The sequence below is a fragment of the Lupinus angustifolius genome, chromosome LG01 (assembly GCF_001865875.1).
Source record: "Lupinus angustifolius cultivar Tanjil chromosome LG01, LupAngTanjil_v1.0, whole genome shotgun sequence".
NCBI classification, from domain to species: domain Eukaryota; kingdom Viridiplantae; phylum Streptophyta; class Magnoliopsida; order Fabales; family Fabaceae; genus Lupinus; species Lupinus angustifolius.
The window spans coordinates 804,924-913,676 of record NC_032009.1 but is presented as its reverse complement, the minus strand read 5'-3'; the positions used below and the strand labels follow the sequence as shown (position 1 = coordinate 913,676).

At 33.8% G+C, this 108,753-nt stretch overlaps 16 protein-coding genes across 31 annotated transcripts; 10 read left to right on the top strand and 6 right to left on the bottom strand.

The window, feature by feature from the left end:
- Window positions 2,478–6,594, bottom strand: LOC109344553 (flavonoid 3'-monooxygenase). Its single transcript, XM_019583319.1, has 3 exons — window positions 6,124–6,594; window positions 3,724–4,164; window positions 2,478–3,291 (listed from the first exon to the last, which is right to left on the bottom strand). Exons 1-3 carry the CDS (start codon window positions 6,565–6,567, stop codon window positions 2,650–2,652), a joined length of 1,527 nt encoding a protein of 508 aa, XP_019438864.1. The 5' UTR covers window positions 6,568–6,594; the 3' UTR covers window positions 2,478–2,649.
- On the bottom strand, window positions 14,304–18,527 carry LOC109344519 (chaperone protein ClpB1). Its single transcript, XM_019583285.1, has 7 exons — window positions 18,299–18,527; window positions 16,791–17,947; window positions 16,508–16,689; window positions 15,783–16,405; window positions 15,412–15,691; window positions 15,105–15,302; window positions 14,304–14,766 (listed from the first exon to the last, which is right to left on the bottom strand). Exons 2-7 carry the CDS (start codon window positions 17,938–17,940, stop codon window positions 14,470–14,472), a joined length of 2,730 nt encoding a protein of 909 aa, XP_019438830.1. The 5' UTR covers window positions 17,941–17,947; window positions 18,299–18,527; the 3' UTR covers window positions 14,304–14,469.
- LOC109344493 lies at window positions 20,453–29,353 on the top strand. 2 transcript variants are annotated; one of them, XM_019583281.1, is made up of 9 exons: window positions 20,453–20,968; window positions 22,122–22,439; window positions 22,632–25,183; window positions 25,262–25,386; window positions 25,780–27,372; window positions 27,728–27,776; window positions 27,872–28,074; window positions 28,165–28,266; window positions 28,773–29,353. In XM_019583281.1, exons 2-9 carry the CDS (start codon window positions 22,247–22,249, stop codon window positions 28,987–28,989), a joined length of 5,034 nt encoding a protein of 1,677 aa, XP_019438826.1. In that variant the 5' UTR covers window positions 20,453–20,968; window positions 22,122–22,246; the 3' UTR covers window positions 28,990–29,353. The 2 variants fall into 2 exon arrangements, with proteins under 2 accessions (XP_019438826.1, XP_019438823.1); XM_019583278.1 differs by having other exon boundaries at window positions 20,454–20,968; window positions 25,684–27,372.
- On the top strand, window positions 31,225–37,037 carry LOC109344477 (diacylglycerol kinase 1-like). The gene is made up of 8 exons (XM_019583277.1): window positions 31,225–31,357; window positions 31,686–33,176; window positions 33,484–33,853; window positions 34,460–34,536; window positions 34,740–34,859; window positions 35,668–35,832; window positions 36,141–36,278; window positions 36,699–37,037. Exons 2-8 carry the CDS (start codon window positions 32,016–32,018, stop codon window positions 36,846–36,848), a joined length of 2,181 nt encoding a protein of 726 aa, XP_019438822.1. The 5' UTR covers window positions 31,225–31,357; window positions 31,686–32,015; the 3' UTR covers window positions 36,849–37,037.
- LOC109344462 (zinc finger protein ZAT4-like) lies at window positions 40,330–42,722 on the top strand. The gene is made up of 2 exons (XM_019583276.1): window positions 40,330–40,495; window positions 40,670–42,722. Exon 2 carries the CDS (start codon window positions 40,824–40,826, stop codon window positions 42,381–42,383), a length of 1,560 nt encoding a protein of 519 aa, XP_019438821.1. The 5' UTR covers window positions 40,330–40,495; window positions 40,670–40,823; the 3' UTR covers window positions 42,384–42,722.
- LOC109344439 (cingulin-like protein 1) lies at window positions 45,036–49,707 on the top strand. Of its 4 annotated transcripts, none has more exons than XM_019583255.1 (8): window positions 45,036–45,071; window positions 45,318–45,419; window positions 45,725–45,784; window positions 46,500–46,605; window positions 46,951–47,545; window positions 48,362–48,494; window positions 48,600–48,767; window positions 48,861–49,707. In XM_019583255.1, the coding sequence occupies exons 2-8, from the start codon at window positions 45,348–45,350 to the stop codon at window positions 48,891–48,893; spliced, it is 1,167 nt and encodes a 388-aa protein (XP_019438800.1). In that variant the 5' UTR covers window positions 45,036–45,071; window positions 45,318–45,347; the 3' UTR covers window positions 48,894–49,707. The 4 variants fall into 4 exon arrangements, 3 of the variants coding, with proteins under 3 accessions (XP_019438800.1, XP_019438811.1, XP_019438791.1); XR_002107331.1 differs by lacking the exon at window positions 45,036–45,071 and having other exon boundaries at window positions 45,087–45,419; window positions 48,861–48,975; window positions 49,394–49,707; XM_019583266.1 differs by lacking the exon at window positions 45,036–45,071 and having other exon boundaries at window positions 45,086–45,419; window positions 49,394–49,707.
- On the top strand, window positions 51,205–53,951 carry LOC109344419 (SNAP25 homologous protein SNAP33-like). 3 transcript variants are annotated; one of them, XM_019583235.1, is made up of 6 exons: window positions 51,205–51,432; window positions 52,163–52,684; window positions 52,889–52,982; window positions 53,067–53,200; window positions 53,445–53,542; window positions 53,659–53,951. In XM_019583235.1, the coding sequence occupies exons 2-6, from the start codon at window positions 52,190–52,192 to the stop codon at window positions 53,756–53,758; spliced, it is 921 nt and encodes a 306-aa protein (XP_019438780.1). In that variant the 5' UTR covers window positions 51,205–51,432; window positions 52,163–52,189; the 3' UTR covers window positions 53,759–53,951. The 3 variants fall into 3 exon arrangements, with proteins under 3 accessions (XP_019438780.1, XP_019438764.1, XP_019438773.1); XM_019583219.1 differs by having other exon boundaries at window positions 52,140–52,684; XM_019583228.1 differs by having other exon boundaries at window positions 52,106–52,684.
- On the bottom strand, window positions 54,186–57,762 carry LOC109344408 (heparanase-like protein 1). 2 transcript variants are annotated; one of them, XM_019583212.1, is made up of 10 exons: window positions 56,757–57,044; window positions 56,609–56,645; window positions 56,275–56,458; window positions 55,992–56,140; window positions 55,676–55,909; window positions 55,327–55,516; window positions 55,044–55,169; window positions 54,809–54,911; window positions 54,279–54,685; window positions 54,186–54,214 (listed from the first exon to the last, which is right to left on the bottom strand). In XM_019583212.1, coding segments are annotated over exons 1-10 (1,641 nt in total). In that variant the 5' UTR covers window positions 56,967–57,044; the 3' UTR covers window positions 54,186–54,213. The 2 variants fall into 2 exon arrangements, with proteins under 2 accessions (XP_019438757.1, XP_019438746.1); XM_019583201.1 differs by lacking the exon at window positions 54,186–54,214 and adding an exon at window positions 57,483–57,762 and having other exon boundaries at window positions 54,250–54,685; window positions 56,757–56,977.
- On the top strand, window positions 60,418–69,825 carry LOC109344349 (calponin homology domain-containing protein DDB_G0272472-like). Of its 2 annotated transcripts, XM_019583100.1 has the most exons (8): window positions 60,420–60,786; window positions 61,118–62,371; window positions 63,387–65,168; window positions 65,943–67,040; window positions 67,683–67,787; window positions 67,967–68,056; window positions 68,716–68,826; window positions 68,907–69,825. In XM_019583100.1, exons 1-8 carry the CDS (start codon window positions 60,730–60,732, stop codon window positions 69,444–69,446), a joined length of 5,037 nt encoding a protein of 1,678 aa, XP_019438645.1. In that variant the 5' UTR covers window positions 60,420–60,729; the 3' UTR covers window positions 69,447–69,825. The 2 variants fall into 2 exon arrangements, with proteins under 2 accessions (XP_019438653.1, XP_019438645.1); XM_019583108.1 differs by lacking the exons at window positions 67,967–68,056; window positions 68,716–68,826; window positions 68,907–69,825 and adding an exon at window positions 67,584–67,624 and having other exon boundaries at window positions 60,418–60,786; window positions 67,683–67,746.
- LOC109344393 (chromatin assembly factor 1 subunit A-like) lies at window positions 69,923–71,827 on the top strand. Of its 3 annotated transcripts, XM_019583187.1 has the most exons (5): window positions 69,923–70,425; window positions 70,540–70,814; window positions 70,918–71,098; window positions 71,196–71,277; window positions 71,355–71,827. In XM_019583187.1, the coding sequence occupies exons 1-5, from the start codon at window positions 70,400–70,402 to the stop codon at window positions 71,538–71,540; spliced, it is 750 nt and encodes a 249-aa protein (XP_019438732.1). In that variant the 5' UTR covers window positions 69,923–70,399; the 3' UTR covers window positions 71,541–71,827. The 3 variants fall into 3 exon arrangements, with proteins under 3 accessions (XP_019438732.1, XP_019438723.1, XP_019438715.1); XM_019583178.1 differs by lacking the exon at window positions 69,923–70,425 and having other exon boundaries at window positions 70,440–70,814; window positions 70,921–71,098; XM_019583170.1 differs by lacking the exon at window positions 69,923–70,425 and having other exon boundaries at window positions 70,441–70,814.
- LOC109344385 lies at window positions 72,324–75,753 on the bottom strand. The gene is made up of 3 exons (XM_019583159.1): window positions 75,573–75,753; window positions 74,537–74,591; window positions 72,324–74,443 (listed from the first exon to the last, which is right to left on the bottom strand). The coding sequence occupies exon 3, from the start codon at window positions 74,405–74,407 to the stop codon at window positions 72,563–72,565; it is 1,845 nt and encodes a 614-aa protein (XP_019438704.1). The 5' UTR covers window positions 74,408–74,443; window positions 74,537–74,591; window positions 75,573–75,753; the 3' UTR covers window positions 72,324–72,562.
- On the bottom strand, window positions 76,871–82,830 carry LOC109344364. 4 transcript variants are annotated; one of them, XM_019583128.1, is made up of 5 exons: window positions 82,505–82,830; window positions 80,584–80,892; window positions 78,858–79,602; window positions 77,906–78,602; window positions 76,871–77,872 (listed from the first exon to the last, which is right to left on the bottom strand). In XM_019583128.1, exons 2-5 carry the CDS (start codon window positions 80,818–80,820, stop codon window positions 76,993–76,995), a joined length of 2,559 nt encoding a protein of 852 aa, XP_019438673.1. In that variant the 5' UTR covers window positions 80,821–80,892; window positions 82,505–82,830; the 3' UTR covers window positions 76,871–76,992. The 4 variants fall into 4 exon arrangements, with proteins under 4 accessions (XP_019438673.1, XP_019438665.1, XP_019438682.1 ...); XM_019583120.1 differs by having other exon boundaries at window positions 76,871–78,602; XM_019583137.1 differs by having other exon boundaries at window positions 76,871–78,455; window positions 82,505–82,828.
- On the bottom strand, window positions 84,058–87,979 carry LOC109344334 (probable LRR receptor-like serine/threonine-protein kinase At1g74360). Of its 2 annotated transcripts, none has more exons than XM_019583091.1 (2): window positions 87,653–87,979; window positions 84,058–87,436 (listed from the first exon to the last, which is right to left on the bottom strand). In XM_019583091.1, exons 1-2 carry the CDS (start codon window positions 87,716–87,718, stop codon window positions 84,215–84,217), a joined length of 3,288 nt encoding a protein of 1,095 aa, XP_019438636.1. In that variant the 5' UTR covers window positions 87,719–87,979; the 3' UTR covers window positions 84,058–84,214. The 2 variants fall into 2 exon arrangements, with proteins under 2 accessions (XP_019438636.1, XP_019438628.1); XM_019583083.1 differs by having other exon boundaries at window positions 84,058–87,441; window positions 87,655–87,979.
- LOC109344327 (eukaryotic translation initiation factor 5A-4-like) lies at window positions 94,408–95,880 on the top strand. The gene is made up of 5 exons (XM_019583070.1): window positions 94,408–94,613; window positions 94,833–94,955; window positions 95,060–95,116; window positions 95,218–95,292; window positions 95,435–95,880. Exons 1-5 carry the CDS (start codon window positions 94,491–94,493, stop codon window positions 95,534–95,536), a joined length of 480 nt encoding a protein of 159 aa, XP_019438615.1. The 5' UTR covers window positions 94,408–94,490; the 3' UTR covers window positions 95,537–95,880.
- LOC109344321 lies at window positions 97,848–100,491 on the top strand. The gene is made up of 3 exons (XM_019583057.1): window positions 97,848–98,149; window positions 98,557–98,679; window positions 100,038–100,491. The coding sequence occupies exons 1-3, from the start codon at window positions 97,906–97,908 to the stop codon at window positions 100,175–100,177; spliced, it is 507 nt and encodes a 168-aa protein (XP_019438602.1). The 5' UTR covers window positions 97,848–97,905; the 3' UTR covers window positions 100,178–100,491.
- On the top strand, window positions 104,042–108,462 carry LOC109344256 (probable serine/threonine-protein kinase At1g54610). 2 transcript variants are annotated; one of them, XM_019582963.1, is made up of 9 exons: window positions 104,042–104,632; window positions 104,906–105,190; window positions 105,338–105,655; window positions 105,981–106,204; window positions 106,585–106,686; window positions 107,006–107,099; window positions 107,203–107,742; window positions 107,867–107,999; window positions 108,205–108,462. In XM_019582963.1, exons 1-9 carry the CDS (start codon window positions 104,360–104,362, stop codon window positions 108,222–108,224), a joined length of 1,989 nt encoding a protein of 662 aa, XP_019438508.1. In that variant the 5' UTR covers window positions 104,042–104,359; the 3' UTR covers window positions 108,225–108,462. The 2 variants fall into 2 exon arrangements, with proteins under 2 accessions (XP_019438508.1, XP_019438498.1); XM_019582953.1 differs by having other exon boundaries at window positions 104,043–104,632; window positions 105,981–106,208; window positions 106,589–106,686.

Below are 108,753 nucleotides of genomic sequence, written 5' to 3'. Positions count from 1 at the left end.
ACATATGATCTTTGTTCTTATGTCAAATGCTATTGTTAAAGGAACGAGGATTAGATGTTCCATTTTTTTTTTGTATCTCAATCAAATGAAAGATTGACATATATTCGAAAAGAAAAATAAAACATAAAATAAAGTTTGTATGTTATTTGATGGGATATGATTGACTTAGAACACGAGGATATAAAGTTTTGAGATATAGGATTTTGGTTCATTGTTAAAGAGGGGAAAACATGTCTTGAAAATTTATATTTTCAACAATTACATTTAATTTTTAGTAGTTAATTATCTTTAATAAAAATAATTATGGCGCATGTCTTTAGAACTTAGGCTTAAAGTTTTTTTTTATATTATCAAGGATATCATTCATCTTTTTTGGATAAGAAAATTAATTTCTTTTGATGTTATAGTTGATTTCCTAACAAATGTCGTTTACATGAATTGAACTATTAATTTTTTTGTCATCCTATTAATTTAGTAAAACCTTACACTATTATATTAACATATTGTTGGTTCATGATTAAAGTTTTAATATCAGACTAATAATACTTTATTTATATATTGGGCAGAGGTAAATTAAATTTCCTACAAAAAAAACATTATAATCCTCCAAACAGGTTAAATTATTGTTATATTATATTTCTAATTTTCTGTAGATATAACACATGATGAGTATTTCAAAAATGAAGTGAAAAGTATTTTAATTTATTATAAAAGAAGTTTTGATATACAAATAATACTATTATTAAAAATAAAGTATTGTTGGCCTTTTCGATTTACCCAAAGAGTAGAAAATTATTTTCACTAGTTATGGGAAGTATTGTTGGCCTTCTTTATCTTTTTAGATTTCTTTTCTCATGCCCTGATTTTAGTCTCCAAAGAGAAGGGGTGGGAAAATAAAATGAATATAAAAAGGAGACTATCTTTTTCAATAAAATAATCGACAATATGAGAAAAGTTTTATACAAATTAAAAATAAAAAGTATTCATATATTGTTTTAGGATATTTTTGTACATATCTAAAATGTTTATAAAGTAATTTCTCTTGGCAATATAAATAAATACCCATACTCAAATTAAATATTTCATGGTCAAATTTATTTTAATTTTACAATATAGAAACATGTTTTTTTAATTTATATATTGTGCTCATGGGATAAAACTCCTTTTCATCATTTTATATATTTTGATAAAAGAATTGCTTAAATAGAGCCTTAACATGAAAAGTGGCTATGAGCCTTAAGTAAAGACTTAAGATTGGGTTATTCATTTTCAATAGTTTTGTTTTCAAGACTATAGTAAATTTTATCATAATTGATTTTTACTTTCTTTTGACACATTTATAATTTATATTTAAAATATATTATCTAGTTTTTTATATTATACTATGTTAGAGTATTTCTAGTGTGAATGATGTTAAATTGAGTCTTAATAAACTTAATTGTGATTGAGAATGATGAGAAAGAGACATATTATATGGTGTAAGAGATTAAAGGAGAAAATAACTATTCAGTATAAGAAGAAGAGTTTAAGTGATGGATGAATATTAGTTATTATACATTTTTCACTAAATTCTAAGATGACACACATAGACATGTTTCAGGGACCATTGACATTTAGTGCTAAGGTCCCATTTACTTGAATGTTATTTGTAGTTGTAGTTGTGAGTGGCTAACATATATGTTTGTAAAATGTGAATAGAATATATGTATGACACCAATTAATTGAATTCCCAAGGGTTAGAAAATAAATGAAATGATGGCTAACACACAAATATTTGCACACTTTAGGAAAGAGAGAGAAATGAGAATATTGAAAGTAGATATCCAATGTAGAAAATGTGATTAGAGGCTCATTAACCATGTAGCATCAAGGGTAATACAAATGTATTTATTGTCAATGAAAGAGTTTGATACAATATCATTGTATTATTCATCATTCATATTTAATTATCATTGATTCTTCAAAAAGTAATACAAATGAATTATAAATAGTATATTGATTGTATATAAATATTTATACTGATAATGTATAGATATTATAATATATTTTTTGGTACTCCCTATATTTTTTTTGCTCAGTGTCCTAGGTAAATAGGCGTAAAGTTGAGTTTCTCGAGAAAAAGACATCACAAAGGTGGAAATGGCTCGATTGGGTAATCGACGCAGGCCTAAACCCAATAGATAACTAAAGCTAGAGGTGTGGACCAGGATGGAGTCAATCAACATGATTATGGGTTAAGTTTAATGAGGATGTAGACTATGAATTCCTGATTCTATGGATGTAGATATTCTTATTAATGAACGTACTTGTTTCATCATACCATTAAAACATGAGTAGTGATTCACTTTAGACTTACTCTTTACCCTAATCATGAACTATAAGGAAATTTAATAATTTAAATTAGTAAGTAGATTTAAACCATTAGATATCTTTATAATTGATGAAATAAGTGGATCCACACTCTTTAAAACATATTCACATACAAACAAACAAACTTGGACCCTTAAATTAATCCTACAACACCATTAAAACATAAGCCTATGTGGATCTTCAAAAAACCAATATTTTATTATTATTTATTAATAAGAAGATCCACAAAAACAAAAGGGAGTATGGGACACAAAAAGTGACCAGAAACCAAACTTCAAATCAGGATGAATAGGCTTTTGGTGAGAGCCTTGGGCGAGGGTGCACTGAAAGAGGCACTGCCCTTTGCAAGGTAAGCCCATAGGCCTCATCCATGTTAAGCTTTTTTGGGTTAAGCCCATTTTCAAGCTCCCAATCAAATGCATGGGCCAAGGTAGCAGTAAGAAGCTGAACTATCCTGAGCCCAAGGGTCAAGCCCGCACATATCCTACGTCCAGCACCAAAGGGAATAACCTCAAAGTCATTGCCTTTAATATCCACATTAGCTTTTTCACCACCAGGGAGGAACCTTTCGGGCTTAAACTCCAATGGGTTGTTCCACTCTTTAGGGTCACGGGCTATGGCCCAAACATTGACCAATAGTGTTGAACCTTTGGGGATGTGGTAACCGAAGACTTCACAACTTTCTGATGCAATACGTGGCAAGGAAAGAGGGGTTGAAGGGTGTAGACGAAAAGTTTCCTTGACTACTGCATCTAAGTAAGGGAGTTTGGCCAAATCAGCTTCTGTTACAAGCCTGTCACGGCCCACTACAGAGTCTAGTTCTTCTTGGAGTTTGGTCAAAATATTTGGGTTCTTTATTAGCTCTGAAATTGCCCATTCTGTTGTGCTTGATGATGTGTCTGTTCCTGCTGCAAACATATTCTGCACCAATTGCTTGAGTATATGAGTAATCAATCATTAACCTTCAAACAATTACTTTTTCAACTAAATACCAAAAGCAAGTATATGTGTCTATGTTAAAAGTGCACAAATTTTAAAAGGTGTAATGAGTAATTAATCATTTTAGTTCATCGTGTTTTTTTAACATTTATCAGTTTGATCCTTCAAAAATTTGGAAAAACTAAAATGATCCACAAAATTTTTAATTGTGGGTCAAATTAGTTTTGGGGGTCAAATTAGTGTTTTAAAATATGCTAAAATGACAAATTTGACTCATATATAAAAATTTTGTGGATCATTTTAGGTTTTTTCAATTTTTGAGATATGAAACTGGTAAGGTAGAAAAACATCAGAAAAAAGTATTTCCTTTTTTTTTTATATTTGTTAATTGCAGATTATGTGATTAGAACATACCAAAAGCAATGCTTTGATCTCTATATCAGTGAGTCTGCCTCCATCTTCTGGACCATCTTTAAGTGACAACATTGTACTCAACATGTCTTGGTGCTTCTCAATCTTAGAATTCTTGTGCTCCTCAATAATGTTGGTTAAGAATGCATCAAACTTTTTATGTAGTGTTTTCATCTTACCTTGCACACCCTGAATGTCAAGCCACTCCAATGCAGGAATGAAGTCACCAATGTTGAGAGCTCCAGCCAAAACCATAAGCTCAACAACCATAGCCTTAAACTCATCAGCCTTAGGATCAAACCCATCATTGCCATCATTAAACACTCTTCGTCCAATCATTACTCTGGTCAATGCATTGGTGGTGCATACATTCACAACTTGTCCTAGGCTCACTGCTTTAGACCTTGAACTTGCTAAATTGCTTGTTAATCTTCCTACCTCTTCCTGCATTTCATGCATTTCAGAAACACTTGTGTGGAGATATATGTATGTGGAGATAACCAATAAAATATTGTCAACATATTTAAAATTCAATTCCAATTAAAATTAGTCATAAATGATAATATCAAAAAATATAAATACATTTATCTTTAAATATGATGTGACATATGTCTTTATATACAAGTTTTCTCTATCATTTTGGTTATACATAGTTGAATTCATTTCTTTCATTTTATTTATTTAATTATATAATATTTCACAAGTGCTATTTTTAAGATTCTATTCATTGTGCTTTTTATTATTTAACGGAAAATTATCTTAATATTTTCTAAACTTGATAAATTTAATGTTATAAATTAATTCATAAATTAACATGATTTCTGATTTATGATATGTCAAATTATCTATAAATTTATTTACTGTGTGGAAAATGATTTACTAATTATTTAATATTATATAGTAATTAAATTAAATTATTTATATTAATGAGTAAATAAGTTTAAAGTAATTTTAAAGCTATAGATGAATATAACCATTAATATAAATTGGTAAAAAATTTATAAATGGTTTAAATATATGATTAATATATCTATGTTAGTTTAAATGTATTTATTTGATATTAATGATTTAAATTAATCTATAAATTTAAGTTTAGTCTATATAAATTCCATATATGAATTAATCTACGACATCAAACTTACTAAATTAAAAAACATTGTGCTTAATTTATTGCCCATTAAATAATAAAGCATAGTGAACATGATCTTAAAATAATATGTATTCCAATTATAGTTGAGAATATAATATATAAATGTATTTACAACTTTAAAACATAAATCGCCAACAGTCCAGTACAAAATGGGGACCTCAACCACATGCCATCACGTAACGTACTCTAATAAAAATAATAAAATAATAAAAATGCGAAAAAGATATAAAAAAATTAATTTGCTTCCATGTGATGAAAATAAACATACTCTTGCATTTGAAGTTAAAAAATCATATAGGTGATAGAGACCTATTTAAATAGTTCTAAAAATTACACTACCTATTTTTAGTTTAATAAAGCTGTACAACAAGGTATCCCTTTTAAAATAGAAACCCCTATTAACCAGAAAAATAGAAACCCCTCATATTCCTTTATATCTTCTTACCCATTTTCAGAGCTGCGAGTACTTCTCAATAGACAAATAAAGTAATCCTAGGAACATGAGTAAACTACAACAAACTCATATAATACTCCTATATTTATTTATAGGAAAAAGCACTTCCATGGAAAAAAGTAATAATTCATTAAAGTAAAAGATTTTTACTGATTTATTTATTCATGTAAATTTACAAAAACATGTTTTTTTTAAAGAAGATACAATCGTACATAAAAATAAAAGTATGATATGTCTAATAGTTTTTTAGGATAACTAAACATATTCACTCACATAAAATAATTAATTCCTCATTTTGTATCTAACTTTTATCTTTTAGTCTAATACAATATATGTGAATTTAGTAAGGTCTTATACTATTAGATCACTACCTCATAATAATGTTTAGCCTTTGACCTAATATGATGTCAACTTTTTTAATGTGAACAGCTAAATCTATATAGTAATAATGTTCTTTTAAATGCTGTAAAAAATTTCCTTTTTTCAATAAAGATGATAGTATGAAAACTATATTTGTTTCTCTTTTCTTTATGCAAGAAGAAAGGTGTGTGATTTTGGTGCTGAAACCAGAATTATGTCGAAATAAATATAATGAAACTATGTATCTTTTTATGTATAGTATGAGGAGAAGTTAATATAGATGTTATGAAAATGAATAGCGTGAAGACACAATAATATCTTTATCCAAATTAAGATGTACGCAAAATCAATAATCCCCTGTTATGGTCTTATGAACATATTGAAAAAGCTTAAAAGACTTTATAATAATAATAATAATAATATTATATAAGAAACTAACCTGTCGCAAGTGTGTGAAATCCTCCAATGCCTTTCCAGAGAACATGTGAACAGAGCTTAATTTCCGGCGCAACCTCCACTGTGGGCCATACGGTGCAAACACCAAATCTTGATAACTATAAGCCATGTATTTCGCACCGGCGTTAGGTGGCCGGCTAGAGAAATTTGCATCGTGAACCTTTAAAAACTGTTCCGCCACGGAGGCGGAAGCGGCTACAATAACATCAACGAAACCCAACCGAAGGTGCATGAGAGGACCATATTTTAGAGCCATGGTTGCAAGACCATGGTGTGGCATAGGACCCATGTGAGGTAGGTTTCCGATGATTGGCCATGGGCGTGGACCTGGTGGAAGAGGAAGAGAAGGACCAGAAATAAGTTTCAAGAGTTTGTAAACAATGGTTGCAGCTACAATAGTAACTAAAGCTATTACCCACGTAGACATAATGTTGCTTAATTATGAATGTGCTTGTGTATCAACTCATTTATATATAACTTTAAACCTAGTGTAATTCTTATCGGACGAGGAATGATCCACTTAATCTAATAGTAAGTTTTTATATTCTAATATCAATTTAATGAAAATTTAATGATTTCAATTAATTAGTATATCTAAATCATTAAATATTCATAAAATTGATGACGGCTAAGATCAGCAGAGTAAGTGAATCCCGACTCTTCTATTATTATATTTATTTTTATATATGCACACATTGTGTATGTGTATGTGTGGAAGAGGATGTTACGTTCTAACTTACTTTTCCCTAAACAAAAAGGTTATATCTTCAGTTTCTTCTTTGTTGTTTAATTTTAGTAGATGTCTCGTCTTTTCATATTTTAATAAACAATTCTAATCCTTTTAAGCGTATTCATGATATTGAATTGGTAGATAGAGGTTTTTTTTAATCTTGTTTAATTTTGTGTTATATCATGGTCACGTCAATGACATTTTAACGATTTTTTTAATGCTGCATTCAATTAAAATTGAGCCATTTTGTCTATTTTCACATTGATTTGGGAGGGTTAAGTAGTTATGGCGTTCTTATACCCAGTTGTGTTATTTTATTGGTACGAGTTTGGGGTGTATAAGAGGATCACTATGGTTCCTCAATCAAACCAGATTTTGATGGATCCATATCTTTCAAATTCGACACAACCTACTTTTTTGGCATATTTAAAATGTATATTTTTATTTTTTTGATTATCAGACTGTATATTTTTATTACTATTAGGTTAAAAAATAAAACGTGGGCTTAATTCAACGACCTTAAAGAATATTTTTATATTTATATATTTTATTTAGAATAAATACGATAAATATTAGAAATTATATCGTAAATTATTAGTTTTAAGTATCATGATTGAATCATATAATATTATGGAGAAATTGAGTGAAATATAAATTATAGTATTTAATCCATGCTAATGGAATAAGAGTGTGTTTCATGTAATAGAAAGTCGTTAGTTAAGGAAAGTTTTACCCTCCATCTATAACACTCAACATTGTATGAGTCTAAATGTTAGATAATAAAATATTAATAAAATAATAAACTTCATGTGAAGGAAATGAAAATGTCCCGTTGGATATATTGAATTGATATATTAGACTATATATGATAAGAAATAATAAATACGTATTAACATGAAAATTAGAGTAATTCACATTATAAAAATGATAGTAGATTCATATCTAAGTTAATTTAGACATTTATAAAGAAGATTGTTAGCATTTCAATAAGAGAAGTAAATTAAATGAAAGCTAGTTCAATTTATAGGGAAAGAAAGAAACTATGAAAATCTATAGATGAAACTATTAGAGAAGACGTAAAGATAAATATTTTGTGAATAAATATGATATATGATAAAAAAATTACTTTTTTTTTGTGCTTATTACTTTTTATTTTCAAATTTTAGATGGGATTACAATTTTAAACAATGCAACTTCAACCTTGTAAACATGATAATCAACCTTTTGATATTCTTGTTTTTCACAGAAACCTTTTAAGATGTTACTGGTATTATTTTTTGGTACAAGAAAGCATTAGGATGTTACAATTTGAATGTAAGAATTTTATTGATCCCTATATAAATAATAATAATAATAATATAAAGTTAAAATTACTTACCATGATAGGAAATCCCATTATTATTATAGTAATCATATTTTTCAGATTTGATCCAAATAAATTGATGTTTTTCTCAACCATAGAAACTATAAATTTACGAGGAAAAAAAGAAAAAAAATGAATAGTTTCCCTTCTTACATTAAGAATAGGCATCAAATTACCACAATATAATACTCATCCTGTAGCTTCTGGTTGTATATATATACATGTTAATTTTTATTCATCGGAAACACATTAATCTTTTCAACACTGTTAAGCACTTCCTGATCTCGTTGTAGGTATGTACAAGTGAAAATAGTAACAAAGGAGAATGAAACTATTATAATTATTATTATAAATCTTACATAATTAAACTATCTAAGATCTCGTGTAATTATTATGATGTTCAAAGTATATATATATATAGTTAGTGTTATGTCTGTTATCCGATTATACCATTTTATCTAATCAACTGAACCTAAGCCAAAATTTATTTAAGTTTATTGTTCGACCCGACTTTAACAATATCTGTTTTAAGTAACAATTAATTTGATGAATAGGCAAATTAAATAAATAATAAGTTGTGTATAGAGAATATGTCGTATTAATTATTTTGTCCTATTTTAATTGTTTCCGTAAGGTAATCTACATATATTGAAGTAACTATTGAATATATTAATTATATAAGGTAAAATAATAACCTTTAGACTAAAAGATTTCTATAATATCTCTTGAAACTGTCAAAATTAACTCTACTAAAAATAAGTAGTTTCCATACTAACAAAGAAGAAAATAATTAATTTTTTTTCCTGAAATTACAAATGATACAAGAAACAATTAATATGGATGAGAATGGTATGGATTATTATGACAAAAATAGAAGTATCTGGGAATCCAGGTCCCCACTACAGTGGTAGTTTACTACAACCAGTGGTGTAGGATCAAAACCTCCATAACTCCAAACCTACCTCTAACAATTTCCCATACCTACCACATTTGTACTATCTACATAACTTTAAAAAAAAAAACACATACAATTGTAACAGAAAAATTGTTCTTAGTGAAATAAGCATGTTCTTCGTACAAGTTCATAACTCGAGAGAAATCGTTCTTGTTTTTATTTCATAATGGTAAGCTAAATAAACATCGTTTTTAAAGTTGTGAGTCTGCATTAAAAATGGAAAAAAAATTATTACAAGAGATAAATAAAAATGTAAGACATGTTTGTGGGGTCCATTTAAAAATTGAAGTAGAATTGTATTATTGAAGATAATTTTGACTTAAATTACTTAAATTATTAAAAGTGTAAGAACGAAAAATAAGTTGCACCATTGCTATGGATGCTCTTACAATTTTTTTTGGTGATAATATGCCTTTTTTTTTTACTTGTGATTTTACATTCTGTGTCGTGGCCAAACTTCAACCATTTCTGACATATCTTCATTATTCTGGGGTATAAATAATGTCTGAGATTTTGCTACACATTATAATTAAGAAGCAAGGGTGAATTCTATTGTACAATTTATTAATGAGTAGTCCTAAATTTGCACCAATCTTGAGCCCTTTATAATATTACATTCTCAACTTCACAGTTTTAAAGGACAACCCTTGAAGGAAACATTCTAACAAAAATCTGAAATGAAACATGAAGATATACTATTTAATCTATGTCACTTTAATTTTCACATTAATGAGATGTATATTCATTAGAGCATTCATTAAAAGTGTTAACTACAACTAATAATATAGTTTTGAATAATGGTTAAAGTGAAGAAGTTAAGGAATATAATATAGTAAATTTTCAAATACTAAATTGAAAGACATTAAAATTGAATTTAATTATCACTAATTTTTATTATTTTCATTTAAAATTATAATCAATAAAATATAGAAAATGAAAGCAAAATTAGAATATTAGAATTTTTTTAAAAAATCAATAAAAATAATTACCTATAATAATATATATCAATTTAATTTAAAATGTGTAGGAGTAAGGACAACATGTAATAATGCCATGACACTAACAACATTGATGAGTACTTGATTGGGCATTTATATACACTACTTTGATTTTTATATTGTTTGATATTTAAGATTATATTACAATTTAAGAAATTATTAAATTGTATAAAATAATGATACAATTCGATTAAAACAATCACATAATATTAAAACTAAGTTAAAAGAAATTGTGAAATAGGAGGTGAAAAAGGAATAATGAATAAAATGTAGTTGTATATAAAGTTTGTAAAATATTAAGAGATTTGTAATAAGATGAAAATGTTAAAATAGTTATTATGGAATGAAAGGGGATAGTAATTTTGAGGTAGTTGTAGTGCTGGGCGTTTAATCAGACACAAATATATTCATGTGTCACACAGATATAAATAAGAGTTTGTTATCTATACATCAAAAACACTGAAAATGTAAATGTTTTTATATTGTCAGTAATTATCTATTATTGATTTCTTAATTATTATTAACTCTTAAATAAAAATAATATAAATCAATAGTGAATGATGTGTTGACAATATAAAAACTTTAACTTTCAGTAAATATATTTTAAAATCTTTAAATGATTGTATTGAATACACTTTTCAAATATTAATTTGTGGGGTATAAAATTCTAGTTCGGTGGTTACTGGTTAGCTGTCATGTGGATTAAGAAATTGGTGAGGAGCCAAGAGCCAACTATCAGTGTCAAGGTCAAAACTCCAAAAAAAAATAAAAAATAAATGGTTATTAGTATATTCATTTGACACTTTGATATATAAAAAATGAAAACTTTGATTAATGTATTTAATTAACTGTCCCCTGAATATCTCTCAACTCAAACATTATGGTAGAAAAGTCAAAAGTTTGTATTAGATTGTGCCATTTGTCACCAAAATTTGGATAAAGTGATAGTGGGGACTAAAACTATTGATATTTTCATTCAAATGTTAACTCTAGTAATTTTGAACTATTTGCATATTCATTAGAGTTTTGGTATGCATGTTATCCTAGGGAATAAGCCAAAACTTATATTTAATTGAGTTTATTATATAATTTTTCTTACTCATAACATAACACTAAGATTAAATTGACAGATAATCAAATTTCTTATCAAATGTTTAATTCTTACAGCATGAGATTTATTTTATCAATACAGATATATCGGGTCGATACACATAATGTCTAGTATCCATCATTTATGGCTAATATTAGGTTGCAAGATAAGATTAATACATCAATCATTTGTAGATCCTACCAAGTAAGATGTCTATCCGTTTGGAAAATGGTTTGAAGAAAAAAATACTCTTCAAAATATATATTTGTTTGACAAAATGATATGTGTATTTTTTATTCGAAATTCACAAAGCATTAGAAAAGGACTTGGCAGGTGTGAAGCGATCATCCCATGCATGCTTTTGACGAAGACTTTTAAGCTTATGTTAGGGAGGGAAAATGATTCTATGTCCCATAATTTTTCGGTCTTATTTTTACCAATTAAATTTCACAAAATTATACTAATATATTAATTTATGTTTTTTATTTTTTATTTTTCTAATTGGTTTATTCCACAAAATGGAATATGAATATGTGATTATGACTATATCCTCGTAATTGACTTCAAGGATAATACAATTATCCTACATGACTATATCCTCATAATTGACTTCAAGGATAATACAATTATCCATTTACTCAGTGGTCAAAAACTTTTTGTTCAAACTACTGGTAAGTATGATCGGGTTGGAACGGGTAAAGACTTGTCTTTATTTTATTATAAATATTGGTTAGGTTATTTTTTGAATTTGGACCCGGTCCTAGATCAGAAATTAATACGTCTCTAAATATCAAACGAGACAACCTTTAAACGATACTAGACTAGACTAAATACCATACATACTCATTTTAGATAAAGTTTTGTCTATAATATTTTTAATAATGTATATATGATAAATTTTTAGAGAATCAATAATATTTTTGACCAAAAAATGTATATTTCATACACATTTGAATAGAGACACATACAAATATGGTAAATGAGTGTTCATAAGACAGGTCAGACTGAGTTGTGTTTAGTCTCTACCCGATCATAAATATTGACTGAGTAGATTTAGGACAAGACCTTAAATCCGACAAGACCTGATCCTATTCGAACCAATCATGATTTAGACCATACCAAGTAAAAGAGTAGAGTTAGGTCATACACACCCCTTCCTTCTGACTAACCAAGGGTGTGAACAATGGTTGCAACAAATTAACACATAACTATACTTTATTTCAAAACCCAATTAACGTCGGTCCCAATCGAAGTTTAATTTTCACCATTAGAAGTGGCTTCAATTAACTATTTATTGTATATTGTTTTTCATAAAACCTAAGGGGCTTGAATAATGTAACATATATATGCTAACACAACCTTTTATCTACTTCATAATTAATCTTTTGATGTATTATTTTAGCTAACACGATAATACAATAATTAAATCAGTGAAAACTGGATCAGTTGTTAAAGGTATAAGAATCTTAGATAAAATACCAACAGCTATGGTCTTCCTATTTAAATATGGAAGAAAAAAAATGCTACCGAATAAAAAATAAACAATAGTCAACATATGATAATATACTATGATGGGTCCCAGTACAACACTTTGCTATTGTCATTGATTCATTGACCAAAATTAGTTGGCAGATAGTCATATATGTCGGTGTAAAGTTTTCTTTACACGATTAATATATTACTTTTATTTGAGAGTCGATGAATAATTATTTGATAGAATAAAAAATACTTTCACGTTTATTGAATTCATATTAAGAAGAAAGTGTAAAAAACACTTAACTAATATTCCCAATGCATTGATTGTGTCATTCCTCAGTATTAAACAGAAAGTGGATTCCTTAAAAAATCAACTAGATTTCCATAAATTAGTTAAATGATTCTATTCAATATTGCACACAATATTAAAATAAGAGGATAATATTTATGTATCATCAATATAAATATTTATACAAAATCATTATATTATTTAAATTCATTTCTATTACTTTTTTCTTTGAAAACTCGATCGTGAAAAAACATATGTAATCAATAAAATAAACTCTAGTGGTGAATTTGGCGTGTTTTCTTCAAGTTCCTTTGCTTAAGAGCCCTTTTGTTCTTTAAAAAAAGCTGAAAGAAAAAACTAAGATGTGATAACTAAGATTTAATAACTAAGATGTGAATCTGTTTCAAAAAATAATATTTAATACTATAACAAAGCAAACGTATATTAATCCAAGTGTGAAGTGGTTCTGTGCTGATATATATGAAGCAAAGTCAACCACTGCAACTACCTACAACAAGCACAAGTTGATGATTAAATTGAGGATGTTGAAATTGTCAAACACTTAAAATACAAGCAAATCAGAAATGGTTGGCATCAAAATATGACACAGGTTATTGAAGCTCTATAGGGACATATAATATGTAAAACCTTAAGAATGAAAGCATTGTTGAAGTTGAAGGTGGACTACTGGTATAAAGAAATTGCAGAGAACAAGTAATAGAAATGACTCAGATTATTGAAGAGACCAGATCAATAATACACACGTAAGAAGCTTCTAAGAGAACGCTTACATCAAAATATAGGTAATCCATTACCCAACCATGATATAATTCCTATGTCATTCATAGGCTAGAAGACATGTATAAATAATCTATCACATCGATCTAATAGAATAAGATCTTACTAGATTCTGAAAAAGTCAAGTCTTTTACATGCACAAAAATAATTATGAAAAAAGATGTATATACTCATTGTGTAATAGTATTTTGCACTATCACTGCATCATCCACCATTCATTTTTAGTTATCATTGACTTTTCAAAGAAGTAATCCAAATCGACAGTGAAAAATTACTAACCGTATACACATCTTTACAATGTATAAAACTCTCACGCTCGTAAAAGATTTAACCCAAACAGATTAACTACCCCACATATTCATATCCTAACCAAAAGAATAATACTGGACAGATCCATCATTCAACTTAGACATCCAATCTATCAAAAAAACAAAATTTATTCATTGCTGAAACAAAAAACAGTTACTACAACAGGTTTTGATTCATCAACCACACCCATTGACAAGAGTAATAACAAAAGTAAACAAAGAAAGGGACTTTAGGACTTAGGAAGAACAAAAACAACTTAAAGTTGAGTCACTCTATACATCAAACTTAATTACAACTTTCTGGTCCACATCATATGATTTTTCACTCCTCCATTTCTTCATCATCAATTTCCTCAATCTTCATCTTCTTTACTACTTGAGCAGCATCAGTTTTTGTTGGTCCATCAGGTATCTGAATCAAAATTTCTGACTTCTGACCTGATGCAGCATTAACAACCCCTCCATTCTTTTCCACATGGTACACCAATTCACTCCCCTCAGCACCAGCATCTATGTAAACAGTTGAATTCTCATCAATTTCTTCCCTTACAAGCATCCTAGATAGCTCTGTCACAACCTTCCTCTCAAGCCACCTTCTTATTGGTCTAGCACCATAAACCTGACAAGTAACAAAAACATATTCAGTGCTCAGCATTTTGTGCACCATATCATATTATTAGTAACATAAACTTATCTTTTACTCAAAGACACTTTATGCGCTGATCGTAATATCTATGTACTGTTAGTGTAAAGATTTATCGGTATATCATCAACCATTCATTTGTATTATATTTTTTGAAGAGTCAATGATAATTAAACATTAGGGTAGATGATAGTGTATAAAACTCATTCTCAATGCATACATTTTTTCTCATAAATGAAACCTGTCTATTACATTTTTATGCATCACAGATATTAATAAAGTAAACCAAGATGTTATGGTATAATGGTACTTACAGGATCATAGCTCTCAGCAAGTATATAGTCCAATGCTGCATCTGTAACTGCCAAAGCAATTCCTCTCTCAGCAAGGCGATTAGCAACATCCTTCATTTGCAACCTTGCAACCTTCCTCAATTGCTCATGTGAGAGAGGATCAAACACCACAATTTCATCGAGCCGATTCAACAATTCAGGCCTAAAATGCTTTCTCACCTATTAAAATAAGAACATGTGTGTTTGTTAGTATAAACAGTCACAGCAAGTAATACATAAAAGTATAAAACATTAATCATATTATTAGATTATAAGATGCATAACATACCTCCTGCATTACTTTATCACGAGCAACTTGCATGGTACATTTTCCTGAAAGTCCTGTTAGGAGGTGTTCTGCTCCAAGATTTGAAGTCATGATGATGACGGTGTTTCGAAAGTCCACGGTGCGGCCTTGGCCATCGGTTAACCTCCCATCATCTAACACTTGAAGAAGAGTATTGAACACTGATGTGTGTGCCTTTTCCACTTCATCAAAAAGTACTACACTGTAAGGTCTTCTCCTTACAGCTTCAGTTAATTGACCACCTTCCTCATGACCAACATACCTGAAGAAAATCCAATATATTTGTACAGTGAGATATGTAATTCTTAAATTCCAAAGTATAACAAACAGTTCTGGTTTACCAGTCCACTTACCCTGGTGGTGCACCAATCAATCTTGAAACAGAATGCTGCTCCATGTATTCAGACATGTCAACTCTCACCAACTGATTTTCGTCATCGAAAAGTTGCTCGGCAAGAGCCTTAGCAAGCTCAGTCTTGCCAACACCAGTTGGACCTAAGAACAGGAATGAACCAGTAGGTTGTTGTGGCCTTCCTAGCCCAGCTCTTGATCTCAACACAGCCTCAGCAACAGCATTGACTGCTTGGTCTTGTCCAACAACTCTAGTGTGCAATCTGTCAGCAAGTCCAATAAGCCTTTCTTTGTCGTTTTGGCCGAGCCTTGTGACTGGTATACCAGTCCAGCGGCTCACAACCTCGGCTATTTGCTCCGGCCCTACGGTTTCTGTCAACATTAAGTTCTCCTCAGTGCTGCCTTCAAGTTGTTGGATTGCGGTTTCCAACTCCTGAATCGCACCGTATCGTAAGTCTGCTGCTCTAGCTAGATCATATCTTCTCTCAGCCTCTTGTAGAGCAAAGAGAAGCTCTTCACGTTTCTGCTTGAGCCTTCGAATTTCATCAACTCTCTCCTTCTCTTTTCTGTATTTCATCATCAGAGGTTGTAACTTGTCTCTCAAGTCATCGACTTCTTTCCTTACCTAAACAAAACAAACAAATTGAAATCATTACAAATCTAAACAATGAAAATGCATGCATGTAAAAAGATCATCAAAAGAATAACACAAGTAATCAATACTTACTTCTACAAGACGGGCTTTGCTCGCTTTGTCCTTCTCTTTCTCCAAAGCATGAAGTTCCACTTCAAGTTGCATCCTCTTTCTTTCAAGGTTATCAATTTCCTCAGGCTGGCTATCAAGTTGAACTCTCACATTTGCACAAGCCTCATCAACTAAATCAATTGCCTTATCAGGAAGATGGCGTCCTGCACAAGTAAAGTAAATATAATAAGCACCCCAAGCTAATAGAAACATCATTCAAAACAGAAATAACTAACACTAACTCGAACCGAAAGCAAATACATACCAGTAATGTAGCGACTAGACAATTGAGATGCTACAACCAGAGCTCGATCTTGAATCCGAACACCATGATGTCCTTCGTAACGCTCTTTTAGCCCACGAAGAATACTAATGGTGTCAACCACACTAGGTTCAGCCACATAAACCTGTTGGAACCTTCTTTCAAATGCTGCATCCTTCTCAACATACTTCCTATATTCCTCAAGAGTGGTGGCACCAATGCACCGAAGCTGGCCGCGAGCAAGCATAGGCTTGAAGAGGTTAGCAGCATCCATTGATCCTTCAGTTCTACCAGCACCAAGAACCAAATGAATTTCATCAATGAAGAGAATAACTTTTCCCTCAGCTTCTTCTACTTCTTTCAAAACTGACTTCAACCTCTCTTCAAATTCTCCCCTATACTTTGCACCAGCAACCAATGCTCCCATATCCAATGCAATTAACCTAACCTCAGCAAGGTTGCTAGGAACATCACCTCTAACTATTCTTTGTGCCAAACCTTCCACCACTGCTGTTTTACCAACACCTGGCTCTCCAATAAGAACAGGATTGTTCTTAGTCCTCCTTGATAAAATCCTCACAACCCTTCTTATCTCTTCGTCGCGCCCGATAACCGGATCAAGCTTCCCAGCTTGCTCAACCAAGTCTCTTCCATAAGTCTTAAGAGCTTGAAAATTTGTGTCACCAGTAGCACTCTCAACCTTCTTCCCTTCTTTCCCACGAAGCTTCTCAACCTCAGATTTCACCCTTGAAGTGGCAACACCAGCTTCTTTCAACAAGTCTCCAATTTGAGAATCTTCTAGAATGCCAAGAACCAATTGATCAACCGCTAAGTGTGTGTCACCACGTGACTTTTGTGCAGCTTGTGCTCTTCTAATGACTTTGATTAAGGTTGTGCTTGCAGGTATATCATCTGGTGGAGGAGATTGACATGGTAACTTCTTCAAAGCTTGGTTGAAGACTCTTGTTGCAGCATGTGCTGATTCTTCACTAGAAGCATTGGAAATTGCTTGGAAGAAAATGCCACTTTGATCAGAAATCAAAGTAGATGCAAGGTGTAAAGGAGTGAATTGAGCATGACCAGAGTCCATTGCAAGTGCATGAGCCCCAGCAAGAGCCTCATTGGTCTTGTGTGTGAACTTGTCAGGATTCATTTGAAACCTGCATGCATTAGATTACATGACAAATGAGAAACAAAAAAAATTGAACTTGAACATGACCCATTATTGTTAATTGAAACTTTATCAACATTTACATAAACAAATGAACAAAAAAAAACAGCAACCCCATTTATTATAACTTATAGTGAAAAAGCTCTGTTTTTTACACTTGAAACAATAGTGTGGCATTATAATACTTGGATTATTTTTTAGTAATAGATGTATGGTGATATCTAGTTTTCAGAAATGAGGGTATGTGTTATAAATCCTAAAATTGTAAGGATAGAGAGAATATCACAACTTTGGTTCAACAGAACCTAGTGAAAAAACATGAAGAGATTTAGTGACATACTTTTAGTTGAAAGAAAAAAGAGCAAGAGAACTACGCTTTGATGCAATATATCTGACGAGAAATTGAATAAAAAGGAACAATGTGTGTTTAGAAGAACGAAATTAGAAGAATGTGTAATGATATATTGTTGAGTCGGTATTCGGTGTTATGATGAGAGGAAGAAGGAAAGGCGTGGGTATTTGAAAAGTGAAAAGATGAATCCCAATGGTTCGCGACGGTTCCGAATAATAATAAGAGTTCTAGAGGCGTCGATAATGTTCTAGTTTTTTCTTTTTCCTTTTTATTATCGTCGGTAACTATTTTTGACGTTTCTTTTTAAAAAAATATCGAGTACCTTTTTAAAAAATATATTATGAACATATTTTAAATTAACATTTTTCTTTTTGGCACTTAGGCATGACAAAAACCAAAAATTGAAAATATTTAAACATCTACAACAATAAAATTGTACTTTTTTAGCAGATAAAAAGTATAAACATTAAAGAACATAATATATTAAGTAGGAGTGTTCAAATCCAGACCGGTCTAACAATAAAATCGAAAACCGATCCAAAATAGACCGAAACCGTAAAAACCGAATGCATTTGGACCGTGTTGGACTTATTTTTTAAAGACCGATTGGTCCGATCCGGATTTTGGTTTCACCTCTTGGATCCAGACCGATCCAGATCGGACCGAAATTATATGTAAAATTTAAGTGTGTAATACTTTTAAGTGTCTTCCAAACTTAATCTTAAGTCCCAACTCCAAAATTGTACCTATATTTTATTTGTTATATTCTATAACACTTATATATGTTGCTATGTTTTAAATCATATTGATTATATTTGATACACTTTTTTAGAACTTAAACCAATCCCATAACCAAATAAAGAGGATTCAAGTATTATTGTTGTGAAAGTATTATTGTTATTAATCATCGGTGGAATATTGTAACTATTAAAATTACGTTACCGATGCTCATATTATTATTATTGATATCTTGTTGTTTTGTTGTCTTGTTATTATTGATATCTTGTTGTTGTTATTATTTTATACTTTTATTATTATTGTCTTATTGTTTATTATTACTTTATGATGTTGTTTACTTATACTATTGTTGTACACATTTTAATGTTGTTGAACACTATTTTTATTGTTGTTTTATGCTTAATATTTAGTCATTTTTATGAGTTTTGAATATAAGTGAAATTTTAATATTTTATAAAAAAAACCGATCCAAACCGAACCGAAACCGCATATTATATTTGGATCGGATTGGATCGGACATCTTAATATAAATAGACCAGACCGATCCAGACCGCATGTTAATTACGTGTTTGGATCGGATCATTTTTTGCCTAAAAACCGATCCAAATGGACCGCGAACACCCCTAATATTAAGAGTTCTTTTGTGTGTATGATCAATATAAATTATATAATTATATACTTCATGTGTATTTACTTATATTAGATATACAATAAAAACGTAAAATAGTCTTTTCGACTTTTATATTGTCCAAGTTAGGATATATCCTACCCCAATTAAGGTTTAGGCATGTTTAATAAAATTGAAATGCATAATGCATATACAATATATTAGAGATGATAATGAAAATTAAATATGTGAATATTTATTCGACCTAACTCAAATTTAATAGGAAAACCTGTTATAATTTGGTTCAAGTTTTAACCGAGTTGGATTTTTGAGTTTAGTATAGCCAATACCCCATCCCAAACATACCCTAAATTTGTTTGACATATAATAAATTAATAAATAATACAACATAATTCACAATAGTATAAAGCTAAACACTTATTATTAATTTTTACATTTTATAACTACAAAAATCCCACTATTTGAATGAAGTTAATTTATCAACTTAAGAAAGAATGAGATAGAAGATGATTTCACAAAGAATATTCAGAAAAAATATAAGTTTTAGATTCGAGGTTGAGTAATCACAAACTCGTCCCGATAGGAATTGAAATTGATTACCGTGCCGCAGTGTTGTCACACGTGTGAGCTCACTCCGGTAGCCCATTCTCATGTCCTCAACAACTCCTTCACATACCAACCTTGGGCTTTTTTGTGAAATTCCCATTTTGTGAGAAAATGACCCAGCCTCGGTTCCGAACCACAAACCACAGGTTCGGTCCGAACCTCAGCTTTGTTGCTCTGTTCGTTGAAAATTTTGCTCTATTTCGACCACTTTATCTGTGTGAGTTCAACAAAGAGTCTCTCTTCTTTTTTCTTCTCTTCACCGCTTTCAAACCCTAACGCGTGCCTCTTCAATACTTTCTCAGCATCCATTTTCACCTTCAATGGTGGATCCTCAGCGTCACTGTGAGTTCATGGACAATGTTTCTCTCTCTACAAACCCTACCTTCTCTATTTAGGAACCCTTTTATTGCAAAAAAAGGAATTAATAATTCAAATCTGTGGTTGCGTCGTTGATTTTTCGTGTTGGCGCAATTTCTGAAGCACGTGTAGTGGGGTTGTTTGGTGTGGTCAATTTGAATGATGATTTTGAGCTCGAGTTGTGTTATTCCCGATCTTATGCATTTTGGGGATAATTTGATATTTTGAAGTGATTTTCGGTTATTGGATGAGCTCAGCTGCTAGGAAATTGAGTTTTTGTGTATCTTACCTCATCTCATTTGTTTAACAAGTGCAAATTTTCAACTTAGGTAAGTTGTGCAATTTTATTTGATTTAGTTTTTGGCTGTGGTTTTGTATTCCCATTCTCATAGTGCTTGCTTCAATGAATTATTTCAAGGTTTTGGTTTCTGCTGTATTGATGGGGAGTGTGAATTCTTGGCGTATTTCGATATATCTTAAGGCTCTTGTACCTCTTTACTTCCCCTTTTTGTTCAATGGAAGAAGTAGAAGGGTTTCTTGCACTGTCAAATTTTGTCATGTAAATGATTTTTGTAACTATATTATAGTTGATTTTCGGTTAGTTATTAATTTGTGTTTTGTATTTCAAAATTTATTCACTTGGAGTTGGATGCATGAGTCCAGCGGGTATGAACACAGATGAAGGGTTCTTGTGTGGATGTATGTCATATCATAACATAACATAGATGATAATATTGAATGGCATTAGTAGACCAATACCCATTTGTAAATAGAAAAGAAGGAGCTGCATTTAGATGGAGCATGAAATATAAGCTTTGCAGTGGTATTCTTCTTCTCATTTCTCCATGACTATGGTTTTGCTGACACATAACTGTGCAATAAATATGTTTAAGGTTCTGTGTTTCTATTTCATAAGCGTATTTCTTTCTTTCTTATGATTCTTTATTGTGGCCGGTTTGGAAGTTGCTGCAGCTGTTTTAAATAGTCCCATCCCAGTCCCTCTTGTTCACCAATCATTCAATTGGCTGTGAACATTGAAGGAGGAGGCTAAACATATTTGGTAATTTACTTATGTATTTTGTGGTGAGCAGTGACAATTATCACATATGTCTTTTAAGCAACAATCTTACTCTTGGAGAGCGACCATATCTGTTTGAACCTTGTGTAGGATTTGAAAACAGAGCTAGGGTGTTAGTACTACTATATGTATGGAACAGCATTTCATACTTGAGAGTGTATCATAAATGTTTGGAGAAAAAACAACTATGACTTATGTTTAGAATGTGTCACATAAGCAATGTTTCAACCTTGTGTCATTGGATATAACAGGGTGCCTTTGATTGATGGTGAATTGCGTATGGATCTTGCATGAGATTTCAGTTATTGTTATTCTGCTGTATCTTCAAAACTATTTTATTAGTTGACATAAACCAAATAAATTTTTACATGCATGCTAATTTTGGCTACTTAAATAATTTCCAGGAATATATGGTAGTTACTCAGAGTTGTGTTTTTGGACATCCTAATATTGGAGAAACTTGATCTTCCTTGGCCCACTCATTATTCTTATAATAATTATCTGCTGAAATATTGGGGGTGGGTTATCTATGTCTGGAAACGAAGTAGGAGACAGAGTCCATAATTTTTTTGGTCAAGATAACTTGTCCCAGGGCCAGTATCATACACAGGCAGTTGACGGGAACTGGCCAGGGCTAAGCAACAATTTGTGGGCCGGTAGCCAGAGGCCAACTGGTGCACCTTTTATTCCCAATTTGAAGAACTTTAATCTACAGCAATCAGGTAGAGATTCTAATAACTTTGGAGTTGTTTCTTAATAATTTGTCTATTAATATTAATGTATTTTCCTGTAGCTGCAGTGTTAAGTCTGTCTCTATTGGTTTACACAACTACTAACTATGATTTTTAAGCTTAACTTTGTGACATAGTTTGTTTTGTCCATTACTAATGCTATTTCCTTTTACTTGCTCCAAGATTCCGAGCAGGGACAAACTAGCTCTCCACATTTTCGACATGGTTTCAACCTGGCACAATCTAATAGGAGACCTGACGCTGGCAGAAATCAACCCCCAAATCAACAAACATCTGTTAATGGCTATATGCAAGGACATCAGACTTTCCAGTCTAGGCAAAATGAAGCAAACATTTTGGGAGTGGATACAGAAGCTCATTTGCATGGCATTACTAGCCTACCTAGAGGAATATCAGTGCTCGAGTCACAGCATGGGGCTGGTCCTGAACTCTATAAGAAAAACATGATTAGGCCTGAGGCCACTGAATCTCCTGTCAATTATGATTTTTTTGGAAATCAGCAGCAAATAAGTGGTCGACATTTGGGCATGCTTCAGCAGTCTTTGCCCAGACAACCGTCAGGGATAAATGACATGCATCATTTACAACAGCAAGTGATACTCAACCAGATGCAAGAACTTCAGAGGCAGCAACAATTTCATCAACTAGAAGCAAGTCAACATTGTTCTATGACTCCGGCTTCCTCTACTTCAAGACAGACAGTTGCAAGCCACTCTGCATCTCTTATCAATGGCATTCCTGTCAATGAGGCATCTAACCTTCTGTGGCAGCCTGAAGTTATGGCGACAAATGCAAACTGGCTCCAGCGTGGTGCATCTCAAGTTATGCAAGGGTCCTCTAATGGACTTGTCTTATCTCCTGAAGAAGTGCGCCTGATGGGTTTGGTTCATAATCAGGGAGATCAGTCTCTTTATGGGCTTCCGATTTCTGGGTCAAGAGGTACGTCTAACCTGTATCCTCATGTTCAAGCAGATAAGCCTGCAGTGTCTCAGGTTTCTATGCCACACCAGTATTCTCACATTCAAGGGGATAAGGCTGCTTTACCACACATATCCGCCAGTGGTAATTCATTTCCAGCTCACCAGTATACTGCATTTTCAGATCAAACTAACACAAATGGTGGAACTTTGGTTTCAAGACAAGGTATTCATGGAAAAAGTATGTTTGGTTCTATTGCTCAAGGTATAAATAGCGGACTAAATATGGATAACTTGCAGCAAGTAAATTCCGAGCAAAGAAATGCACATATTGAAGATTTTCATGGGAGGCAAGAACTAGCTGGATCATCAGAAACTTCACAGGACAAAATGGTAATGCAGTTTGCTCCTTCACAGAATGTGGCTACCCTTGATCCAACTGAAGAGAAGATTTTGTTTGGTTCAGATGACAGCCTGTGGGATGGGTTTGGCAAGAATGCAGGTTTCAATATGCTGGACAGTACTGATAGTTTTAATGGATTACCATCTGTTCAGAGTGGGAGTTGGAGTGCACTTATGCAATCTGCTGTAGCCGAAACTACTAGTAGTGAAACAGGTATACAGGAAGAGTGGAGTGGTATACAATTGCAGAATGCTGAACGTTCATCTGGAAATGAGCAGCCTTCAACCATTGATAGCAGCAAACAACAATCACTTTGGGCTGACAATAACTTGCACTCAACACCCAATATAAATTCAAGACCTTTTCCTCGGCCGAATGATGTTATCCGGACCAATACCACTGTAAACTATTCTGTTGCTGGATTTCAGCAGGTTGGTATTCATACTGCGCAAGCACAGCATGACAGGTTGCATATTGATTCTTCTCAGAGATCAATGCCACAGTTTTTAGAAGGGAGTCATATTTATGGAAATGTTGCTAATTCTTCAGGTTTTGAAATGAATGAGAAGGTTATTGCAGACTCTTGGGTCCATCAACAGACACTATCATCCCCTAATAATAGTGGTGAGCCATTCAATAGATCTAATGGGTGGAATTCTATCAAATCAGCCTCACCTGATCACAATTCTACTTTTAAATCCCGAGCAGAAGCTATGCAAGAGATGGGCCAGGTTCCTGCTATCTTGGAGCATGATTCTGACACTAATTCGTCTGCTGGGTTGGAACATGTAAAGTCTGCCAGTGATATGCAGGTTTGCGGGGAAGATTCTGGTAAAAATGGTATTGCTGCTATACCAAATTCAGGTGCTACATGGGTCAGCCGGCAAAGCAACCAGCAGCTTCCTAATGTTGATGCTAGGAGACATGCAGATTCTGTGGGAAACTACAGAAGTAATGAGGCTCCAGGGAAATATATGCATCATATGGAGAAGATTCCTTCAATTTTGGAGTCATCAAAGAATGAAAAGATAGATGGTGAAGCACATGATATGCAGAACTCTAGTAAAAAGGATAAATCATCAGATAGTCTTGGCCCTAATCCTTCCCATCATAGAACCGGTGGCATGAGAGAAACTTGCAGTTTTGATGGAAGTGATTCACATAGTCCTAAGCTATCTGGTCAGGGCAATCGAAGACCTCCCGTAACTCGTAAATTTCAGTATCATCCGATGGGGGATGTTGGTGTTGACACGGAACCTTATGGAAACAAACAGGCCTTAAATTTACAGCCTATGCCCCAACAATCATTTGTAGGCTTTAAAGGCCATGATCAAAACTTTCCTGTGCAGTCAAAGTATGGTCATTATGATGGAAATTATACCGAATTAGAAAAGGTAATTTTGAGATTTTACTCTTATACAAAGTCGTTTATATCCTTTACAATGTGACAGAGGCATGGGCTTGCTTTTCAGGGTGACTCAAAAAGCTCGGAAGATCATGCTTCAAGAGGCATATCACCAAGTCAGATGTCGAAAACATTGAATTCGTTTGACCGAAGTATTGATAATTATGCCTTGAACAAGACTTCTTCACCAAGGTAGTTGAACAACATTTGCAAAAATGCTTCTTGCTTTTGTTTTGAGCTTATGAATTTAGCATTTCATCATGTAACACTTCCTTAATTATTTTTTTCCAAATATTCTTTCTATCCTTTTAATGGGGAGTAACCATGACCTGTGCTTATTTTACATTAACATATCCTAACTTCTCCTCTAGTTGGCGACTGCAATCTGTTTTACTCGTTTATCTTTTCTTTTCCTACCTCTCTTCTCTTCCATGAGTTACATGGTTACTTTGCTCAACCGTGTGCTTTGATTTGTTAAAATTATTGTAGTCAAAATATTCTTGAGCTTCTTCATAAAGTGGATCAGTCAGGGGAGCATGACATTGCAACAAAAACAACCACTTCTAACCGCCATTTATCTTCCAGGGTGCCAAATACTAAACCTTCTGATGGGTCTGTTGTGCATCCTCAACAATATCAAAGTTCTTCGACTCAGGGCTTTGGTTTACAGTTGGCTCCGCCCACTCAAAGGCTTCCTATGGGATCTTCTCATGCTACACCACATGTTGAATCCGAGACTGTGGATATGGGCCATACATGGTTGGCTACTACCCAGACCTTTGCTTCTCAAGAGTCATCTCATGAGCATAGGAATAACATCTCCAGTTCTTCAGGACAAAATTTTGATAAAGCCTCACAGCCTTTCACATCTGGCTTTCCTTTCTCTAGGATCCATACTCAAAATCAGAACATGGCCGATAGTCAATGTGCTAATGAAACTTTTGTTGATCGGACTGCTATGAATAAGATAGATGGGAATTCTGAAAGAGCTCAAAGTAGTCATTCTCAATTAGCATCTTCTGCAGGAGAGTCTGCCATGCAAATTTCAGCAGTGGAGGCTAGCGCTGTTCCTTATCCTTCTGTTACATTTGGTGCATCTCTGCATGACACCCCTTCGAAAGTTTTACACAATGTATGGACCAGTGTTTCTAGCAAGCAACAACCAAATACTTCAACGATTCCATCCCATTCCCAACCAATTAATGTTTGTGAAACTACAACTGGACCACAGAAGTCAGATATTGAAGATTCAGAGGAAGATGGCACTGACCTCTCTGGGCAGCAGATATTGCCTGGGAGTGCTGATGCTTCTGAAGAGACTGCAAGTGCATCACATATGAAATCCACTCCTGATGCATCTCAATCTAGTCCAGCTGCTACCCCTAGAGATATCGAAGATTTTGGCCGGTCTTTAAGACCAAACAATTTTTGGCACCAGAATTTTTCATCGCTAAATCAAGCTCAGTCCATGCAAAATATTGATATTGATCCTAGTAATCGACATGTCAAGAGATTCAAAGTTTCAGATAATGTGGTGGACAAACAGCAGGTAGATTCCAACCACGGACAAAAATCACATGGATATGAGAACATGGTTAAAGATGTGGCAGGTAATCAAGCTTCTGTGCCACCATCGAATCCTAATGTACTGAGCTTTTCGACAAAGCCAGGTGATGAGCGAGACACCAATGCATCTTTGCAGGAGGTAGTTGGTTACAGCCAGAAAAATGCTCTTAATCACTCCAATAGTAGCAAAACAACTTCTGTCAGAAGCGATCATCCTCTGATAAATCCTCAGATGGCACCGTCATGGTTTCAGCAATATGGATCTTTTCAAAATGGTAAGATGCTGCCAATGTATGATTCACAAACAATGACTCCTCCAAAAATTATGGATCAACCTTTCATTTTACGGAGCCAATCTGATAATTTGCATCTCAGCAAATCGATGGAGCAAGTTAATAGTCTCAATGATGCTGGGCAGCTTGGTACTGGAAGGCAAACTCTAATGCCTGCTGCAGTTGTAACTGAACACATACCTTCTCAGTTATTGCCTCCTCCTGCTGTTGAACCTGATTTGCTTATTAGAAGACCAAAAAAGCGTGAAAGTGCCACCTCTGAACTCGTACCATGGCACAAGGAATTGAAACAGGATTCTGAAAAGCTTTGTGATATTAGGTACTGACAAAGTTACTTGGTTTAGTATAGCACATGATTTATATTGATTTTTACACAAGCAGAATTACAGCAAAGCATTCTAATTATAATAAGCTTTTCTTAATTCAAAATAAGCTAATCTAAGAACACCATTCAATGCACTTACAATTATTGTTGGCTTGTTGCTATTGTTGATGACTTGATGCCAGAAAAGATTGCCTATCAGTTGTTGGTGCAATGTATTTCCAATTGCTTTGGAAGTATTTTATGTCTTGTGATTTGCTATGTGAATACATCTTACTCCTGTTTTTATGTTCATCAAGTTGTTCGCCTTTTTTTCCTCTTGAGAAGACTGACATTCCTTGTTATTTGGCAGTATGGCAGAATTTGAATGGGCCCAAGTTGCAAATAGATTGATTGAGAAGGTTTGTTCTGTTGTTCATAACAAAATAACTCTGCAACTGAATCTCTAAAATTCTTTTGTTAATGAGGAGCTTATGTTTCTCCATTTTAATTTTAGGTTGAAGATGATGCTGAGCTTGTCGAAGACTTACCAACAATGAAATCAAAAAGAAGACTTATCTTGACTACACAGCTTATGCAGCAACTACTTAACCCTCCTCCTGCTGCAGTTCTATCTGCGGATGTTAAGTTGCATCATGAAAGTGTGATCTATTCTGTTTCGAGATTAGTGTTAGGAGATGCATGCAGTTCAGTCTCATGGTATGGAAGTGATACACTTAGCATCTGCTGTTTTGAAAGATTGTGTCCTGCTTTTTATAACAACTGAATTTTTTTACTCATTCTGTGCAGCCTGCCTGATAAGCTTAAATCATCCCAGAAAATTGATCAATACATTTTGAAAGTGGAAGACTTTGCTGGTAGAGCGAAGAAACTGGACAATGATATATCGAGGTAATATCAGTGTTAAGTTTAATATTTCCAATCCATTATTTTATTATGGACTGGTAAAAACTTGCTAGAATAATTTATTTGGCAAATTGAAGTCGAACTATGAAACTGTTTTTTTGTCCATATTACGGGCTCAGTTGCTTATTTGATAAAGATACAGACTCTGAAATATGAATTTAGTTTGGAAAAGAACTGTGTTTACAATGAATAAGTTTTCTATTTTTAAAGTTGCTATCTGGTAGTACTTTTCAGTCAACATGGATGATTAAAAAAAAACTAGAAATGAATAACTAATTGGAAAGGATAAGCCCATACTAGCCAAGCTTTTTCTTGGTTTAGCTTTTATCAATTTTATTTTACATGGTAATGATAGTATTTGTGATTTCCCCGAACTACTGCCATTAATAGGTTTTTATTTCATCCAATTGCCTTTGTTTATCTTTACATGATAGCTACACTTTTTGTTGCACTCCTCTTATTTTCTGCTATTTTTCTTCTCAATGATGCAGATTGGATAACAGAGCCTCAGTTTTGGACTTAAGAGTGGAGTGTCAAGATTTAGAAAGATTTTCTGTCATCAATCGATTTGCCAAGTTTCATGGACGAGGGCAAAACGATGGGGCAGGGACCTCATCATCCTCGCAGAAATCGTGCCCCCAGAAATATGTTACTGCAGTTCCAATGCCTAGAAATCTCCCTGACAGGGTACAATGTCTTTCACTTTGACAATTAATTAATTCATTGTTCCATCTTTTTTGGTCAGATGTCTCCACAACCTCCTCTTTCTGTCCTTTTCTTTCAACTTATATTATTGCACTTCAGTGACATAGAACTACACTAGTGGCAATCAATGTAGGAGAAGAATGGTACTAGATTGCACCCCCAAACCAATGGAGGCTGTTAGATCTTTGTAATCTATATATGTATGTATGTCTAGATCTTTGCAATTTAGTTATCTTTTACTTTTGGTTTCAGGTGGCAACCCTTTTGTATATAGTAAGATTATATATTGCAGTGTTCTTAGTTAAACTTACCATTTGATTCAACATTCTCTGATTAATTAGCATAAACTGTTTTTATCTTTACTCAATCATATATATTAGGTAACATATGTACTCTACATGGTCACTGCCATTTTCCTGCATTTTCATTTTTTCCCTGTGTTATCATTTCCTCTCTTTCTCTAAGCCCTTGCTGGCCTTTGCATCTATTTTTATAGTCTATCTATACATCAAACTTGGTTATTAATATTATGAGGTCTCACTACTAACTATTTCGTGTTGCCTTCAGTTAATGTAGTTTTGCTTATCCCTGATCTTTTCAGTGACACATTTATCTTGTGAATGTTAATTTAGTCATGTGTCATCAATCAAGAATAAGGCAAGTAGTAGTTTTTCTTTGTGTTGTAAACAATTGAATATTTACCTCTTAATGCACCTGACCTGATTTCTGTACCATTCTTTTTAGTGCATCTTTGATTTCTTATTTGCAACATGTCCAGATTATTTAGCCAATCGCCCCTTAAAGACCAACAAGACGATGGTCTAGTGGTGTAAGGTCTCACTGGATCCCCAAGGTCGAGGGTTCGATTCCTGGGAACGACAATTGTTGTGAGGGGCAACCACAAACCCCGAAAGGGATTAGATTCTTTTCAAAAAAAGGTGAGTGAAGACCTTTGGTAGTACAAAAAAAAATCGCCCAATAATAATAATAGTTCATATCTGTCCCCGGGTTACTTACAGGTTCCTAATAAGGTCCCTCATTCGACAAGTGCACACTTTCCATGCACAGTTTTTTATGGGTAGACCAATTCCTGCAAACATGTGACTATATTGTAGATGCTAATATTAATAAAGACAATAATCTCAGCAATGGTCTCTGATGTTAGTAAGATTGTGTCGTTGCCAATTAAACAAACATGATCTGTCTTAAATAATGGCTTTTCCTTTACGTGTGAATAAAATATTGCCCTATGTCCATGTCCCAAAAATTTAAACTTTGTCGTACTTTCACACATGAACAGAGAGCCTTTAAAAGGGAAAACACCATAAAGAAACAATGTTGAGAATCATTATCATTTTTAGCATTTCAAAGGAAATTTACTATTTGCTGTCAGCTTCCCACAATGACAAGGAATATTTCAGTACGAAACATTTTACATGTGGAGTATGTTGATTTAATGAACAGAAAATGCCGTACGAGATAGTTATCACAAAGATGCTATAGAAACTGCCATTTATCACCATTTGACCGGTATATAAGTAGCCAAAATATTAGTTTCAAAACAAATAATTTGGAATAAAACAACAGGGATGTGTGTTATGATGACATAACATGTAATTTCATCCTTTGGAGTTCCTGCAACAAGCACAATAATGACAGCAGTAGAAATTAATAGTACCGTGTACTTTAAGTAATAATAAAGGGTTGTTGAGAAAGCCATGTACCAAATTTTACCCTTTGATTTATCTAATAACAAAACTTTGGCCCCTTTATTGCTCACTTAGCCTTCCAAGTATATCACTTTTCAAAAAAAAAAAAATGTGAGTAGCTTACTCATTAAGTAAAGGTGGAGAGTTGAGGAGAGAAACAGTTAGAGATGACAATGAGTCTGGATAAATCCGGGTAGCACTACTAGGACCCATTCTACTACTTTATTTTTTGTAAACAAACTTGTATAAATACTTGTTGGGTATGCTACCTATGAATCCAAAAACACCGAACTGAACCCAACCTGTTGTGTGTATCGGCGGGTCCGAGTACCATATATACCATCCTGGAAGCAGCATGAGTTTACACGTGTAATAACCAGATTGTGCTCCACGTGTAAGTGTAACTTGTGAATTGAAAGAATCCGATTCGCGTCTAGATTCTTCCGTGTCACTGAATCTTCTTCCTAATTAATTAATTAATTATCTCTGAACCAAAAACAAATCCAACATTGATTTTTATTTATTCCTTTCGGTTTCTCAAGAAAAAAGGTAGATTCTGTTAAGCTGTGTGTTATTTGTTTTGCTCTCACTTTCGCTCCATCAAACTAGGGTTTCTTCCGATTCCATTGTGTCATCACGATCTCGTTCATCAAACCGTAACGGTAAGCTTGTTTCAGTTATTCATCAACAATTAACAAATTCTATCTTATTTAATTTTTATTTATTTATTTATTTGTTTGTCTTTGATGCTATAGCTGATTGGGAATGGAGAACGTGCGTGTCTCTTTATTTCCTTAGAAACTGTTGATGTAGCATTCTGCTTTGTTTTTTTAATGTAGCATTTCGGTTTTAAGCGATTGTTAAATTTATCATAATATTTCAGGAAGATCAATAACAAGAATAGTTAAGTTCTTACAATAGATTAGAATTTTGCTTTCCCCTTTTTAGTTTTAATATAATTTTATTCTATTTTATTTTTGGTGTGTGCAGGTATTTTGCATGCTTGTTGTTCTTACCCTTATTGGGACTAGGCGAAAGTTTGAAGCTTGCAAACAGAGAATAACAGAAAATGCTTTGGAGAATTATTGGGAATGAAGAACAGATTTTTTCTTCAGTATGTTCTTTGAGAGAAACATGGTGGTGTAGTTGTATATTACATAGCATGCCATATATATGAAAGGGTTATGAATTTTTTGTTAAGGGATATGACATAAGGAGTATGATTTTTCAAGATTGTTGCTTATACACAATGAGGTATATGATCTTGGTTTAGCATTTTTCGGAGTTAAGTTGGCTGGTCACAACCAAACAAATCTTAGCATGGATGATGAAAGGGATTTTCAGGTGTTACTTCATAGTTGGAATAACAAGAATCCAACTGATAGGCTTTTCATTATATCTTGCTTTATAGCTGCTGCTGTTGGAATTCTGACCATAGCCTATACGGCGTTTCAATGGAGGAGAAATATCAATCTAAGTTGGATGAAAGCCGTAGCTAGATCTCAGAAAAATCCCAAGGCGAGGCACAAAGTTCCGGTGGCCCCTCATACTTGGGTTCTTGAATCTGTATCTCGTGCAAAGAATTTAAACTGCTGTGTATGCTTTAAGTCCATGTCACCTCAAACTCTAGGACCTATAGTAGCTTCAGACAGTTTTATCCATCGATGTGGTATTTGCGGTGCAGTAGCTCATCTAAGCTGTTCTTCTAGTGCTCACAAGGACTGTAAGTGTATCTCTATGATTGGATATGAACATGTCATGCATCAATGGGCTGTTCGTTGGACAGATGTTGCCGATCAATCTGATGAAACTACTGTCTGTAGTTACTGTGAAGAGCCATGTGGTGGAACATTTCTCAGTGGTTCCCCAATATGGTCATGCTTGTGGTGTCAACGTTTAGTACATGTTGATTGTCATAGTGCAATGTCTAATGAAACTGGTGATATATGTGATTTAGGCACATTTAAGAGATTGATACTATCACCACTGTATGTTAAGGAACTGAACAGGAACTTGCCCGGATTTTTGAGCTCAATTACTTATGGGGCAAATGAGATAGCATCTACAGTTCGGGCAAGCATTAAGAACCAAAGCAAAAAGTACAAACATGGAAATGAACCATCGGTTGATTCTGGGAATACTGAGAGCGCCGGTGAAATACCCACAGAAAGCACTGGTGATAGTCATCAAACTGTTAATGGGCATCATGAGGTGGAAGAAAAAAACATTGTTATTACAAATAAGGAGGATCGACATCATGATGATGTTGATAACAACATGGATAGAAAACCCAGTCTTGGACGCAATTCATCAATCAATCAGAGGGATGAGTCCCACATGTTTGGTGTGAGACAGAAATATGAGTTGATTGATTTGCCTCCAGATGCAAGACCATTGTTAGTTTTTATAAACAAGAAAAGTGGTGCCCAGCGTGGAGATTCACTTAGGTTACGCCTGAATATTCTTTTAAATCCTGTTCAGGTTTGATACTCTGCCACACATTACAATTTGTAATTAACATTTGGGTATTTGTTTGTTGCTTCCAAATTTCTTCACTGTATTGTTGGCAGCCTTTCTGTAAGATTTCTGCTTTCTGCCTGAGTTAACCAATAAGGCATAGCCCATAACCATCCATCTATCACACATCTATTTTTTTTTTTAAAATTACCCAAACACAATAAGATTACATAGAAGTTACCATTTTCTAAGGATATACATGAATTAGTCCTTTTTTGCCTTATTTGCTTGTTATAAATTGCTAATATAACCTTTTTTTTGTTCTATTTAGGTTTTTGAATTAAGCTCGTCTCAGGGGCCAGAGTTGGGACTTTATTTGTTTAGAAAGGTGCCTCACTTTAAAATTCTTGTGTGCGGGGGAGATGGTACTGTTGGTTGGGTTCTAAATGCAATAGACAAGCAAAATTTTGTTTCCCCTCCCCCAGTTGCTATTCTTCCTGCTGGGACAGGAAACGATCTTTCTAGAGTTCTATCTTGGGGAGGTGGCCTGGGTCCAGTGGAGAGGCAAGGGGGCCTTAGCACATTTTTGAATCACATAGAACATGCTGCAGTTACTATTCTTGACCGGTGGAAGGTAACAATTAGCAATCCACAAGGAAAGCAACAGCTCCGACCACCAATGTTTATGAACAACTACCTTGGTATGTGAAAGCATTTTTCTCATGATTTAGTTTCATTACATCAAAATTTGTAGGTTTGAAGCATCTGGTCCCTTTTGTGTTTAATATTATTAGGCAGCTTGGTAAACTTTATTGTGCATGAATGCATGCATAAAGGGCTAGTTTCGTTTTGGGTGGGGGATAGAGAATTAGGCTGGTTATAGATCGAGAGAGATGCCATTTGAAGTCTGGTCCTTGATATCATGGTCTGATACTCTGGGTTGACTGTAAATCTGGTTGAAGCAAATTGAATGTTGATTTGGTTGCTTTCCTTTTTATTAATATGCTCAATTTACTTCTTTCTCTTGTGAAGTCTGATTTTATGCCGATTTTGTTGGATAGTTGAAGTGAGGTTTAGCATATATGAATTTGACCACTCAATTTTGGCACAAATTTGTCTGCATTCTCATGGATTTACTTGATCTATAATAAGTTGCTATTCCAAAGAAGCCTTTTATTGTGAACAATTGAACAGATATTGGATGTGTATTGCGTGTTCTTTTATTATATTACCCGTTGATTGTCAAGCATGAATAGCTCTTGCGTCATCCTTAACTACTTTTGAATCTTACAATTATTTGGTTCTAGGAATTGGTTGTGATGCAAAGGTTGCTTTGGATATTCATAGTTTGCGGGAGGAGAATCCAGATAAGTTTTATAACCAGGTATTTACCGTCTAATTGGAATTGGATATTGATTTGTTTAGCATTTAAAGCCTTGATCTAAGGAAGATATGAAGTTTATTATAAAATAGGAGGCTGGGTATCTGCTACAAGATTGCTTCCACTTTTAGTAGAGGGTTCAGTATCACAGTTAATATAACCTGTTATCTTGTCCCATAGTTATCTAATTACTCTAACATATGCAGTTTATGAATAAAGTTCTGTATGCGAGAGAAGGTGCTAAAGGTATTATGGATAGGACATTTGCCGATTTCCCTTGGCAGATTCGAGTTGAGGTGGATGGAGTCGAAATTGAGGTCCCTGAGGTGAGTTTGTGAAGTCCAAATAACCTTTATTTAGCTTTACATTTCTCTTTTTGGTATAGATGCTTTTTTACCTTCTTATTTAATTATCGAACTCTCATTATATGATAATGGTAGACATTAACTCATACTTCTCCTGTCCCCAAACTTAAACGTACGATTTTATTCCACGTTTTTGCAGCATATGTGAACTGGTTTGTAACCTTGGGAAGTATAATATTGATATTTACTCTCTAATAACAAGCATCCTTATTTTTTTTATCTCTTAGAGATTTCAAAAAATGGTCTTTGTATAGACCCCCAATGACCAATCCTCCATGAATTGTTAGGGATCCGGTAAGTCCAACAAAGTTTCCTTCGGACGTGTCTATTCGATAAATGTGTCTATAGTGACTATGGTGAATATCTCGTAATCGATGTTCGCTCATCAGTCCTCCAGTGTCTAAATACTTCATTCCATGTATTTGCAGCATATGTGAATGAGTTTGTAACCTTGGGAAGTATATTATTGATATTTAGGCTCTAATACCCATGCTTATGTATGCATGGGGATATCGTTTTTGAGAAAAAAGTTAAAAGGGACTACTTTTCATGTTAAAATTCAAATTTGAGGCGTGTTTGTAGTTTTTGAACATAGAGGGGGCCAAAAGTGTAGGTTTATGTTTGGGGACGGGAGGTACATGTATTTTACTCTCTTTTTTATATCAGAATTTCTTGAAATATCTCATACACTGCAACCAACCCACATAAAAATAAGTTCACGTCACAGTGCTTTGCTGAATTGTACCAATCTGGTCTTTTATTCATTCAGGATGCAGAAGGTGTGCTTGTTGCAAATATTGGAAGCTACATGGGTGGTGTAGATTTGTGGCAAAATGAGGATGAAAATTATGATAATTTTGACCCACAATCTATGCATGATAAGATACTCGAAGTTGTGAGCATATCTGGAACATGGCACCTCGGGAAGCTTCAGGTAACAAAATGAAACCAATCCTCATTGTAGAATTTAGACATGCTGTAGCTAGAGTCTAATGCTTAACATTTTATATAAAGAACATGCAGGTAGCCAACCTTTCTCCCCTCCTTTGTTTGAATTCAAGCTAAACAGAAACTCTGGACTTAAAAACTAACATATGAAAATGATTTTTTATCTTTATTTTTGTTATCAAGGTCTATATAAGCTCTCATTGATTTTTGAAGGACTTTGTCTAGTTTATTTTCGGGAAGTTATTTGAACTAAAAAATCATGCATGCTCAAATCTTTTGACATTGTCAAAACAGGTCGGGCTTTCTCGAGCTCGAAGACTAGCACAGGGACAGTCAATTAAGATTCAATTGTTTGCTTCGTTTCCTGTCCAAATTGATGGAGAGCCTTGGTTTCAGCAACCCTGTACAATTTCCATAACTCATCATGGCCAGGTTATCATTGTAAAACTCTTCCACTTTGCGCAACAGCTAGTGCAGATTTATTGCATCCCCACTTTGTGTTAACCATCACTTGTTTTGCATTCCTGATATACTTATTTCTGTATTTTCTTACACTGTTCATATAACAATTCTCAATCTGTATTACAATCCTGTATAAACTGGCAGGCATATGTTTACTCATTTTTAATGATTTCATAATGAAAATGATCTCTGCTGCTGAAATTCACAACTTCCAGTCTTCCATAAGCATGAAATGCTTAATGCTGCTAAGAAAAATATGATTTTTTCTCATTTTTGTACAATGTTAATTTCTGATTCCCTTGCATATTGTTATTTTTCTAACTGTTCAAACCAAGTAGATAAATTACATCTACAATGTTGGTTTATTTTTCTGTTTCGGTGGTTGTTCAGGCCTTCATGTTGAAGAGGGCTGCTGAGGAACCTCTTGGTCACGCAGCTGCAATAATCACTGACGTGCTTGAGAATGCGGAAACAAATAATGTAATTAATGCTTCACAAAAGCGATCTCTTCTTCATGAAATGGCATTGAGGCTATCCTAGAACTTTTCTCCTTTCCACAAACTGATGATAGATTTTGTAGCACTTGTCTTGGATATATTTTGTATACTAAATGTATTTCCTTTCAACACTTTGTCGTAGCTTGCTGCTACTTCTGAAGCAGGCTTGTATATTATGAACATCAATATTACACATCAGAGAAAGAATGAAATTAGAAAGATTTTCAGTTGATTTCTCGTCAAATTCCATTGTTGCAACACATGTAGCATATGCAGTTATTAGTACCATAACCTCTGCAGCACATTTCCATTATTTTAAGGATTCCTTCGTGATGTGAGGATCATTTATTTACTTTTCTTATCTATCACTGATGCACCCAACTGAATAGTGAGAATTAATATCTTTGAAGTTCTAGTGATCATGGAAGTAACTGTCTCATAAAAAAGTTCATTGATGCCAGTTGAATCTATGACTGAGAAAAATAGTATCCTCATTACTGTCCCTAAGGTTTTTTCTAGCAAATATTGTCCCTCAGATTTACTGTCCTTTGTGGTTTGTCTTGATGACACACATTACAGTTTAAATATTTATTTGGTTTTCCCTATTTTGGACTGCACTCATTCCTTTTATGATAAATAGTTCATTTAAATTTGTGCAAGCTGCTGTTGGATAGAGACTATGAAAACCTGTGTTTGAAACAGTATCTGCATATGATGGTGTAACATGTATTTTTCTGTTAATGTATCACATCTTTAGCTTCTACAATATGTGGATGAAAATAGCACATATTTAGCTTCTAGGATAGTAGTTACAGGTACAGATATGTTCAAGACATACCAATATCAGTCACTTATAAAAGATGGCGATTTTTCAGTCTTCAATCTTCACCTTTCTCTAACAAACCTTGGTGCTATTTCTATTTCTATTTTTAGGGATAAAGTATTTGAATGTCAATATTGTGACAAGTGACAACAATGATCTTTTAATTGGGTTAAGGTTAGGCTGAAACAATTCAAATTTGATAGCCACACATTTTCAGAGCAGAAGATTAGGTAAACCATAAATGTAATTCATGAAACTTAGGCTAGTGCTAGTGCAAAAATAGTAGAGTTATGTTGATTTTTATGTTTGACTTCAGAGCACTACACATATTTCTAGCAGAACAGTGATCCCCTAATATCTTCATATTGAAAATTTTGGTTGCCCATATGACTTTGATTAGGCCAAAATAACTTGGCATGGAACATTTTCTTTTGTTAGCACTTAGTAGTTAAACCAATTGCACTAAAATACAAAAGCTGAAATGCTATAATGGTGATCTTCTATATCAAACCACACTTACCAAACAAAGGAAATTAGGAAAGGTATGTGAAGGGTCCCACATTATCATAAAACTAATTTTATTTCTCACTGAAATTTCCCTTTACTTACATGATGGTTTAATAAATATTTGAGTATCCCCAAAGCCTTTCTGGTGAGATCTTCCACTCTGACACTTGGTACCATTAGTAGTTGTATGAAACAACACACACACCTAAGTGAACATGAACTAAGATCCAATACAACTTGTAGCAATAGTTTATTAAATGAACTAGTGATGCCTGATCTAAAAAGATAGATACCTTAAACTAGTAAAGCTTTTAATCATTTAGCTGCACCTAGTTTTTTATGCATTTAATCATGGACTTTGATTTATCTACTGGAATGATTAGTTCAGGTACAGTGTGCATGTAATATCCATAGAAACATGCATGATGTAGTAGACACACTGACTCACTCTGACAAACATTTTTTGATTCATACAAGTCAAGGTTTTGTGGATATATATTTTAACACAATGAATAGTGTTGGGTATTCTAAATGTGAATGAAGAAGTCTTACATTGTGTTAAAATTGATGAGTTAAAGATCATATAATTAGATAGACCCATAGACCTCATGTCTTAAAGTTTTGGGTCAAGATATAATATCAAACTCAATTATACGCTTCTCATTTTCCCTATTTTATTCGCATTACTATAGTGGGATTTCAAAGAAATGGGCTTCATTTTTTAAGTGCCCAACTTTCATACGGAGAAGCCATTAACATAATAACACTCTAATGACTAATGAGTAACCTCCAACCAACTACAAGTTCTTATTCTACCTTGAATATGCATTTTTTTTAGAGGTTACCTGACCAAGTTAAAAAATTCCAGTCATGCCAAGAGAATTTAGCTGTATCACTGTGACTATTGGAATAAAAGTTGACATTTATAATAATACTTTATATAGTGGATCTCAAAAGGATAAGAGAATAAAGTATCTTCTCGTATTATGAAAAAACTTATCTCCTTAAATTCATTGATTATTTGACACATGTCTTATTTCACTTATTTCTAGAAGTTTTTATTTTAAAATATATTATAAAAGAAGAAATAGAGGCAAATCATGGTGATACACTCATGAACTCAAATAGATGTGCCATTTTTTGGCTGTATTACTTACTCTTAACTTCTCTGCCGAGCTATAGTCCATGGTGTGCATGATTTGGTGGTATCACATAATTGTGATCCAAGTCTTCATCCCAAAAAATTAAGGTGATTTTATATTCAATAAAAATGGAGAAAAAACTATAGTACCATAAGCAAATAATCATGAATCACCCAACATTTGAGGAGCTTTACTTGACCAAATTGCCCTTAAAATGTGCCTAGTCAATCAATGAAGAGTTGCATGACATTAGTTTTTTTTCTTTTGTTCCTTTTTTATTTTATGATAGTTTGGAATTGCTTGGTGGCACTACAATATTATTGTTTGTGGTCAGTGTCTAACTGTATCACTTTATAATCATAGGTGGTTCCAAATTTTAGATGTAAATCACATAAACCTGCATCAAATACAAAAATAAGTTCTCAATATTTTAGAAGATATTACATCATAATGGCCTCATCCCAACCACTACAATACTCACAATCACAACAACCATCACAATTTAAAAGGAAATAATTACTAGATGGAGCTAACAAGTTGTGAGTGAAGTTAGTTTCAGTAGGTTCCTCCCTCCTGAGCTATAGGGTATAGAACAAATGAAGGGGTGCTTTCCTTAAATGCCATTCCATTATTCTTACATGTTTTATTTATTTAATCTATGGTTTCGGCTTACCGTATACCACTAGTTGCATATAAAAGAAGTCTTCGTAATAATAACATAAAAATGACAAATAGTATAAAATCGAGTAGCGTGTACCGAAACACGTATCAGAGTCAATGGTTCGACTAGACATGGTGAACTTAAGGGGGAGAGGACGAGAAAATGTGTGGTGCCCGCACTTGAAGGGGAGATTGTTGGTTTTATTCAAATGTGAAGTCTCACATTGGACATGCGGGGAGGAGTGAAAGGAGTTATAAGTAGGAAAGACTCATTGAATTAGTGTGTCAAGGTTTTGGTTCAAGACACAAAGTAACAATGTAACTACTCGGTGATGATGTAAGTATGCATTGGATTAAGAGTGGCGTAGTATCCTCAGTTGAGTACACGTGCTGCTATCCCTCTCATCGTTGCTTCCATGCGTGGATTTCTCCTCCAAATATAGCACTCTCAACTTGTGAAAACAGAGAAAACGAGAGAGAGAGAGAGAGAGAGAGAGAGATAAAAGATTGTATTTTTTTTCTTCCTTTGCTTTTTCATCGCGATCATTAACAACAAAGGTAACAACTTACACAGCTCTTATTGAAGTTTTAATCTTTTCTTCAAAACTAAGCTACCCATGTAGCAAGTAGTGCCTTTGCTTAATTGTTTTACTACTCGATCTTGCACTTGCTTCTGATTTTGTTCTAACCAATAATTTTCATTAGATAAAAAAAAAATTCATTTCTTTGCAGTGAGTGTTTAAAAGTGACGTGAATTATGAATTCTACATCCATAATCTGATCCGAGTCTTGATGGTTTTCACTTTCTGAGATCAATGAATTCAACATTCTTGGATATTCTCTGATCCGAGTCTTGATCCGCGACGTGTTGGTTTTTCGGAATTCAATGGAAGAAGATCAACAATTGATGAGACAACAACACATGTGCAAGTTCTGCAGCAAGAGCTTCCCTTGTGGTAGATCCTTAGGGGGTCACATAAGGTCTCATATCACAAAATTGTCATCATTATCAGCTGAAACAGAATACAAAGAAAAAGTTGGTAGCTATGGCTATGGTTTAAGGGAGAATCCGAAGAAGACATGGAGGATTTCAGATTCAACAAGTGAAGACACTTTACTTACTCTCACTACTGAAAGGTTTTGTAAAGAGTGTGGCAAAGGGTTTCACTCTTGGAAAGCCTTGTTTGGTCACATGAAATGTCACTCTAACAATGAAAAAGTTTCGAAAAGATCGGTGGAAGATCAAGATTCTGTGACTAACAACAATGCTAGCAGCAGCCACAATCAGAAGCTGGTCTTGCATATCCAATCTGATAATGAAGGAACTGCTCCAAGTAGGAGAAGAAGAAGATCAAAGAGAAGAAGAACAAGTTATATGGCTTGTGCTAATACCAATCCTTGTACTTTTTCACTTTCTGAGGTTGAGCATGAGCAAGAACAAGTTGCTATGAGCTTGGTCATGCTTAGTAGGGATTTAAGTCCTTGGAGTGGTGTTAATTCTGTTGTTGATTTCTCTGATATTAACTCTGCTTACTTTCAACCTTCATCTTCAGCTCAAACTAAAATTGAGAAAATGAAGAAGCCTATGCTCATTTGTTCTTCTGAGATTGCAAAAGTGATCAATGAAAGTGAGAAGCTGGAGTTTGTGAATTGTGTTTCTGGAAATCTTAACTCCAAAGGGAAAAGTTCAGAATCTTCGGCTACCGAGTTCATGAAGAGTAAGAAAGGTAAGAAGTGTGAGCTAGATTATGTGTCTGCATTGGAGAACTCTGAAGGTAACAGAGTCAATGAAACAGAATCAAATTTATCAAAGTCTACTATCACTAACAAGTACAGTTCAATCAAGACAAAGTTTTTTGATTCTGAATTGAAGCCAAAGTCGCTTAAGAATTGCGCCGACAAGCCTTCAGAAGCAGCTGAATTCAGCAAGAACACTCATAAAAGAGGCAAGTTTGAGTGTACAACTTGCACCAAAATCTTCCATTCTTACCAAGCACTAGGAGGCCATAGAGCTAATCACAAGAGGAACAAAAACTGCTTTGTTTCAAAGAATGAAAACAACATTGATCCAACAACTGGAAGCATGTTCATGAAGCATCTAGTTGAATCTGAAATACATGCTGGTTTTGATAATGAAGTGGCAGATACAATTACTGAGTCTAAGAAAATCAAAGTTCATGAGTGTCCAATTTGCTTGAAGATTTTTCAATCAGCACAAGCCTTGGTTGGTCACAAGAGATCTCATTTGGCAAGTGATTCTGAGTGTACTAAACACTTTCAAAAAGTGGTAGTACTTGAGGAACCAGTTCAAGAAATTAAGGAGTTTCTTGATCTCAATCTTCCTGCTGAAGAGGAAAGTACTAGCTATGCTGATTCTAACAGACCATGGTGGTTTGTAGAAAACAATCATAAGCAGGAGGCATTGATAGGCCTAATGTCTAGCTAAAACTCGTAGAGTTTAAAATCTATGCACTGTCAGTGTAAAGTTTCTTACGCGATCGACACATCATTCACCATTGATTTGTATTACTTTTGTTTGAGAATGAATGGTATATGATTTGTTGACAGTGTAAAAAATACTTACACAGTCGGTGTATGCATATTAAATCCAAACTCATATCTCATTTTTTCTTTCAATTACAATCAATGGTTCAACTTCAGAGTTAAGATTCAAACTGTATAGAAATGTTTCTGCACTAATTTCATTAATTCTTTACAGGATTTTCATGTCTTCTTCAACCAAGGTAATTCTGTTTTTCAAAGATTTTTTGACTAGTTCATAAGATGAGAATTGAGATGAACTTTCTTCTGTCTTGTTCTCTTTTTATTTTCTATTATTTTAGATGAAATATGTTATGATATTAGTTTGTTAATAGAATAAGTTCAAATTCTGCAAAAAATTGTCCTCATCATTTTGGTCCTCTTTGAAATAAACACAAGGAACTGTAACAGATTTCTATAGTTATGTGACTGTTGCTTTCTTCTATATAGACTCATCTTCGGTACCGGAGGGTTCACTACTAAGTGGAATAATTACACGTATCTTTCAAAATTATAAATCTAGAAACCCATTATATCCTTATTTCAATAATGGAGAGGATTCCGACCCGACATCTGATGCGTTAAGGTGGTTGTATAGTCACCTACCATAAAACCTAACCACCCATCTATATCCTATGTTTCTTTCTCTCACTTGGCACACAAGTTGTGTGTTAATAAATCCATCTCACTAATCAATACTATGTTCTCTCTTTCCCTTTTTCTATACCAATTATAATAATAATTCATTAAGTTAGAAACTGAGGCAGGTATGATTGGACCACATTACAGCAGCACAAACTTAGCATAAAAACAAACATGTACCAGTTCAAATAGTATTCATGTACCAGTTCAAATAGTATATGTTTAATTCTCCTTAAATAAGATCTCGAGTTTAAAAAGAATATTATAAATTAGCCAAGTAACTTATTCGATTATTAGTAAGACCTCAGTTCTTGTATGTTGCTGTGTATTTATGAATCAACCTTGCGTATTGGCATTGGAGAAATCGAAAGGAAAATTATTAAAATTATTAAAAGGAAAAGTCTTTTTTGGGATAGATGAAGAATGCTTCAAATAGTTGGAGCCTATTCAACTTAGTTTCCAGAATCAGCGATATATTAGAATAATTCTACTGACAGTAAAATTCTGTATAATAAGGTCTCGTATGAGTATTTGATACCTATTATTAAAGATAGTTTGATATTTTCAAACGCTGTATTTATAGAATGTATGAGTGTTATAGACTGTCATTGTAATATTTAATTGTTATTGATTTTTCAAAAAAATAATCTAAATAAATGGTGAATGATAAAATACATGTATATAAATCTTTACACTAACGGTGCATAAATTTTATATTTTATTTTTTAATTTTTGTTGCAGCAACATATTCGTATCCTCTTGTTATATTTCCTACTTGAGAAGTTTGGTTAAAAAAAATATGTGGAGCATAACATCATATCCATGCTTAGCAACAAAATCATATATTGTAATTCTCACTAGTAAGTGTGTTAAGCTCAAGAGAACAAATGAAGATCCTCTATTCCATATTTTGTTATCAATGGTGTTCCCCAACGATTATAATGTGTTATTTAATTAAACAAAAAAATCATAAAGATAAAATTATATTAGTTGCTATAATTTGATTGGACATAGACAAAAATAAACATGATTTCAAGAAACAGAATTTCTTGGGACATGATTTCAGATCATCAACCAATAAGCTTATTTTATAAAAATAAGTTAATAATCATGTTCCAAGGAAGGTTTGAAAAAACTTATGAAAAAATCCTGATTTAATAAGGCAATTGAAATGACTTGTCCTTATAAGTTATAGATTTGTAAGTCTCTTTTCATGATCACACTTGCTAATTGGTTTGATGATACTAAATTTTAAGTTCCACAATTTCAAAGTGATAAACTATTGTATCAATTATAAATTTTTATCTTTTCAATTTTCAACTAGTTATGTCAAACATATCAAAAATATTGATGAGAGTCTTACCTTGATCTTATGTCTAATCAATTTAATCCCTTGGTCAATGACTTTAATTGCATGGATCTTGCTTTTATTTAAATAGATTTTTATTTATTTATTTTAAGTTTCTCTAAATAAATTTGTTTATTTAACTCCAAAGAAATAAGAGCATGTTAAGATATAATAGTTAAAGATTATTAATCTGAGTTACAAAGAAAGATGATATTACTTTTTAGGTAATTTGTTTATTAACACACATTTCAATAAATTTTTAGCTAAAAATAAAATAAAAATGTAAAATGTGTGGCATTTCCTTGATTTGTATAAAAATCTTGGACATACTGATAAAGAAATGAAAGGATATAAATTTATACCTATGCACTTCATCATCCATCGTTCATTTGAATGATCTTTTCTGAAAAGTCAACAATAATAAAAAATCAATAATATATTAACAATGTATAAAACTGATAACTGTCAGTGCATACATATTTTTCTTATAAATTTATGGCATAAAACAAATAATAATCTTTATACTATAGTCAGTGGTATTGAAGTTTAATTTAATTTATTTTAATAATCGTTATTGTTGAAAATATTTGGTTGGGTTGTACGGTAAGCTCTTTATATGCGAAATGAGTTTCTCTCGCGTTCTGATGATTTCCGTTTCTGTCGAATCCAACTTTCAATTTCTTTTCATTGCTCTCTTATCAATTTGAATTGTCAAAATCTACAAACATTATGGTTTCATTTGTATTATATTTTTTAAATTTATGATTGGATTAATCATTGTTGCTGCACCCTATTTTGTTTACTGTTGTAAAATTTAACATTGTTTATCTGCTATTGAACATGATTCAGGATGCACTTGTGTTGAATTTGGTTGCATAAATGTCAAATAGCTCCAGGATTGCTTGTGATATACCCTCACAACTTGTTCAACTTGGAACAAGGTTTAGAGAGGTATTATTTTCCCCCTTTATCAATTAATTGCTTATTAGCTAATTTTACAAAATAGTCTCAATTAAATTGGCATTCAGCTTCTAGCTTATAAGATTTCATAGGGTTTTGTCAAAGTTTTGAAGTTCCTTTATTTATAAGAAAATATGTTATTTTATATTTTTGCCCTTACTTATAATCACTAGAAATAAGTATTATTTTTATGGTGATGTTGTAAGTTTTTCGAATATTGGTTTGGTAATTGGTTTGCCATACATTATGTACTATTTTTACTTTTTACCGATATATTTCTTGTCTGTGATTTTCAGCTTAGAAAAGAGAAGGATGTATTAGAAAGTTCTGAATCCCAAACTTTTCAGCTTGTCCAGGTATGGTCTATGCTACATTGCTTTCAAGATGTCGTTATATGACATGTGTAATAATTAACTTTTAACAATGTTCAGATGTTTTGGTAGGAACTTGCTTTTTAAATTTTGGTATTTGTTTTGTTTAGTAACTTTTACGTTAAGTTCCCAGCAATCGGCTCTATTCGAGAAATAAAGAGAAGTTCCCCTCACCCTCACAAGCCCCTCCTCTCAGGCAAAAAACCTGATATTGTGCATTACTACAACTATATTTGGTTGTTGTGGCTAAATCGAAGGCAATAACAATGTTTAATGTTTGTTGATTCATTATAAACAACTGCCCGTGTACTTATTCTTCCATGTGGATTTTTTGTATTCAAACTCTTGCTGCTGAACTTAAAATTCAAAATAAAGCCATGCCCCAATATTTGCATTTGTTATTTTGTGTATATTCTCTCGAAACTACCAATGATTTTTTTATCAATTACTGTTTTGTTCAGTAACAGAAAGACCCTTTTACATCCAAAGTAGATTGGTAAAAGAGAAAGGAAAGAACAACATATGGTAATGTAACAATAAAAAAAGTGAATTTGAATCTTAACTACAATCGCTTTTGCTTCGTTTCTTAACTCTTGCCGGTACTTGTGAGGATATATGCGTGGAATGACTGGCTTTTTGAAAATTGAGCTTTTTTTCTTGCAAACAACTTATACCGATGTGATTTACAACATTGCTGCAGATATCAGAACGACACGACAAGTCAATATCAGAAGCTCATCACACTGAATATAAGGAGCACATCCAAAGGTTGGAGAAAGAGTTGTTGAATTGTTCTCAAGAAATAGGTTGTTTGACCTTTCTCAACTCCTGCCATATGAAAGTAACCGAAGCTTTGTTTTTTATATGATTGCTAGATAAAAAAAGTATTGATTTATATTATTATGGCATACATGCAGCAGTATGGATAAACATAATGCATTTATGAACTCGTTAATAAACCATTTTGTGATTGATGATTGCCATTTTGAAGAGTAGCATTTTCCCTCTTCATAGGTGTCTTTTTTTACCTGAAAAATAATTTGTAATAGTTATTGAATTTCCATGGAATGCATTTATAAATTGAATCATGCACTAAATCTATTAGGTTTTACTACTCTTTCATTGGCTTAGTCTAATCATACATTATACAGATTATCTTCGGGATCAACTCAGTACAAGCAGTGCACACGTGCACCATCTGGAAGAGCATGTCCGCTGCCTTAAACTGAAATTAGAGGAGATGGAAGATTTGAAAGATGTTTCCATCTTAAGGGAGGAGCTGCAAAGATCCAATTCAAAACAGTTTTCCTTGATGCAGGAACTAGGGACTAAAGAAGTGGAATTGGAGAAGTCAGCTTTGTCCATACAGAAACTGGAGGAATCAATTTCATCCATGGCGTTAGAGTCTCAATTTGAAGTAGAGGGTATGAAGCTTGATATGATGGCCTTGGAACAAAGTCTTTTTGAGGCCAAGAAAGTCCAGGATGAAACACTAGAAGAAAATAACAGAATGTGTAAAATGATTGACAAGCTCCAAGTTGAATTTCAGGAAGCACAAAAAATCATCATTCCTATAAATGAGGAAAATAGGGAACTTAAAGAGAAGCTCAATGTTTACAACATGAACATTAGAGCTTTTTCTGAAAAGGTTGAAGACTGGCTGGAAAACAATGATAGATCACAAATCAACAATCAGCCTTGTTTGAGGGAACGGGCAAGTAATTCTGCCATATCAGAGAACATAAGGTACATAGTACATACTCTGGAGTTTTATCCAGATGTTTGACATGTGATCAGTTAACTATGTTATTTAAGCTGTCCAATAGTTGCTGAGGAATTCTGAAATGATGTTTCATTGTGGTCTCTGCTGTCTCTCTTGCATACAAGTTTGATTGTGACTTTCCATTTGATAGTTTCAGAGAGTGCAATTGCCACTTTTACCACTTCAAGTTAATAAAATACAAATAGGGTAGTTCCATATTTTCTTCTTCTCTTTTCCTCATAAAATCTCCATTGTTAGTTAAGCATCAAAACAAATAGAAAGCTAGGTTCACAAGTCAAAACATTATTAATAAGTAATAACTGAATGCCATATTCCACAACTGTTAAAGTATTGAAGTCCCACATCGGTTGAGAATGAACCAAGAGCCCCTTATAATAACTTGTGCACCCTCCCCCATATGAGCTAGCTTTTGGAGTGGAGGTAGACCTAATTATTCAAATAACAACCGACATGCATATTAAAAGAAACTCAACATGCCTAACTAGATAATTATGTACTGTTATGTGTAGGAAAAGAGTTAATTATGTGATCTTCTATGATGCACATGTATGTGCATTTGGGTCCCAAACTCGCACCCATTGCGAATTGCGTTCAGGTGCACAATGATTTACACATAAATATATTGGAGAATTTGATTTTTGATAGGATTTAATGACATTATTTGATCCTTGTTGCCAGCCCTACCTAGTGGGAAATGTTTGGTTGTTGCTGCATAATTTTATAACTTGAAGTATTCTTTCCTTAAACATTCTGGAATTGTTTTCCTAATATATCCTCAGCATTTATGGAGAAGTGTTGGGTCCACTCCTTGTAAAATTGGCAATGGTCGTAGATCCAGCTACAGATTTAAAAGGGAAGATGGAGATGTCACTTCAGATTCACGAATATGAGTTTGCTGTGAAGAAACTTAAGGTATGGCCATTGATCTAAAAGTTTAATCACAGGTTTTCATGTAAAGCTGTTCAGGTAAATTTTTCAGCTTGGAGGTTTATATAGTATTTTGGCTTACTTTATTAGGAAGAATTACGAGAGGAAAAGTTTAAGGCCAAAGAAGAAGCAGAAGACTTAGCTCAGGAAATGGCAGAGCTGAGATACCAATTTACAGGTTTGCTAGAAGAAGAATGTAAGCGTCGCGCATGCATTGAACAGGCATCTTTGCAAAGAATCGCCAAGTTAGAGGCACAGGTTTGAATCCAGTAGCTAAAAATCTTTTTCTTTCTTTCTTTGCTATCAATTAGAAATGTAAAAATGTAACTTTTTTTCCTTTTTCTGTTCTAGCTTCAAAGAGAGCATACACATAAAAACCCTTAATTGCTGTCAGATATCTCCCTGAAACGTGGAGGCTTGCATTGTTCAGAGTTTTCAGGTTCTTTGGCCGAGAATGACCTTAAAGGTTTGTATTGGTGCATCTCAAAGATTGCCCTCCAAGCATAAAAGTAGTTTCTTCAGTACTTATGTCATCAAAGTGGAACCTATTGAACTTATAGCTTCTTAGATTGCATTCAAAGACATGCATATTTTTCTTATCTTATGCATCTCTAAGCCATATGACCAGGTCGGAAACTTTTGACCGAATTCTCCTGTATACAGAAGGGTGAATTTTTCAGTACTCATGCTTGCTCTGTAGCTGCTTGCTACACAATACACATGAGTTTACCTTTCTCCTTCCCTTTGTTTAAATCATTAAAAAAATGGAGTTGCTTCATTTTTTAATATTAAAACTTTTGAAGTTTGCTTTATGCTGGTTTCTACTACATTGATGTTTTTGTACATGATCTCTTTGGCTAATTTGAACTGCTAATCTTTCTCAGGGTGTATAGTTTGAAAGCATCATGGCAACAAAATTGTTATTATATTCTGAATAGCAACAACGTTTCTCCTCTGAAGGAACACTGAAATCTAGATGTATTATATCTTCTTACGCATTGGTCTTATAGATTCCTTTGAAGCCTAAACAATGAAAGTGTAACGACCTACATGTATAATATCATATATCTTTGCATTTAAGTTTGGATTTCAACCAAAAAAAGATAATACAGTTGATTAATGCAAGTTATGGCATGTAGTTTATCTGGAATTTTAAATACCCAAATTGAATATTAGATGATAAACATAACATCCATTATGTCATCACAACTATATAGGGTCATAGAGTCAACAAAAGTTGGGGTTATCCTAAATTCCTAATGCCCAAAAGTATGGTGCACTACAAAAAAAAGGCCCAGGTGCCTAAAAAGGTGTATATTCAACTGTGTGATTTTCAATTTCGGTGTTTAAATTCTATAAAACTTCTGGAACAAATTGTAATTTAAATACCAAGTTTACAGAAAGTAGGTTATGTAGTAGAATTGCAGATAATAGCTTAACAGGCCTTGTAATTGGTTTTGCAATATTGGGTGCAAGGACTTTTGCAGGCATAGTAATTTATTGACAAGATGCTTGATATTTTATTATACGAAGGCATCTATTGTTCCACTTTTTGTACCATTGTATTTATCATAATCTCAAATTGGTTGAAAAAAATTATTGAAATTAAAATTGTAATTATTAAATATTTTCTAACCAATTATATTTTTTAGCACATTGAGTAACACAAAGGAATGAGATAGCAAATGTCGACCATTTTATTCTGGGGTTATTATATTTATTTTGTTGTTGTGGGTGGGTGGGTGAAGAGTAATTGTACATGATCAATTGAATGTTTCTGGTGGGGATATGGTCATTTGGACCTGGTGGCTCTTGGCTTTCACTATCTTCCTTCCACCATTTGCCTATTTTGAAGGGTTTTTATCTTATACATATTATATTATCTTTTCAAGTGCAATTGGGTTCGTGTGGAATAGGTAATGACATTGACAGAAAATTCTTTATTCATTTTTAGCTTATTTTATAGCATTATTATCAGTTAACAACAAAATGTGAATAAACAATTCAGGGTACTATCAATACCTTCTGTACCCAAAAAATTAGTAATAAAGAACCTCAACAGCTTCTCCTATATATATCTTTAGCAAATTATTCAACTCATATTTCTTTCTTATTTGCTTTTTACAAAGGAAAAATCTCAAATTACTTAGCTGTTAAACTTTAAAAGGAAAATAGTCATTACAAATAGAGGAATTCTAACAACACAACATAAATAAATATTATTGCATGGGACCCATATTAATCAACCAATGATACAGTAATATGCAATACTTATACACCAAGTCAATTGCTTGCACCATTATATTTTTGGGTACATCTTAAGGGGAAATGAATTAATATTATTATTAGCATTGTTGGAAGTTGTCAATGTCCTCAAGCTTTCTGGTTTGAAAGGAGTTCCACAAAGCACATCTTGAAAAGTTCCTCCACCCCACTTTACTTAGATTCATTCAACGTTCCAATTCAAACAAATAGTAAAAAATATAGGATTTAATATGTGTCAAAGTCCTCAAGCTTTTATCATTAATTCGTTAATCATCATTAATTCTCGTATAAAAGTAATGCAAATCAACAATAGATAGTTAGTTGACAATGAATATAAAAATTTTATAATGTAAATACATAGATTTTAAACTAAAAAATATAATGAATAAATGAATATAAAATATCTTATATTGGGTCCAAACAAAACCAAGAGCACGTTGCTGTTAGTGTTTACCTACGATCGATTTCTCAACACTTTCCACCAATTCCCTTCTCCCTCTGACATTTCTTGACGCGATTTTGCATATCCCTTCTTAGAAACTTCTTTAAAGCTCTCTCTTCTCCCACAATCCATTATCGAATCTTGAGTTCTTAAAATTGCTTATTTTTCTCTTCAACTCGTTACAACTCTTTCTGCACTTTCCTTCGATTTCTTCAGGTACCCTCTTCATTTCTCTTCTACAAGTTTTGATTTTGATGATTCTTTTGCTGAGAGAAGCCCTTAATTCCATCTGGGTTTTGCTTCATTTCTCATATCTTGTTCAGTTTTCTGCATCTTTATATCATCTAACGGTCAAATTTCAGTTCAGTTTTCTATCTTATGTGGGTTTCTGCTATCTGTTTCTAATATTTTTCATATTTCTCTATCTGTTATAATCATCAAACGTTCAATTTTCAGTTCAATTTTCTCTGACATGTGTTTCTGATATCCCTACAGACCATGTTTTTTTTCCTGTTACTTTTCTTTCTATATATGTAGTCTTCTGCAAAAACAACTTATTTCATTTTTTGCTTTGCTTTCATCAACTCTGAGACGGTATCTTCAATTTTTTATGCTTTCAAAAATAATCTTTCATGGTCCTTGTCAATGGTTGGTGATTCCCTTTTCTTCCTGGTTCTTTACTATTGTATTTTGTCCATTATCTTTACCTTTGTCTTTTATTGACAGAAATTCTTATGAAGTTATGCTTTGCACTTTATCTTATGAATATTTGTTTCTTTTGGCTTAGTAAATCCCTTGCTTTTGTGATAAGTGTACCAAAAATTTGATATTTAGGTTCCTTTTGTTTATTGTTGCACATTGACTTAATTTCAATTGCTTACCTTTTCAGGGAGAAACTTATCTGTTGTTTCTTACTTGCTTAGCACTTAGGCTCCATCTCTATCAGTGACTCAGTTCTGCGATAAGAGACAAAATGTTTGGTTCAAAGAGATCTCCTCTAAAAGCTGCTAAGCCTAGCTCTGGTGGTCCTATCTATCCTGTTAAATCTGGTCCCAATCCATTTGATTCTGATGATGAGGCCAAGCATAACAAAAACTATAATTCGTCGAAGAAGACTTTGTCAGGAGGCACACTGGTTACGGTAGAAGCCAACACGAACCCTTTTGATGACATTGATGCCAATAAGAGCACTTCATCATCTTCATATGCCCTTCGATCAGCAGATCGTAACAGGTATAAGAATGCTTTCCATGACTCCGGTGGATTAGAGAATCAGTCGGTGCAAGAATTGGAGGGTTATGCTGTTTACAAGGCTGAGGAAACTACAAAATCAGTCAACAATTGTTTGAAGATAGCAGAGAACATAAGAGAGGATGCTACCCAAACTTTAGTTACCCTTCATCAACAGGGCGAACAAATTACCAGGACCCATTACATTGCCACTGACATCGATCAGGATTTAAGTCGGGTATTAATCTTGTTATGACCGAGTTAATTAATGCAACAGTTTCAATGCTCCTAAACGGGTGGCTTCTTCATGTTTCACCTTTGTGATGAAAACATCGTGGTGCCTCATGACATTCTTTTGTTTTGTAGCCCTCTGAAGAGAGCATTCCATTTGTATTCTGCACTAAAAATGACTAAATTTTGATTGTCCTGTTGCTTCTTACAGGGAGAAAAGCTTTTAGGTAGCCTTGGTGGCCTCTTCAGCAAAACTTGGAAACCGAAGAAGACACAGGCAATTAGAGGCCCTGTTATCTTTGGAGGTTAATATTTTCTCTGGATTTGTTGGTCTTGTTGATTTTAATTATGTTGGAATGCTTAGAAATAATATGCTTCATGATATGCAGATGATCCAATCAGAAGTAAGGGAAACCATTTGGAGCAGAGAGAGAAGCTGGGATTGACTTCTGCGCAAAAAGGGCAGTCCAAGCTGCCGCGGACACCACCTCCGGAACCAACAAATGCACTTGAAAAAGTTGAGGTTTGTATCAACTTAGATTAGATGACAGTTGTTTAAAACTAACTGAACATGGCAAAGCTTTCTAATTCTTTCTGATTTTAATGTGTCATTAATCAATGTTTGTTGACTTCTACTATAGTTCAGCTATGAAAACCAGCTTTACTTATAATCAATGATAATTTTGCAAACTCTTTTCATCTTTCCCATATTAACCACTTAGTCTCTCTCCATATTCATCTTTTATGGTTAATGTTGCCTGAAACAGGTTGAAAAGGGGAAGCAAGATGATGCACTGTCAGGTTTAAGTGATATATTGGGAGAGCTGAAAGAAATGGCTGTTGACATGGGATCTGAAATTGAGAGGTTAGTCCAATTGCATTCTTCTGTTCATTTGTTTCTCTAATATTTACCTTTTCATGATTCTTGAACACTATGTGCCCTCCTCACCGATAAGGATTTCTTTCACTTGTTGATTGCAGGCATAACAAAGCCCTGGATCATGTAGACAATGATATGGATGAGTTGGTTTCCCGTGTGAAAGGCGCCAATCAACGCGGCCGTCGCTTACTTGGAAAATAAGTTTGATTGATTCATTTGAACTTCACATAATTCGTTTCTGATATTGTAACAGATCTATCATATAAGACAATTTTTTTATATTGCTATGATGTAAACACTTTGCTCACTCTTAAATGTGCACCAAATAGAAGTTTCATTTTGCTCATCTGTTTTGATGGTAGCACCCAAAATGCAGACTCTTTATATGAACTTATGTATTAAGCACGTGGCTTTTCCAACTTACATTAATATTATTGATGTTATGTTAAAAAGTTTCATAAGAATATTGTTTAGGAATTCAAAAATCAATTGATGGCTCTGTGCTTTATATGCAATGCTACAGGCCACAAGCCTGCAATGACAATATATTCTTCCTCTTCCACCTTCCAAGTGAAAAGTGAAATGAGAAATGACTACTTTGTCCAAGTGAAACAAAAATATAATTAATTATGTTTCTTCCATAATCCATATTGCAATTTTCTGAGGTTGCTATACTAATTACAATTACAAGCTAATCTACAAGATTCAAGCAACTTCATATTAAAGTTTTCTGTGTCCACTACAAGCTGGTGCATCAAAGTTGGGGAACACAATAAATGCAATGGACAAAGGAGCAATGTATATTGGAGAATGTACATTACTTTGTACTGGAGTCAATATTGGAATTTCTCCATCGTTTGTTAACTCTAGTGGAATACCATTCAGCATCATGGTTTGGCTTCTAAGGTTATCATCTTTAGGAGTTAAATGATACTCCTCCCTGAATGTCACATCTGATCCTTTATTTCCAACCCATGAAAATGTCCTCTTGAGATGATAAAAGAATGAGTTCTCTTCATGAATGCTTTTGAACTCTTCATTTTTTCCACTAAGACTCTTACTGTCTTGAACTGTGAGAATGAAATGAGTCTGATTGCTCAAGTTGATAAGAAGTGAAGTTATACCATCCTGTAGAGTGAAGTTGAGAAGAATGTCAAACATCAGATAGAGAACAACCAACCATAAACTCATATCTTTTTATACATTGTATCGATGATCATTCTATAGGTTGAACTAAATTAGTGCACTTACTCTTCCTTTAGAACAATGTGCATAAGTGCGTAAATAAGGCGAAAAAACATCATTGGATGCTGCAAGAACACTCTTCCCCATTAGCTGATGCCACAAAAGTGCACTGCTCATAAACACAACCACAACATAGTAGATAGGCCAAGTGTTAAGCAATGATATATATCAGAAAATCAAATATATACTATCTTTTTGTTACTTTCATTTTACAACAGTAATTTTTCCAATTTACACTTGCCTGTAGTAATCAGGATTGGGAGTGAAAGTGGCTGTGTTGAGAAGGCCATAGTTTCCTCCTATTAAGGTCTGCCTGCAATAAACCTTGGTGTTGTATCTGGATGCTATTCCAAGTTGGTCTAAGTACCTATAAGTAATTTAAATTTCAGAACCGATAAATTAATTTCAATGATTTCTCCTAGTGTACTGGACAACCCTTTTTTCTTCTGCAAAATAAAATAACATAGTCCTTACTTTAGCGCTTAAAAAGAACATAAAATGATCGAAGGAAGAACCAAGATTACCAAAAGCTATCAACAAATGTGTTAGAAACATTACGGCCACCGCTGTTGTATGCTCCTCCAGCTTCTCCTACCCATGCTGAAGTCCTAGGACCATATTTTTGAATGCTTTCTGAAAGATTGCTAAAAATTGTTTTTACCTTGTTCAAGCGCTCAGGATCTAGAATCTTGCTTTCAAGATGCTCATCGCTACCTGAACAAGATCGTTTAACTTATTAGATTAATAAGGAAGGGCAGATAAAGCAGTTATATTTCAGTCTTTTCACATAACTGCTTTCTTTTTTGCATCCATAATCTAAATGTTCTATAAGAATGAATGTAGTAGAAAGAATTAGGTGAGTGAAAAGCAAACCTGGGCCCAAACTATATAAGTGATGACTCAGCACATCAATTGTGCCTGAACCTGAAACCTGAAGAAGCTTATCGAACCACTTCTTTTGATAGAATCCTCCTGGTGCTATGAGTGAAGGTTTGAACTTTTTGTTCTGGTATAATGTGTGTAGAATCTGTTTAAGTTTTTTCAAGTCTTTCCCATATTGTGCAGCACCAACACTAGCGCCGATGCCCTTACCACTCAACTCGTTGCCTATGACAGCATATGCAGGATAAGGTCCATATCCAATGAAACAAAAATGAATATAACAAATAGTTCTGTTTTGTTTTCTTACCAAATTCCCATGAATCAATTTTGTGTCTCTTTGAAATGGTGTAACTTATGAAATCTTTAGCATTTGTCGGATCCCAGTCTCCACCCCAAACGGTTTTACTAATTTTGTGCCTCCCACGGAGCGCATTCAAGCCAAATGTCACAACGGCCCTGACAATAAATTTTATGACTTCGTCACTATTACTCTACAAAATGTTTTATTTTTCATATTTTTGCTTTGGCTTGAAGGAAATGAGGGAGGGAGTTGGTGAAGAGAACAACAATCTCATTGTTAAAATGCTCACCCTGTCTTATTGAGAAAATGATTCAGCTCATCCCATCTTTTCATGTGTAAACATCCCTTTGAATATCCAAACAATCCACCTTTCATCTTTTGAAATGGATGACAAGGGGACTTCAAATTTCCTACCTCATACTGCACTTGGTCTTGCAAAGAACCTCCGATTCTTATCCGCAAAGGCTTCAGAGCTATCAAGCAACCATCATGAAAAGATTAACAGCATGGTTAAAGTAAATATTCCGAAAATGCTACAATTCATAAAAGTGCATTGTAACTTTAGGAGGCCATAAAACAGTTAAATGCCATGAAGTAAACAATTTTCTAAATCAAATACAGACCTCGGATTGCATTGGCAAGGAAAGGATGAGACAAGTCCTGAAAAACCAATCCACATTCAATAATGACCGGAACCGGTTCTAAATGAAGGATTGGGAGGGATATATTATATATATAAATTCTCTCTTCTCAGTTCATTAATGTACTCACCAAATTTGTGACAGATGAATATCCCCAGGGGCAATAGTTATAGTCACACTTATCATGAGGCCACCAATCAATAGTAGCACAGATAAAGTTATCATCAGTTTCAGCTAATGCTTGAGTTCCATCTACTAGAATCGAACCATGTTCGGCATCTTGACATAAAGTTAAATGAAGACAAGCCAGAAAGACGAACAAAGCGATACGAAATCCCATTGGTAGATCAACTGCAACAGCATCCAAGCCCAAGTTAAGTTATCCATAGCAATTGCAGTTAGATACAGATCTTCTGATGCTACATAATTGCAATTTTCTATATCTGACATATCAAATATATGGAACTAAGCATGTATTTGAGGAAGTTATAATACCTATTGATTAGTCCATGGTTAAATTAGAAACTACAAAGTCAAATACTCAAATAGATTAAAAGGAGAATGAATTTTATAATTGTCTAATTGTCATTCATTGCACTGCAAGTATGATATTATCAATTCTTAGCAAGACTAGTGCTTATGTGATTTTGTAAATTAGCACTAGGATTGTAATGGTTGTGATGAGCAACACTAGTGTTTATTACTTTTATTTAATGTCATGGTCAACACTGTCAGATCTAAGAACTCATGCAAGAGTATTACATCATATATATATATATAGACACACACACACACACATATATATATATATATACATACATATACCCATATATACAAAGTAAGGAATGAGGATTACCTAAAGCTTGTTTGGAATGAGAAGAATGAAGATCATGTGATATTGTGGCACCCCAAATGAGAGAAACAAAGTGTGAGGATGGTTCCTAATTGATTCCTTTCTTTCTGTAATAGTAATAGTAATAGTAATAATAATAGTAATGGGGTGAGAAAGAAGGAGACACAGTTTTTGAGTTATGTGACTTGAAGTGTCCAAGTGAAAATGAATGATGAAGGTGACTGACATACAAGTCTGTTGAGATTAAGAAAGTTAGATAGAGCTGTCTCAGATGTATGTATGTATGTTCGGACACACCTATCACCTATGTTACGTCATCTAGTCTTGTGTAAGGTGTGAACCGTCTATCACGAATCTATTACCTGACTTATAATATGTTAGACTAGATTAGACTTTTTTCGTAATCAGGTTAAAGTCAGTCTTTTTTGAAAAACTTATTTACTTTAACAAGTCAGGTCGCAAGCCATCCAAAAGACCTATTAACATATTCATATTATACAATTTTAATAAAACAATTTTAATAAAAATAATATTATTATACATATGTAATATTAATATAAAAATATAATTTAATCGTCTAATTAAAAGTAGAAATATTAATTTATTTAAATGTAGACATTATGACATATTTTAATATATATAATATAACAGACATTTAGATAGACCAAACTTTTAAATAGGTTAGGCCTAAGCTTTAAATTTTTTTAAACTAGCTAACAGACCAGACTCAACCTCCTATATGCTATATAAGTTGAACATGTTTAAGGCAAAACCTAACCTAACCTAACCTGTTTTCATCCTTAATCTTGTGTTTACTTTATTAGCTTATGTTGGTCAAACACCATTTTCAACCTATATATATATAAGAGTCTAACACACATACATAATAATATTAATATATGTACTCATATTCACTCTTTATAAAGTATAATTCATATACAAATTCATAATATCTATATTATACTACAACCATAAATTTTCAAAACATTAAATGGCATTTTTCATTCATAATAATATAAACATCTTTTGTTTTAATCTCCCAATTTCTTGTTTTGATTCTAGTTTCTATCGTTCAAATGAGAATATAACAATTGGCTACATCACCAATTAGTATAACACACCTCACAAGTTTGTACTATTATTACACATTAAAAATAAATTTTGAATTATAAAGGAATAAAATTTAAAACAAATAAATTATAGATTAAAATCAAAATATCAAAAACATATTTCAAACATAATTAATGAATGTACAAATTGCTCATTTATGGACTTTGTGAAACGGACTTATACACCTCTACATTTATTTCATTCGTCTTCACATCAATTTACAATAATATTCTTTAACTATTAGTGTCATTATTAATTACTATTAAACTAACTCTAAAATAAATAGAACAATGAATATGAAGTAAAAATATGTTGATATATAATTTTGTATATAAATGTTGTGGGACACATGTCCCACTATGAGGAACGTGGGTAGGTAATATGTCCCTTATCTGGCTTGTCTTCCACTACAACCATATTCCTTATAAAGTGTCAATTGAATATACATTTTGGTAATAATTCAAACAAATTATTTATCATATATTACAAGTTCATACTAATTAATTATCAAAGTCAAATTAACAAAAATGTTTTACTATAATAAGATTATAATAATTGTTCAATGATTCCTCCACTATCTAGTCCTCTTCTTTTTATTTATAATAATAGATGACACATTTTTCAACACCCAAATTCTCAAAACATCTACACCTACTTATAAATTACATATTTAATATTACATGTTTGTTGAGTTTATTTAGGTGATATGTGAATATTTCACTATCTGTAACATAAAAAAATTACACATGTTTTTTAGAACACAACCTCATACCTCAATATTTTGAAACACTAAATTTAAAAATACTACTACTATATTAAAATCTCTAGAATAAGATAAAACAGTATAAATAAAGGTGGGTTTTTGTCAAATTCTACATGTGAAAAAAGTGTGCACAATTAATCTATGAATTTCAATTTTAAGAAAATCAAATTCATGTCATCAACTTTCTTTAAAAAAATACATGGTAGAAGTTTGTGATCCACCACCCAACAATCATTCCTCAACCTTCAATAAAAGCAAGTGATATGCTTTGATCAAAGGAAAAAAGAGTTATGTGACTTCGATTTTATAAGCCTATAAAGCATAATGCTTCAACCATCAAAAAGCTTCTCCATTATTTAAATTAAAACACTATTATAACATTTTTAAGGTTGAATATAGTTTTTTTTAGTAAAATGGAAAAAAGAAAGACTAAAATATATAGGTGAGATCCATCCGCAGAATGTTGAACGCTCTTGTAAGTGGAGAATCTAATAACTTCAATTCATCATGTGTCCCGAAACTAAGCTTAAACATGCAGTCCACTTTTCCTCATATGTTGGATTCAAACATCCTAACTTATAATAAGCAAACCAATAATGTTACAAATAACTTAAGATAAGTACTCCAAACGAATCTACAACTTTTCGGAAATAATGTGGATCACCTTTAGGTAGTCATTCTCCAAGATTACCTTACAGTGATTCAAACTCCAAGCTAACCTTAGCCCATATTCAATAGGTAGAAACTCTGCTAGAATAGGAGTTCCAATGTCGAGATTTCGAAAATCCTAATAACCAATAATCATCATAATTCCCTAATTCATATTTTTTTTTCTTAGGCGTTATAAAACCGGATCAGTTAGTAAAACCACTTCCTATTGTATTTCAAGGTGAAGTCAATTTGTGAAAGTGTGGTTAAGAAGTTAACTTAATTTAGTTTAATATTTTTAAAACTCAACCCGACAATTACTATTTTTGTGAAACTAACCATTTGAAACTACATCGATATTTTGATATAAAAAAAAATGATTCGCTATTAAACTCTTCCCTCTTCCCCATTTTAATTTTTTCTATTAATTTTCCTTTTCTTTTCTCTTTTATTTTTTTGTCTCTGTTTTTTCCTAATTCTTCTTCAAAACCCTAATAAAATACCACAAACCCCTTTCCTCATTGCCCTTCCACGCACTATTTTTCAACGCAGAGCTATCATTTTCCCGAAATCGTTTCCTTTTCGCTCTTCAATTTGGCTTCGAAAATCGTCTTCAATTGGTTTTCCTCTGTACTTCCATGATTATCAATTTGAAACATGCACCCTTTATGTGTGGGAGTTCTGAAAATTGTAACGTGAATCAGTTACTGCATTGATGATCATTTGGTGATGGAGGATACTGAAGTAGTAGATGATCAGAACTCTGAATGGTTCCAAGTCAAAAAGGTTTTATTTTTAATTTTTTTATATTAATTTTGTTTGCACTGTTGATACATTTTTATTAGAATTCGTGTAATCATTCATTCACAGTGGAAATTTCAGTTTTTTCCAAGCTTGGTAGAATTGTTGTAAATTTGACTCATAATTGTTGCGGTTTTGATTTGCTTACTGCTTATGGTATCTTTATCTGTAATTTATGTCCAAATATGTAGTGGTTTTCTTATTTCCATAATTGGTTATATTAGGATGTTACATCACTGGTTAATACCATTTCTCTGTTACTTCATTGTACATGTGTTACTACGTGCTCTAATTATGCCGTTTTCTTGTTATCCAGAAGCACAGAAATGTTTCAAAGTTCTCTTTGCAGAGCTGGGTGGGAGGACTTTCAGGGAAAAATAATTCTAACCCTGATCGTACTCAGCATTCACATAACAAACAGAAAACTCATCTTTCAAGGTCGGGTGAGAATTTTTTACCTAAACCTGTCCCTGGGAGTATTACAATATCTCTTTCTGCTTCCAACGAAGAAGAGAGCACAGATGACCTTAATACAGGTTTGGTTAGACATAATAGTCAAAGTAAGACATCAGCTCGAGTACTTACTATGGACTGTCAAGGTAAACCTGAAGAAGTTAGGAAATTGTCCCAAATTGATAAGGCCGACATAGCCCAGAAAACCAGATGGGGTGATCTGGAGGATGGGGTGAATGGAGTTGGAATCAAATTTGGTAGTATTGGAGATGATAGTTTGCTTAGCTGTAGAAAGCATGAGAATATTCCTGATGTGATTCCTTGCGATTCTTCTCAAGCCGAAGAAAAAGGCTTGACGGCAACTACTATTGATGCAGATATTGTTTCTCAACAGGCCCCATCGTTGAGATGTGAGGATGTAATATTTGGAGAGAACGATAATGATAACGATGCTATGAATATATCATTGGAACCTCCAAAAAATAAAGAAATGAATGAGGAAAAAACTGATCCAGAGGATGATAGATTATGCTGTGACAATAAAAATGATGAAGTCAATAAAACAGCAAATGATAGTGGTCTTGACAAAGAATTTTTGTCGGTCAATGACGCTGCAGTGGTTGCAGATAAAGAACATGTCCTTATCAATGAGGAAAGTGATATCAAAATTTCTGATGTGCAAGAACAAAATTGCAGCCCAAGCAAAGCTGTTATTGCCCAGGGTACTGAGTCACAAGTGGCTGAAAGTGAACCTGAAATCGCAGGTGATTCTGCAGCTTCTGTGGAAAACATTGTCTCGTACTCACATAATATGAGTGCTCTTGAAGAAGGTCATTCAAATGAAAGCAAAGAAAGGTTCAGGCAGAGGCTTTGGTGCTTTCTATTTGAGAATCTTAATAGATCTGTAGATGAACTGTATCTTCTTTGTGAACTAGAATGCGATTTGGAGCAGATGAAAGAGGCAATTCTTGTTCTTGAGGAGGCTGCGTTTGATTTTAAAGAGTTAATCACTAGAGTTGAGGATTTCGAAAAGGTTAAAAAGTCTTCACAAGTAAATGATGGTGTTCCTGTCACCTTGAAGAGTGATCATCGTAGGCCACATGCTCTCTCATGGGAGGTATAATCAATCATGCATTATTGCCATTAGTCTGCTTCCTTCTATTGTTCATATCCATATTTTGTGGTTCTATGATACTAAAATGAGCCGTTCATTAGTCTTATATGCTTTGTCTGAGAATATAGACCCTATTCTATAGAAAATGTTTAACAATGCCTATGTTATGCCCCTTTTCTTGTTAAGCTGATCTTAGTTAACTTGATGGGTCTTCTTATTCTTAGAAAGGATTAATTCTAAATAAAATTTTACTTATATCATGGAATACGATAGACAATGTGAGTGTTATGTGCATGTGTATCTATTATGCACAAAGGGGAGTAACCATTCACCTAGTGACATGATATATGGTCCCTGAAAAAAATATAGGGATTAAAACCAAAAGTCACTTATCTTTCAGGGACCAAAAACAAATTATTGCCTTTTTCATTGATTGAGTACTGAGATGGTAAAATTTGATAATTGATACAGAAGTTCATTCCATTTTTTGTATGTGGTAAATCTCAGAGGGACAAATTTTCTATGATGAACCTGTCCATCTTTGCATGCATCTGTAACTCATCAAATATAAGTAGCTGTGTGGTTAAATTTGTTTATTTGGAATCTTTCATCTTTTTAGGATGAGCACAGAGATAACATGACCAAATCAAACAGGTGCAAACTCCCCATACTAACACCATGGAAAAAACACCCTCCATTATTTGCATTTTTAATGACTTATGCATGATGAGATTCACATCATGGCATCATGCAACTGAATTCACTTAACAAATTGTTAATGATCACTTGTAGTTTTGACTCACAGTCATTGGTTCATCTTCACTTCTTGGACTGTGGCAACAAAAAAAAAAAACATTTAAGCTTGCAATCACTTACAGTCTTCTTGCTCACTTGATTTCTGGTTTTCAAAAGGCTGTTCCACTGCCTTCATGTTTGAGTATTACCTGTTAGAAAACCATACCTCTGACCTCTGGCTTACTTATGCTAAAGATATTCAGCTGCTCTTTTTTGTTGCCAGGTTCGGCGGATGACAACTTCACCACATAGGGCAGATATACTATCTTCATCACTTGAGGCTTTTAGAAAGATCCAACAAGATCGTGGTAACAACACAGAAAATGTCATGTCTAAATGTTTGACTTCTGAATCTGGTGGGAAACTGAAAAAATCTAGGAGCAGTGATGGTACACACAATGCCAAATATTCGATGACAAAGCCAGGAAAGCACATTGGACCTTCAGATGCTAACCAGGGAAACCTGAATGGAAAGAAACATGATATTGAAGGGGGGAAAGCCGGTGATGCATTTGCAATACAAAATGGACGCAGCCCACCAAAAAGTATGTCATCTTCGGAAGTTAACATTTCTAAATTAACTCCCTTGGAAAATTCTGCTTCTTTTGCCACCAGCAAGAGCAAAAGAGACCATCTTGGATCTGGTGACAAGATGGTTTCTAAGAAAGATAAAGTGCCAACAGAAGTTTTTAATGAGAAAAACCCCAGATCCATATATAACCTTCGGAGACAAATACCCCTGCCTGAAAAAGATAGGGAAAAGAGGAGTACTGCTCCGGGAAAGTCCATGAATGCTTGGAAGGAGAAAAGAAACTGGGAGGACATACTTTCATCTCCACTCCGTGTCTCTTCCCGAATGTCATATTCGCCAAGTATGAGCAGGAAAAGTGCTGAGCGTGTGCGTACTCTTCATGATAAACTAATGTCTCCTGAGAAAAAGAAGAAAACCACTTCAGACTTGAAAAAGGAAGCAGATGAAAAACATGCCCGTGCTATGAGGATTAGAAGTGAGCTGGAGAATGAGAGAGTCCAAAAGCTTCAACGTACATCACAAAAATTAAATCGTGTCAATGAATGGCATGCTGTTCGTCATATGAAGCTACGAGAGGGTATGCATGCCCGCCACCAACGCAGTGAAACTCGCCATGAAGCTTTTCTAGCTCAAGTGGTGAAGAGAGCTGGTGATGAAAGTAGCAAGGTAAATGAGGTTCGTTTTATTACTTCCTTAAACGAAGAAAATAAAAAATTGATTTTGCGTCAGAAGCTTCACGAGTCAGAGTTGAGGAGAGCTGAAAAGCTTCAAGTGATAAAATCGAAGCAAAAGGAGGATTTGGCAAGGGAAGAAGCTGTTCTAGAGCGCCGAAGACTCATTGAGGCTGAAAAGTTACAGCGCCTTGCTGAGATACAGCGGAAAAAGGAGGAGGCTCAAGTCAGAAGGGAAGAAGAAAGAAAAGCTTCAAGTGCAGCACGGGAAGCAAGAGCTATTGAACAGCTTCGGAGAAAGGAAGAAAGAGTCAAAGCGCAACAAGAGGAAGCTGAACTTTTGGCCCAGAAATTGGCTGAAAGACTTAATGAAAGTGAACAACGTCGTAAGATTTACCTAGAGCAAATTCGGGAGAGAGCAAATTTGAGGGACCAATCATCCCCTTTGTTGCGTCGGTCATTAAATAAAGAGGGGCAAGGTAGACCTACACTTACAAACATCAGCGATGATTCTCAAACAAACATTGCCCCTAGTGTAGGTTCTTGTCTTGGAATTGGCAACATCACATTGCAACACTCAATAAAGAAAAGAATTAAGAGAACTCGACAAAGGCTTATGGCTTTAAAGTATGAGTATACTGAGCCTCCTCTCGGTGGTGAAAGTGCTGGAATTGGATATAGAGTTGCAGTGGGTGCTGCTAGAGCAAAAGTTGGCCGGTGGCTTCAAGAACTTCAAAGACTTAGGCAAGCAAGAAAAGAGGGGGCTACAAGTATAGGGCTAATAATTTCTGAAATGATCAGGGTATGATTTTTTTGTTCATCAGATTATTGTTATTATTATGATTTCATAGTTTCATTGGAAATCATTTCTTCCTTATCTATGGGTCCCCAAAACAAAAACTAACATCTTTCAAGCTTAAGAACTTTACACCATGGGATAAAATTTTGTTTGTCATCGTTGGATTCTTGTCTACACACTTCGAAATGAATCTTGTGCTAATTAAAACAGCACTTCTTGGACTGCTTTCTTTGATAATTAAAAGATGACTCAGTGCATGAGGCTCCCACCTAGTGGGGCCCCGGGGAGGTTAGATGATCACAACCTTACCCTCATAAGCGAAGAGATTGTTTGTAGGCCCTTCTTAGGTAAATTGATAGTAAATAAATATCTGTCTAGAACAATTACCTACTCTTGCTGTTTATTTGTTTCTGGTAATTCCCAAGCTTCACTGTGTCCTTTTCTCACTGATGCATGCATATTATTTTTTCTTTTTAATCAGAAATTATTGGTTAAACAGAAAAAATATTGGTTTTGAAACAACCTCTTTGCTTGCGAGGGTAAGACTGCATACATCTAGTGGGAGCTTAGTGCAATGGACCAACCTTTTAATCAGGAATTATCGGTCAATAACTTTTATATAGCAGTTCCAACCAACTTCTCTAGATGTTGATCTGAGATCCTCTTTCTTAGCCATATTTACAGTTTAAATTTGTTGCCCTTCATTTGTGGAATTTCTTACATGCTTTTTTTAATTTTTCAAGCTGTGCTTATGTTCATGTATTTATTATTTTCTAGTATTTGGAGGGGAAGGATCCTGAGCTACAGGTGTCTCGTCAAGCTGGACTACTTGATTTTATTGCTTCCGCCCTTCCTGCTTCTCATACATCAAAACCTGAAGCGTGCCACGTTACATTGCATTTGTTAAAACTTCTGAGAGTAGTGCTATCTACACCTGCAAATAGGACTTATTTTCTTGCACAGAATCTGTTGCCCCCAATCATCCCGATGCTGTCAGCAGCTCTCGAGAACTATATAAAGATAGCAGCCTCTTTAAGTACTCCCGGTAACTTCAGTGTGCCATCAAATAAAGCATCAGTTGAGAACTTTGAATCAATTTCTGAAATATTGAATAATTTTCTGTGGATTGTAACTGCAATTTTGGGCCATATAAGCTCAGAAGAAAGGCAGCTCCAGATGCGGGATGGCTTGCTGGAGTTATTGATTTCCTATCAAGTGATTCACCGGTTAAGAGATCTTTTTGCACTTCATGATAGGCCTCAGATGGAAGGGTCAGCATTTCCTGCCCCTATTCTCTTAAGCATACATCTTTTGGTGGCTTTGACTTCCAGATCTGGAACATTTAGTTATATTGACTGGGAATATTCCCCTCTAGCAATGGAGCAGGAAATTGGCAGTGAAGGGGCTAATTTTGCAGATTCTGCACATTTTATAGTGAATAACTCCAGGGGAGATTACAGTCCCTTACCCATTATCAATAGCAATTCAGTTATGCATTTACCTGATGTCCCTGAGGACAGACCATTGGATGGAATAATTACAGTGAACAGGAGTGATGAATCTGTTGCCAATGATTTTGAATCGGAGCAGATTGATAGTTCTGTTAAATTGAAAAATGATGATATGGAAAAGATAGATGGCCAAGGTGAATCCATGAAAAACAAGAATGGGGATATTGCTAATTCTTATTTTCCCCAGAAGGATGAAAAACATACAGTGGCAATTGTTAGAGCACAGAAAAATGAAAAAGAATCAGTATTGGCTCAGCCAGTGGTGTTTCTTCTTTCAGCTGTTTCTGAAACAGGACTTGTCAGTCTCCCTTCTCTTCTGACAGCTGTTTTGCTGCAGGCAAACAATAGATCATCCTCTGAACAGGTGATTTTTCTAATACCTGCAAATTCATCCATACAAGTTGTAATAATTTATATTGAAGTTCTTTATTTCGAAATCTATGTAGATTTCTTTGTTGTATTGGCATTATCTTGTACCTGTTTTTTGATTAATAAGTTAGCTGCTTTTATTTTCCCTTTTCATTTTATATTGCAAGGTTGTGTACGATCTGTTTAAAACGTTTTGCTAGAAGTAGATTACTTTAAGACCTTGTTATTTTACTATTAATCTGAGAATAGGCATGCTGCTTTCCAGTGGTGTGGATCCATCTTGGCGCATCTCCAACCATTTATTGAGAATGTACTTATCAGGAGTTTCTGTTGAATCTCAATTTAGTGGATATGGAGTTTTTTTAAGAGAAATTTAAATGAATATATACCATTCATTATTAGACAAGTCGGCCCTTTATCACCAGGACTTTTAAGTAAATTATTTGCAAAGTGGTTAGTACTTGCATGCCTAACTACTTTTAGTTATCCAGTATCTGTTATGTACTTGCATCCCTAACTACTTTCTTCTTTTAAATAGAGCAATGCATCATAAAAATGGTCTTATGCTTGTCTATACTGGTAACAACTATTTGTGAATATTTTTCTTTATACGTTGAATGATTTCATTTTCATCCAGGTCTCATTTATCCTTCCATCTAATTTTGAAGAGGTGGCAACCGGAGTACTGAAGGTGCTGAATAATGTGGCTCTTTTGGATCTTTTATCTTTGCAGCGAATGCTGGTAAGTTTACTGATTCCACTTCAAATAATATTCTTCTTTTAAAGCAAGTGGTATGTTTAACTTAATATTGCTCGAGTATTTAAGTATAATTTTTGGTGATATAATAATCTCTATTTATTCCTGATGCTGGTTCTTGCTGATTTATTTATTCCTATTATCCTTATGCTATTTGCTCGCAGGCTAGGCCAGATCTAAAAATGGAAATTTTCCATTTGATGAGTTTCCTTCTTTCTCATTGCGTTAGCAGGTGGAAAAGTCCTAATGATCAGGTGAATCACCAACTGTACAAAGTAAAATCGAGATAGAGTTTGTTTTACAAGCTTTTTGACTGATGAAAGACTATTGTTGGCCTATCCCTGGCTTGCTTAACTATGAATCCTAAAAATGAAATGTCTTTGACCTACATTTGGTGGAAAGTAGGCTGCATTAGTCAAGTATCTCATTTGTGTTCTAGGTTGTTCATGAGTTGAAGCTTGCAAAAAAAATCAATGTAAATTATACAAACCTCTTAAGATTTCATAAAATTACCTGAACTTCTCCTCTACTTTTGAAATTAAGTAATCTCCTCTACTTAGAAGTTTCAACCGACTAATTCCTCTTGACTATTTTTTTGCGACACTTATACTCCTTCAGTACTTGTAATTTCCAAAACTAATGGGAGAGATCAGGGTAATAACTACATCTATACTCAAGGAAGGTCAACATATTTTGCCCGACAAAATAAAAAAATAAAATGTTATTGTTCATGACTGTAGTGCATGGGAACTGGGAAGTATTTATATTTTATAGCTACATTGAACTCCACCCCTTTTATCTGTATGCTTTGTTTCTGAATTTAGTTGCATTAGTTTATGCCTTTGATTACTGTGCTGGAGGATACATTAGATCGTACAACTACTTTAATGCCAAAAGCTGCAATCTTTCTCAGGTTGGTTCACTTATGCTTGAATCTTTGTCACTTCTTGGACACTTTGCATTGTTTCATCCTGGAAATCAAGCTGTGCTTCGATGGGGAAAGAGTCCCACCATTTTACACAAGGTCTGTGAATGTTTAAGAAATTTTGTTTTATTTGTGTATATTTTATTTTGACAATCTAATATTCAGCTGTAAGAAAACAGGTATGCGATCTGCCCTTCATTTTCTTCAGTGACCCAGAATTGATGCCAATCATGGCTGGCACATTAGTTGCTGCATGCTACGGGTGTGAGCAGAACAAGTTCGTAGTTCAACAAGAACTGAGCATTGACATGCTACTCTCTTTGCTAAGATCTTGCAAAAATGCTGCACCAGCATCTCAACTCAACTCAACCTTGGACAATTCCCCAACAGATGAATCCAGTGAATGTAATCAATCTGGTACTGAATTTAGAAAGCCTCAAGTGGACAGTGCTATAAAATATTCCCGATCCAATGGCAAAGGCACCCGAGCTTCCTTAGGAAAGAATGGTGCTTTTGGAAATAGCATAAAAAATGGCCGGATAAGAAGCCTACGGGATGGCAAGGCAGCCAAGAATTCTGAAGAAGCGGCTCCTAAGCAAAATTTATCTGTTCCAGAGACCTCACCTTTAATGTTGCATTCTAGATTTCCTCAAAGCTTCATCGATAAAGTAGAACAGTTCTTTTCAGTGGAAATTCCCAACGGGGTTGACACAGTCTGAATTTTAAACACTTCAAAATCACTTTGATGATTAAATCCGAGGATCTACACATGCTGCCTGAAGATGATTCTTAAAGAATGTTGTGCACTGCAATTACATAATGCCAACATAGCTCTGAAGATCAACTTGTTCGAGTTATTCACCAAAATTTGTCACTTACACCAAAGATATTATACCTTTAAGAACACATAGTACGGCTTGAAAGTTTTTGTAATATATAATAGAGAAGTATCAGGTGACAATGGCTATGGTTGAATACCACCATGGCTGAAATTGTAGCCAATATAGTGGAGAGGGGCAACATTACTCCAGCTGTCAATTTGTTTTGTGCACTGCTAACAAACTTTTTGAATAATCAATCTTGTTACAATAATACTATGTCAATTACGAATGGGAAAAAATGGTGACTTTTGCAATACATTTTATAGTTGGAAAATAATTATTTAACTTTTTCTAATAAGTTTTGATGGAAGGGAAGAAAAGCAAAATAAATAAATAGTAGTTTGCTTTTATACTTCTGGCTTTATTTACAACATAATGCATGTCTCTGCCACAGCAACGTGCAATTATACCCTTCCATTATGAGGGAAGGGAGTAAGGAATAGCTGCAATTTATTGACCAAGTTTTTGTTCTGACTTTTTATCACCCACAACCACAATGTATAAAAGACTGAAAAGTGAATTTTGTCAGAAGATGTCTTTAGGGGCAGAAAGCAATCAGCTAATAAGTTAACCATAGAGGTTAATGTGCATGTGGTTGTTGTTTACAGAAACAGGAAACAAAGATCCTTTGCATCTTCTTCAGGCTGCTTGTAAATTCCATTTTACTTTTCTTGTCTGCATGTTGTTCTGCTGTATGAATAGAGCCTGCTCTCAGTTCATATTTACAAAACAAAAAAGGTTGGAAATTAGAGGTTCAGACAGAAAGTATTGTAAGATTTCAGTTTCAAAGAATGGAAAATAAGATCCATCAGAAAAGGTATATGGTTCCCTAACTGCAAACTGTTACATCATTTGATTTTCCATCCTTTCTGTTTCCTGCTAACCACAACAGATTATTAATGAAAAACTACTGTTTTTTCCCCTATTGTAGTGTGTCATTTTCTGATACACAAACACCAAAACATCATGTGTCTAGTGGCAGTAGAAATGACAATGCTTGGAACTGGCTCCAAAGGATAGCTTTTCATGTTGATGATATGGGAGATGATGAGCATGTAACTTCAGTTGCAGCTGCTGCATTTGCCATTCATTCCCTCGAAGAAGCCGAGTCGCGCAATTTGCAAAAGATGAGAGAGGTTCCCAAATCTCCAAGGACCCAACATATGAGAAGAAAAGAGGATAACCATTCTAGGCGACCAAGTAATGGTAACTAGAAACTAAAACATTTCCAGATAGCATATTTATGTTTCTTAACTACCTGAGTTGTGAAGAATTGCCATGTTATTATGTTATAATGATGTTGATGTAGCAGGGGAAGTTTCAATGAAAATGCCATTAGGACAAGACCCTAGGACAAAGGTAAATGCACTTCCAGTTAAACGTCCAAGTGGGACACCCTTTGCAAGGTCTCTATCTCCAGTGCATCACAAAAGTGTCAAAATTAGACCAGAAACTTGGGAAAAGACCATGATGGAAAAAATTCAAAATTGGTAATACTAATTGCATGAGCAGATAGATCATATTAAAACTGTTACCTATTGTGTAAACATGGTTCTTAAATGGAAACCTGTGTTAAAAAAACTTCAGGTGTAAGAAGATAAAGTCAAAAATTCTTTCTTGGGAGTGTGTCAAAAAGATTCAGGCCAAACACCAGATGAAAAGGAAAAAGGTTTTTGTCTCTATTCTTTTCTTGGAATTCTAGTTTATAAATTTGTGACTAAAAACTCATTATTTGTGAAACTACAGAGAGCATTGGAATACAGAAGAGCAATGGAAAAGCAAAGTTACCGGAACAAGATAGGAAGGGAAAATATGAAAGCACAGTTGGAAGAGAAAAGAAGAAAACAAGAGTCTGAGGCAAGAGTGAAAGAAAACAAAATCCAGAAAACAGGGAAGGTTCCTGTGAAATGTTCATGCTTGAATTCTTATTAGTGTGAAGTCTTGGTCACAAGAACATGGCTCTAGAAACAAAGCTGTTAGTAAATATAATGCTGGTTGAAACCATTACTTCCCTTACATGACTTGGGAAATTCAATTACAATACACATAACTATGATTCATTTTATGCAAAGATGAGATGCATCAAACTTTGCTGCTCAAACTGTTTTTCATTTTATTACAACTGTTCTAATTTCATCTTTAATGTATTGATTGCTAGCTTACTCAGTGTTTTGGTTGTAAAGCATGTATTATTCCAATAAAAATGGTCATCTTCAATCTTCCAAGGAGCTAGGTGGTTGAGAAACTTTTACTATTTATTTATATTATACATTTTTTAAAATTTCGCAGTTGCATGAATAAATTACTTATAAAAGCTATTTAAAATTAGGAATTATAAATTTCTTATTATATTTATATCACCTCTACAACTTAAAATTTGTGAATAATTGCGTATTTCATGTTATAATCTTTTTAAATTATTCTTAATTGTTTGATTAGTTTTGAGGTTTCCTTCTCATAGGCTGAATGCTGCTGTTGCATGTTCATAAGGACATTGCAGGCAGATATTCAGTCTTAGAGCGATTCCCACCATGCCCATACTCTGCTTGTTATGTAGAAGAAGTGTTGGACTTATTCGTATAAGAGTTCGTTTGCGAGATGAGTTTTAGAAGGTAAGGGAAAAAAGGAAAATTTGAGAGTCATCTCACAAATGTATTTAACTTTAAGTGTATAAAAAAAAAAAAAAAAACACGCTATATTATTAATGAGGAATAGTTTAATGCAAACCAGTAAAAACATCTCAATTCGTCAAATCTTAATGTCATCAAGGGAAACAATCAAACATAGGAAACAACATTGTCAATCCAAACACAAACAGGTGCAGTTCCACAAAGCTTGTGATCAAAGTCAATTTCAGAACCATATATGATTATCATATATACATAACAAAGTTATATAAACTGTTGAAGTTTAACATGATGTAACATGATCTGAAGTAACTCAACAAGGCGTGCTTACTTCGAAGGTGTGGCCCCTGCTCGAGGTGAATCAAGAGAGATCACGGTTTCGAATGCACCAACTAGAGCCTTTACCTTGCTATTCCTTAACTCAGCAAGCATGCTTGCAGTTTCTTCAATCACATTATTATACAAACGTGGGTTTACTTTCTTCCCTACAACATTTTGATGCCTCAATACCACTTTCTCTGCTCCTGATTTTGAACCATCTACTTTGCTCCTCTCTCCACCAATCTTCCTCACTATGATTCTCCTTTTACTTCCTTCCACATTTTGATGTTTATACACAACTTTTCCGGGTTTGTTACTTGCAGCATTTGACTCACTATTATCACCTTCTTTACTTGTAATGATCCTTCTTTTAGTACCATTTGCATCTTTTTGGTAGTCATCACCAAGCAGGCGCACTGGCTTGAATTTGAGTCTCCTTGGAATGACATTGCTCTGCTTTTGCGGTTCAATCGCCTCCCTTTTCCTAAAGTTCAACCTCCTGGCTGAAACAACCTTATTTGCTGCTCCAACTATTGTGCTAAGTTTTGGTCTGATTTTGTACCCCACCTTCATATTTTCACCTTGAGAACCATTTCCTTTTCTATTAGACTTATAAGGAGTAGTAACATTTTGTTTTCCACGGAAACCGACAGATGATGAAATACATGATAGAACCGATGGTGATCGTGAAGTACTACCCGTTTTAAGTCCTGTTTTGACGAGCTTATATGTAGGAACACTTTGTTTTCCAAGGGAAGATTTGGATGAGGAAATAGATGAATGCACTGATGGTGGTCCAGAAGTACTATCCGTTTTATGAAGCATTTTTCTCTTGCCTTTGTCCCCAAAGGATATATTTGATACATTTGAAGGAGTTCCATGTCTAAGGCCCTTCCTTGAAGATACAGCAGATAAACCTGACTTACTAGTTTTCTTAATATTATGCCTCAAACTTTTGTCCCCTGATGATGAAGGTGGTGGTGAAGCCGACTTCCTTGCATCGCGAGCCTGTGAAGGTTCCTCAAATAAATATGCATTGGTTGGTTCGATGAAATTTATAATTTTTTGTGGAAGATTCTCATTGCTTTCTACTTCTTCAGGTTTGGCTTCTTCGACTTCAACATTCTCATTATTTTTCATGGAAGACTTTTCTGTCAAGTTCTTGGCAGTCTTAGAACTTGAGCATGAAGGTTTCTTGGCACTATGTTTTGGAGACAAATGATTACTTGGTGGCTTTAACTTTTCCTTGCCTCCAGTTAAAATTGTCATTTGTTTGCTTCTGATCTCGGTTGCAGTTTCCTTCCTGCTGCTTGAACCAAAACCACATTTGTTTTTAACAATTTCCCTTTTTGTTTGATTTTTTGAACCTTGTTGCACTGAAATAGAAGATGTCTCAGATTGTGCTTGCCTTATGTCACTGTTATTAAGCTCCATTGAAACATCTTTTTCCTCAAAAGGTGTTGAGTCTTTCACTGAAGTGATTGCTTCCTTGATGATCTCAACAGGAATATTGGATTTTCCAGTTTTTGAAACTGGAGATGGCCTTGAACTGCTTCCTGATTTCTTGTTCCTTGCAAAATGAGTTACATCTTCTTCTGGAACTTCATATTCCTTTTCCCTTGAGGCCACTTCTTTCTTTGATGTTTTCCATGGTTTGGCTTGAATGGCATGTTCAGTGCCATATTTGCAAGCATCATGGCAAGAACCCTTTGGACCACTAAGATAGCGCGAAACAACCTTAGGTGGACCTTTTCTGATTGTTAATCCTTCAATAGGATTTGCTTTCTCATCACCATCTTCAGCCTCAGTTTTCTCAGACATCACTTGGTCAGTAATACTTTCCTCTGCCATTACTGATCAAGATTGAAGCAACAAGTTCAGAAACTCCTATAACAGATTAGAATATTTTCACATCAGAGTCAAAGCAACATAAGATATGCACAATTTGACACATTGAATGTGCAACAAACAAATTAATACCATGTATTCTCTCCAACAAAAATTGGATCCATTTATTGACCACCACTTGTCAAACCTGAAAACTCAAAACATAACTGTGAAAATCAATCTATGAAGGCTTGCATGAAGGGATACTAAGTAAATAAAATGAATGAGAATCATTAAAATCTTTGCAAAAGTGCATCACTTTACACATACTATACTAGTATACCAACAAGGCGTTGGTCTAATGGTGTAAGGCCCCACTGGATCCCCAAGGTCCAGGGTTCAATTCCTGGGAGCGACACTTGTTGGGAGGGACAGCCCTGAAAGGGAAAAAATACTATACTAGTATGCCTTCCCTCACCATGGCACATTTCAAACCACCTATTCATGTACATTTCATATAGAAAATGTGGAATGGATACTGAAGCATAGATATATTGTTCTAATGAAACAAACCCATGATAGTTAGTTATTGACATATTTATTGGCTCATTTGTAAAATCTATGTTCATTGAGATTGAATGAAACTTTTTAAGGATCAGAACATTGAATGAGACAAGATAAAACACATAATTCTAATGTCTAAGAGACTGCACATAATGTAATAATCATGCTTTGCAGGTTAACATAAATTTACACGTATAAAAAAAGTAGATGAAATAAAATTATCAATTTGATTATACAACCAAATAACCAATTGTTGGAAAACTTCAATGGGTAACATAACTTGTGAAGGGAATTCAAAACTATGCTGCAGAATCATTCATAGGAAAGATAACAGATTATATCAGCCTTATTTAATTCCAATAACCACCAAGTTTGATATGAAATTTCTCTTAGGCATCCTAGTTATATGATCCGATCATAATCCCTTGAGACAACCTCATATTTAAGATTATAATATAAGATAATAATCATCATAGTGTTTGTTATTGATCATGTTAACGTGCACAAAATAAAATACAAAATAAAAAGGCAGCATGTGATTATTAGAAAATAAGGTTGTTTGTTATATTTCGAAAAGAAGGAAAATGCATGGCATGATACATATTACATATTACATATTACATACCTTGTTGTATGTAACTGTGTGGTTTATGTTTTAAGAAAATGTGATGAAAGAAAGAAGGCAATAATGGAATCTGAATGAAGAAAGGTTACAAAAAAGGGTGGTGAGTTATGTTGGATGGGTGAGTTGGCTGTTCCAAAGCGCGTTTGTTGGGACAAAACAAAGAAAGAAAGAGTCCTACCACAAGGAATAACACTGTCAAACCAAACCACCCTTAATAACCTGTCAACTCAACATATCCCAAAAAATTCATGTCTCTTGTCCCGAGTCAATCACAATAAAATAAGTAATCAAAAAATTTATTTTCTGTTATTATGATTTTAATAACCATGTAATATAATCATTAATTATCATTGCAAGTTTACAACAACAAGGCATGTCGTCAATATACATTCATATCTAGTAAGGATTCTATTCCAGGAAAAGCACTCGAATCTTTAAAAATAAAAATAAATCTAACATGTAATAACATATTTATAATAAAATGACACTTTTGTCATTGAAGTACTTTCCTATAGAGATCTTATTCATATGGTTTCATATCTATAGTTTTAACAAAAAAATGATATTCACATTTTATAATCTTCCTTAATGAAATGATGTCAAGAGTTTGCAAGAAATTTTTGTGTGGAGTGAAGCCTATTTTAGGATGATGTGACATAGTTCATTTATGTAAATAAAAAGCATTCAATTAATCTTTTAGTAATATTTAATATCTGAAGTGGTGTTCACGTGGTAAAAGGCATAGATTGGAACAAATTTTGGAAGGGAGAAGGAAATAATTAAGATTTTTCTTAAAAATAATAATATACAAATCAATAAAATTAAGAATCATCCAGCTTAGAATAATTCAACATTTAGCACTGGTTTTATGGAGAGGTATTTGGTTCAAATCATAGTTTTGATTTTTTTTTTCTAAAACTGAACCGACCAACATTTTATTGTATTCTAAAATTTCATATTTTCTATCATAGACCTTCATAATTTACTATATCATCTAGATGTTGAATATTTGTAAGGTTTTATCATTAGGTGAATATGGTAAAATGTCTATATATGTTTCTTATTACTTAAATATGGTGCATGTTAATTTGTTCTGCATAACAGCACTTGTTGCATAAACAACTTGGGACTATAAAAGGTTCAATACAAGGGTGGAGTATGTAGGACCCTTGAACTTTGGTGTGTGTAGTAGTAGTAATGATAGTAATGATGATTTGAAATAGTGAGATGGTGGTGGAAGAAGTGTTTGATGCAGTGATTGTAGCCACTGCTCATTACTCTCATAACCTTTGCCATCATTGGAGGAAATGATGAAATCCATGGAGGAGTTAACATACTCTTATATTGTATAATGTAAGACATTTACAAAACCATCCTATAGTTCATAAAAAAACTTGCATGAACATAGTCTTAGAATCAGTTATATACTTCTCAAAATAAACTTGGGATTAGTGGTGGGAACTCTCTGACCCCTTCTCTTTTTGCATGTCTTTCCCCAACTTATTAGGCCCCTTTTCTCAATGCTCAACTCAGTGCTATTAGTGTTGTTAGAAGTTGAAGCACATGATCTTTTCCTCCCTCTAGCCAGTGCATTTTTACCTGTACTTCTTAGAGAACCTGTTTCTGAGTTAGTAGTACCACTAGCTACAAGACCTCCTATGGTCTGAAGATCCTCGGTCACCTCGTACCATGACAAAGAAGCAAGGCTCGGGAGGATTTCCTTTTGAAAGTCCTTTCGCCACCTTCCCCTATTTGTCCGGCCCTTTTTTAGCTGAGTTGGCGAAGTTGATCCGCTTACTTGCTCAGTTTGGCCACCACTCTTACAGCAGCAGTCGCTGACCTTTGTCTCTGTCAAATTTAAGGTCGTGAATTCAAAGTAATCCATGCCAGCAAGCATAAATTCCTCGAGATCGTTTACCTTATTGCTGAAGTCTTCCATTGGATGATTCACTGTTGCAGAAACAATATCAGCAAACCACGGCAGAGGACTACTTACAAAAGATTCAGATGATGAACACATTGTCATTTGCAGACTATTATGAGCAACAAGTCCTGATATAGAAACCAAAGATTCTGCTGCAATTCTAATTTGGTCCTCTTGAACTTCTGGATCCTCTTGCTCTGCCAATTGAACGAGCATTTCAAGCTGGTTTTCATCACATTCTCCTCTGGGTGGAGAACATTCTTTGCTCTCTGGACTCACAGCTGCCTTGAAATCGACATCCACGGGCATATTCTCTTCTTCAATCATGCATGAATTCAGGTCAATAAGACCTGCTACAGATTCATGTTTATTCTGCTCATCAGCAGGCATCTGATTCCCCAAGTGACGCACATGAATCTGAGGTGACGTTACATCAGATATACAGCCTCTCTCAATTTCTTCAGTACTTCGATTTTTTGTTTGGTTCTGGAAGACTTCAAAACATTGCAGGTCAGATGAGACATGAGACTTTCCTTTGAATACAGGTTTTTCTTTAAGCCAAGACAGGCCCCTTGTTGAATCCTGAAGTTCATTTTCTTCACCTGTAATCTGAATGCTTTGAGATGCTGTTGTGTCAGAGTAACCACCAGGTGTAATATTCAGGTTTAGATTCCTGGAAGTCCCCACATTGTCAGAACCCTTAACATACTTCGCAAGCTCGTGACTATCTGATGAACCACTGTTAAGAAATTTGTTTGGATCGAGAAATTTTCGGTTGTCTAAAATAGGGTCGGATTTAGCACTTATACACTGATAAAGCTCATTTTGGCTGAACCCAGAAATACTGATCAAAGGTTTAGAACTTTGATCCAATGACGCAGAATAGCTAAAACAAGGGAGTTCTTGAACTGCAATCGAGCGTGGGCCAAAGTCAAATACAGGTGTTTTCCATAACTCTGCTGGTGAAAAGCCAGAAGTTATCATGTCAGCCTCGGAAACAATATCAAATGGAGAACATGTGCGTGATGCGCTGCTTGGTCCAAGCAAGCCATTACTAGTGGAATCTTGAGTTTGTGCAGAGCTCTCACTTCTAGAAAATTTTCTCCCTGTCCAAAAATGACTTTGGTTAATTTAATGTAATGAACGAAAAACTCTAAAGCCATTAAATTGTTCCACATTCTTACTTAATGATTCAACGGAAACAGGTTGCTTTTCTGGGTAAATACCTTCGCCAAAAGAATCCAAGACACCAACATACATTTAAAGTTATAATTGTACATAATGCACTGACTAAATTTAGCAGTTTTGATGAGAATCTGAAGATAAAAGAATATAATATATTCTTGGAGACAAGTTCTTACCAGAAGTATTACCATAGGACAGCCATTCGTGTTTCTTCACTGGGTCTGGTTGCAGGTTAGTTGAGAAAGCTTCAAGATCCTGCCTCTTGTTCAGATTTTGGATGACATCATTGGGAAAATTTTGAGATCCCGATGTTGTTCTTCTCGACATATAATAAAAGGGGTTGTTCCTGTGATGTGCAAGGCCCTCCAAACCATACGACTTAACAGCTGCATCTACTTTAAGGTTGCACGGTACATTTAAATCAGCAAAATCATGAGACTTAGTTCCATGTGGTTTATCATTACTGTCACACACAACCAGAGAAGTTCTATTGAAAGAGTAACCTGACACCTGGTGCACTCCAGTAACCCTACCATTTTCCAAACATTTACCTTCTTCACTATCAATGTACTCATCAGCGGGAAGTTGGAGATCCAATATTTTTTTACCAACTTTTCTGTACATGGACTCTTTAGAATCTTTTAAAGATTCTTCGGTTACAGTGGGAGCAGGGCACATTTGTCTGCTCTTTTCTGGGGAAGAAGCCAATGGCAACTGTATTCTTTCAGCAATTAAAGCAGGTGATTGACCAGTTGACCGGGGCAAGTTTGGTGTGAAACATATCTTTTGGGCGTTTTTAGATGACAAAGAGGAATTTGACCATGATGCCTCCAACCTTAAGCTATGCTTATATAATTCATTCCGTTTAATACCATCCATTAAGTCCCTCTGCCTGTGGTAAACACGGTGGAGCTCGTGAATCTGAAGAGCAATGTAAGAAATAGTGAAGTTTCATGAGTATCCAATACTACGGGAGAGCCACATTGTCAGAAACAACAAACTACCAGGAGCAACCACAATGAACTAAGCATGGTAAAAAAAATGAATTGATGAGAATTAATTTTCAAAATCATTTTGATTAGATTGAGGTGAGCCTCGGCGCAATGGTAAGGTTATTTGCCTTATGAACTGGAGGTCATGAGTTCAAATCTGGGAAATGATCTCTTCGCTTGCAAGGGTAAAGCGCATGCATCTACCCTCCCTGAACCCCACTAGGATGGGAGCCTCGTGCACTGAGCCGCTTTTTTTATTAATAAGGTTCCCTTTTTACTCCACACTTTCTATTCATAGTACTATAGTACCATCACTAGTCCAACCTAAAGCATAACAGCTCTGTTTACACATATATTATTCATCTATAAAATTGAATTTCCAACTTAAAATCCACTTTGTCCATGTCTTCTAAAAGCAACTACCTCAGACCCTTTAGAATTGCATTCAAAACTCTTCCTCACCATCACAATTCCCAATGCATTATAGAGTCTAGGCTAAGACCTTAATACACCTTCAAGATGTCAGCTACCAGATGATCATAAAACATTCTTAATTAACAAAAACAAGAATATGAAGGGTTGAGACTTGAGTGAAGGACAAAACTTAGGCAAAGTTCTTTGGCTGCTTCTGGTGTTGTTCTCCAATAAAAACTTAATACGTATTTTTTTCTAACAGCTCATCAATGAAAACTTAAAAAAGTGATGTGTTATTTTTTACTAGAGAAGGGCAAGACAAGCACCCAACGTACTTTACCTCAAATTTATCCTTAAGTAAATTGCACCACAAATCATCTTTTTTAAAATAAAATACGGAAGAAAAAAAAGTTCTTCGCCTTTGTTTGCTGAAATGAACTGTACAAAAAACACCAGAGAATCAAATCTAAGAATAGAAATTATTAGGTCAACATACTTGGTCCCTGAATACAGCTTCTTGCTTGAGTATTGTCTGCTTCAAAAGTTCCTTGTTAATGTTAGATGATGATACTGGCAAGGAACCAATGTTGTGGCAGTCATTCTTTAGTTCACTGTTAATGTTAGATGAGGTCCACATGCTGCCTTCGGAATCAAAGATGAGGTCCTTTGTTGAACAATACCCCGGAAAATAGCCATGGTATTGCACATTTGCACCCATTCCCAATAATGCCATAATGATAATGTATAGGTTTCAATTAAACAAGCTATAGCGTAGTCCTAGCCTCAATTCCAGTGAAAGGAAAACCTGCACACAAAAAAGGCCACCCAATTTTTATTTGATTGTTAAACCTTTCAGTGGAAAAACAATGTTGTCCGTTAATAGCTGGAATAATTTTTCTAGGTAATCGATAAGTACACCCAAAGTTGGAATTACTAGATTTAGCATCCTGGAGAAAGAACATATGTCATCCTACAGTTTAATTATAATGAATAAAATTTGCAAAAACCACCAAAGTCCATATGGTTCATAGCAATCAAGTATGCTCCAAAGAAGCAACACTTTGGTGAAATAGAAACACGAGTCCGCATATGACAACACAATAAAGAGTTAACAAAAAAGTGCACGAGCCTCCCACCTAGTGGAGTCTGGGGAAGTTGATGTATGCAGCCTTATCCTTGCAAGTGAAGAGATTGTTTCCAGGATTTTAACCCATGACCTCTAAGTCACAAGGCAAGCAACATTATCGTTGTGTCGAGACTCACCTTCCATCAAACCTGTTGTAACTTGTACATTACATTTCAATTTAGCATCATGACTCATAACGCATATACATGGCACAAATTTAACCCAACATAGAATGCCTAATGTATTTAGCTACATGTATGAGATTCATCACCTAAAAAACTCTCCACGCACCCCACCAAAACAAAAAACTTACAGGCTTCAATACATTTTAAGTAAAGACAAAGGAATCACGGTTGCCTTCACAAGGAGGAAGCGTCAACGAGTTCAATGTTACGAGGGCAGGGTAGAAATGTAATTCTATTGCCATGAAAAGAAAATAATAGCAAGAAATTTAGGAAAGAAGGGTGCATTTACTGCGAGATGGAGTATGGGACCTCATAAACTAGAATCCCCATGTTATATATAGATCCAAAATAGCAATACAAAAGTGCACAGAATATGCATTTCATATTGATAAGCACAAACAACTGAAGTGAAATTTTCCTTATCATTGTAATGAACTTTTAAAGCAATGGATTATTCATTAAGGTGGAGACAGATGGATTTCTAAGGAGATATATTACTTAGGATACATATCAAGATGCTTGTATCAAAGAACAATGGCCAACATTTTCAGTGCCGTAAAAAGAGTATCTACCGAAAGAGCTTATATTATCTCCCACTTAGAACAGAATTAACTCCAAAATTAATGCTGACACAACAATGTATCGTTAACCATGGCTTGCAGAAGATTAGCATAACCAAGTTTGTAAACGGTAACCGCGGTGTAAACTACAGCCACAAAATAGAAATGAGCATTGAAGGCCAATTCATGTACTTGTATCTGTGGGGAATGATGAAACAAGGGAAAGAAATGGGTGTGGATTGAATTATCAAACCACAAGAAAAGCCTAATCTCCCACTAACAAGTAAATAAGAATCAGATACCTAACACAATAGTATCAATTATGAAATCAAGTCCCATCACAATAATCAAGCCATGGGAAGAATAAAGAAAGTAAAAGGAAACACTTGTTCTTCAAGATTAAAAACAGGACTTTGCAATACTAAAGGTTCAATCAAATATCATATCAAAACCATTCTTCAACAACAGCATAATGATAAAATTAAATTAAATAAAAAAAGGAAAATGCTGTACATGCACAACATGAACAGAAACAAATAAACTCACCAAAAGAAGAAAAGTGGAAGCAGCACTCATTGTGTGTGAAAACTTTGCTATACAGCAGAGAAACCTGAGCAGAAGAAGAACCCCATGAATCTAGAGCCAAAAACAAAGAGACCCAGAAAAGCTAATAAGTAAAAAAATGATTTTTATTTAGTATAGAGAAGAATGAAGCATAAAAAGCAGAGAAAATGGGGATTTGGATCTGCAGTGTTGGGCCATTCTCTCAATGAAGATTTGAGAGAGAGAAAGAGAAAGAGAAAGATAAAGAGAAAGAAAGATCCTAAAAATGAAATCCATGGAACCAAACGATACTTACATGAGAAGGGACGATATTAAAGTTGTCAACATCTTAGTCTCTTTCTCATTTATGTTTTTGTTTTTATTTTCTCTTCATATTTTTCACCATAACAAAAACTATACTTGCATGCTCTAGATTCTCTCCACCATTCTAGTAATATATTAATTTAATTTCACAACTAACAAGAATAATTTTGAAATCAGAAACCTTTTCTAGTAATATAAATTTCATTGGATCTCAAAGTTAATAGTTCAATTTCTAAAAATAGTACTTGTTAAGCAAAAATTTTAAAAATATAGTTTCTTATATGTAGACTATATGATTAGTTAAATAAAATGTATTTAAGTTAAAAAATTAATAATTAAGTATTTTTTTAGCAATCATAATCATAAGTAGTGGCACATTGAATAATATATTTTCAAGGGAGAGATGATGTTTCCTGTTTAAACTACCTTGATTTTTTCAAATTCATTTTTTAATGGAATTTTTAATTCAGATTGTTACATCCTCTATTGTGTGTTTTTTTCTATTAGTTCCTATAAATGCAGCACTCAACAGTGGGGTACACCATCCTATTTTTAATTTCAACTTACATAAATGACCCTACAATTCACCATTATCACAATTTTGCCATTCAAATTGTCCTTAAAAATACTTTTTTTGGCTAGTACATTGTTATAAAAAATATTGTTGAAGTACTTATTTGTCCTGAGAACTCATCTCAGTTCTCAACAACCGGAATGAAGCATAATTATTGGAAGGTGAACCATTGTAATCAACTTGTTTTAATAATTAATGCAAGCTAAAACATCACTATTTTTATATCAATGGGACCAAAAAAGAATGGTGTTTTCCCCCACAATAGTTAGGCTATAAGGGCCTTGAGCCCAAAAAATTGAGTCTTTTTGGTAGTGTATTGCATTGTATTATAGCAGTTAAAATTAGCACTGGCCTCTATATTGGTAGTGCTTATATTGAATTGGACACATTTTATGGGACAGGATATAAACATCATTGAGTTATGTGGGCATAAGTGAGTATCTTGTTTGTTGTTTGGGTAAAAAGGTATTCTACTAAATGAAATTCTGATTTATTTGTCAAGGGTGTTGAATTTGTTGATTTTTTGTCTCTAGCTCCATTTTTTTATGCATGTGCCAAAGGAATTTTTTTAATTCATGAGCAAATAATTACAAAATAAGAGAAGAACTAACATGTTGAATAGTGAATACTCAATCAAAAGGGAAAACAAAAGCAAAGTTACTGCAAAAACAAATTTGAGCAACTTCCTCAACTTAATGAACTTTCTGTATACAAAAGAAGAATCAATCGTGCATGACAATGTTTTTTATCCAATTGTAAACTATGTTACACCTTAAAACTATGCACAGTCTCACTTTTTTCCTAAACTCAAATAACTAACCAAAGTGTCCATGATTTGAGTCTCCCTTGGGGTCAGATATCCTAACCAGCATAGCAAGAACCTCCTTCATGTTTGGCCTAGCCTGCGGTGCCTCGGCTGTGCACTTCACCCCGATCCTTAGCAGCTCAGCCATCTCCCCAGCCCCACCAACTAGCCCAATACCCATGACGAAAGCCGGTATAGCATGGCTGCTGAACCCATGATGATGTCTTCCATAACCCATGACACGCTTACCCCATTCTACCAAACACTCTTCACCACCATCCACTGCTCTTCTTCCTGTTGCAAGCTCCATAACCAACACACCAAAACTATACACATCTCCTTTTGTTGTAGCTTGCCATGTTTGTCCATATTCGGGTGCAACATAACCAACTGTGCCAGCCACCATTGTGCTCACATGACTATCCCCAGCACCAACCACTCTTGCAAGTCCAAAATCTGTAACCTTAGCCTTCCCATCCTTGTCTAGTAACACATTACTAGCCTTCACATCTCTATGCACAATAGAAGGGTAACATTCATGGTGTAAATAGACTAGTGCTCTAGCAACATTGATTGACACTTCTAGTCTCCTCCTCCAAGTAAAGCGCGTTCTATCAGTTACTAGATCCTCCAAGCTTCCACCTTCTATGTACTCATAAACCAATATCTTCTCTGAACCATTTAGGCACCAACCATAGAGTGTGACCAGGTTAGGATGAGGCCAACCAAAGCCATGACCACATAGAACCTCCATTTCAGCCCGGAATTCCTTTTCGCCCTCAAGTCCTTCCCTTTGAAGCTTCTTCACTGCCACTACTCTACCATCAGGAAATACTCCCTTGTAAACTGTTCCAAACCCTCCTTTTCCTATGATTCTGTCCTCTGAGAAGCTGCAAGTTGCTTTCAAGATGTCATCATGAGTAAAAGCTGTCTTGTCCAAACGGATAACCTTAACTGTATCAGACAACCAAGGTGAGGATCCAGAGCTGCTTGAATCATTCCATTGTTTTGTGTCCCTCAAGATATATAGTGGTTCCAAAGAGGGTCTTTTCACCTTTACACATACTATAATGGTAAGAATACCAAATATCATGAAAGCCAGTGCTATAGCTAGAAACACCAAAATCACAGACAACTTTGTACGCCTTTTCTTGTCATTGTTGTGATTGGTAATGTTTTTATCATTTGTGATGTTGGCATCAATAAAATTGGGAAGAATCAAGAGGGGGTCTCCGAAATATGAATCTCTCCCAAAAGTAGCGAATTGTCCGGTTGATGGGACCGGACCAGATATGAAGGGATTATATGAGATGTTGAACTTGTTAAGCTCATGCAATTTGCTCAAAGTTGTGGGAAACATCCCAGAGAAATTGTTGCAAGACAAATCCAGATTCATCATACATTTCCAATTGCCAATTTCCAAGGGAAGTTCACCCGAAAGCTTGTTTCTAGTCATGTTCAAAACCACAAGTGGCATACTTCCCATCACTGGAGGGAATTCCCCTGAGAAATTGTTGAAGCCCAAATGCAACATGCTGAAGTTCACCATTGCCCCAATATCTGAAGGAACTTCACCACTAAGCTGGTTTCCAGTGAGTTGAACATACCCTGAAATCTGAGGTAAGCTATAAGAGGAGCCAGGAGTACAAAATGGGAAAAGACCATATCCTTTGAGCAACTTGTCCCAAAGGCTTCTACAATTCTTCCTTGTTAAGATGCTATAAACAAAGCTGAATGGAGGGTAATCTGCAGGTAACCATCTCCTCATTGCTAAACATTCACCCGAGCCAGCAATAATTCTAACCCCTTTCCTATTTGCTTCAAATGTGGGTGTGGCATTCCTTCCAATTTTTGACAATTCAGAAGGAAATCTCCCAGAGAGTTTGTTATAGGCAAGGTTTAACCATAGCAAGCTTGAGCAGTTTCCTAACTCCGGGGGAATTTCTCCGGTTAATGAGTTATTTGCAAGCATTAACCATAAGAGGGAAGTCAAGTTTCCGAGGCTTGGTGGGATTCGCCCACTCAAATTGTTGGAGCCAATGTCAAGCGCTTGCAGACGCAACATGTTTCCAAATTCATGTGGAATAGGTCCGCTGAAGTGGTTATATGATAACATTAAGTACTTCAGACTTGACAATTGAGAGATTTCAACAGGCAATGGACCTGAAAAGTTATTGAAGCTTAGGTCCAACCGAACTATGTTTGGTAATTTAAGAATTCCAGATGAATTTAATCCTCCAGTGTAAGAATTTGTGTGCAATAGAAGAAAGTTCACTTGCTTGAGTTTCCCAAATATATCTTGTATGTCTTCACCAAATCTATTTCTGCTCAAATCCAAGAAAACCAAATTAGTCAAGTTCAAAAGGGTGTCTGGAATATCCCTTGAGAAGCTATTGTTCCCCAAGTACAATGCACTGAGACCTGAAATGTATCCGATTTCAACGGGAATACTCCCATTAAAATGGTTACTAGAAAGATTCAGAATGGTTAAACTCTTGCAGTTAGCAACACCCTTTGGTGCATCACCAACAAAACCATTTTGTGAAAGGTCTAGGTCTTCAAGGTTACAATTCCCTGCTGGAAAAGCTTCAGAAGGAATAGTCCCACTAAGATGATTCTCGGCGACAGAAAATGATCTCAGCCTGGCAAACTCCATCCATATCCCTCCAGTGAGATTATTGGTGCTCAAATCCAAGTACTTCAACTTGACACACTGATCAAAGACATTAGTATCAATCCTACCAGTTAAGTTGTTACTTGAGACATTCAAAGTAACTAAATTGTCACAATTGGAAGGGAAATTCAACCCAAGCTCCCCAACCATTCTATTGGTAGACAAGTCCAATGTCTGCAAACTTGTCAAGCCAGTCAAATTTAGCTCTCCGGCGAGAATATTATGAGACAAGTTGAGATGCAAAAGCTTATGGCACTGCCTCAAGTCTTGAGGAATCTCACCAGATAGGGTATTGGAAGAGAGATCAAGGTATGTGAGCTCAGTGAGCATAGAGAAATTCGCGAATATATTTCCCGTGATGTAATTGGAAGAGAGGTCTACGCCAACAACTCTCATGTTGGTGCACGAAATTCCTGGCCATTCACAAGGATTGGTGCTACTATTGTTCCAATTTATATACCTTCCTTGGTCTGCAGCAGTTTGGTTGTTTAGGTAGGATTTCAGCATCAACAGAACCTGTTTATCAGTGTCCAAAGAATCCCCAGCAACAACAACAACTAAACCTGTTAAAACCAAACACAAACAACAACAAAAAAACAAAATTTGCATTGGTAAACTTGAAATGAAAGACAACTAGCTTAGTATAACAGAATCATCAACCTAGGAAACACAACATAACATAGTAATAATAGTACTAACAAGAAAACACCTCGCATGTTTGATATTAGACAATGTTCATTGATTTTGAAGATAGAAAATTGAGCAGTGAGTAGTACCTGAAAGAAGGATGAAGAAAAAGAGTAATAGGAAACGGAAAGAATATGAATCCTGCTCTGACATTTACGTTATTGTTAGCACTTAGAACTTGTTGTTGTTGTTGTTATGTGGTTGTGGTAGTTGTGTTTGTTTATTCAGCAAAAGTGGTGTTATGATTATTCCATATGCCTTGGGATGTATGTGTTGGAGTGCAGAAAGAGTTGGTGTAATTTATTATTATGTGTAATAAATGAAGGGTAGATAGGTGCAGTAATGATTATAATAAAAAGGGTTTGTTTGATGAAATGTCAAATATAAGTTTCAGAAGATTGGTATGTTTGTAGTTACTAACTATTTAGTTTAATGATGTCTAGCTAATCACGTATTGACACGTGAACATGAATAAAAGTAGTATTCTAATTATCCTGAGACATAGAATGAGACACTGTTTAGGACAGTTAATATCTATTTGAGATAGGAAGATCAAAAGGTATGGATCGACAGTTGTCCCAAACAGTGTTTCATTCATGTCACAAAGCAATCAGAATTCTACATTTTATTATTTGTTGCTTTTAAAAAATTTCTTCTATTCCCATATCAATACATGATTATCTTAGGACATGGAATGAGACATCGTTGGAAACATCGAAATCCCCATTCCACAAGGTATTGCATTGCATTACTAATGTAACTAACCAAGAACGTGGGTTGCGGCGGTGGAGCCGCCATTGCTGACCGGTTCGGATCACATAGGTTTGTGTTTGACCCAAATAGATGCCAATTGCCAAGGCTAAAAAATATGTACACTGAACGCAGACACGGTTTATGCATTTGTTTATTCTTTTTCATAAATAAACGTGTTGGGTAAATTTGTTTATATATGAGACTATGGTACAAGGTTAATACAATGTTTAGTTATTCTTAAGCAACAAGGTTAATATATTTATGCACTCAACCTTGAAATCCTCACTCATACATACACACACTAAATGGATCATTTATAGTGAAGTGGACTCAATAAGATTACGTATATGTTCGTAAGTTTGTTATAATTTCCATTTTGTAAATATTTCTACGTCAAGTAGTGAAAAGAAATTGATGTCTCCTTCATAGTTTGTTAGAGTAGTTATTAATATAATGTTTTGTGCCTAAGCTAAGAAGATAATTTCTCATTTCCGTGGGTATGGTCCAAGTAATGAACGCATTTCATAAACACGTAAATGAAATTGTCATTTTCAGTAGTAAACACTTTTCAAGTGGTCAATGAAATTCATATTTGAAAATATAGGCATGGTTCAACAATGACTAATGATACTAAATTACTAATCAATGGTTGGTCACATTCTTAGATTTGTCTTCACGGCAACCTTTATTATATAGACCTTATTATTCATCACAACTATTATGTGCTTATTGTTAATTCATTTCTGTTTTTAAATAATTAAATATAAAACATTTAGATTTTTTGTAACTTAGCTACGTTAATATCACTTTTATATCTCATATTATGTGTTACAAAAATACATTTAAGTTAAAGTTTTTATTATTAAATATATTTCTGACCAATCACAACTCATAATATATAGAGTGGTACAATATTGTAGGACAGAAGATGCATACGATTCTCAAAATTTAAGGCCATTCGTTGGAAACCCATTCCTTATAAGATATATATAGAGAGATAGGGAAAGTAAATTTGTTCTTACCCAACGCATTTTTTCTCTCCGTACACATGATAATGATTGAACATCTAACATGTTTAAAAAACTTAACCATCAATCATTGATTGAGTTTTTTGGTAATTGATATATATTTTTATGATAATATATAAGTTATAATTATAAGAAATTTTAGATAAGATACATATAGCATTGTTTATTTCATAATAATTCCTTATTTTTATTATGAGTTATATCAAATTAATATTTATTTTCATTGTTAATAAGAACATATATGCAAAAGTGGAGTAAAAAGATTAAGAGTAAAGAGCTTAAAAATATAAAAATTTAATATCATAAAATATGAATGAGAGTTGACTTGTCAACACACTAATAATTTATAAAATAAAATAAATTTTGCTTGATGACCAGATGTAGACTCATCATGATTTAATAATCTGTGGTTTTTACACAAAACCATGCATGCATGTATGAGACCGTCATTATTTTTTTTGAATCACGATCCTCTCTACTAATGAAAACGCAAGTAATTATTTTTACACTTATATAAAGAGGTAAAAATATCATCGTACTTTATCTTAAAAATAAAATGTCAAATTATATTATATTTTTATTCTTGTTTTGGGTGTACATGTCCCTCCATTAATAAAGAGGATCCTAACTCATTTTTTTTTAACAAGTTTGATTAGCATCCTAACCAAGACCATAATTCCTCTAATTATCTTAATCACTACTAGTCATGGCATTTAGATTTTTTCTGTCCCCCTTAAGTTTACATATATAAATATTAGAAACAAATTAATGCGAATTTTCAAATTGTTCAAGTTTATGGAAGCAAAATGTAATTCGTTAACCTCGTAGCAGGTCAACCATTATGTGCCTAACAAACCTTTAGCATCAAACCAGGATCTGTGGACCATCCTATACAATCTCAAACAAATTTGTTACTTGTTCCTAAGCAATGTCCACAAAAATTCAAACAGATATCACATGTTTATCGATGTTTTATTATCTGTCTAAGTCATTCATAATGTTAATTTTATTTTTAAAATTTTCTTTTAGTTATATAACAATTGATTCGGAATAACGAATAAGATATAATTAAAGACAAGTGATTTCTTACCGATCGTAGTTCGGCCAGGAAAAAAGTAATCTCTTACCTTAGCATTTGGTTGGTCCATCGAGAAGAAATAGACATGCCTTGGACTTGAAGTTAATACTTATCCCCACACGTGTAGTGTAATATTCAATAAACATTATTATTGACATTGCAAGTATAGCCAAATTTGCTTACATTTAAACCACTATTTATTCAAACCCAATCATAGACTAAATGAATGTTTACAACAAGATTTTGAAAAATAGTAGCTACTATTATTATCCTCAACGTCATGGTATGGAAAAATATATTTTTTATGGAGAAAAAAGGGAGCGTATTTTACGGAATTTTAATTCAAGCATGTTTAGGATCTTAAGCCAAATGAGCTGAAAAATGCGATATTAATCATGTAAAACTTTAACTTTTGTTGAGCATTTTAATATTGTTGTTTTGATTTATTTTCGGAGTTGAAATTATTCAAAGAAATTCTAACAAAAGAAATTTACACCGCATTAGATATGTTAAACTATATTAAAAGACTATAATATTCCTTTCAAATCCATGCATTGCTTTTTTGAATATTATTGATAATGCTTGTGCCTATTGTAAATTTTCAAAATTAAAATTGTTTAAATCTTATCATAGAGCAACTATGTCAAAATATAGATTAATTAGTTATTTCTGTTGTATATTCAGAGCAAATGTTAGAATTAGTTGATTATAAGTCTTCCATAAATGATTTTGCTAAAAATTGAAATGAAAGTTCACTTACATTATATCCTAATATAAATTTCGCCCAACTCCCCAAAATTGACATGACCTTAATTATCCTAGGTATTTTATTTCAAATTATTAAGTAACCAACGAGATGTTAATCTAATAATATAAAGTTTTATTAGATTTTCAGAATGACCAAAAGATTAAGAGTTTAATTTCAGTCTTAAATTGACTAAAAATGAAAGAAAAAAAGAACCATGCTCATTTTTGATATTGGATAGGGGCGTTATTAAAGAATAGCATTATCCTAACGCTTTATTTATTTTGAGATACTTTTCTTTTATGTTGAGGATTTTTATCCTACAAGAATTCCAAAATGGCAAAAAAGTTAAAAATTCGATTCCAGTATTAGTTGCGCTGAAAGTGGAAGAAGAAAAAGAACTATACTCATTTTCTATATATTGTATACGGGAGTTATTAAAAGTGAAACTTAATGTATTATTTGTCTTTTTACTTTCTTCCTAGAACCAAATATAACATTGGACATTCTCTTGGAGAATGATATATGGCAAGAAAACAATACTTACATAAAATATAGAAAACTTACATTAGAAAATAAAATTTCAATGCTTTAAATATGTCACTTTATTGTCCATGAAATATATGTGCCACTATTAGTATGAAATGTCCTAGTGTTTTCCTTGCATAAATTGGTCTATTTTAAGCAATTGACCAGCACACATTTCTTGAAAGTGAAAACAAAAAAAGCCATGCATGTCCCTATTTACAATTGCCCATGCAGGAACAAATATTTTGTATTCCCCTTTCAAATAACGACCAAAGACTTTAGAATACAACTTGTGTGTCTAACTTGCTAAACATAATTGTGGATTCCACATTTTCCTAGGGTCCATTTCCGGAGTTGGGTTTTAGAGAGAGAAAAAAAAATTGAAAATCATATGATTATAAGTGTATATTTTTGCTCTGAGATCTTCAATTTTCATTCATTCCAGTTTAAGACTCAACACATAAACATATTTTTAGGGTCCATGCAAAAGAAAGTTTTTTATCATATTAAATATTGAACTGTTGTTTTATCATTAAACTCGAGGGACTTTATTTAAAGGAAGTCAAGGAACTAAAACTTTTTGCCAATTGGATCAGCATGCAATATGGAGAGTAGATGACACTGAAGCACCAGAAGCAATTGGGCTTTATGGCCCAAAAACCTTTTTTTTTTGTTTCTTCATAGGTATCGTTGCACCGGAGGCAATCATGTCCGAGTTGGGAATATCCACAGGTATGTGGGGCTAACTCTTTCAGCGGGTATTTTTTTATCCACAAGACTCGAACCCAATATATTGCTTAAGGAGAATCAAACATGTACCACTTGAACCAACACTCGTTGTGGCAAAAGCCCCTTTGGTACATAGAATTATTGACCAAAATATTTATCCATGATCTTACATTAACCAAAGTTATGTACATATAATCACATCTCAGTAACTTTCACTCTTAATAAGTACTCCTATAAAAAAATTGCATATGTTCCCTATTTCTCATTATTTTATTTTCTCATATTGCCTTAACATTATCAGAGCTTGCATTTTCATCAATGCTAACTCTCACTTGCTCCAGCTTCATTTGCCTTCTCTTGGATTTATTCGTGTGAATCCCACATTGGATATGAGAAGATGACTAAAAAATTTTATAAGTGGAAAATACCGATAAAACCATTATCTTAAGGATTTGTTTCAACACGTTGTATCTACTCATGTCTAATGCCTCGATGTAGAGATTGATCCATGATATTTCTTTCCTTTAGTTCCATGTCAATTTGAAACTGGTTTGAGCTGTTTATGGCATTGGAAAATGAATGCTTCATTAAGCTTCCTTAGTTCCATTGGAAGAGGATCAACCTGATTAGACTTTTCCATTACCTCATTTTCTAATCCTCCATATTTATATTTGCTTTCTCATATCTTCCAGTGTTTTTGTGCTTCAGCAGTAGCTTTCTCATATCTTTCTCCGCTTGCTCAACATTAATAGCACCAAGTTTTGGGATGAGTATCACTTATTCGCAACCATGTCTCATTTTGTGTCTTAAGTCAATCACATGTTCACATGTGAATAAACGAATATTTTAAAAAACAAAAAGTGATAAAAAATAACATTCTGATTGAAAGTGTTAGAGTATTTTATATGGTCAGCAATCATTCATCATTGATTTGTTAACAACTATTGACTCTTAAATAAAAGTAATAGACAATGTAAAAAGTTTACACTGTTTTTACACTGTTTTTACACTATCAATGTGTAGATCTTAAACTCCACTCTTCCACTTCCTACATAATTTCATGTTTCTCTTCCGTTTCATTGTTGAATGTTAGACAACTTATGAGTCATATTTTGGTTGTGTTCCATCTTAACAAGTGTGTGTGAGCAACATATTAAGGTAGTTTCTCATCATTATTCGGTGATGATAAGATAAGCTTATCTTCTTAGTTGATTATATCTTACTCATTTATTTCTTCTCATCTTTTGGTAAGGCCAATTAGAAATGAATAAAGATAAAATATCAAATTACCACTACAAACACATTTATCACACTAAAAACTTGTATTATTCATAGGAGATCATAAATATAGTTTTTGGAACTCTAATTAATATCTTTATTATTTCATTGAAATTTATACTCTACCATCTTATCCTTGGAATAATTATATCCATCATTAACATTTTCTACGTCATACTAATTTTTTTATTTTACAACACATTTATCATTATTATTATTATTATTATAGCTAATATCATACAACTCTACCTACTTAGTTAACTCTAGGAGAATTGATACATTTTATTAAGTTATGTTAAATTTATGCATTATATTAATCCTTTATCATATTTTTTATTCGATAAGTTTAACATTATAAATTAATATTCATAAAGATTAAATATAAGATATTATAAAAATAATAGTGATAAATTGGAATATTTGAAAATTGTGTAGTATAATTATTATTTTTCTGAAAAATAAATAAAATTAAAAAATATATGTCAAAAATAAAGGATCAACTTTTTGGATAACTACATAATTAAGTGTCCAAATAAAATTGAAGAAAGTTTATTTGTTATTGGGCTTAAGCAATAGCGTCCAAATGAAGCAATTCGATTCATCTTGGAATCTAGATCCAACGGTGAGATGCAGCAGTAGTAATCCAATGGTCTAAACTGCACCACAGAGATGTGAAGAATCTAAACCCTAGTTATATAAATAGTGATCTTCGAAGCGAAAGTGTAGTGGTATATTTGGTTCCATTTGTGAATTGAAGCCGTCGTTGAGTTGAATCAGTGAGTAGCCATGTCTGATGAGGAACATCATTTCGAATCGAAGGGAGATGCAGGAGCATCCAAGACTTTTCCTCAACAAGCTGGTACAATCCGTAAGAATGGTTACATAGTCATCAAGGGTCGTCCCTGCAAGGTTCGTTATAAATCGTAATTTGATTTTAATGCTTAGGTTATTGCTATATTATCGTTGATGTGATTTTTGATTGATTTGTTGTTTATGGTTTTATTTAATTATGTAGATTTAGAAGAGTGTGTTGTGTTGTTGTAGATTTGATTTCTTTAATTTTTTGTGTTTAGGGTTTGATTAAATGTTTATTGATTTTTGCGTTGTTTTTGATAATTATGTGTTCAGGTTGTTGAAGTTTCAACATCCAAGACCGGTAAGCATGGACATGCTAAGTGCCATTTTGTTGGAATTGATATTTTCACTGCTAAGAAGCTTGAGGATATTGTTCCTTCTTCCCACAATTGTGATGTATGTGCATTTATTTCGATCTTAACTTTTTTTGTCTTTTTATTCTTCTGAGTTTGTGTGATTTTTATTTATTCAGTGTACTTTTTTGTAATTTATTTTGTCAGGTTCCTCATGTGAATCGTACTGATTACCAGCTCATTGATATTGCTGAGGATGGATTTGTGAGTTGTTATTTTTTTTGTTAACAATTTGTTTGATTTTCCCATTAATTGGTATTGTATGTTTTATATATTCTGATTGTTTTTATCTGATGATGTTGTAGCTGAGTCTGCTTACTGAAAATGGTAATACTAAGGATGATCTCAAGCTTCCTACTGATGAGACTTTGCTTGCTCAGGTTTGTGGAAATCTAATTGTTTCGGCTTAAATTGCTCAATGCTTTTAAAAATACTTGTGATTACTCTATTATGTTTATGTGTTTGTTTGTTGGTTATCTATTTGCTCTAATTTGGTGTACAAATTTTGGCTGTTCTGTACAGATTAAGGATGGATTTGCTGAGGGTAAGGACCTTGTTGTTTCTGTTACGTCTGCTATGGGCGAGGAACAGATCTCTGCTCTGAAGGATGTTGGGCCGAAGTAGATTCAACTGCTGCAATGTTTGTTGTTTCTATTTTTAAGCAAACATATTTCTGTAAGCTTTCCTTATAGATATTTGTTTGAGATGGGGTTTTTTAAAATTCTAATCAGACTAGTATTATTCTTACTGAGGATGTTTATGGATGTGGTGACAAAAACTATATCACAATTTTATGTTTTGTTCTATGTTGTCCTGTGACTTCCTTATGAAGGAGGAGTTCTCTTATGAGAAGTTATCTTTATTTTGTCTGCAAGAGATGGAATCTTATTCTGTGGTATTGTACTTGATTGCATTTTTTTTGCTGTAAGAATCTGAATAGAAATAAACCAATTATGCATGATGAATCATATTGATCAGAATATTGTTAATGTTTTTGGTGTTTGACACAACCACTAATTGAAAAAAGACTTAAGTTTATTGCTGAAAAGATTCGGAATTGTGAAAAGCTTGTTGTTGATATCTCTGTTGATAGAATTGGAAGTGTTTGGTGATTAATTACCGGACCAATTAATTACTATATGGTGACATACTATAGAGGTATTGGTTGTAAATTATATCTCTAGATGTTATTATTGTGTAAGTGATCCCGCCCTAAATCACGGAACTGATAGAATCAAAACAAATTGAACCAAATTCCTATACCCGAATTGAAACAAATGTGAAATTGACTATGGGTTGGTTCATTGAAAAACGAATTTTATATACTAAGCCTAACCTAATTTCATATACCATGAATGCATGTTTAGTGAGTCTTTGTTAGTGTCGTAGATCCTACCCAAAGAGGACATTCCCTCTATTTGTGAACGTAGTTCACTAGTTTTCTCAAGTAAAATGTGTGTATACATATATATACGTCTGTGTGTGTTTCAAATCTATATTTGATATATAACAAGCGAATTAAATATTTATTTCGTCAAGTGTGTTAATTGACATGTGTGTATCTAATGGTTGCAAATTTGTAAAAATAATTTGATGATTTTTTAATTTTCAATAAAAGTAATCAAAACCAAACTAAATCGTAGGAGTTCAATTCAGTTTTTGTGTTTTAACGGGTATGAACCAAAGTAAATTCAGCAATCTTCCCCTTAACCCGAATGAAACCATCACACCCTTGGTTGTTAGTATAAAATGTCTTTTTAGTTTTTACATCTATACTTTTAGATGTAATTTTGTCATATTTTATCGTATTATATTTTCTATTACTTTATCTTATATTATATCTATAAAATTAAAGAATTTGGTATAATAATAAGTTGTATATATATTATTAGGGAGGGTTCTATTCATTCTAGGATTAAGTTATAAAAAAAAACTATTTCACATGTTTATAATTTATTCTATAAAATTCTAATGGTTATATGATATGAATTTGTGAATAAATATGAATTATTAAAATAAAAGTAATATATATGTTACAAAATTAGTTTATAGAACTAAGAATCAGTTTTCATCTAAGAATTGTGAAAACAACATCCATGTATAGATGATCATATAATCATTTAAAAAAGTCTTGTGTATTCTTTTCTATTTTTTCATAATAACAATTGTTCTTACTTGAGTCACATTTTTAATGTATATATCTAAATAACTTTTATTTATATCAATAGTAATATTTAATAATAAATTTATTGAATTATAAAATGTAAGATTAGTGTATGAACTTAAGAACTTGATTTAAGAAGGAAAAAGGAGAATTGGAAGAAGAGATACTTTAATACGAACTGTGGTTTATATATGAAAGGATTTTGACGGTTGGTTTTTAGATTTATATATAAAGGAGAGTTATTCACTTTACATTTAAAAATTATATGTAGCTATTGCATTTCATTTACACATACGACACACGTGTTATATAAAAAAATATATACATAACATTATTGGTAATTGTAATTTACCTAATAATTAGATGATTATTTCCACTAAGATAGCTAGGAATGGAATAAAATAAAATATACACCGTTATTTTCATCACCTATATACAAATTATTAATCTATCCAATACATCATTACGTATTGACTATCATGCAATGATCATTATAAAAAAAAAACTGGTAGAGATATTAAACTGGATAAAAAAAAGTTTTTAGTTATCTCCTTCTGTAAAAGAAATTGGAGTTTTTTATGTAAGGATGTTTTAGTGTCTACATGTAATAAATAAACCAATGGGCGTTGTTCCGTACATGCTTGATTTCCCTTAAGTAAGTCTTAGATTTGATTTTGTGGATGAAAAAAAATGTCCATGAAAGAGTTAGCAGTGGATGTTACCGACTATCTCTTGCCTATAGTACCAAGATACGAAACAAAAAAACAAACGAAAAAAATAAAAATTACGATTTCCAACTTTAAACAGGAAAACCATCATTCACGTAGCGATGAGTCCCTCACCACCCCGTTCCCACGGCGGCGGCGGCGGCGGTGATGGCAGCGGTGAGAAGAGACCTAGGTTCTTCGACACTAATGCGAAGGCGTTGTGTTGGGCCAAAGCTGAAACTGTACCTGGCCGTCATCCTGAGAGGTGGCGCAAAGACTCCGCCGGCAACGTCGTCTGTAAGCGTTTCTTCAACTGCCTCGGTTGTCTCTGCTATGAATATGATCACATCCTTCCATTTTCCAAAGGTTCCACTTTCTCTCTCTCTCTCTCTCTCTTCTTTTTTTCTCATTTGTTCTGAATTTTACTTTCATTTATTGTTTTGGTGATTGGATTAGGGTTACAATTCGCATTGTAAAATGTGACATCATGATGGTTCATTAGAGAAGTACAAGGGATGATGAAGAAGTATAAGTGAAAATAGAGTTAAATACAAGTGATTAGTTAACTTCAATATGTAATTTTTAATTGATTTGATTACTTTGTTGTATCGTTGATGGTAACTGGTAGAAAATTCTAGATGGAAATGAAGATAATGAATGGGAGGATAAAACCTTGTGTTCTTTACCTTAGGTTATTTATCACTTGGACATACTCTGTCATTGATATTAGACAATTTGATTATTGATCTATTTGATGGGATGTTGTGTTGTAGGTGGTGAATCCACAGCAGATAATTGTCAAATACTCCAATCAAGAGTGAACAGATTCAAATCGGACAAAGTTGAGGTTGATTCGGATAAGTTGAAAGAATTCTCTTGTGATGTTAATTTTACTGGTATGTTTTGCTTTTTTTTCTCGAGTTTGTCCATTCATCTATTATTTTGCATTTTACCTATCCTTGGCTTTAGTGAGTCCTTTATTCATCCCGGTGTTTGTCATAGGAAACAAATTGTTAACATGTTTACCAATTAAAAGTAACAGTTCATGTTCCACACTCCAGCCTACCTTCTATTGAAAACATTAGGACCTGGAGCTTCCTAGTCGATCTGTTAAATCCAGAAAGTTACAATAATCAAAGTTTATTTCAATTGGTAGTTTTTGAAGTTTATAGATTGTATTAATTGAAGAGCAACTTCAAACTTTATGTTTGTCATCCCTGTTCAGACTGGATGGACTAAGTGAATGCTTTTTGTTAATGCATGATCTGATAGCCTGAATTTGGGCCGAGGCGCCGAGCTTAATCAGCCATACCCAACCTGGAATGGGCCCTTCTTGAATGAGGTCCAAATTAGTCAGGCAACCTAGGCTCATTAGTCAGGCGCTCATCCCCATGGGCCTTATTCGAGCCAGCTCAAATCTATGTCATATCCTAAACAATAAGCTCAACTTTCTGTGCACACACTCAGCAGGTGGCCTTAAGGGCGAAGCAGAGAATCCCCTCCAGACCCGAGAGTCTCACTAACTAATTGAGATTCTCTATTCCGTTTGTTGTAATGGAAGAATTAATCTCAAGAAGAAACAAATAATTGTGTAGGAACGAAAAGAATCCTGAAGAAGAGTAGTTGAGAGCAGAGAGAATTTGCAGCAACTGAATTTTTCATTTCATTAAATGAAAAGGATTACAAGGAGTTCTGATATTTATACATATACAAAATGCACTAGCTATTAGCTAACACAGTAAAGAGCGGTCCAGTATACAGAGCTCCCACCTGATAGGGCTCAGGGAGGGTAGATGTACGCAACTTTACCCTCGCAATCGAAGAGGCTAATTCCAAGATTTGAACTCATAACCCCAAGGTCACAACTCACAATATAAGCAACCATATGTTGCACCAAGGCTCACCCTCTTGATTGATTAGTGCTGAATCAGCAACACACTAATGTTCTCCCCTTGATTCAAGTGTCCACTACTAGCATAGTTCTTCTTGTTGGCTTCATTATGATTTATGATATAGACTCCAATATGTTCACTGTGTTCAGTTAGAAGAATTTCAGTGCAAAACTTAGGATCTTGTTCTGTTAGATGCTGAGAGGGCACCCATGGTTGACATGTATGTTTATGTCATGTATCTACTCCACAATTAGTCTTAGATATATTTATCCTTTTGCAAAGAAATTGTGATAGTGCTCATATTTTTTCCATTGTTCCAAATTTCTTATTGCGTAATATTTTTTGTTATGATCAATTTGCAGATAAGGAGCTGGATATAATTGAGATGGCTGTTTATGGTGATGTGATTCGTCCAGGAAACCAGTGTCGATGCAAAACTATTGCTGAGAAGCTCGGCAAATACAAGCCAAAAGACAAGGCAGACGCATGTAAGTTGCCATAGGATGATGAATCTTAGTTGTAGCGAACAACTACACAAGATTACCTGTATTAAAAAAAGAAGGTCCTACTCCACCTCCCTTTTTGGTCCTTTTCAGAATAAAGTAACAATTGTTTTACTTTCTACCATTGGTCTTGTGTAATATCAATATTTATCATTACCAACTTGCTAAAGCTTAAGGTCATTCCAAAGGGTTAGCACAAATCTGCTAGCCTGCTAAGAGAATCAATAGACTTTCTTGTTGATGACCTACTTATTTTACAGGATGCCTTTCAAGCTCTTAAGGATGATGTCTAATTTATTTATATTCTAGTCTTGAGATTTCCTCATTCCTTTTTAGTGATAGATTAAGGAAATTTGAACTACATCTCCCCATAAGTGTGAGAAATGTTTTTTCTTTGTTGCAAATATCTATACATGATATTTGACTTATGTGAATGTGTGTGAGTAAATATTGACTTATGTGAATGTGTATATTTGAACTACCTCTACCAAAGGCAGGGCTAGTGACTGGAGTGAAGTCGTAACAAGGTAGCCTGTACTGGAAGGTGCGGCTGGATCACCTCCTTTTTAGGGAAAGCTAATACTTATTGGGTAGTTTGGTTTGACACCGCTTCACACCCCAAAAAAAGAAGCGAGATGTGCGTCGGAGTCAAATTTGGAGATGGAAGTCTTCTTTCGAAGCATCTAGACCAAAGAAGAAGAAAATTGAACCCTGGCCCATCTAGGACCTTGACTTATGGTGGGTCGAGCAAAAGAGGTGAAGAACTTGCTAATTATATTGGGTTGTGATATATTAACCCAACCCTCACTGGCTCCCGCAAATCCTTACCCCAATAGCTCCAATAAGTTAACTTTAAACTCCACCCTCAATTTTATGACTATGAAAATAAAGAAGAAATACTACTAAAGAATCAGGGACATAGAGTTCAAACTTTCTCAAATTAATACATGTTATATTAAGTAATAATGAATATGTATGTTGTTATGAACCGTATAAAAATGGTGTAGAAAAAACGACAAGACCACTTAACATATCCCATAACATACATGGTCAGGTAGAAGAGGAAAAAACAAAATGTTGATTATAGTTCCCTTGTTGTGGGATACCTTTTATTCATTTCACTAAGCAAATGTAGGTTTTCTCCCAACTATGTCATTGGTGATGGATGAGAGTGAATATTTGCACCAACTAAACCTTAGCTATAAAACAAATCCTGACATTAAGTCCCACTTATGTTTAATGAAGCTGGATAGTGACATTTTGTGACCAACCTTTGACCTACCCCAACCACCTTCTTCTTTTCCTCATTTCATTACTCATTGCTACTTTTTAATTACTATGGCTGGTTTTTGGTTTAGTTTGACATCTCTTCTTTTTTTAGGTGGGGAAGCAAAAGCTTTCTCTACCACCAAGTATCAAATGAACTAAATAACTAGAAAAAAGTATTTCTTTATATCAAGAAATAATTTATATCCTTCAGCCAGTAAAAGTATGATACATGTACCGTTTTGTTTAGTTTTAAAAATATTTTTATAGAAAATAATCACATGTCATGATTTTAGTAGTTAGAGGAGATAATTTATCTTCTTATACTGGGATATACTTTATATTGAATAAGTAAATAGTAGAGTTCAATTTACATGTTTTATTCAACATGACATTACTCACTTGTTTCATTTTATGTGCATTAATTAACTCAATTGTTTAAGTTGTTCTCATATTTAAAAATTAATCTTGGTTAAGTGCTCTCACTTTTCTTCCATGTTTTTGGCCTTTTTTTCTTCTCAAGCTGCATTTTAAAACAAAGCGTGATACATTAGTCCCACCACTAAGACACTAATAGTTTTTGTAATCATTATCAAGTCAACTTTGTCAAAGTATGTGAAGTATTCAAATATAAATAATACACAAAGAGTAAAGAGAAAAAAATCCAAAACTTGTCCAAACTATACATTAACAAAAAAGTTGGACTTTTTTGCTCAGTTTTACTCTTGCAGGAAATAAAAGGGGTAACTCATTCTCATGCTTTTTCTTACAACTACATGGGTGCATGCTTTATTTATCTACATTGATTTAAATGTAAGGGTTGCTTTCATCTATTTATTATTAGTTATTATAACATCTATAATGATTATTTCTGAGTGCTCACACATGGTTTGAGAGAAATGTTGATTAGATCACGGGAAGCACCAAGCAGCTATTATAGCTCATTTATCAGACTCATCTATTCTTCTTTATGAGGAGAGTCTTAACATCACTTCCTATTATTATTATTATAATGTAATATTGATGTATTGACAATGTAAAGTTATATATATAATTAGTGTATAATTCATCTTTTATTTTGATTATTTTTTATGAAAAGTCAATGATAATAAAAAATGAATAGTAAATAATATAAAAAACTCTTATACTGTCACAGTTTTTAGTTTATACATCTTTATCTCTTATTATTGTTATTGTAAAAGTAATGATATTCACTTATTCCACTTTACCCTAACTGTTACTCTAGGATTCCAGAGTGCCATAAACTATATTATATTTGTAATGATAATGGTGATTATAATTGTTGCAGCATTTGGACTCTTGTCCTTTTCTCATAGGAAAAAAGAAAAAGATAGTGGGAACACACAACACATACTTTTATTCACAAAAAATATGTTTGAAGATGTATCTATATAGAGACAAACAATCAAATTTGATAATATATTAAAAATTTAATTCTAATTAAAATTTAATCTTAAATGATAATAAAAAAACATAAATAGAGTTGTCTCTGAATATCCGATAATTTTCTATACAAAATTTTCTCCATTCCTTATCTCTTAGGTCACTAGAGAAACATCACACTGAGAAATAAGGTAAGGTGGGTAGGGTAGGCATAGCTTTAGGCAATGACTTCATTATGCTATCTTTCTTTTAATCGACTCAGCTATGAATAAACCATGCTTAATCATTTCTAAACTTTCCAAAACTACTACATTCATTATAACAAATCAATTCCTAGATGCATTAGCAAAAACAATAATTAATTATATAACTCAAATTTCCTACTTGTATTAACTAAATCAACAACAAAAAAGTAACACTTAGAAATTCTCACTGAAGTTAATGGTTTTGTCTAACATTATAATTAAAATAAGAACACTTAGTCCTCACACTGAACATTTCTATATAATAATACAAAATAAAAAACTCTCAAACTTTTAACATGCTAGTGAGCTATACACAATGCGTAGGTTTTGTTTCAATTGAGAAAAATCCAAGAATCGAAAGTGTAATCCGTAAGAAAGTGAGAGGTGTGGTCAAGATCAACATATAGGATAGGAAGATAGACTTTTATTTTCATTTCCAGACCAACCTTCATTCGATTTACTTTCTTTAACTTTTATCGATATCATCCCTAATGTCTAAATCATCTAAATCGTGATTTTACTATTATTTTTTTCTACAATAAAAGTTATTACAATATTATCTATAATATATTTGTTTCCAATCTTATCTTGCCCAATGGATTTATACTTTAAATATTTTATTTATCTTTGTAGGCATTTATCCTTGGCTGATATTAAGACAACTATGTTACTATGAAACATTTAAATATAATTTGTATTTTAGAAAATGAAGAGCCACATGCACATTAAAACCTCTTTATTGTTCTGAGTCATACCATGCCCCCATGTTCTGTCCCATATTCATAAACTATGATACTAAAAACATGTTCATACCTTAAATCCAAAGAAAATGGATTTAGAGAAAACCATTAATGATTAATCAACATTGAACACAATCACAAACATTTAGGACTTAACAATGGTACACAACACAAACATTCACACACACATATATAATAATAATACAAAAGCAGAGAAAGATACTGGTATTTTACATTTTCAATCAAAAGGCTAATACATACAAAACAAAAAGCAGAAAACATTTTCATTATGTTTCCGTTGATTTCGGTGCTGTGAGTCTCATTAAGATCCCTATCAATATTCTCCATCTGGCCGCAATTCCCGCATGAACAAAAAAGTTAGAAAGTGAAACAAAAACAAAACAAAACAAAGATCTGTGTCTATGTAACTATGTTTGTACTTTGTACCATGTCATGTTATGCAGTGATGAGTTTAGAAAACCAAAGGGATTTTCTCTTATGCTGTTAAACAGTTTTAGAAGCTATAATGGGGTGTGTGTTTGTGAAACAAGGAGTGTCAGTGACCCCTGCAATTGATAACTCAGTTGAGTCAGATAGGAACAATAGCAATAACAAGAAGAAGAAGAAAAATAGGAGTGATGTGAGTGAGTCCTTGAGTTTCAGGTTGGGGAATCTGCATAAGTATGTTGAAGGGGAACAAGCCGCCGCAGGTTGGCCTGCTTGGCTTAGCACGGTCGCATCGGAAGCCATTCATGGTTGGGTGCCTCTACATGCTGATGCATATGAGAAACTTGAAAAGGTTCATTTTTCATAATAACCATGTCAATTATTTATGTCATATAAGATTTTAGTTTCATAAATTGATTATCTTGGTGCATTGTAAAGTGAGAATTTGATGTCAAATTTCTGTTAGTAGTTGATTCCATTGACAAAACCTCACACACTTGGAAATTGTTTAGATATGTCAATTTTTTTTGAGTTATCTTTAAAATGCTGCTTTTTCTGGTAATGATAGTCATTACTATTCTGATATCTAGACTTTAATTTTATAATTCGGAAACTGTGTGAATAGGTTGGGCAGGGTACATATAGCAGTGTTTTCCGGGCAAGGGAGCTTGAGACTGGGAAGATAGTGGCTCTGAAGAAGGTGAGGTTTGACAATTTTGAGCCAGAAAGTGTTAGGTTTATGGCGCGAGAGATAATGATTCTTCGAAGGCTTGATCATCCAAACATCATTAAATTGGAGGGCTTGATCACTTCCAGATTGTCTTGTAGCATATACCTCGTGTTTGAGTACATGCAGCATGACATCACAGGCCTCTTGTCTAGACCAGAAATCAAGTTTAGTGAACCACAGGTATTCGATTTTAGCTTTCCCGTTATTATGAGTACGAATGTTGCATGTTTGTTGCCTCATTTCTAATACACCATAGAGTTAAGTTCAAATTGTTATGCAATTATGTTTATTGCTTTGTAAAAAAGGTAAAAAAATTGTGTTGTGCAGATTAAATGCTACATGAAACAGTTATTAAGTGGTCTTGAGCATTGTCACTCGCGGGGTGTAATGCACCGAGACATCAAAGGATCAAATCTTCTGGTGAATAATGAAGGGATTTTAAAGGTAGCAGATTTTGGATTGGCAAACTACTTCAACTATGGGAACAAGCAGCCGCTTACCAGCCGTGTTGTCACCTTGTGGTACCGCCCTCCCGAGCTTTTGCTCGGTTCAACAGATTACGGCCCACCTGTGGATCTCTGGAGTGTTGGCTGTGTATTTGCAGAGCTACTGCTTGGAAAGCCTATTCTTCAAGGGAGAACTGAGGTAGTGACCTTTTCAAAATGAATAGACTTTTTTCCCTTCTCATGTGTTATTGTAAGTCTCAAAGATCAAATCACTTCTCTATTTGACATTGATGTTATCATTGTGTTAATTATTAAGACACTTTTTCATGAAATGGATACAATCAGTTTTATTTGCAAAATCGTATTAAAATCTCGTCTATGAAATTTTTACACTCATACCAAACTGACCATGAATATTAATAAGCTTATGGATTAATCAATCAAGTGGATGGAAAATGATCACTCCAATATTTTGTTTTAACTGTTCTTTTGAAACTCTTCTACATTTTTTGTTATGCATGCAGGTTGAACAATTGCACAAAATCTTCAAGCTTTGTGGCTCACCACCCGATGAATACTGGAAAAAGACCAGGCTTCCTCATGCAACTTTGTTCAAGCCACATCTACCATATGATAGTTGCCTCCAGGAGACATTTAAAGATTTGCCTGCAGCCACTGTAAATCTGCTACAAACTCTTCTTTCTGTTGAACCAAACAAACGCGGGACTGCCTCATCTGCTCTCTCATCGGAGGTAGGTTAATTCAGCAGTTTCGATTTTATACTAGTTGAAAATTAATGAAAAGTTCTTTCTTCAGTAATTAATTGGAAATACTACACAAGGCAACTTACAGTGTCACATTCTTCTATGTTAAGAACTTAGTCTGTTAATTACCTTTGTAGATTCTAATTTGATTATCCTTTGAAGAATTTTTTTAGTCCATCGTAATTCTTTTTTTCATGATATTTGTAGTCCTAGGCAGACAACCAACGTAAAACTCTGTCGAATCTCTATGATATGGATGTTGTAGTAGTCCTAGGCACAAATTTGTCCATCATGCATCTGCTATATGAAGGATTGACATATGATTTTAGCGTCTGCTTTCTTCTGATACAACAACTTATCATTTTCAGTATTTCAAAACAAAGCCTTATGCATGTGATCCATCAAGCTTGCCAGAATACCCACCTAGCAAGGAGATCGATGCAAAACCGCAGGAGGAATCAAAAAGGTGAAAATCATTTGCACTGTCTATTTTATGCAGTTTTATTTGCAATGAAGGTTTAGTTTGTCACATATCAACTGGTATTTCTAGCACTGAATTTTCTCATATGTGATATGGACAAACCATGAGAGTATCTATTTTCAGCAGACGATAAAAACAAAGCTGTATGATTTGTCAGAATAACCTGAAAGTATATTATACTAATTCCAGTTGCAAGAGAAGCTTGAATATTCAATTCTATTCTATGTCCATTTTATAAAATTTCCATTTATTGCAAGTATTACTTGTAATCTTTTCCTGAAATCATATAGTGATAAACTTTCAGGAAAAAGATCGGTGGGCGAGTTTGTGGACACGAAACAAGAAAACCATCAAGAAAGCCATTAGGAGCAGGACTCAGTAAATTAGCCCCAGCAGAGGTCTATCTGCCATGCTTTCTCTCTTGCGTTGACACTAACTTACCGCAATCGCCTAATTGCGTAAAATTAGTTATCACTGAAACATATTATTCTCTCCTTCCAGGATTTGACAAGTCAAACTCAAACTTCACAAAAGGTTGATGATAGATCTATCCACATCCTTAAAGATGGAAAATCTAACATAGGTAATGAGGCACCAAAGCCATGTAATAGTAAAGCAGAAGGTGCTTCCAATTTGAAGAATGTGTCTCAAGTAGATATTCACAACATTTCCTTTCCTGCACAATTGCAAGTTTCAAAATCAAGTGGCTTTGCTTGGGCAAAAAGGCATAAAGATGACAATTCAGTTAGATCACATCGCCGAACTATTTCTAGAGGGCATATATTTAACTCATTAGAAACTTGCACACTAAATTCAAGGAATGATTCTGACTCCAGAAACCATGAAAATAAGGAATTTTGTGGGGAACGCACTAACTCTAGGGGTCATGATATGCTTGAAATATCTAACCTTGCAATGCAAAACCAATGGAGTAAGTTTGATCGTCCAGATTCATTTGATACTTCTGATGAGTATCATTCACAAGAACTATCTATGGCGCTTTATCGTAGAGATGATTCGTTATCCAAGAGAAGTAGCCAGGTACATTTATAAGTTTTTCAGATTCATTGACATGGTACTAAACATTATTCTGAGGGGGGCATTGAAGCTTATACAAGATCATATACATTTATAACTTGATTTTTACATGTTTCCCTCCTTACAGAGTTATCAAGATCAAGCAGAAAAGGTGGAATACTCAGGACCCCTACTATCTCAAATGCACACAGTTGATGAGCTCTTAGAAAAACATGAGCATCACATCCGGCGTATTGTCAGAAGATCATGGTTTCAGAAAGGTATAACAGTAAGATCAAGCAGATATATATTTACCATAAACAGCTGGTTATGTTTCTTATAGTTCTATCTTTTCTTCCTTATTTTTGTGCCTAGACTTCTTGAAATCAATAAAATCATATATGAACGAACTATACTACTCGAAAGCTAATCAGTTGAGAATGTTAGCATCCCATTTCTTTTTAATGTTTGATCCCTTGATTTCAGGTAAGAAGCATGGGAAGTAATTGGAAATGTAGAGACCTAGAACATCATATCAAAGTGACACAAAAAGTCCTTCTAAGAGGGTCATCACCATTCTCTAAGCACAATGCTATGAGCAAAAAACATGAACATCAACATGAGAATGTACAAAGAGTTAAACACATAGTATCCACCAGCATGAGTTGTTACCTATATGCTGAGAAACTCAATGATTTGATCATTGGAGGAATGTAGTCTTTCCATCTTTCAATTCAGAGAAATCAAAAGATCATGGAAAAGAAAACAAGATAAGTCATTTTTACCATGGATTCTCCTAGTTTTGGTTAATTGTAATAGATAGGAATTGTTCACTGTTTCTTCAGGCATTAATGGAATCAGGTGTACCAATTTTTCTTTATCAAGGAAAGTAGTGTCCTAGTAAGTATTGGTCCCATTTTGCATAATGCCATAATCTTTCAATTGTTTCATATGTTAGTCCATGCTCTGAGTTTAAAAATCTCATTTTTCATCCTTGTTCAGATAGCAGGTAATTGCTCTAGAATAATAATATGC

Bases quoted from the DNA above. Each gene is read 5' to 3' on its own strand.
- LOC109344327 (XM_019583070.1), top strand. From the start codon at position 94,491: ATGTCTGATGAGGAACATCATTTCGAATCGAAGGGAGATGCAGGAGCA. The intron at 94,956-95,059 runs GTATGTGCATTT...TTATTTTGTCAG, and splicing joins CTTCTTCCCACAATTGTGAT to GTTCCTCATGTGAATCGTAC. The intron at 95,117-95,217 runs GTGAGTTGTTAT...ATGATGTTGTAG, and splicing joins ATATTGCTGAGGATGGATTT to CTGAGTCTGCTTACTGAAAA.
- LOC109344519 (XM_019583285.1), bottom strand. From the start codon at position 17,940: ATGAATCCTGACAAGTTCACACACAAGACCAATGAGGCTCTTGCTGGG. The intron at 15,692-15,782 runs GTAAGTGGACTG...GATTTTCTTCAG, and splicing joins TTGATTGGTGCACCACCAGG to GTATGTTGGTCATGAGGAAG. The intron at 14,767-15,104 runs GTAAGTACCATT...GTTACTTGTCAG, and splicing joins TTGCTGAGAGCTATGATCCT to GTTTATGGTGCTAGACCAAT.
- LOC109344408 (XM_019583201.1), bottom strand. From the start codon at position 56,966: ATGGGATTTCGTATCGCTTTGTTCGTCTTTCTGGCTTGTCTTCATTTA. The intron at 55,517-55,675 runs GTTTGCTTTTCA...GATCTTGTTCAG, and splicing joins CTTATATAGTTTGGGCCCAG to GTAGCGATGAGCATCTTGAA. The intron at 54,912-55,043 runs GCAAGTGTAAAT...GTTTATGAGCAG, and splicing joins CCCAATCCTGATTACTACAG to TGCACTTTTGTGGCATCAGC.
- LOC109344364 (XM_019583120.1), bottom strand. From the start codon at position 80,820: ATGGCATTATTGGGAATGGGTGCAAATGTGCAATACCATGGCTATTTT. The intron at 79,603-80,583 runs GTATGTTGACCT...ATTGCTCTTCAG, and splicing joins AAGCTGTATTCAGGGACCAA to ATTCACGAGCTCCACCGTGT. The intron at 78,603-78,857 runs GTAAGAACTTGT...ATTTTTGGACAG, and splicing joins GTCCTATGGTAATACTTCTG to GGAGAAAATTTTCTAGAAGT.
- LOC109344493 (XM_019583278.1), top strand. From the start codon at position 22,247: ATGTCTGGAAACGAAGTAGGAGACAGAGTCCATAATTTTTTTGGTCAA. The intron at 22,440-22,631 runs GTAGAGATTCTA...ACTTGCTCCAAG, and splicing joins CTTTAATCTACAGCAATCAG to ATTCCGAGCAGGGACAAACT. The intron at 27,777-27,871 runs GTTTGTTCTGTT...TTTTAATTTTAG, and splicing joins CAAATAGATTGATTGAGAAG to GTTGAAGATGATGCTGAGCT.
- LOC109344349 (XM_019583100.1), top strand. From the start codon at position 60,730: ATGGAGGATACTGAAGTAGTAGATGATCAGAACTCTGAATGGTTCCAA. The intron at 65,169-65,942 runs GTATGATTTTTT...ATTATTTTCTAG, and splicing joins TAATTTCTGAAATGATCAGG to TATTTGGAGGGGAAGGATCC. The intron at 67,041-67,682 runs GTGATTTTTCTA...ATTTTCATCCAG, and splicing joins ATAGATCATCCTCTGAACAG to GTCTCATTTATCCTTCCATC.
- LOC109344334 (XM_019583083.1), bottom strand. From the start codon at position 87,718: ATGTCAGAGCAGGATTCATATTCTTTCCGTTTCCTATTACTCTTTTTC. The intron at 87,442-87,654 runs GTACTACTCACT...TGGTTTTAACAG, and splicing joins TTTCTTCATCCTTCTTTCAG to GTTTAGTTGTTGTTGTTGCT.
- LOC109344439 (XM_019583255.1), top strand. From the start codon at position 45,348: ATGTCAAATAGCTCCAGGATTGCTTGTGATATACCCTCACAACTTGTT. The intron at 45,785-46,499 runs GTATGGTCTATG...ACATTGCTGCAG, and splicing joins AAACTTTTCAGCTTGTCCAG to ATATCAGAACGACACGACAA. The intron at 47,546-48,361 runs GTACATAGTACA...ATATATCCTCAG, and splicing joins GCCATATCAGAGAACATAAG to CATTTATGGAGAAGTGTTGG.
- LOC109344553 (XM_019583319.1), bottom strand. From the start codon at position 6,567: ATGTCTACGTGGGTAATAGCTTTAGTTACTATTGTAGCTGCAACCATT. The intron at 4,165-6,123 runs GTTAGTTTCTTA...CATGAAATGCAG, and splicing joins ATTTCACACACTTGCGACAG to GAAGAGGTAGGAAGATTAAC. The intron at 3,292-3,723 runs GTATGTTCTAAT...CAATTGGTGCAG, and splicing joins AGATCAAAGCATTGCTTTTG to AATATGTTTGCAGCAGGAAC.
- LOC109344321 (XM_019583057.1), top strand. From the start codon at position 97,906: ATGAGTCCCTCACCACCCCGTTCCCACGGCGGCGGCGGCGGCGGTGAT. The intron at 98,150-98,556 runs GTTCCACTTTCT...GTTGTGTTGTAG, and splicing joins CATCCTTCCATTTTCCAAAG to GTGGTGAATCCACAGCAGAT. The intron at 98,680-100,037 runs GTATGTTTTGCT...ATCAATTTGCAG, and splicing joins TTGTGATGTTAATTTTACTG to ATAAGGAGCTGGATATAATT.
- LOC109344419 (XM_019583235.1), top strand. From the start codon at position 52,190: ATGTTTGGTTCAAAGAGATCTCCTCTAAAAGCTGCTAAGCCTAGCTCT. The intron at 52,983-53,066 runs GTTAATATTTTC...CATGATATGCAG, and splicing joins AGGCCCTGTTATCTTTGGAG to ATGATCCAATCAGAAGTAAG. The intron at 53,543-53,658 runs GTTAGTCCAATT...TGTTGATTGCAG, and splicing joins ATGGGATCTGAAATTGAGAG to GCATAACAAAGCCCTGGATC.
- LOC109344477 (XM_019583277.1), top strand. From the start codon at position 32,016: ATGGATGATGAAAGGGATTTTCAGGTGTTACTTCATAGTTGGAATAAC. The intron at 34,860-35,667 runs GTGAGTTTGTGA...TTATTCATTCAG, and splicing joins TCGAAATTGAGGTCCCTGAG to GATGCAGAAGGTGTGCTTGT. The intron at 35,833-36,140 runs GTAACAAAATGA...TTGTCAAAACAG, and splicing joins GGCACCTCGGGAAGCTTCAG to GTCGGGCTTTCTCGAGCTCG.
- LOC109344385 (XM_019583159.1), bottom strand. From the start codon at position 74,407: ATGGCAGAGGAAAGTATTACTGACCAAGTGATGTCTGAGAAAACTGAG.
- LOC109344393 (XM_019583170.1), top strand. From the start codon at position 70,508: ATGAAAAACTACTGTTTTTTCCCCTATTGTAGTGTGTCATTTTCTGAT. The intron at 70,815-70,917 runs GTAACTAGAAAC...ATGTTGATGTAG, and splicing joins TTCTAGGCGACCAAGTAATG to CAGGGGAAGTTTCAATGAAA. The intron at 71,099-71,195 runs GTAATACTAATT...AAAAAACTTCAG, and splicing joins ATGGAAAAAATTCAAAATTG to GTGTAAGAAGATAAAGTCAA.
- LOC109344462 (XM_019583276.1), top strand. From the start codon at position 40,824: ATGGAAGAAGATCAACAATTGATGAGACAACAACACATGTGCAAGTTC.
- LOC109344256 (XM_019582963.1), top strand. From the start codon at position 104,360: ATGGGGTGTGTGTTTGTGAAACAAGGAGTGTCAGTGACCCCTGCAATT. The intron at 104,633-104,905 runs GTTCATTTTTCA...CTGTGTGAATAG, and splicing joins CATATGAGAAACTTGAAAAG to GTTGGGCAGGGTACATATAG. The intron at 107,100-107,202 runs GTCTATCTGCCA...CTCTCCTTCCAG, and splicing joins GTAAATTAGCCCCAGCAGAG to GATTTGACAAGTCAAACTCA.